Here is a 110,233-nt window from a genome sequence, read left to right as displayed (position 1 = left end):
ATAGAGCACAGGAAACTCCATGTTGCCATGGCATATGGCCACACCCTCCTCCCTGGGATTGCTTGTTGCAGTGTGGCCCAAGATACGATGATGAGAGATGAACCAGTGTGGATCTCCATGCTGCATGGTGACCCCTCGAGCAGGGTGGTGACCAGCGTAATCTGTAAGCTGTGCGCATGTGCACGCCCCAAAATACACCCCGTGTGACCTTTCCCACGGGCACGCGCTCCCCATCCCCCTGCCAGCCCGCGGGGGGGGGGGCGGGGAAGTGCCGGCAGTAGAAGGGAAGGGAGCCGCGGCCGTCCCTGCCTCCCCACGGTGCCTCCGGCCCCCTCGCACCCCTGGCCTCTCGGCCCTGCCCCCCACCCACCCAATCCGCCCCCTCTCCTCCTCCACCGCCTCCTGCCTTGGGGCGCGACATCTCCCACGGCGGTGGTGGCTGCAGCTGCGGCTTCTCAGGACGAAAGCGCTCCCAACCAGGGGGCTGCGAGAGAGGGCTTTCTCCGTGCACTTCGGGAATGCCCGCCCCTCCCCTCTCGCAGCCCCTTCGCTGGGAGCGCTTTCGTCCCAGACTTCCAGTAGAGGCAGGGCAGGCGTTCCCGAAGCGCTCAGAGAAAGCGCTCTCGCAGCCCCCTTGCCGTCGGTGCCTCCGTTCCGGAGCTCTGCCTCACAGCTGATCACCCTGTACTACCCAATGCCGCTGCTGAGAGAAAGAGAGAAAGGGGGGGGAGAGAGAGATAGCAAGAGAGAGAAGAGAAAGAAAGCAATAGAGAGAGAGAGAAAGAAAACAAGAAAGAGAGAGAGAGAGATGAAAGGGGGAGAGAGAGATAGCAAGAGAGAGAAGAGAAAGAAAGCAAGAGAGATAGAAAGAAAGAGTGAGAGAACAAGGAAGCAATAGAGAGAGAGAAAGAAAGCGAGAGAGAAAGAGAGAGAGAGAGCAAGAGGGGGAGAGAGAAAGAGAGAGAAATGACTCTTGATTTAAAGCATGTGGTAAAAAGCACCCAAATAATAACAGAGAAAAAAAACCCAAGCCGTTTGTGTGTGTGTGTGTGTGTGAACTCTTGAACCATTTCCAATAGATCACCTGTTATTGGAAATGGTTCAAGAGTTCACACACACACACACACACACACACACAAGGGGGGAGGAGATAGGGATGAAAAAAGAGGAGAAGATAGTAATAAAATAGATTTTGGTTTTGTTTTATTATTAATTTCTTTAATAAAAAAAGAAGGGAAATTTTTTCTTATTTATTTGTTTGTTTGTTTGTTTGTTTGTTTGTTTGTTTGTTTGTTTGTTTATTTATTTATTTATTTATTTATTTATTTATTTATTTATTCTTCTATGCCGCCCAGTCCCAAAGGGACTGTCGCTCAGACACTATACTTTTCCGCCCACACCAAAAAAAAATTAGAGGGAACATTGGTGGTGACTCGCAGCTTCTTTCGATGTGGCATGGTTGCTTGCTGGATTGTTGTTTGGCAAGCCTCAGTTGCCCTGGCCCAGCTGGCCAAGCTTGCTCAGTGCTCATCATATTGCCTGTGGTGAAGGCACCTTGGCATGGCAGGCTGTTGCTAGACAACCGTGACGGGCACAGCATTGACAGATGGCCTCACGGTATCAGAAGTAGGTGCGGTGATGGTGCCCTCCTCAGCTGGCACATGGTGGAAGTCTGTCATCGGGTGCATTTGCTGCTTCATGCTTTTTGAATCAAAGGTAGCAAACTTCCTCAATGCTGTCATGATGCACACTGCCTTTCGCATGCTTTTCAGGCTGCTTGGTTGCTGTAGTGCCTCACTCGACTTAGTGGACACCTTGGCAGCCCTGGCCCTATCCAGCACAATCTGGAGTTGTTATTGAATAACCTCCTCCATTGGAGGTTAATGTCCAAATTCCGCAGATCATGCAATCAAGCAGTAGCTCATCTAGATTGCAGAACTTACAGTGGACAGAAACCTTGCACAGCGCGACAACATAGTCATTAATGGACTCCCCCTCCTTCTGGTTCTACAAATTCAAGGCGTGCCATAGCATGAATTTGGAGGGTTTCGAGGCATAACTCTGGCCCTGGGCTCAGGTTGCTGCTGCTTAACGCCAGGTTGGTGGAAAATAAAGCTCTCCTCATCCGGGATCTGATCCTGGATGAGGAGGCCGACTTGGCGTGTATTACTGAAACCTGGCTGGGCCCGGAGGGAGGTGTTCCTCTCTCTGAAATTTGCCCAGCCGGGTTTCAGATATGGCATCAACCTCGACCCCGGGGAAGGGGGGGAGGAGTGGCTATTATAGCCAGGGAGAGCCTTTGCCTGCGTAGACTCATTGCTCCGGAAATTGCGGGTTGCGAGTCTCTCTTGTTGAAGTTGGACTTAGGGGTCCAGGTGGGCTTATTTCTCATGTACCTGCCTCCCAGCTGCGTGTCAAAAGCCCTGCCTGTGCTACTCGAGGAGGTAGCTGGGTTGGCGGTGGAGTTTCCCAGACTCATTGTCCTGGGGGACTTCAATCTGCCATCGCTCGGCGAAACCTCTGGGTTGGCACAGGAGTTCATGGCCACCATGACAGCCATGTACCGGTCCGACTCACGAGGGAGGGCACGCACCTGACATGGTATTCCTTTCCGAGCAATTGAGAAATGGTCTGAGACTAAGGGGCTTAGAAGCATTGCCTTTGTCATGGTCAGACCATTTTCTACTACGGCTTGACTTCCTGGCTCCAATCCTTCCCCGCAGGGAGGCGGAACCAATGAAGATGTTCCGCCCCAGACGCCTGATGGACCCAGAGGGCTTTCAGACGGCGCTTGGGGTTATTCCAGAGGCACTCATCCACAGTTCGGCGGAGTCTCTTGCGGAGGCCTGGAATACGGCTGCTGCGGAGGCTCTCGACCGGATTGCGCCTTTGCGACCTCTCCATGGCGCTAGACCCCGTAGAGCCCCATGGTTCAACGAGGAGCTCCGGGAGTTGAAACGCCAAAAGAGACGTCTAGAGAAGCGATGGAGGAAGAGTAGGTCTGAATCTGATCGAACACTTGTAAGAGCTTTTATTAAGACTTACAAAGTGGTGCTCAAGGCGGCAAGATGCGCGTACCATGCCGCCTTGATTGCATCAGCGGAATCCCGCCCGGCCGGTCTGTTTAGGGTGACCCGCTCCCTTCTTAACCAGGGGGGAGTTGGGGAGCCCTTGCAGAGTAGTGCTGAGGAGTTTAACACGTTTTTCGCTGATAAAGTCGCTCAGATCCGGGCCGACCTCGACTCCAATTGTAAAACAGAGTCGACTGACAATGAGTCAGTCGAGGTGACTGGGGCACGTACTTGTCCACCTGTCTGGGAAGAGTTTGATCTGGTGACACCTGATGAAGTGGACAAGGCCATTGGAGCTGTGAGTTCCGCCACCTGTCTACTGGATCCGTGTCCCTCCTGGTTGGTTTCGGCCAGCAGGGAGGTGACACGGAGCTGGGCCCAGGAGATTACCAACGCTTCCTTGGGGAGGGGAGTTTTTCCATCACTCTATAAAGAAGCGCTCGTGCGCCCCCTCCTCAAGAAGCCCTCCCTGGACCCAGCTGTCCTTAACAACTATCGTCCAGGCTCCAACCTTCCCTTTATGGGGAAGGTTGTCGAGAATGTGGTGGCACTCCAGCTCCAGCGGTCCTTGGAAGAAGCCGATTATCTAGGTCCCCAGCAGTCGGGTTTCAGGCCCGGTTACAGCACGGAAACCGCTTTGGTCGCGTTGATGGATGATCTCTGGCGGGCCCGGGACAGGGGTTTATCCTCTGTCCTGGTGCTCCTTGACCTCTCAGCGGCTTTCGATACCATCGACCATGGTATCCTTCTGCACCGGCTGGAGGGGTTGGGGGTGGGAGGCACTGTTCTTCAGTGGTTCTCCTCCTACCTCTCTGGCCGGCCGCAGTCGGTGTTAGTGGGGGGTCAGAGGTCGACTCCCAGGTTTCTCCCTTGTGGGGTGCCTCAGGGGTCGGTCCTCTCCTCCCTGCTATTCAACATCTACATGAAACCACTGGGCGAGATCATCCAAGGACATGGGGTGAGGTATCATCAATATGCAGATGATACCCAGCTTTACATCTCCACCCCATGCCCAGTCAACGAAGCGGTGGAAGTGATGTGCCGGTGCCTGGAGGCTGTTGGGGCCTGGATGGGTGTCAACAGACTCAAGCTCAACCCGGATAAGACGGAGTGGCTGTGGGTTTTGCCTCCCAAGGACAATCCCATCTGTCTGTCCATTACCCTGGGGGGGGGAATTATTGACCCCCTCAGAGAGGGTCCGCAACTTGGGCGTCCTCCTCGATCCACAGCTCACATTAGAAAAACATCTCTCAGCTGTGGCGAGGGGGGCGTTTGCCCAGGTTCGCCTGATGCACCAGTTGCGGCCCTATCTGGACCGGGACTCATTGCTCACAGTCACTCATGCCCTCATCACCTCGAGGTTCGACTACTGTAATGCTCTCTACATGGGGCTACCTTTGAAAAGTGTTCGGAAACTTCAGATCGTGCAGAATGCAGCTGCGAGAGCAGTCATGGGCTTACCTAGGTATGCCCATGTTTCACCATCACTCCGCAGTCTGCATTGGCTGCCGATCAGTTTCCGGTCACAATTCAAAGTGTTGGTTATGACCTTTAAAGCCCTTCATGGCATCGGACCAGAATATCTCCGAGACCACCTCCTGCTGCATGAATCCCAGCGACCGATTAGGTCCCGCAGAGTGGGCCTTCTCCGGGTCCCGTCAACTAAACAATGTCGGTTGGCGGGCCCCAGGGGAAGAGCCTTCTCTGTGGCGGTACCGGCCCTCTGGAACCAACTCCCCCCGGAGATTAGAACTGCCCCTACTCTTCCTGCCTTCCGTAAACTCCTTAAAACCCACCTTTGCCGTCAGGCATGGGGGAACTGAAACATCTTCCCCTGGGCATGTTTAATTTATATATGGTATGCTTGTGTCTATGTCTGTTAGTATATGGGGTCTTTTTAAATCTTTAAAATTTAAAATTTAGATTATTTATGATTTGTTTCCACGTGTTCTGAGCCGCCCCGAGTCTTCGGAGAGGGGCGGCATACAAATCTAAGTAATAAATAAATAAATAAATAAATGTGTCTTGAGCATTGTCTGTAGGGCAGACCAGGTGATGGTCTGGACCAGCATAGGTTCAGTAAGTGACTGGGTCATGTTGAACACATCTGTGCCACAGTAGCTCAGGAGAGCGTTCATTTCCAGTGCTCCCATGCTGGATTGAAACGACTCAGCAGGGCATGCATCATCATATCAGCTGAGTTGGGGCTTTCTAAAGGCCATTTGTCAAAGATTTACTGCTGGACTTACTGTCAGCTTTCTTCTGGCCCATCTGCCTTCCAATTCCATCCTTGTCGCCAGTGTTAGATAGGGTGAATGGAAGAGGCAGACAGAAGTGGCTTCAAAACAACAGCTCTTTATTTGACAACTACAGTATTTACAACCGCGCAAAGGCTCTGTCTCACAGCCAGCTCTTTTATAGGGACTGCCAGATGGTCTAGCATTAGCCAATCAGTCTATATATTAGCCTCCAGCCTATATATCAGTCTGAGAATGTAATAAATGGTATGCCAATAAATACTTACACTTTGTATTCCTGTATGGTACATATGTTTGTATGTAAACAATTTAAAAAAGGAGTGGGGCAGCATATAAATCAAATCAAATCAAATCAAATCAAATCAACAAATAAATAAATAAATAAATAAATAAATAAATAAATAAATAAATAATCATATGAGAATGTACTTACGTTTACTTTTAGAAGCGGTGGAATATTCGTATACTTTGACAGCTTTAGTTTCCTGCTAAAATTATGACTCACAAACTGAAACCAAATAAAATACTTTCAGTTACCAAACTGTACACACTTTTTTCAGTCTCAGTTTCTGGTTACATTTCTCTTCCTGAAGGTAATTTACCCAAAGACAACAAATGAAGAGGAACAGCAAATAAAATGTAGACAGAACTTCATTTATATTTGATCTTTCATTCCTATATTCCAAAGGATTGGTTACAAGCATTATCAACCATCTGATGTGAACTGGGGTTAATGAAAAGTGAAGTATGATGTTTCCAATTTCTTAAAGGCAAATCTATAACAAAAGTAGCATTTGCAAATATTCCAGGTCACCCAATTGATGTATTTTAACTTGTAACAATGTATCTTTCATAGTTATATTTTGCATTAACACTTTAATCACTTTCTTAAAGTAATGTTCTGCTTTTTCATAGCAGAAAAAGAAAAATAATATTCATCTGGTTCAGTTCCAAATTGGGAGAAAGACACTGGAAACATGGAGATTGATTGGAAAGATGGTTTAATGATGAACATAACCAACAGCATTTATCGTTCTGATGCAGCTGACAAAATGGAGTTGGGGGGATGTTATACCTTCTTTGGGCTTTGTATTTGAACTTCCTGTTCCTATACAAGAAATTATATTGTACTGGCTACTATGAGATTCCTATCATTTAGAGATTATGTAGGGGTCATAGCTAGTTCTATAGGCAAAAGAAGAAATGCAAATCTTAGATGTTTGTCTGAGCTAATCTGGCCAACCTCTGGCTTATTGTGTACCTGGGCTTACAGGTTTCTGTGATTTTGAAATTTGGACTTAAATGAAGGATGTTGGGCAACATAACTCCTATTGTAGCTTAATGGTTTTCATCCTGTGTTGGATCTTGGCTGAGGAACTGCTTCTAATCCTACCATTCTGCTTTTGTTGCAGGAAGTTTTGAAATATCCTGTCTTGAATGGATTTCTGCCTGCAGTATTTACTTTGCTTATGAACAGAGCTGTCTAGATACTGTACTTGTCTTCCTCTTTCAATAAGCTCTCTATCTCTTAAGTGTTGGTATCTGCTGTGGGCTTGGGGGCTACTTCCTGCTTCTAAAAAACAAAACACAATGAGGAAAAAGGCAACAGAAAACATTGTCATCTGTCTGTGTGACTAAGGCAGAAATAACAAAGTTAATTACAGGAGGGAAGAAAGGGTGTGGGCCTATTACGCATGCAAAGACTAAATTGAGCAGCATTACATAAAAGCAAGCATGTCTTCAATGGGGATTTTGTACTCTGATAAAGTCAGTAGGCGCTGATGAAAGCTTAGTAGTTTTTTAGTAGAATATTTTTTTCAAATGTTCTGGAGATTGTGATGTCTATTGCTTATCTATCTATCTATCTATCTATCTATCTATCTATCTATCTATCTATCTATCTATCTATCTATCTATCTATCTATCTACCTACCTACCTACCTATCTACCTCACCCATCCACCTACACATATACACACACATATACATAAGTTAAGCTAAGCCACACCCAGGCTCCGAGCCATTTCACAAGAATCACAAAAGATCCTGCTTTTTAGTCACCAAACAGTTTCCATTGGCTGACTTCTTGTTATGGCTGTTCCACCTCATAATTTCTTATAAACTGAAACTTAGGACTGGTCCTCAAAGTTCAGACCATTGCAACATCCTAAGATTATATAATCACCATTTGCAGCCTTACAGCTTCTGAAAGCAGCCAGTATAGAGAAACCAGCACTGGGTCAGAAATGGCCACCACTTTGATGGCCTTGCTTAATGACCCAATGATGGCAACTGGAAATGCCAGAATTTCAATAATAATAATAATAATACCGGTAATAATAATAATAATAATTATTATTATTATTATTTATTAATTTGTATGCCACCCCTCTCTGAAGACTCATAACTAAGTGGTGCAGTCATATGACTTTGCATTTTACAATTATGCCATTCAGTGATGGAAATTCCAGTCCCAACTGCCATCATTAATTGAGGACAACCACTTTTGCATTGATTTTTACATTCAACTTGCTAAGACTGCTTTAGGTCTACCTTCAGGGGACAAATTAACAATGATGTGGCATATTTTAACCTTTCTTTACGGACATACAGTAGTCCCTCACCTATCACTGGTGTTACGTTCCAGACCCGGCCGCGATAGGTGAAATCCGCAATGGGGAATTTATCGACTGATAGTACAGTGATCCCTCGAGTTTCGCGATCTCGATCTTCGCGAAACGCTATATCGCGATTTTTTAAAAAAAATTAATTAAAAAAACCCCCTCTTCCGGGTTTGGCTTCGGGAGTCAGCTGGGAAGCGGCGCGGCTGTTTTAAAAGGTCGCAGCCGGCCTGGGGGGCTTCCCAGCACCCCCCCCGAACCCGGGTTGGGGGTTCGGGGGGGTGCTGGGAAGCCCCCCAGGCCGGCTGCGACCTTTTAAAACAGCCGCGCCGCTTCCCAGCTGAGTCCTGAAGCCAAACGCCAAAGGCGAACTTCCACGTTTGGCTTCAGGACTCAGCTGGGAAGCGGCGCGGCTGTTTTAAAAGGTCGCAGCTGGCCTGGGGGGCTTCCCAGCACCCCCCGAACCCCCAACCTGGGTCTTCCCGGCCGCCCACGCAAAGGGGAAACCCCGGCTCCTCGCTGATGCCCGCCGCTCGACCGCCCGCCAGCAAGAGGGGGAAGACCCAGGGAAGGTTCCTTCGGCCGCCCAGCAGCTGATCTGCTCGGTAGCGCAGCAGCAGTGAGGAGCCGAATCGGGGTTTCCCCTTTGCGTGGGCGGCGGGGAACGCAAACTCCACCATCTACGCATGCGCGGCCATAGAAAAAAGGGCGCGCATGCGCAGATGGTGTTTTTACTTCCGCAACCCTACATCGCGAAAAATCGATTATCGCGAGGGGTCTTGGAACGGAACCCTCGCGATAATAGAGGGATCACTGTACTTATTTAAGTATTTATATTGTAATTGTTTGGTAAGTTTTCATTGTTTTAAGTGTTTATAAACCCTTCCCACACAGTATTTATTTTAGATACAGTATTTACAATTTTAGATATATTTTTTTTGAAAAACCTGCCGATCGAGTTCGGCGGGCTGTTTAAATCTGCCGATCGACTTCCTCAGAAACCCGCGAACCAGCGAAGATCCGCGAATGATTTTTCTCATTATTTCTTGAAAACCCGCGATGAAGTGAAGCCGCAGTAGGTGAAGCGCGGTATAGCGAGGGACTACTGTATTCTGCTCCTGTTTTTGATAAATGCTGACTTCAGAGAGTTTGGGACTTGTATATATGAATTGATAGAGCCAGTAGGCTTTTCATTTTTTTGGCAGTATTATTGCAACTCCCTACACATTTCTTCATTATTTTTTTTAAGTTTTCACAGACAACATTTTACTCTGGCAGAAACTGGGATGCGACCCATCAGGATGATAATCAATACATATGTCAACCTTCCATATGGAAACTGTACATGTGCTTAATGATAAATGAAATCCCAAAAAAGATTATAGATTATCAAAATAATTGCAAGAGTTGAAACTTTTGTTTTTAAAATGATTTATTTTTTTAACTGTAGGCGTGTGGATGTTTCAAAAGATTATGATTTAGAAATAAATCATTCAGTATGAAAGACTAATCTAAATAAAGAATATAAATGGTAGAAAAAAACATTTAATGTTCAAGGTATTTTGAAATAACATTGACTATGAAAATTACATTCAATAATTACAACTTTATACAGCACCTATTTACTCTAACAGTCCACTCTCCTTGCCAATCATTTTAAATATGTAATTATATCCCATTTATTTTTGCCATAAATCATTGTCTAAGATACTCAGTTATCAGTCATTTTAAAACAGTAGTATCAAATCAAAACGTCATCTATATTATGACTTGGAAAATAAGCATTTCAATAATAGCAGTATTTCCCAGACAATATTGATTTCAAATTTTGAAAAAAAAAATCATGTCTTTTTATTATTTTTACAAATATCTCAAAGCAGCCAACATATCCAACACAACCTTTCTCATTCTAACAAACAGCAACCCTGTGAGGTGGGCTGGACTGAGAATGAGTGACTGGCCTAGGGTCACCCAGGTGACATTCATGGCTAAGGCAGGATTATAATTCATGGTCTCCAGCTTTCTAGTTGATGCTTTAACCACTAGACCAAACTGGTTCTCAATGTGCTATCAACCTCACATTGCACAGTAAATCTACTGAAATATTATATAGACCCAAGAATGGTAAATTCAACTGGTCTGGTACATTTTCAATTAATTGAAATATATTTTGTTAGACGGGATGTGGGGAAACAAAGTCAAACAAAGAGATTGAATGAAATTAAACAATGTAGCAGCAAATGACCTGCAGGCATCAAGCATCAATCTATCTAAGTAAACAACTAAGAGAAAATGAAATTGGAAAGTTACAAAGTCATAAATATAGTCCCTGAGTTAAGTTCAAAGTGGGTGGAGAAGAAAACAGAAGGAGGGGGGAGAGGAAAGAAAGTTTTGTGGTGGATGTAATAGAATAAGTTACAATGTATTTGGGATACTAAATTTCCAATTTAGAGGGTTAAATTAGATTTGGGAATTATATGTATTGTAAAACAGCTAATATTAGCTGCACTTCCTCAGAATAAACAAAAAGCAAGGACATATGAGATTCTCCTGTGGTACAACTGGCATTGCAAACAAAGACTGTCTATTTTCCCTGAGAGCTAGAAACATTGTCAAAGATTTTGCAAATATTTAAATTTCCACATGGCAGGAAACACCCAGTGTTATACAGCAGTATCTGTTATAGAGTGGAACATATATCCTTGATCAAAAACATTTAGAAAGGCATAAGTATACATTCATAATGATAAAGAAAGTTTAATTAAAGTATATTTGTTTAAGTTTACAAAATACATAAATAATTTACAATATTAAAATAAGTACATCTTTACAACATCCTTCAGGTTTTTATGATCTGATATAATGGAAAGCAAACCTAATTGAAAAACGTGCTATTATCTGACATTTAACAAATCCAACAAAGGCAGTTAAATGTTTACCTAAATGTGAAACATAAATATTCACATTGTTTTTCCCCCAGTGTATATTATTTGAGAAACTCAAAGTGCTAATCATCACAGGTGAAGAAAGGACAATCACATAAAAAAAATTGAACTTAAAAAAGTACAATTAAATACTAAATGCATTTAAACAACAAAGTAGTAGTTTTTGAATATATATATACTTTGCTTCATTATCTATGTTCTTCTACTTGCATGGCATCTTTGACCCTTTTATACTTGATTCTGTTGATGTATTGCAAATCTTATGCAAAAATCTAGTTAGAGCAAGAGCCATTCTCTTTCAAAAGGAATCCTTAACCGTAAAACAATTTGCTTCCAGTCTTATACAGGTAATCCTCAATTTAGAACAGCTTGCTTAGCGACTGTTCAACGTTACGATACTGAAAAAAGTGATTTATGACTGTTTTTCACACTTACAACCGTTGCAGCATCCCCAAAGTCACGCGATCAAAATTTAGACCCTTGGCAACTGACTCATATTTATGATGGTTGCAATGTCGGGATCGGTGATCCCCTTTTGCAATCTTCTGACAAGCAAAATCAACGGGGAAGCCAGATTCACTTAACAACTATGTAACCCCTGTAACAACTGCATGATTCACTTAACAAGGGAGGCAAGACAGGTCACAAAATGGAGTAAAATTCATATCTGAGTGGCAGAAATTTTAGGCTTAATTTAGTTCATAACTTGAGGACTACCTCTATAATACTTTCAGTAAATTTACACTTTTGCACAAGAATGTTTCAGCATAAACCTCTAAACCTCGGAAGTAGGTAGTTATAATGCAGCATAGTAATCTATACATACTATTCATATATACTTGTCTATAGGAACTGTACGGTTCTTAGACATACATTCTTTTACATCCTTATTGGCCCAATACGATTAAATACCATTTTAGCAAACTATAAAAGGCAACAGTGGCTTTGAAATTTCCAAGTAATTTCACCCCCCCCCACCCCGAAACATAAACACAAACATTAAAAATATTTACTGAAAAAGCAAGTATCATTGGTCTTGGTGAAGCTTGCTTGCTAGTAAATTGGTTTTTGCTTACAGAAATAGGCCTAACACTGAATTGGAAATGATTATGCCAATGTAGGATAGAGGGAACTTCATGTGATCCATAGTCAACCACCTATAGAAAGTAAGGAGGATGACCTTGCTGGAGATTATGCATGATCTGTTGCCTAGGCAAAAGCAGTTGAAGCATTATTAAGGCAAGAATAAGACAGGCAAACTAATTCACAATTTAACTGGCAAGATTCTGACATATAACTAATTTCAATAAAAATAGGAAGTTTTACTATTCTGGGGAATTGATTTTCTGGCATGGTCCACCTAAGGCTGATCAATCTTGCAAATATGTTTTCTGACTTTGGGGTCAGAAAAACATGAGTAATGTAACCATGCTAATTTGTTTTAGTAAATTGCTATGCAGACGTTGTTTAGAGCAGAATTAAATTAATTTTAGAAGAATGTATCTTTTCAGAAATATAGAATGTAGAAGGGAATTTTTTTACATTGAAAGTCAGCAAATCTGCATTCATAAATAAGTATGTCAATTGAACTATTATTTTAATTGAAAAATAATGATTCTTCATTTTAACTTAAGTTAATTTGTTTTGGTAAAGCTAGGGAAAGTTCCATGTTGCTCCAAGCATTTCACATTTTAGCAAAATGAAATCTGATGATTATAAGAACTGAACAGATATCTTACAATGATTCATTTTCCATATTATCTATAAAATCACATTCAACATATTCTTCCAAGACCTTCAAAATTCTTGTTCCACTGCTGGTGGGATAGGTGTTTTTAAAAGACTTGGGGTTGCCTGTGTTTCGTGATCTGCCACTTTGAGTTTTAAAAGCAGAGTTTAATGTATTAAAGAATGGAATTAATTGTGTGATATTTGATACAGAATGAAGATCCAAAAGAGGAAAGTCACAATTTTTTGTTGCTTCATCACTGAGATTTTGTTCCTTAAAAAAAATAAAATAAAAAATGAACCGTTAATATGCATTTGCATGGAAGTATTTAATATAAAGTATTTAATACATATACATACATAACTGTATCATGTACTGGTCAATTAACCTGAATTGGGTCCAGTGGTGAAATCCAATTTTTTACTGGCGGTTCTGTGGGCATGGCAGGAGAAGGATGCTGCAAAATCTGCATTCCCAACCCACTCCCGGTTGGAGGATACTGCAAAATCTCCATTCCCACCCAACTTCGGGGCCAGCAAGACATAGTATTTACCGGTTCTCCAAACTACTCAAAATTTTCTCTACTACAGTGATTTTCAACCTTTCTTGAGCCGCGGCACATTTTTTACATTTACGAAACCCTGGGGCATATTGAGCGGGGGGGGAGGCTAAAAAAAGTTTGGACAAAAAAATTCTCTCTTCCTCCCTTTCGCTCTATTTCTCTCTCCCTTCATCTTTCTCTCCATTCCTCTTTCTTTCTATTCCTTCCTTCCTCTCTTTTTTGCTCTCTTTCTTCCTCCCTACCTCCCTCTATGTCTTTCTCTTTTTCTCCTTCCCTCCCTCTCTTTCTCTCTCTCTCTTGCTTTCTCTCTCTCTCTTGCTCTATCTCTTTCTTTCTCTCTTTCTTTCTTTTTCTTGCTTTCTTTCTCTCTTGTTCTCTTTCTCTCTTGCTCGCTCGTTCTTTCTCTCTCTTGCTTTATTTCTTTCTCTCTTTCTCTCTCTGAGCTTCGCGGCACACCTGACCATGTCTCGCGGCACACTAGTGTGCCGTGGCACACTGGTTGAAAAACACTGCTCAACTAGTTCTGCAGAACTTGTCAGAACCTGCTGGATTTCACCTGATTGGGTCCCATAAAAGGATTACTAGACTGTGCTTTTCCAAATATATACAAATGTTGCTGAGCAGTGTTGCTGAATTGAAGCAACTGTTCAATACACGAGGATATTGTTCAAACTGGGTTCATCTGATAAACATAAATATTGATTTACAAATATTATTTAATAAGGAAACTATGGAATTTCTGGATATGAAAGTCATTTAATAAAGATAATACTTACCCCATATTTTAGCTTTAATAAATCCATGATTCTGGCAACATGAGGCTTGCATTCCTGATGACTTTCCATTACATCTGAAACCATGCTGCAACTCTGCATGTCCACCTCTGGAACAAAGGCCCACCTATACCTAAAAACAGACATTATGTAAGGTACGAAATTTAATATAATCTTATTTTTTGATCATGTCGATCAACAGAAAAAACTATCCAATTCAAAAAGGCTGGTTATCTCATTTGGTACACAGCACAAAATCTTTAAAACCTAAATGCTCTTTCAATTTGTCTATATATGTTTGTTTCTTTGTCTTTTTAGTCCTATGGGAATAATTTTTGCCTTCATTTTCTTAAACCAGAAATTTTCTGCTACAAACCTGGAGAGGAAAAAATACAGCTTTATTTCCACCAAATATATTGCTATATTTTATTATTGTTATTTTTAACCTTTTTATAACTATATATGAGTTTAACTTTTGCAATATAATGTGAACCTAAAATGTTATTTTATGCATTTAAATATATATTTAAGGTGCACAAATTTCACCAGATTCTGAAAATGAGAGAAAAATATTAGATTTAATAAATTAATGTAGTGGCATAACTATACAACAGAAAGAGTGGCACAATCAGTTTATGTTGAGATAATCTTCAAATACTCTACTATTTTGTTAAGAATAAAAATATAACACTTACATCTGAAACAACTGCATCTTGTCAGATGGAAAAGAAAGTGCGGTATCTAAGAATTTACAGGCTGATAAATACAAGGTTAATTCATTCTGGTGTATGTCTCCAAGTAACTGAGCACTGCCATTTGATGATGCTTTATGTTTGCTCATTTTTTTGTTGTTTCTGTGAGATTCAAAAAAGGAAATATCAAAAATTGCAGAACAATCCTGGTGACTTTTTTTTAAAAAAAGTGAACATTAACTGAACAATAATTAAACCCTTTTATACAAGAGTACAAATACAACTGAAATTTCAAAAAGAAGAAACTGCTGAGAATTAATTTTACTGGCACACCTAAAAAAAATTCCATTTTAAAATTTACAATTTCTATTTTAAATTTAACATTCTTTTCTTTTCCAAACCAGCCAACAAAATGGGTATTATATTCCATATAATTTTAAGGGGGCTAGTAACAGAATTGTTCTACTAGGCCTTACTGTGGCATATCAGCAGCCCTTCAAAAAGTTTTCTTGCCCTAATAAAGGAGAATAATTGTAGCTCAGGATTGACATGAGGGGTCCTTGGTGCTTTCTAGTTTTCTTGCAAATGTTTCATTATCCAACATAGGTAACGTCATCAGTGCTAGTAAGGAGTGTGGTTTGTTGTCAGTTTATATTCTGGTGGCTTATCCTCTCAGTGTTGGTGGGGTGGTTTTAGAGAGTCTTTGATTGGACTGTTTGCTGTTGGATCTTTGGCAGTTTCTTGATTGGAATATTGTTTACTTGAATGTTGGTCTGATGTTAATCTTGAAGTTAATCTATGCTAATCTGGGTGCTGATTGCTGGGGGAGAGATGCTTGGGTCTTTTAGTTCTATTTTGGCTTGGTTGCTTGTCTCTTTTGCATTGTCTATAGATGTTGTTAATGAAGTATAAAGTCTTGATCCAGACACTGAGCATTAGATATTTATTTATTTATTTATTTATTTATTTATTTATTTGATTTGATTTGATTTGATTTGTATGCCACCCCTCTCCGTAGACTCGGGGCGGCTAACAACAATAATATAACAGCATATGACAAATCTAATATTTAAAATAACTAAAAACCTTAATTAAAAACCAAACATACACACAAACATACTATGCATAAATTGTAGAGGCCTAGGGGGAAAGGAATATCTCAGTTCCCCCATGCCTAATGACAGGTGGGTTTTAAGGAGCTTACGAAAAGCGAGGAGGGTGGGGGCAATTCTGATCTCTGGGGGGAGCTGGTTCCAGAGGGTCGGGGCTGCCACAGAGAAGGCTCTTCCCCTAAGTCCCATCAAATGACATTGTTTAGTCGAAGGGACCTGGAGAAGGCCAACTCTGTGGGACCTAACTGGTCGCTGGGATTCGTGCAGCAGAAGGCGGTCCCAGAGATATTCTGGTCCGATGCCATGAAGGGCATATTGTTTTTTCTGTGGTGTATAATTTATCTACATCGCCTGTATTCTATTACTGATGAACTGTAGTTTAATACTATAATAATATAACTATTTCCAATCACAATCTCACGTTATTAACCATTAAGATCAGATTGCTCATTTTACTTGTTTTTTTGTTTTTCTTTGTTAAGTGTATTGAAAAAAAACCCCTTACTTTGCTGGTTCATCTGTTAGCTCTTCCTCTAACTGTATGAACGTTTGAATCTGGATGATCAGAGAAATGGAAGAGAAACGAGAAAAATGTATTAGTAAATATTTATTTCTTTAAAATATCCCCCATTCTGCTATTATTATTCTTACCAGTTCTGTCACCATGATTGGCCATAAAGAGGTTAGGTGCTGAGGGGAAATTCTCAATAAAAGCACCCTGAAAAAAAGGAACATCTGGGCACCTACTGAAGAGGTGTGTCCAACACGTAGGTTGTCAGTCAATCGCTCTTAGAAAAAAATTACAACAAAGAAAGAAAGAAAGAAAGAAAGAAAGAAAGAGGGCAAGTTAACATTGTAAACTATTTTATATGCTGCTGAATGTTCTTAACTCATGATGGCTTACTGAAATACAGAAAAAATATCCAGACTATTAAAAACTCAAGTATGAAAACTTAGTACTTATAACAACAATATTTTCTACCTAAATAAAATCAGTAAGTGTGCTGCTGAAATAGAAAAGTACTGAAATGTAAGCAGTTTGGTTACTATCATTCTGATTTATTAGATAGCACTGAAACTTTTTAAAATCAAAACTCCTTCTGGCTAAGATAAAGACGGAATTGTGAATAGAGCCGGCAGTGAGTATTTCAACAAAACAGATGTCAGAAGAATCAGTTATAAGTGAGTTTAAAGACTCAAATTGATATTCCTGATAAAGATGCATACTTGTACAAGCAAAACTACAGCATCAGGGACATAGTAATATAGAAGAAGCAAAGTTCTCTTCAAAATGGTGAGATGTGTACACAGAAGTTATGCAGGTTTTGCCTTTACATCCCATGTCTCAGGTTGTGTGAATTATGGCTTTGCTTCATGATGCCTGCTTTGTCATTCCCACCTACATTTTTGCCTGCCTATATTTTTCATATCTCAATGAAAAGCTCAGATGATGTCATGGGGTTTCCAAGTGATTCACAAACAAAAGTTGCAATATGTATTGAGTATTGGCCATGACTCTACAATTTAACTACCATATTTTTCGGACTATAAGATGTACCAGAGTATAAGACGCACCAAGATTTCAAAAAGGTATGTAAGAAAAAAAGAGATTTTGGCTCCCTGGCCCTCAAGACCACTCTGCAAGCCTGGGGGAAGGCAAAAACACCCCCATTTTTGTGAACAACGGCTCATTTTTCACGCTTTTTTTTCCCAAACATGGGGTGGGCCAGAGGGTTTGGGAGTCCTGCAGGGTGGTCCTGGGGCTGGGGGAAAGCAACAATGATGTTTTTAAGAAAAAGCCCCCCCCCCCCCCCCCCCAAAAAAAAAACCAAACACCTGGGGGTGTTTTTGTCTTCCTCCAGTCCCCAGGAGGGCAGGCTTCGGGAGGCAAAAAATGGCTGAATTCAGTGTATAAGATGCACTGATATTTCCATCCTCTTTTAGGGTGTAATAAGGTGTGTTTTATAATATGAAAAATATGGTAATACAGTATAATATTAAGTCAGCAGTGAATTGAGTGTGATTAGCCCATCTCCTTACCCTAATATTGGATATATATCAATTATATATACCCTCTCCTTTTTATTTATGGAGAATAATGAATACCTTGACTTACAACAATAATTGAGCCCAAAATTTCTGTTGTTAAGTGAAACATTTCTTAAGTGAATTGTGTCTCATTTCTTGTCTCAGGTCTCAAATTTGACACCCCTGCTCTAAAAATGTACAAGCCATCATCAATTTATAAGCTTTATGCTGCTTGAATTAGTTATTAAAGTAATGCAAGTATCTCTGCATAATTCCCACTTCCACTGCCATATATAAGAAATTGTATATGTCCTTTGTTTCAGAGCACTGAGAAAATCATGATGTTTGCATAAACTAATGGATATGAAATTATGTTTCTAACACTAAGACAATCTGTGCCAGCTGTGTAAACTATAAGAAGTTTGGGAAAAAGTTTTCTTGTATGGATTTTTCTCTTTCTCTCTGTCTGTGATGTTTAAGGTGGGAGATAAAAGGTCGCCTAGTTTCAATTTGGCCCAAAATAAAGCTAAATATCAGATTCCCTCGTGTTCAGAGTTTCATTGGATTTATCAGATTCTGAGCTGCACCCAAAAACCTAACAATAACATAATTTATTACTCACCTTGTATCAAAGGAAGATAAAGATGATATTGATCAATTTCACCACTGAAAACAGCAAAAGCTTGACGCTTTAACAGCATTGCCTTTTGTTCCAAACTTGGAAAGAGTTTTAAGGAACTACTCTGCATATCTATAATTAAGAAAATCAATGTTAACATATCTATCCCAAGAGTTATCTTAGCTGATACAACGAGCAAAATTATAATAGAAGCATATGAATCACATGGTATTATACTGCCCTTTATATGCTATCTATCCTCTCAAAGTACCTGCTCACATCAGACCAACTGCAGTCAGTGTTTAAAGACCAGCTATTAGGACATCATCCTACTGACATTTATAGAACTTCAAATATTTCTAACTAATGAACCAGCAAAATAGAATTCTTTTTCTCTAAACGTAACAATATAACTTAAATATTTCTAGCTACTGCTACTGCAGCCACCCCATATACCCAACAATGAGTTATGTTTCTATTAACCTTTACAGTTAGGATCCTAACTACAAAGTTTAACTTTTTTTATGTCTTAAAAAGCTTTATTAACTTTATTTGTGCTTTACATTGTTAGTGGCAATTAGTTTTCAACTTTTTCTGAATGTAAATAGGCAAAAATTTTGGTACTAGAATTATATAAAATCTAATAAAACAACTACGTAATACATATTGGTTTTGTGATTTTTCAATTCTCTGTATTCTGTATTTTCTAGCAGTTAGCTAGGTAACAATTATGAGAAAATGCTTACTCATCAAATCTTTAAACATAGTTTTTTCATGTGTAAGTAAATGATCGATAATGGTTCGCCAGCTGAAAAAAAAAATTAAAGTTTGGTGTAACTGGATTGGAAACCATGTATCATGAAAATACTGCAAATATTTTACATAGTGAGCCTATGAAACCTGATTCCTATGCTTTTCATTTATGACAAGTCATGAAAGCTTAGGTAAGTAATTTATAATTGATGTTCTATAAAGCCAACATTTTTTTAAAATATCATTTTAATTATTATTCAGAGGAGGGTAATTATATTTCCTTTTTGCAGCAAAACCATCCAAGTTACTTATAAAATCTTAAAGACTATTTTCATGTTTTATTATGGTTATAATCCATAAATATATGCTATAATAAATATGTTCAATTTCAGGTGCCACAAGAATTGTATTTAAAGTTACATATCACATCTTGCATTTCTTTAAAATAACATTTCAGAAAAAAACAGAAGATGAAAATAGTACTATTTTTTTTCTTTGCACAGTGATTGTCATTACTTTTAATTCCTTTAATGAAAGCCAAGGAATCTTAACTTAACTGACATTGATTCCAAGTTTGAATTTGAATTACAACTGATCTAAATAGCTTATTGCAATTTCCCAGTTAGTTCAATCAAAAACAAGTCACAAGATTGTTTTAAATGTATATCTTACTGAATGCATGATTTATCCATCTGAAAAAAAGCAGGGTCCATATACAGATCTAAAACTTCTTTCTTCCATGCTCGTTTAGTATAGGCGTAGCCGCTTAAGGAACTTAACAACTGAGTACTAGCATGGAAACTAGGAAGATTATAGGCACTGCAAAAGACACAGAAATAAAATGAGCAGATCACATACACAATTCTTACACAGTGTATCTCCACATACTAAATTCTATAGTGCTAATCTGAGTATTTCCACTATACTATTATACTGTACTTTATTTTCAATTTTTAGTAATATACCATGCAAGCAAACTAGAAAATTAACTAAATTTCAATAACTTAAAATACAGTTTAGAGGACCACTAGTGGAACGGTTTAAGTTGTGTTGTCAGGAACACAGGACTGATTATACAACTGGGCTGAAGTCAACTGCCATATGAAGCAGTATATACTTGATGTTATAAAAGATGACAATTTAATTTATTATCAAGTACATTTTCAGTGTTAGACAAGGGAGAGATAGTCTTCTGTATATCATAAGTGAAAGCCAGCTGCCCACTGCCCAGATTGTGGTTACATGCTGGTGGGAGTGCTGGGATGGAAAGAACGTTGAGGATTGGTTGTAACAACTCATTTATCTCCATTGTAACTTTGAGTGGTCGCTGAATGGTCTGTGGTTGTAACTACCTAGAATTGGGCTAATCCAAGAAATGTACTTTATATAGTACATTTATATATATATATATGATGGTCTTGGTATATTCGGGTTTCTTCCCGTGTAGGATTTAAAAATTTCTGGCGACGTTTCAACGAGGTCCCACTCGTCATCTTCAGGCTGGTGTTTCTGTCTTTATTCTAGGGCGAACACAGCGAGACCTGAGCTGCCTTCCTTCTATAAATACTGGTGGCTGGGTGTGGTTTGATGGCTCAGCAATTGCCTGCTGTGTAGAAACTTCCTGGTGAGTCAGTGGTTAATGGTTGTTGATTAGGCGTGATATGCTGATCAGCATACCTCAGCTACATCAACAACCCCAGGTGTTACCCCACTGACTCACCAGGAAGTTTCTACACAGCAGGCAATTGCTGAGCCATCAAACCACACCCAGCCACCAGTATTTATAGAAGGAAGGCAGCTCAGGTCTCGCTGTGTTCACCCTAGAACAAGGACAGAAACACCAGCCTGAAGATGACGAGTGGGACCTTGTCGAAACGTCGCCAGAAATTTCTAAATCCTACACGGGAAGAAACCCGAATATACCAAGACCGTCATACCTGTACCCGTGAAAATCTGCGGAACCACACACACTCACACACACATACACACACACATATATAAAATGTTTTTAGCTGAAATTTTAAAATTAAGGGAGACTAGGATGATACCATTTCGGCCTTATATATATATATATATATATATAATCCAAGGACAAATAGATTTACCTGTGATTGCGTAAGTAAGGAAACACATAGTAGAGCAAGCGTGAGATTAACGGGACTGCTTTCTCTTTTTCATCACTTTGATAAACCATATCCAGGAGAGAAGCAAGGACCTACCAAAATGAACAGGACATGTTTTTGGTAGAAAAAAAAGTACAGAAAATTCAGAATACCCTCAACTTCTATTGTATTCTAATAGTTAGGCGTAATATAGCACCTTGATCTTGCTGTGTTATACATTTGTACTGCAAAATCTGCATCCGTGTTCACACAATGAAAAGTAACAGTTATAGAAGTGCTAACTGCTCTGTTAACAACTACAACAACAAAAACTTAGACTCACCTCTGCAAGAAGAGTTAGAGCTTGAACACTGTATACTGATGGAGCAGAGGCAGACACAACAGATGATACTGTGGAATGATCTGTGGATGCAAAGGCATTGGGTGTCCCTTTAATTTTTTTAGTTTAAAAATATTTATTTAAAAGTTATAACAGTTACAATGTTGAAACAGACACATTTGTAAACTGTAATCTTCCATACATGTTGATAATTTTTGTAGGATATGAAATAAATCTTACACAAACTGAAAATTCTTTTGTTGTCTAAAGCATCTAGTCTAAATATATTACATTCAAAAATGTAAATAAATCCTGATTTCCTTTCCTTTGATTTCTTAATTTGCAACATGTTGCTAACCTTAGAACATGTCTAGCTAGGAGGGCTGCATCAATGCCTTAGTCCAGCGTTTCCCAACCGCTGTGCCGCGGCACAGTAGTGTGCCGCGAGACAAGGTCAGGTGTGCCGCAAAGTTCCGCTTCCAAACCGGAAGTTGAGTGTCCCGGCTTGCTTCTTCACACCTTCATTTTCGCGCCTTTCTTCTTCGTGCCTTCCTTCTTTGCAGCAGGTGAGCTTGGGACTCGGCGGGATGGCAATAGTAGCGGCTGAGGCTTTCACTTGTGGCATCGGGAGTGGTAATAGAGGCGGCGGCGGGAATAGCGGGGGGGGGGCTCCTGCAAGTGGAAGCCTCAGCCCTGGAGCCCCCTCGCCCGTGGGAGTGCTAATGGCGGCGACGGCGGCGGGAATAGCGGGGGGGGGGGGCTCCTGCAAGTGGAAGCCTCAGCCCTGGAGCCCCCTCACCCGTGGGAGTGCTAATAGCGGTGGCGACGGCGGCGGGAATAGGGGGGGGGGCTCCTGCAAGTGGAAGCCTCAGCCCTGGAGCCCCCTTGCGCCCATGGCTTTTCGTCGATGTCTCTGCCTGCCCGATCCGGAGTGCTAATAGCGGCGGCGGCGGGAATAGCGGGGGGGGGCTCCTGCCCGCCGCCGCTATTAGCACTCCCGCGGATCGGGCAGGCAGAGACATCGACGAGAAGCCATGGGTGCGAGGGGGCTCCAGGGCTGAGGCTTCCACTTGCAGGAGCCCCCCCCCCGCCCGATCCTTCCTTCTCTGGAGCCCCCTCGCGCCCATGGCTTCTCGTCGATGTCTCTGCCTGCCCGATCCGTGGAAGTGCTAATAGCGGCGGCGGCGGGAATAGCGGGGGGGGGGCTCCTGCAAGTGGAAGCCTCAGCCCTGGAGCCCCCTTGCGCCCATGGCTTCTCGTCGATGTCTCTGCCCGCCGCCGCTATTAGCACTCCCGCGGATCGGGCAGGCAGAGACATCGACGAGAAGCCATGGGCACGAGGGGGCTCCAGGGCTGAGGCTTCCACTTGCAGGAGCCCCCCCCCGCCCGATCCTTCCTTCTCTGGAGCCCCCTCGCGCCCATGGCTTCTCGTCGATGTCTCTGCCTGCCCGATCCGGAGTGCTAATAGCAACAGAGAGAGAGAGAGTGAGAAAGAACAAGAGAGAGAAAGCATGACAGAGAGAGAAAGAACAAGAGAGAGAAAGACTAAGAGAGAGAGAAAGAAAAGAGAGAGAGAGAGAAAATAAGAGAATGAGAGAGAGCAACAGAGAGAGAGAAAGAAAAGAGAGAGAGAGAAAATAAGAGAATGAGAGAGAGCAACAGAGAGAGAGAAAGAACAAGAAAAAGCACGAGAGAAGAAAAGCAAGAGAGAAAAAGAGAGATAGGAAGAGATACTGAAAGAAAGCAAGAAAGAGAGAGAGAGAAAAAAAAGAAAGCAAGAGAGACAGATAGGAAGAGGAAAGGAGAGAGAGAGAGAAATGAGAACAAAAAGGGGAGGAGAAATGAGAAAATGATTGAGGCAGAGAATGAGAGGAGAAACAAAAGAGAGAGAGAGGTGATTCTTGAAGCATATGGTAAAAAGCACCCAAATAATAAGAAAAAAACCCCAGCCCTCACCTGTTTTTGAAAAGAATAAAAGAGAATAAAACCCCAGCCCTCACCTGGTTTTGGAAATGGTTTGAGTACACACAGACATATAAGGGGCGGGGGGAGAGACAGAAATGAGACAGTAGTATAAATTTGAGGAGGGATGATTGATGATTGACTGTATTTATAAGGGGATGTTACATGGGATTGTATGTTCTATGTATAAATACATGTAGAAATACTGTAAATCTGAAGGTCAGCAGTTAAAATCTCATCCCCAGCTCCAGGTTGACTCAGCCTTCCATCCTTCCGAGGTGGGTAAAATGAGGATCCAGATTGTGGGGGCAATATACTGGCTCTGTTAAAAAATGCTATTGCTAACATGTTGTAAGCCGCCCTGAGTCTAAGGAGAAGGGGGCATAAAAATTGAATAAATAAATAAATAAATAAAATTTACTGTCTTTTTGTGTCATTTTGGTTGGTAGTGTGCCCCAGGATTTTGTAAATGTAAAAAGTGTGCCGCGGCTCAAAAAAGGTTGAAAATCACTGCCTTAGTCAACACAATTGCTTCTCAGGTGCATTCTCTTCAGCTCATTTTTAAGAGGCTGGCTGAGACTCAGATGAGACAAGTTTTTCAACTTCTGAATCTGAATCATGACACCGATTCTAATAACTAAGAAAAAAATATATACCGAAATCTAGACTATTTTTTACTTGGCTATGTTCAAGTGAAGGTTGACAGTTATCTATTATAATTTTGAATGGCCTGCAAGCTACCTTGGAGACTTTTAAATCTTGATTCAAAATGATCTTTTAAGGCAGTGTTTCCCAACCTTTTTTGAGCCGCGGCACATTATTCATATTTTCAAAATCCTGGCGAACACTGAACCGGGGGGGGGGGGCAAAGAAAAGTTTGGACAAAAAAAATATCTCTTCCTCCATTTCACTCTATTTCTCCCTCCCTCTTTCTCTCTCTTCCTTCCTTCCCTTCTTTCTCTCTCTCCATCCCTTTCTTTCTTTCTTCCTCTCTTTTTTGCTCTCTTTCTCTGTCCCTCCTTCCCTCCCTCTATGTCTTTCTCTCTCCCTTGCTCTCTCTCTGCCTCTCTTGCTATCTCTCTTTCATTCTCTCTCTTTCTGTCTCTCTTGCTATGTCTCTTTGTCTCTCTCTCTCTTTCTCTCTCTCTCTCTCTCTTGCTATCTCTTTGTCTCTCTCTTGCTATCTCTTTCTCTCTCTCTTGCTATCTTTCTTTCTCTCTCTCTTGCTATGTCTCTCTTTCTCTCTCTGTCTCCCTCCCTCTTTCCTTTCTATCTCTCCCTCCCTCTTTCCTTTCTATCTCTCCCTCCCTCTTTCCTCCCTCCCTTTTTCCTTTCTATCTATTTTCTTTCTATCTCTCCCTCCCTCTTTCCATTGTATCTCTCCCTCCCTCTTTCCTCCCTCCCTCTTTCCTTTGTATTTATTTTCTTTCTTTCTATCTCTCCCTCCCTCTTTCCATTGTATCTCTCCCTCCCTCTTCCCTCCCTCCCTCTTTCCTTTCTATCTCTCCCTCCCTCTTTCCTTTCTATCTATTTTCTTTCTATCTCTCCCTCCCTCTTTCCTCCCTCTTTCCTTTCTATCTTTCTCTCCGTCCCTCAGCGGCGGCAAAGAAGAAGGAAGGCAGGCTGCAGAGGGCACCGAGGACAAGAGCGCTCGCTCGCTCCCTCACCCTCTGACTTCCCTCCCTCGCTGCTGAAGGGACGAGTGCGGGCACGCTGCAAGAAGGTTTTTTTTGCTTTTTTTCCCCTTCCCCCGCCTCACGGGAGAGAGAGAGAGAAAGAGCAGCGCCCTGTCGGTTCCGAGCGCAGCCAGGGAAAGCGGCCTCGAGCCGAGTGCGAACTGCGGGATGCGGCAAAGGACTCCTTGTCAACCAAAAAAGGGTGGGGGTGGCAAAGGCAAAGCCTGGGAGGCGGGGAAGGGAAGAGCGGGAGACTCCCAGACAGAACGGCTGAGGGGAAGGAAAGACGGAAGGAGGGAGGGATTGAGAAGCGAAGCCAGGGAGGGCTGAGAGAAAAGGGGAGCGGCGCGCACGCGAGAGGGGCGGGGGGGCATTCCCGAAACGGATGGAGAAAGCCCTCTCTCGCAGAGAAAGCGCTCCCAGCCAGGGGGCTGCGAGAGAGGGCTGGGAGCGCTTTCGTCCCGAGGAGCTGAAGCTGCAGCCGCCACGGCCGCGAGAGAAGTCGCGCCCCAAGGCAGGGGGCGGCGGCGGAGGAGAGGGGGCAGATCGGGCGGGGAGCTTTGCGGCACACCTGCCTGTGTCTCGCAGCACACTAGTGTGCTGCGGCCCCCCGGTTGGGAAACGCTGTTTTAAGGCACGTCTAGTGGAAATTCAGGAAAGTCATTAGAGGTTTTGCAGAAAACTGTATTTTATGACATGGGCAAAAAGATTCAGAGTAAATAAATTGACACTCTGAGAAAACTGGGCCTTGAAAAGTTATCAGGTATGTCTGAACTACGTGAAAAATATTTTAAGACTTTTAAATACTGACTTGCTCAATTTCAGATAGTTTTGTATCTGCTTCAGTTCTCTCTCTCTCTCTCTCTCTAGCACATTAATGACAGATGTTTCTGGGATTTAAAATGTTAAATACATTTTAAATAAACAACCTTTAAACTAATTGTTTTGCTTTTCTCCATGTTATGATTTAAAAAGTATATTGAAGGCAGTGTCTAGTATACATTACTATCAAAAGTTGCATTTCATCAAACATTTAGGTTAAGAGCTATATATGTTTAAAACTTGTGTTCCATACTTTGATTGTCACCTGATACAATTTCTGGTGTACTTACCATGTAGATTGTTTTCTGCACTGGGTTCTTCTAAAGAGATCTGAGACTGAGCTTTCACTTCCAGATTCCTGCTGAGCCAGCTAGTTTGTTCTAGAGAAGAAGCTGCAATGTTTCCCACCGCTTCCAATATTTTCTGAGTTACATCCTGAAAGGCAAACAGACTGTGAAAGAAAAGCAATCCATACAAATAGATAATATGCAATGGTGGAAAAAACCAACAGCTTTTCCTTCCCTTGTATACAGGATTGCTGTTCTTTTGTGAACTTCAATATTGACTGCTTGAAAAGAGGTAGAACCCACAGACAGCTTGCCAGGGCTTTGGAGACAATTCCATGTATAGATTTACTAAATTCTAAAAATTCCAGTTATTCATACAATTTAGAAGTTGTCCATTTCTAAATGATTCTGGACAGCTTATGTTAAAAAGTAAGAACAATGACAAGAAAAAATAATAAACATTCAGAAGACTCTGAATTACAATAAAACAAACCACCACTTTGCTTGAAGGCCTGGGAAAATAGACTTTAAAGTTTTCAATGACATTTTGAATGTGGGAACAATTCAATGAAGATTTTTTAAAGTAACTGTTTTAGCACTGTAGTTCAATCTCATCTCTAGCGGGAGAGATTAATTACTGATCTTTCATACACCTCTAAGTTGCTTGCCAAATTTGCTGCATGGTTAGAAATTAGCTGACAAGTACCTGCAGGTCTTTTTGATTCTTTTTATTCTCCTGGTTTGGAGTTCTGGTCACAAAGTCATTCAGAGTACTGCAGACAAATAAATGAAACTCAGCAAAATGATCAATTCTGATTATTAGCATATGTACCAAAATGATTGCTACTGTCATACCTGAGAAGCAAAAAATGACCAGGTGATGCTAAATTCAATTGCACAGATTCCTTAAACACTCCTAATAATGACTGGAAATTCTCCTGCAGGGCTGAAACTGGAAGCCTGAGTATGGGAGGATTATATTTCAGTTAGAAAAATATTGAAGGGAGTATACAGATTTACAAAAAAGGCTATTAAAAAACCTCTATGTTTAACTGTTATTGTTATGAGTTACAAATAATGCATATGTTATGCATGCATGTATGTGTATCTCCAAAGCATTAAAGTACACAAGTTTTGTCAGTGTTTCTTCTTAGTACAATTGTTATGTAAATGATGACTAGATTTTTTTAGAAATTTATCTTTTCTAGAGTAACAGTCTAAGATGCTGCAAGCTAATAAATCATAATGGAGATTATATCTTCTTAACATGTTTGCAGATATTTTAACTGAAATATTGTTGTGTCCTTGCAGTATCAGGAATAGAAATTCTATAGGAGGGAATAGGCATACTTTTATGTATAAAAAAACCCAAATGTGTCACTAGTTGGAATATGTTTGAGGAAGCCTATTTACCTTTGAATGAAAGCATTGCAGAATTGGAGCACTGGTATATCCACTAGTGCAGATTTCTGAGAAAGAAAAGAGGCATTATACTACGGGTAGTCCTTAATTTATGATCATTTCTATAGTGACTGTTCAAGTTACAATGACATTGAAAAAAGGGACTTATGATTATTTTTCACAGTTATGACACTGCAGCATTTCCGTGGTCACATGATCAAAATTCAGGCACTTGGCAACTGGTATGTAGTTATGGCAGCTGCAGTGTCCCAGGGTCATGTGACCACCATCTATAATGTTCCCAGGTAGCTTCCAATGAGACAAGTCAATAGGGGAAGCCAGATACATTTAGCCACGTGATTCAGGGAACAACTGGTGATTCCCTTAGCAATTGTGGCAAAAGTGGTAATAAAATGGGGGACAAAATCACTTAATAATTGTGTGGCTTACCAATAAAAATGCTTGCCTTGTAATTATAAGTCAAGAACTATCTGTATAAACTGTCTGTATAAATGCTAGCAGTTAACACTTAAAACTTAAAATTTACGAAATGTAGCTTTTAATGAAAAATCTTGTTTTCTCTGTTTGCATTAAAAAAAACCCAACTAAGTTACACTGTTCCATTAAATATACTTCTACCTCTTCGCCTTTAATTTGAGAAGGTTTCTTTACAACTTCTTTTATTAGCTGCAGTATAATATCAGCCTTTAGAGTGTTGAGAGCACAAACAAGATCAACCAATATTAACTGTGATGTATTAGCTTTAGGAGGCATCTGAAAGGGAAAACAAAAACAAAAGAATTTGTTAGAGGAATGAGAAACATTTAACACACAAGCAGCATTAAACCTTCCCAGAAGTCCCATGTATATAGTTCTTGTGTTTTTGTCCATGAAGTCATCTCCATACCCAACCTCAATCTCCGGGAACTTCATTTTAAAGCCATTAATATTAGTTTGCCAGATAATAATGGCTTGGAAGGAACAACTCAAAAGAATGTTGCAGTGAATGTTAAATTACATAATGCAAGAAGAGGGTAGAACTGACATTAAAACTTTCAATACAAAATAAAGTGGTACTTGACAGGGAAACTTGATGGAGCAATTGTTAAAATATATTTAAATGGAAAACTCCAGCAAGTGACTGAAGACTTATTTTAGTAGAATTTACTAAAGATTGAAAATGTATGAATACATTTTAAGACATTTAAGTACTGCTTGAAAGATAACAGGTAGTCGGAAAGAACAAACGTTTATCATAACAATTGAAAATGTCTGTATATAAATGTATACTGTTTTTCTGCCCACTTGATTATATGGGAAACAGAACATTTGAGAACTGTTTGTAAAACTACTTTTTTGACGTTTGAAAAATTGTTAATCTGTCATTAACCAAGGACTAGTTCTGTATCAACATTGAACAACATTATTTTGCAACAAATGGCAAAATAAATATAGAAAGGAAGGAAGGAAGGAAGGAAGGAAGAAAGGAAGGAAGGAATTCAAAGAAACAAAGGCATTTTATAAAGCATTATGTAGATATGCTAGAAACAAGGATAATCTGTAAAGACAGAAAGAAAGAAATATGTTTGGTATAAACTACCTTAACTTTACATGCATTCGGGTTCTTTGGTTGCTAGTTGCTAAACCTTTTATGTGGATGGCATAACACTGCTTACCTCTAAAGGGAATATCTATTTGTATGCATAGATGCAATAGGTCTAGCTTAATTTTGGCAATGGAATTATCCAATGGTATTTGGCATTTCTTTACCTTTGTTTTATATTTAGGAAGTGTTTTACTGCTCCAAACTGCTGCTGTTGCAGCTATTAGTTGCACACCAAGTTCTCCAGTAAGAGGATTCAAGAAGTCTAGAATTTTATTCTTTAATGTCTATTTAAGAAAACAAAAGAATGCATTAACTGTATTTTTGTTCCTTCATAGATAAATGCTTGCTTATACTGTATGTTGCCAGGATTCTGATCCTGAACTGGATGAAATTGTAGTAAACAAAGCTATGGTTTAACTTTGTGGTTGTTGGATAAAAAAAGAATCTGCTTATATGTTTATGCAATTTATATTAGAAAAATAAAACTGGAAATATATTTAAGATTATTTTACACTAATGTTCTAATTTTCAAAATGCAAACTTTCAGAAAAGTTGTTAATCACTTCCACACTATCTGTAAAGAATTCCACATTAGAAAATATTATCCCATTATGCTCCAATCCCACTATAGTTTAAAGCTTATAAAACGTTCATACTTTTGTTGCTTTGAAATAAATAGATGAACAGCTTTTTACGCCTAGGAAATCAGACGGCCTTTTTTGAGAATCTTCCTTTTTAATGACATTCCAGAGGAGAGACATGGTGTTAATGATTTGAGGAAGCTCTTCCAAAATGGCATTCCTAGCATTTTTTAGACTTGTTGGATCAGCATTAAAACGTGACTAGAAGAAAAAAAAAATCAGAAATATAAAAAAATTAGCAAGATTTTTATTAATTAATTACATGCCTCAAAATTTTTGACACCAAATATACATACGTCCTTAACATTTATGAAGTGAGATCACTGATCATTTTGAGATGATTCAAATGAATCAATATTCAAAGAAACAAACCTTCCTCAGTTTTTGTTCACCATTCTTTCTTTCCCATAAGAATGACTTGGTTACATACACATACCTTTTTCGTTTGGTTTGGATGATCCAGAAGACAAAAATGGCCAATGGTTGTAAGTCCTTCCAAAAGAGTTAGAGGATAATCTGGTGTAATGTTCTCCCTTTTATAATTTATGCTTTAGGAAAGAAAATTTCAATAAGTAACTGTCCATTAGCCATACATTTTTATTCACTCTTTTCTCAGAGATAATAAATATTACAGCTATTTAGCCAATAATATTTTATCCATAAAAGCAAACATGTAAGTTTTCTCTAAAAAGTTGAGTGGTGGGGAGAAAAAGCAGAATCTTCTGTAGAGAAGAAATCTACCAAAGGAAAGAAATAAATGATTTTCCTCATCTATGTGGTCCTTTTGATGTAACCACTGCAGTCTGCATTGGTTGCCGATCAATTTCCGGTCACAATTCAAAGTGTTGGTCTTGACCTATAAAGCCCTTCATGGCATCGGACCAGAATATCTCCGGGACCGCCTTCTGCCGCACGAATCCCAGCGACCGATTAGGTCCCACAGAGTTGGCCTTCTCCGGGTCCCGTCGACCAAACAATGTCGTTTGGCGGGTCCCAGGGAAAGAGCCTTCTCTGTGGCGGCCCCGACCCTCTGGAACTAGCTCCCCCGAGATTAGAACAGCCCCCACCCTCCTTGCCTTTCACAAACTCCTTAAGACCCACCTCTGTCGTCAGGCATGGGGGAACTGAAATATCTTCCCCAGGCCTATACTGTTTATGTATGGTATGTTGTGCGAATGTTTTTTAAATTATGGGTTTTTAGCTTTCTAATTATTAAATTTGTATTTCACACTGTTTTTCTGTTGCTGTTGTGAGCCGCCCTGAGTCTGCGGAGAGGGGCGGCATACAAATTTAATAAATAATAATAAATTATAATTCAGGAAAGGAGCTATGCAATGGTAAAGCATATGCTTTATAGGTCAAAGGATCTCAATACCAAATTTCTGATACCTCAACTTTAATCATTAGCAAAAACTCTAGATGAGCATTATTAATAGTCACCTTAGATGATGTGTTAGAAACATAATATTCTGAACTAGTATGCAAACATATTCTATGTCTTCTATTCCTACATTTTATATTATTCTTTTCCACAGGAAATAAAATCAGGCACACTGTAGACATTAATATTTTACTTTGAAAATGTGGAGTATTTCGTCCAGGCAAAAGCATAAAGTAGCATATCATAAAGATTACAAGTAGGTATTGCCTACCTTGCTGACATTTTGGTTGACATCTTCAGGACTTCATGCTCATATTGGTTGACAAGCTCATCCAGATTCTTGCATATCTGTACAATAAATGGGGCTACTGTCCATCCTAATGATTTTCCAAAGTATGGCAAAGAGTATGTAACCAAACCGACCCAAGATGGATGCATGCCATAGCCGTATTCTGGCTGCAAGCCTCTAACTACTGCAGATACAAACAACCCCTGAGAAGTTATAGGGTGTGGATGCACATATTGCACAGCGCTGATGGCTTCCTGAAATCTAAGAGCCCTCTGCCATTCCTTAGACAGGGCTGGCTGATTTTCTTGCTCCTCTTGAGTTTGCCTGAGATGGTGCTCCAACACTATTAACACTTGCAGAAGTTTAAGTAATTCAATTTGTAAAGGCTGTTCACTCCAAATCTGATCATGGCCAAAGTTGATAAGACTTTCCTCAAGGACATAGTGTTCACTTAAACCATTAGCCTTATTAGCTAACATACATTCATAACATTTATGACTAATATACATAGAAGCGGAGAGAGAAAGAAGGACAAACTCTTGAATTTTGCATCTTCCAAGCAAGTTGCGTATGAACTCTATATTCTTGTTGTCGGTTGATTTGGCCATTGTTGTCAGTTGAGTCACCATTCTGATCAATACTTCAACACTTTTCACTTGGACATCTCTATTGCCAAGCACATCTTTGTGAGTCACTTTCAAATAACAGGGATAATAAGAACGCAGGAAACTTAAGCACAGATACATTAACAATTCTATTAACAATGAATGGGGACACATTGTTGGCGACTGAATTTGAAGTTTTCCATAGAAGCTCTGTCCCACAAGTGATTCCTGGTGGCGAGCTAAAAGATTGTAGATTAAATTCAAATGAGCTGTGGAACTTGTATCCATACTAGTGCTTGCTACAGCTTCAATAAACTCTTTAGGATTTGTTTTTAGCACTCCTTCGAGCACAGAAAATGCATACAGAACCCTTTTTGAATCATATGGTTGTAAATATAAGAGAACATGTTTAAAGAGAGCTTCAGCCATCTCCTGTTTTTCTTTCTGCTGCTTTAGTAATCGAGATGTTATAAGTGCTTGAAGTTCCAAATCCATTTCATCATCACTTGAGAGAGATTCTGATGCCCGGGTTCTATCAGAATCAGTACGTACTAAGTTTATCACAGCACTTGATTTTGAACTATCAGCAGGATAAACATTAGAAGAACCAGTATGTTTCATACTGTTTCGGCCATCTGTTGAGGCACTATTATTGTCCTCATGGATCAGATCTTGCTGTTCAAGAGAAGGTGAAAATGATGTGTTATCACTGTCCAAAAGTCCAGTACTGGTATCAGCAGATTCAGTATGTTCACTCTCCTCTTTGCCCATTTCTAGTAGTGATTCAGCATACAGAGAAGGTTTGTTTACAGAGAGTTCATTTTTTATTAGAGATTTCTCTGGGTCTCTTTCAACTTCAGCCCATATAGCTTCTCTATCCACAACTGTGAATTGGCTCAGTGGCAAAGTTTCTTCAAAACTGCTTTCAGAGAGATCTTGAGACTTCATTGATTCCTGAAATAAGGCCTTCTTTGTATACCACAGAGACATGTCTTCCAAAAAGAACATAGAGTTTAAAATAAGTATGTTTTATAAGCACATGCACATTACATGCACAAACACTCATATAGCGGCAATGCAAAAAGAAAACACCATGCTAAGGAGGACAGAAAGTGGAAACAGAATTACCACTATTATAATGCTTTTCATGTCAAAGCCGTTGCAGACGATAGTGATAAATTAATGGCTTGCCACACTATCTATAGAACAGTGTTTCCCAACCTTGGCAAGTTGAAGATATTTGGACTTCAATTCCCAGAATTCCTCAGCCAGCGAATGCTGGCTGGGGAATTATGGGAGTTGAAGTCCAAATATCTTCAACTTGCCAAGGTTGGGAAACACTGCTATAGAAGACCTGATGTTTGTGGGAACATGGGAGGGGTAATTTCAGATGCATCCACAAAACATTCTTTTGACTGGTTCAAGGACATTCCCACCCACCAGCGCCAGAAACTGAAGAAAGGACTGGCCACGCTGGCACAATCTGAATGGGCAACGTGACAAGTTTGTGGATGGGGGACAAGGAATGTGAACTTTCAAATGAGTGGGAAACTCAGATCCATGTTTCCCTCTGATTTAGTCCGGATGTTACCTGGAACCTTGACATTTCATATATACTGTGTACACACACATATACAGGCAGATACTTTGTCAAATCGGAAATACGTAATTGTAACTTTTTGAGTTATTTTATGGGATGGAGCTTGTTATTAAGGACTTGCAGCATTTTCATTTTAAAAAAATAAAGTTTTGGGGTTTTTTTTGGCTCTCTCTAGGAAAAAAAATACTAATGGTGACACTGGCAATCCTTTTTAAAAATTATAAATAATAAATTGATTTAAATGAGGTCAATTATTGTTTTGCAATACAATTTGGTAATCCAATAAGGTGAAGTCTCAGTACATTTAGGAGACAAAATAAGCAGTAACGTTCTACACACCAAAGAATGCCATTATCCAATAAACTAAATTAACTTGAAAAAGAATTAAATTAGTTATCACGAGGACAGATCTATAAATAATATTATTTATGCTTGTTAATTAAAATTCTAGGTCAAAGAAAACACCCCTTAAATAATATAACTGGGAGAGAAGCAAAAGGAGAACTATTGTTTGTATTCTTCCCAAGTGTACCTGAACGATCATCTTGGGAAAGAGACGTTCTATGCTAGATGGCATCTTGGTGTGATCCAATAAGAGTTTTCCTAAATACAATCTTACCTGCCGAGTTTTTTTGCTTGATACAGTGAAGGGAGACACGCTGTGTCTTAGGATGTAATAAGAGCAGAAGAGCAGGTTCAAGAATTCTTGTAACATCATGAAGTGAGAGTGCTCGTATCAACCAACCCTGTGCCGCAGCACTAATTGCTCCATCTGAATAATTCAGACTATCCAGGACAACAAACAGGGATCTACAGTGAACAAGAATTAATAGAAGGCACAACTACTGAAACAATGACAATCGGTGTGCATGAGATTGTAACAGTAGTCTATTTCTATGTATACCGATTACATTGAAGTTTTTTAAAATATATAAATTCAAAATAGTTATACCTATCAAAAGATCGGCTGTGCGATGTAGTTCTACTTCCCTGAATTTCTCTAGTCAAATGCCACATGATGGAGAATCTGAACAGTGCTTCCAGTCTCATACACTTGCAGGAAAGAAATCCAAAATAAAATAAAAAATAATTTAATGTACTATATTTAAATACACATATTTCTATCATTCAAACCTGCAAACTTTCATGATAATTAAGGAATATTAAAATAATCTGCTGATATAGAAAGTAGTTCTTAGTAACATTTATTATACTTACTGGAATGTGCTTGTTTTTATATGTAGCTAAATAAATCAATATTTACAAGTGGATAACAATTTAAAATGGAAATTAATGTATTTTTAGAAAATATCAAATTTTAAATGGTAGCAGCCAAACTAGCAATTCTTCAATTTTTGCTGATCACAGAAATGACGCTTAGGAAGAAAACATCAAGAATGACTTGAGTGTATTATTTCTTAATTTTTGAACAATTTTTATAAGTAAATATTTTTTATTTATAAGTAAACAATTTTTATATTATTTTTTACATTATAGTTCACTTTATCAGATACATGGAGGATTGCAAAACACAAAACCTTACTTTATCATGATCCAGTAATGCATGACAGATAATATCTTCACAGATATTAGCAGATGGAGCTAGACAATGCAGACGGTAGAACAGTTCTACGCAGGTATTGTGATGCTCTCGTGTCTCTTTATTTAGCTGATTCCAAAGCACTTGAGCAACTTTCTGTTGTAATTTAAAAATAATAATAACCAAATTATCCATTTTTGGAAGATTTAACATAGGATAAAGAAAGTTCTATGAAAAACATATTGGTCTTAATTTTCATTAACTCTACATTACATTGTTTTACAATATTTAATACATATTTTCATCTATAGATATAGCAAGAAATTTGAATGCTTTTCAGAATTAATATGGAAAAAGCAAGGTACTGTATTTACAAAATTATTTATGTTCTTATTTTCTATTGCAGTTATTCACAGTTGCTTAATATCTTCAATCTTAGTCACTACAAAGCTTAGCTACCTTAATAAAGAATACTTATTTTAAGTTATCTTGGATGGCATTGTCACATGCTATTTGAAAGTAAATTACTGTTTCCTTTCCATTTTTCTTTCTGCTCCTTCAACATTTCTAGTACAGTGTTTTTAGTTCAGTGATTCTCAAACAGTTATCCTGGCACAATAGTGCCATGTTGGTCACTAGTTACAGGAAAGCCTCTCCTGCACACGCAACCCCTGCTTTTCCGGATTCATTGCCAGTCAACTAATTCATTGAAGTCTACAATAATACAAGCAACGACATGAATACTAAAATAGGGACTGACTTTATTAGCAAAGCTGCCCTCACTAGTTACTGACTATGGGTCAACATGTATTGTGCTAGCTTGAATTGCGACCTTACATCAGTTATCTAAAAAGAATAGTATAAATAAGAAATATGCCAACAAAAATCTAAATTGGGCTGGAGAATCACTTAATTGTAGCTCCTTAGTACTCATAGTTTTCTACTAAACTTAGTACTCATAGTTTTCTACTAAATTGGTTGCTGATCAAATTTGTGCTCAAGAGTTGTTACTACATCATTGGTTTTGGATAGTAATTATGGATTAAATTGTTGTCAAAATATCATTTCATAATAAAGGAAGGATGAAAAGGCCTGCTGAAATGCAACTATAAATGTGTTATTTTTTGCTAAATCTGTTAGCTCCCATGATGTTAAAGGCAAAATGTACGGAAAGAGTATTTAACTGGTTATCCCCACACCTACTTAAGTGGCTCTATTATTTTGTTGGCTTAGTTTAAGTAAGGAAAGTAACAAGAAAATCTATTGGTCATCTTCAGGTAATAATAATGACAATAATATGAATTCTAAATATTCCATTGTCTCATATGCACAAATGTCTTAAGTGGTAAAAAAAGAAAGCACAGCACCTGATAGAAATCAGTTTTTTCTGAAATTAGCTTTAGGATTCCAGGAGCAATAGGAGGAATTGTGACCATTTGCAATCTTCCAAAGAAGGGGTTTTGCCCAGGAATTTTATATCGCTTAATTCTGTCTTCAATAACTAATGCCAGTGACTGGGAATGGTTGATGATTTCTAGCAGTACAGAAATTGCCAAATTCTGAATGTAGCAGTCATTAACACAGCAACATATTGTCATCAAGGATTTGAGCCACAAGGGAAAACTGGATTCGTTGCCTCCTAATGAAAATAATAAAGAGTTTGGTACATTATTCAAGTGATCATTAACTGGTGATCCCATATTGAATTGTGTTTATTAAATTTGCATTTAGTATTAAAGTATTTTTGTGTATACTCATCTGTTAATTCTCAGTATTTCTGTTTCGGAGTATATATAAGATGACCTATTATTCCAACAGTTTTATGAATACTTCTTTTCCTAGTAGCTTTGGAATATTTTCAATAGGGGGGGGCAGCATATAAGTCTAATAAATAATAATATTCCAAAGAATGCTTAGTCTCTTTGAACTACAGTGTTCCCTCGACTTTTGCGGGGAATGTGTTCCAAGACTGCCCGCAAAAGTCGAATTTCCGTGAAGTAGATGCGGAAGTAAATACACTATTTTTGGCTATGAACAGTATCGCAAGCCTTCCCTTAACACTTTAAACCCCTAAATTACAATTTCCCACTCCCTTAGCAACCATTTAGATCATTACTCAACATGTTTATTTATTAAAGTTTATTAAAAAAATATTTATTATGTCATCAGGCGGGAAAAACCATGGTATAGGGGAAAAAACCGCTAAGTATTTTTTAATATTTAAAAAAAATCGTGGTATAGACTTTTCGCGAAATTCGAACCTGCGAAAATCGAGGGAACACTGTCTTTGCTTACACGTGTATGATGGTTCTTAATATGAAATCGTTGTTTTCTGAAATTATTGAAAAACATGCTAATAACTTTACTTTGAGCTGGTACACATTGTCTAATTTTATTAGTGGTGGCATTTTACCTGATAATATATGGATTAAGTTATTCAACAAATTATTAAATGGAACAACTGTTAATTGGTTTGCAATAGAAATATACAGTAGAACTATCACCCACAGATGAGCATATACTTTTACTGAATAGTAGGATCCAAGTGTTCAATGTGTATTCAACTCCTTAATCATATTTATAGATATATAGATTTTAGGTTAGCATTTGTGACTACAGTGGTACCTCATCTTACGAACGCCTCTTCTAACGAACTTTTCGAGATACGAACCCGGTGTTTAAGATTTTTTTGCCTCTTCTTCCAAACTATTTTCACCTTACGAACCCAAGCCGCTGCTGCTGGGATGAAGGGGTTTCTTCCCCCCCCCCTTTTTTGAAGAAAGAAAAGGGGGGGGCGGCTTGGAGGGGGAAAGAGTTTGCATTTAAAAAAGTAGGAGAACAGCGTGCTTGCACAGGCACTGAAAGGGTGTCTTTTGAAGAAAGAAAAGGGAGGGGCGCCCCCCTTGCCTTTCTTCCTTCCCACTCACCCTTTAGCCTAGCCTTGCTTCTTCCACCCGCCCCCTTTAGCTGCTCCTCCTTGCCCTCTGTTCGCCTCCCTTCTAAAGTTTGGGATTTTCCTGAAGGATTTGCACGCATTATTTGCTTTTACATTGATTCCTATGGGAAACATTGTTTCGTCTTACGAACTTTTCACCTTACGAACCTCCTCCTGGAACCAATTAAGTTCGTATCATGAGGTACCACTGTATTTCCCTTGAAAGTCTCATTTTTCATTCTTCTCTGGTCTAAATTATCAGAATGCTATAATGAGAATGTTCTTCTTACCAGGCACTTGAAAGAGTGACAAATACAACAGTTCGGATTCTTCTTCAAAAAGATAGACTGGAAATGTAGTGCAATCCAGTAAGAGATAGCACAAAGCTGAAAAGGTTTCTCTGCAATCCTCTCGTGTGGCTCCCAAATCAAATGTAACTTGATCAAGGTCCCAATCTTTCTCTTCTTTATCCCTTGGATTATCACATTCATCAGAAGGGGAAGGAGGCTTCAGACCTTTCTGCTTAAAAGGTGATCCTCGTACGGTGAAGAAATCTGATAGCATTCGCTTCAACTGAGGCACCACTATCTGCCTGGATTCATCCAAGTGCCTTTTGTCCCCAGTATTTATGGCAACTTGGTAATTATTCTCTTTGTTATTTCCTTGACTGACATGGACTTTTGAGACATTGCCGTTATTGGAATCCTGTAAATGAATCTCAAATATATGTTTACTGGCAAATTTGGCAACCAGTTCCTGGATATAGTGCAAAGTCATCTGCATGCTTCCACCCTTTTTCCAGACATCATCTTTGTCAGGGATTATCCTAGGTATCCTCAAATGCTGCAGCAGTTCAGGAGATGAAGCACTAAGAGCAATGCCACTGTCTTCGGATTTTATTGAAGGTAAAGGAATGTCTTCTTCATCTTCGAGCACCTTGGATTCTGAACTTATGTCTTGGTTGTCTTCCTTTACAGGACTCTGCAATATTGCAATGGGCATGTCTAGTACATAAGTACGTATTTATTTTATACAACAGCAAAAGAAAATCTTATGTACAAAGACACGTATTAAAAGCTAACCTTTACATTTTTGCTTAAATATTCAGTTGAACTTGCACAGACAACCTTCAGTTCTAAAGCCCCAGATGGCCTTGGATTCCTTTCTACAGCCCTCAGTGCTTCTGGGGACCATAACTGCCAATATATGGGAATTGAGGATTTTTTTTGTCACTTTGAGATAGAAAATAGATTAATCTGTAGTATGAGCCCTAAACTTGGACTATTAATGTTTAAAAAAAACCCGAAGAGGACCTCTCAAATTGTTCCTAACTCATTTTCACCTATGTGTGAGGTAACCCCACAACTCCAGCTTCCACCTCGGAAGGTAAGTGCAGTGCTTAGGTGCCAAACGTTTGCTTGGTCCAACAAGGTCCTCTCCTACTGAGAGTATCAATCAGTCTTGCCTCTTTTTCTATTTGACTTACATTAATACAGACACATTTTCTGCTGGGTAAGACTGGATACCAAATATGCTTTATACTTTGCACAATATAAGAATATTCAATTTACATTTGCTTAAGTACAGGGACCTTAATAAAACATAGTCTGACATTACATAAATAGCTGCGCCTATGTTCATAAACATGTGCACAATTATCCAAAACAGAACAGGGAAAAAATGAATATGTAATCTCTTACTTTCAAAAGTTTAAAAAGAAGATTAAAGTAATATTTTTTAAAAATAGTCCTGCTCCAAGAAATGAATAAAAATCTGTTTTTAAGCCATCTTTCCCTACAATGTTATTTAAATAAGCACAATTTGAGTTCATACTGTATTGTAATTTCCTATATAGATATTGGAAGTATTATTATAAAATAAATATTGTTTTGGAGAACTAATAGTTTTCACAGCTAAATGAACAATTTCCATTTTTTGCCAACTATAAGAATGTAGCCAACAGAATCACTCTGGTGATTCTGGAATATACTGTATATGGTATAGTAAGTAAGTAAAGAAACAAACTTACTAAGTAAATAAACTTGCTTTTGTGGGGTGGAGACAATAATTTGGTCCTTAACACCAGTAAGACCAAGGACCTTATAGTGGACTATAGAAGGAATAGATCAGACATCTATCCCATGCTTATCAATGGAGATCAAGTAGAATAAGTGGCCAGTTTTAAGTTTCTTAGTAAAAGTAAAAGAGGACCTGACCTGGGCACTCTCATTGCAGCACTGGTCAAAAGGGCCCAGTAGATATTATATTACCCGAGATTTCTCAGGAAACAACAACTGAATGAAAAACTGCTGGTGCCCTTCTAATGCTGCATCATAGAAAGTATTTTAACTTACTACATCTGTGTATGGTTTGCCAATTGCATAGTGGCAGAGAGGACAACACTCCAGAGGGTTAACATCACTGGTTACCCTCTTCCCTCTCTGGAAGAGCTTTATAGCTCCCGCTGATTTGAGAAAGTTCAAAACATTCTTAAATATCCATCTCATTCTGGGCACCCTTTTTTTGAACTTTCATCATCTGGCAGACGGTACAGGCCAATAAAAAGAAGGACAAAGAGGCTTAAAAATAGCTTTATAAGGCAGGAACTATACTGAATTCTATAGTATAATGCAATACTAATGCAATAGCAGGGTTTCAATTCAATTATATGAAGTGGGAAGAATGTGTGCTTCATTTTTTATTTTTATAGTTATAATGTATACTGAAGATGGCTTTTAATTTTGTTGTACAAGGTGCAATGACAATAAAGTACATTTAATTTACTTAACTTAAACTCATGCAAAAATCAGAAATACGTATTAATACTTACAGAGTCTGAGCTTCCAGTTTCAGTACTCAGGTAGGCAGATGGCATTTGCACTTTACTAAGCACTTTAAAGCATGTTCTTAACATACATGTGAGTTCTGATAAACTTAAAACTTCCATATTTTCAAGAAGACTTTGCACCATACAGCTGAGCATTTGTGGCAGATACAGAGACTGTACTTCAGAATAAAGTTCCTACAAAAACAAGATGGTTCAAGAAAGCAAGCATTTTAAAGAGATTTGAAATTAAATCCAAATAAAATGAAAAAGTAAAATCAAGCCTTGATGGTGGGACTGCATCAGCTCAGTATCTCTGGCAGGACTTTAGCAGTAGCAAAAAAGGTAACAATTGTGTTATTGTGTGTCAGTTGCGAGTGCTCTGAAGCCAGTCAGACCCTGTGGTGTCATAACAACATAATATGATGCTTTGGGATCCTGTGGAAAACTGTTCTTCAGTTGATTAATATTTGGCAACTAACCTGGGCATAGTGTTATCACAATATTATAGAAATAATTCAACAGTCATTACTAAGCATTCACTATTGTGGAATTAAATTCAATATGGTCAGTGTTCTGCCGGCGTGTCTCAACCACCCGTAATTACAGGGTAATTAGTCCAGGAAGACACACACCACACGATAAAAGGAAAACCCAAAAGTTTTTATAAACAGAAAAACAGAAACAGCTCCCTTTTTAAATGTCAAAGGGATTTTCTGGTACACACAAGGCACAGGTTAAATGCAGTACAATTGCTCACCCAATAACTGGGAAATTGAGTCCAATTCTAAAGTCCAGAGAGTCCACACACACAATCCTGAACAGCAAAAACCACGATCTTGACAAAACAATGAATCAGATAAACTGCCATGAGGCTAAAACACCAGGCTGCACTTTTATCTGTAGCACTAATTACAGCAGCCCCACCCAACCACAGGTGGCCTCAATTTCTCTTGTAATAATCCTTCAGTTGTTGTCTCCTATGCATCACTCTACGCATGCGTGGATGTGTCATTAATTCTTGTTCAGAATCCAGGGATGATACAGATGACTGACCTCCTCCTGGGCTGTCTGCCAAACTCCCCTCTTCCCTGTCACTCACGCTTCCTTGGTCAGAGGAGACTTCCTTGGCAGATTCTACTGGGAGCAAAACAGGCCTGCGGCATGTGGATGTCTCCCCCACCTCCACCTCCACATTCCTTGGGGCAGGAGCTGGGCCAGAGCTAACCACAACAGGTCAGCTTTATATTTTAAAGAAATACACAAGCCAATACACATAGGCCTTGACTGTCTCCCCATGAGTTCATCTGGATATTAAGACCCTCAAAAGTCCTTCTAGTTATTCTTGCTTGCAAAATCCCACTTGTTTGACTAATGAAAATAAGGTTTTTTCTTTTTTATGTTTTTTTCTTTTTATTGAATACATATAAACAAATAAGATGCAGCAGGAAAAAAATAAAAAATAAAACACATATCAATAAACAAAGGGTTTATAGGTATCGTGGAGGGTATATTCTGCCATTTTTCCTGTCATCAATTGTGAATAACTGAACATACTATTTTAGAGGCTAAAAATTGCTATTAATTTCTAAGAAAACAATGAATAATAGTAACTATAATTAAAACAATACGTCAATAAATGAAATTATGGATTATAATAATTTCTGTCCACATTCCTAAAGATTATTCAATTTAGAAATGCTATAAAATTGAAGCAGAATGTAAGCATAGTGAAAACCAATTCTTGGTAATGGCACATATTACCAATTCTTGGTAATGGCATCTACTGTATGTCTTGAGAATAAGGTAAAAATATTGGTTACAAACTGTAGAATAAATTTCAGCTGCAAGTGGTCTTTCTTATCTCAAATTTTATTTTATTTGCTGATTTGCTGAATTGTTTTCTAGTTTTATTCCTTTCTGATGATTGCTGCTTTTTTTGTAGATTTATAGATTTGTTTTATAATTTAACATAGCATAAAAATATACACGAGAGCATATGCACCAAAGACAAATTCTTTGTGTGTCCAATTGCACTAGGCCAATAAAGAATTCTATATTCTATACATAAATAGCTTCAGTGGAACTATAAAGATTTCCTTTGGCAAGTAGAGCACATTTATATATATTGAGGAAATAGTTTACATAAATGACTTAAGAGACAAAATTAAACATTTTGACTTACCAGTGGTATCACATCTAGAAGAAATACTGTTAGTGCGCAGAGTTCCGAAATTGTTGCATCATTAGTTAGCAGTTGTGTCTGTGTGGATTTATTTTTGCCACTGAAAAAAAAAAGATGCCTTTTTTTAAAAAAAAAGCCTTTTCCTTCAAGTTTGATTGTAGTGCAATTCTCAATAGAAATGCAATTAAAAACAGTAGTACATAAAACATACATTGAACTGGTTACGTGGTTCTTCCAAAGACATTTTTTAAAACCAATCTTTTCTAGCTATTATTCTTTTGTTTCTCAAATAAAACACTGTACAGTGGTACCTCATCTTACGAACGCCTCTTCTAACGAACCTTTCGAGATACGAACCTGGTGTTTAAGATTTTTTTGCCTTACGAACCCAAGCCGCTGCTGCTGGGATGAAGGGGTTTCTTCCCCCCCCCTTTTTTGAAGAAAGAAAAGGGAGGGGAGGCTTGGAGGGGAAAGAGTTTGCATTTTAAAAAGTAGGAGAACAGCGTGCTTGCACACGCACTGAAAGGGTGTCTTTTGAAGAAAGAAAAGGGAGGGGTGCCCCACTCACCCTTTAGCCTAGCCTTGCTTCTTCCACCCGCCCCCTTTAGCTGCTCCTCCCTGCCCTCTGTTCGCCTCCCTTCTAAAGTTTGGGATTTTCCTGAAGGATTTGCACACATTATTTGCTTTTACATTGATTCCTATGGGAAACATTGTTTCGTCTTACGAACTTTTCACCTTACGAACCTCCTCCTGGAACCAATTAAGTTCGTATCATGAGGTACCACTGTACTGTATTTCCTAAAACGTAGTAGAAAGCATAGATATTTACTTATATAAACAGAAAAGAATGACCATGGTGGGCAAAAACACAGTGGGTATAGGAGCGACATCTGACTTACTGCTGCCTTCCCCATTGAGATTCCTTGTGGTAATTTGGTCGGGAACATCAAAAACCTCCTCCTTCCCTTCCTCCCAATCAACAAAATGAGAAACTCCAACCAAAGGAAGACGATTGCATTGAAACTGAATAAGGAACAATTAACTAGCACAGAAATTGAACCTTTAGAGACAGACCTATGGTAAATTGTCATTCATGGAAGGAAAAAACCTGAAACTCAATCCAATCTAGCTCGGATGGAGCTAAACAATCCATTTCATAACCTCCCCTTGGGAAAAAAATGTGCAGACACCTGAAGAGGAGACATAATCAAGGGTACCAATTGCGGAGGGGGAGGAACCAAAGAGATGGGACCACAGGTGGTATTTTCTTCTATTCCCAACAAAAGGTAGGCATCCAATGGAGAGACACAGAACTTTTGAAGTAAACCACTGGCTTAGAAAATTTTGCCATTGAGAGAACTTTGGAATCCTAGACCAGCATCTACAATACCTACATAGAAATACAGAGTATATCACCTGTACTGTTTGCTGAGAGACAAATTGCTGGGAGGCAGAGGCAGAATTTTTCCCCTTTGTTTTCCTCCCCCAAAACTAAGATGCATCTTAGATTCTGGTGCATTTTATTCCCTGAAAAATATGGTACACTTGGAATGCTGTGTCCAGTTTTAGTTATCATGATATTAAAAAGATGTTGAAGGTTTAGAAAGGGTGCGGAGATGAGCAACAAAGATGAGAGATAGGTAGTTGCTTGAGATGACACTCTGAAATTTATTGGAAGTCAATGTGGCTTACGGAGTAGTGATATTGCTGGCGTTTGTCTTCTGAATTTAAGATAAATTATTATTGTTCCCCTATTTATTATCTTATCTCCAAAGCAAAAATACAAGATCTTTAACTACCTTAAGCAGTCCTCAATGCAACCGGTCATATAATCCCACAGAAAATCTGTGTTTAAGGATGTGATCAACATGTTAGCTGTTTTAACAATCTCAGATGCATTCTTGTTTTCTTTAATTGCACTAAAAAGAGAATCAACAGCATTTAGTAAATATATGCAAAGGAAATATATTTTTAAAGTAAGCATATTATGTTAATAATAAATAAACATATTTTAAGGTGATGGTATAAAATGTGTAATAAGGTATTCAGAAATGAAACTGAAAACTTCAGTTCATGCCTGTCCTGATATTTAAGTCTGAGTTATAGGATGAGCCAAGTTTAGAACAGCTCTTTTCCAACAAAACCATTCTTCTTTTATGTTAGTACCGGGTACATGTTTGTTAGGGTTTGCTATTGTAAACTTGTACTATCACTTTAAATGTTACAGTTATCACTGTAAAATTGTACTGTCTCTTTAACTGTTAAATATTCTAGGCTGGTTCGTCATTAGAGGGCGCCAGTACTCCTTCCCTCAAATGACGCTGTGACGCACATTTCTGCTCAGTCATTATTACTTTGCCTTGAGGGGGAGTGTATTATGCTTTGTGCGTATTGTATTGTATTTGCTTAGTGCTTATTATGAATTGTTTCTATCTGTTGTCTATATGTAAATAGTACTTATTAAGCATAACTAAGAATGTGTCTTTGTTTCTTTGGCTTTATCACACACCCACGCTCTGTTAAAATTCTCTGCTCGGTGTATGTCGAAGGTCTCTTAACCCAGATATACCGAGATATACCAACATTTTACATTCAAGCAGTATTGTGAGGTTTCATTTTAACTGATACTCCCAAAGGTGTTTTTTCAAGAGGCCACTAGACTTTCTCGTTTTTCTTCAAAGAAAAACCAGAAAGTCCAATTGCCTCTTGAAAAAGCACCTTTGAGACAACCATGACCAGTATGACTCAGCCCTCAAATCAGTATTGGTGCTTTGAGACATCATGGACAAAACCAATTAGTTTTGTAACATCTTTAGCAGGGATTTGCCAAGGTTTTCTTCCTTGAACTGAGAGAAAGTGACTGACTCCAAAACACCTAGCTGACTTTATGACTGAGACCGAATTAGAACTCACAGTCTCCCAGTTTCTATCCCAATGCCTTTAGCCACTATAACAAAGTGGCTTTGGGTTAACCCAGATAAATTCATATTTCTGATAGACTTTTGCAACTACTGATTTAGCAGATACCCCATATCAAGTTTCCTTTAGCAGTATAAACAGGACATTATTTTAGCTTGAAAAATGCTCAAATTACTTTCAAGGCATGTTTTGAAGAACTGGATACATGAAAATATGAAATTGTGATCAGAAATATAGTAGCAGTATCCAGCAACCATAAACAAAATCGATGTATAATTTATTTATTCAACTACTTAAGCAAACAGAAAACAAACTATACCTTGTAAGGATATTCCCAGTTTGACTATAGCTAAGTTTAAGATCAGAACCCAGTGTTTCTTTGCAATATCTATAGAATGCTCTGATCACTTCGAGAAACAAGTCTGCAATGACTAGTGGGCCTACAATAAGGGAAATATAAAGGAATCCAATATTTAAAGACTTATTTACACATGTGAATAATGTTACTATAAAGTTATATTGACACAATTTCTCCTTTGCAGTTCAATGTATTATTACATACAGTAAATCTTAAGAGCATTGTTAGGATTTCTCACACGATTAACAATGTGACTAGAACAGAATCTCAATGTTCCACGTATATCAGTTTTATGTTAGCTATATTTATTTTGCAGAAGTAGCAGTTGATTCATCAATTGAATTATGCTAGTGTTGTCTTTTAGGCTTTCATGTTTGAAATTAATATAATATCAGGCTTCTGGTTTCTACATACTTTTTCATTTCTTATCTCTATTCTCAGAGCAAGAAAATAGTCTATATTCTCTTAATAAAAACAAATAAAATTGAAAGATCCTAGGTCTAATCCAGTGGTTCCCAACTTCCTGGATAGGTGGACCGGTAGCAAAGAGGGAGAGGGGTGATTTTGTGTGAGCGGCTGGCATGCCTATGAGCGCATGCAACTCCACTTATGTGTGAGTGCCTGCCACTCATGCAAATGAGCTTTATGCATGAGCATTAATTATTTGAGCAAATGGAGTTGTGCATGTACACATGCTCATCCACTGCTTGTGCAGTCTGGTAGTGGGACACAACCCAAGGGTTGGGAACCTCTGGCCTAAACCATTTTCTCAAACAATGATAGATACCCAGCAGTAATTAAATATGATTCAATATGTTATGTCTCTGAATGAAGATAGGAATGTCAGAAAATAAGCTACGGAGAGATGTATTCTTTCCATGCTGTATTCAAATTAATAATGAATTTAAGAAATATTGAAGAGCATTGATGTTGTATTTAGATAATGTTAATTTAAAATGATTGACCAGCATCTATGCCAACTATTACATGCTTTTCAGTAGAAACCTGTGTTTGTCCCTACTATGACTTAGAACATTTAGTTCTTGAAGAAAAGTATCTCTTTTCTCTTACCTATTTCAGGCTTGTCAAGTAGGCTTATGAGAATGCGGAATGGCTTCAAATAGGCATGGTGTTGTTCTTCCAAGTCAGCTTCTGAAAATTTCTGATGTAGTATTTCAATTAAACCCTATTTATCAAAGAAAAAAAAACTACTGACAAACGTACAAATTAGTTCTCTGCCTTAGCAAATTTTTAATAGTAATTATATATTATTAAAAATTCAACACTATTCTTAAAATGACACATGACCAGGGGTGAAGTGCTCCTGGCTTGGGCGTGCCTGCTGGTTGTTGTAGAGCTGCTAGTGACTGCAGTGTGAGGCTTTGCTCACGCACCCCTACTTGGGTTCTTTTACACTTTGCGCACGCACAGAGGGTAAAAGAACCCAAATGGTAGCCAGTAGGTCGGCAAAGCCTTGCGCTGCAGTTGCTACGGCTCTCTGACAACTGCTAGGAATGCCTGAACCAGGAGCATTTCACCCTGGACACGACTAAATGAACAGTGCAATACTCCTGTAGGAGAGGAAAAAACACTGCATCTGAACTGAACTGAACTAAGATTTTAGGAAGGAAAAAGGACAATTGCAGTTAATTCAGCTCATATCAGAAAATTAGTTGAAGATTTTTTTACTGCTACTTTCAAGATTTCTCATCACTTTCTTTTTGATCTTGCTTTTCAAACACTCTTCCACTGTACAGGTAGCTCTCGATTTACAATCACAATTAAGTGCAACCTTTCAGTTGCTAAGTGAGACATTAAAGTTAATTTTGCCCCATTTCACTGCCTTTCGTGCCATAGTTGTTAAGTGAATCACTGTAGTTGTTAAGTTAGTGACATGATTGTTAGGTGAATGAGGCTTCCCCATTGACTTTGTCAGAAGGTCACAAAATCTAATCACATGGCGCCCCTGCATCTCCGCGTATGATTTTGCTACCTGCCCAGGTGCAGTAGCGTAATTGCGCTGGACTCCACTAGCACTCAGAGCCACGGGGGGTGAGCACACCTCACCGTTCCCCCTTAGCAGCCCGCCTCTGACTGCAACCCTCATAAATACGTGTTAGTTGCCAAGCATCTGAACTTCCACTTTTCCACCTAAGGTTCTTAAAGCTGGTATTATACAATAATAGCCAGAACCAGTAGCAACAACAATGTATTAATCTAATATTAGGCTGTCACCACTTAATGAAGTCATTCTTTCAAGAGTATAACATGGACCTACCTCAACTAGAAGTTCTTTGGAGTATTTTTCAAAAAAACTATGGGCATAATCTTCTAAGGATTCATTAATAGATAACTCTGGTACAGAAGCTGTTCCTTTGATATCAGAACCTTTAAAAAGATAATTGTAATAAGTCAAAAAATACAATATAGCATTATGCCGCAGTTTAATTAATAAAACAAGAAATTGTAGCAAAATATGAATATTTCTTTTTCTATTGCTCCACCACTATTTCTTGCTATTAGGATTGCATCAGTTATCTTTAGCATAGCTCTGTTGCATTTGATATGCACATGATACCTCCCTCCCACTGAATTATTTTGAGGACAAAGAATAACAGATATTTCTTTGTAAGCATATACATTAGATTACTGAACCACTATTTGAGATTTGATATCTCAACCCCTATTTTATTCTGAAAAATAATTCAGAACAATTAAATAATGCAAAAATATTAATAACTACATGTGGCTCCATACCTAGCAACCAACAATATAGCCTTCTGCTTAGTGACATATCTCTTCTTAAGAGAGTTTGTGTAGCTGCTGATAGAAGATGAACCACATCAGACCTATGCAGTGGAATAGCACTCTCATTTGGGTCCTAAACAAAGAATCAACAAGTCAGCTGAAAGCATACGTCTTTTAACAAAAACTGAAGCACAGCAGAACATGCAGAGGAAATCCCACATAAGATAGATGGCAGTAAAACACCAGCAACATTAAGACTATTATCATTCACACTTCGTACTCCTATACCTGTTCATAATTCATAATTTGTAAAGAAATGTCTGACCAGTGGTTCTCAACCTTTCTAATGTTGCGACCCCTTAATACAGTTCTTTAAGTTGTGGTGACCCCAGCCATAAGTCTAGTGCCAATTCCCTTAACACAGCTTTAAGCTGATTGGCAGAAAGGTCAGAGGGACACCTCCACTGTAAATTCCTGATTGGTTGGATTGTAAAAATATATTCCAAGGCACCAGAATAGAAGCTTTAGTTCCTAATACCATGGGAAATTTGTCTTTTCCCATGGTCTTAGGAGACCCTTGTGAAACGGTCATTGATCCCCAAAGGGGGTCCTGACCCCCAGGTTGAGAACCACTGTATTAGAAAGTAGTAGGTTTCCTAAAACCTATTGTTTTGTACCTGCACCTATTAAGTTATTGATTTCCCCCCCAATATATTATTATTGATTTTTTCCCAATATATTGCTATATTGCTTCCCATGAAGACACACTGAAAAAGTTTAGAAATGCAAAACAGAGGTTGTTAAAATATATGTATTTAAACAGTAAGATTGTATCCTTAAAAATAATGTTTTTTAAAATTTGTTTTTTATTTTCTTTGGGGATGGTGGGTTGGGAAATGAGAACCAAACAAAATTATTCATTAGAATAAAAGCTACTTTGTTAGATTGGGCCAAGATTCATTTTAATCCATTGTTTTTCAAGATAGTTAGAGAGTCAGTAGGTCCTCTCTTCCACTATTATTTCTCTCCCCCACTATTATTTCTCTCAATTGGGCTTTGGAGAAATGCTATCCTCATTGTTGTCTTGGAGATAGCTATGAATCAAGACTATCTCAAGTGGATGCCACCTGAATTTGGTAATTTGTTACAGTTCAGTCACCCCAAATATACATTCTTGATACCTTGATTTGTTTTAAATAGTAAACAACTAGATATTGAAGACAAATATATAGGAGTACCCTTACCAGGAACCTTCCATTATATTTTGTAAACAAAGGCAAATATATACAGAGACTCTCAATCATCCATGTCATGGTCGTCCCAAAGGTGCTTTTCAAAAGGCAACTGAACTTTCTTGATTTTTTCCCCTTGAAAACATTTCACTTGTCATCCAAGAAGCTTCTTCCATTCTGACAAAATGGTGAGGAATAGAAGAATTTATATTCTTTGCAGTCATCTGATCATTAACACTCTGAAGGTCATCATTACCACTCTGAGTCTTTGAGGTCACTTGGAGATTTATCTGTATCCTCAGAGTCAAGTGCATATTTACAGAAGCAAAACGTTTTCAAGGGGAAAAAACCCCCAAGAAAGTCCACTTGCCTTTTGAAAAGCACCTTTGCTTTTCAAAAACAATTGAATAAAAATGACTTGCTTACCAAAGAAGATGATAATGGGAAAAAGAAGAGAACCACTTCCAAAGTATTTCTTTGCACAAGAACATTTGAATCCAGCATCGACACACAAACAGCTTGTATCTAGAAAAAAGGTGAAATGATATTTGACATAATAGCCCTCAGTTATTGGGGGTGATCATTTGCTTTTAGATTAGATTAGATTTATTGGATTTATATGCCCTTTTGCTCTTCATACAATAAAAGTGGGGTAGGAATTTATTTTTAAAATCCAGCCAGCAGTTCTCAATTTTCAATCTCTTTCCACATTGTAATCAGAAAATTGATTAGCTTACATTCTGAATGAAAAAAAGAGATTATTTGAGGAATATGTCCATTGAAAGTGCCATTGATTTACCTAAACAGTGTGTGCTGTGTGCTGTGTAGAAAGTCCAAGCAATGGGTAAAACTTTAGTTGGTTGTCAAGGGACTGAGTTATTTTTAAACTGAGACACGCCCTCTCTGAGACACGCCCTCCACAGTTTCAAAATGAAGAAGACAAGTCAAAAAGGAGGACGTGCAAAGAATCCAATTGAACCCTGGACTGAAAGCCAGGGTGGGTTTGGACTGTCTATCCAGCGTACAGAGAAGACCGTTCAGGTAAGCCAATGGCACTTCTCTTGTGTGCTGCTATGAGAGTCCAAGCAGTGGTAAATACCCAAATACAAGAGTCATGAGCAGGAGAAAGCTGGTCCGGAGAAGTTGTTGTAGAACAGACCCTTTGAAGGAGCTGCCTGCTAAATGCTGCCTCAGCTGAGGCAAATTTGTCCAATTTATAATTCCTGACGAAGGTGTAAGCTGTTCTGCAGATGTCCTCAATGGAGGCCTGTGTGGCCCAGGCCACTGAAGTGGCTGTGGTTCTAGTGGAATGTGCGGCAATTCTGGCTGGAACAATTCTCGCCTGATCTTCATAAGCGGGGGCAATACAAGCTTTAATCCAATGGCCAATAGTCTGGGGTGTAACTTTACGCCCTAGAGGCCGGCTGGAAATCCACAAAAAAAGGCTCCAATCTCTGAAACGAAGCCGTCCTTCTAATATAGATCCAGAAAGTCCTCTGGATTGTGGCGCGACTGAGCCAGTCAGCCCATAGGTTGGAGACACCAAAAATGTGCACAGAAAATGAAAACATTGTCTCCAGTTGCATTGGTTGCCTTATAAAAGGCTTTCTTTTCAAAGCAGTTAAAGGAGGAAGCACTTTTACAGAATATATTATCCTAATGCACATTTCATAGGGATTCAATTATTTATTTATATGATTTATAGAACCATCCATATCATAACAGTGACCTAGGTATGTTATTGCCAACTAAGTTAGCTAAGAAAATAATGAAAACTGCACAACTGAATAAGAGTTATATTACTTCCCAAAATGTATGATTTTATCTGAAATTTTGCATTGTTTTTCATTATTTATTTATCATGTAAAAACAAAGATTATTTGTTATTTAACCTACTGTGAGATTAGGATCAGTCCCCAACATATAATTCTGCTTCTTCCCAGGTATCGTTCTGCTGATGTGACTGACAACAAAAAGGGAAGCAGGTAGCCTTATAGAAGGACTAACCAAGACACTGGCCCACAAGGCAGAATAGAACACTTCTTTTCCTATTACAAGGGATAACTTCACAAGCAAAACATCAGTTCTGTAATATAAGAAAAGAAATTTATGCAATTACAAAATTAATATAAATTAATTTGGTACATGCTGATGTTGAACTTTATATTATGCCTATTAAATAATATACTGTATTTTTCAGAATATAAAACGCATCGGAAAATAAGACACACCTCAGTCTTGTTTTCAGCGTTATGTTATAATTGAAACTGTCTGAAATAGCCAGAGTGATGATGGATTTGTAGGAGGAGGCCTGGACAGGTCAGGGATAATAATAGTTTTAGTTTTTTCTGGATCTCTTAAAAGTTATTTGCTATTATTCACCATATTATTATTGGATGGAAATTGTGTAATTATTCTTGTTCAAAGGGAGGGAGATAAGGATAATCTCTTTGCTTTATAGTTATACCCACAGGCTTCCATTTTGTTCTCTAAACTATTCAACAATTTCATCTTGTAGAAAAGGAATCTTAGATTTAGGTTGAAGAATCATCAATATATGGATCTACCGATCTCTGTTTCTACTATTGGGTTTTAACTCCTAAACTACTATAGACGTGAAAAACTAAATGAAAGAGAACTGAATCTTAATCTACTGATTAGTCATAGGTTGCTTGATGTTGAGTTAGCATACTGAATGAATCTAGCCACTGTGGATTATAAACCATGGATGTCTATGCGACGTTTCGGTGAAATCACATTCACCATCAACAGGCTGAAGTTGTAAGATTCGTGCTGCTGTAGATATAGTTTGTTTGCAACTGCCATTTGTTCCTTATAAATAGTGGTGGGGGTGGAGATTTGGTTTGAATGTAGCAAGTAGATTGGGTGGCTGTGTTTTAATGATTTGATTGGTTGGTGGAATCACATTTAGTTGAAGGATTGACATGGTGATGATTATGATATGTTTTTTTGTTTAAGGCTGGTTTCCAAATTTCTGGTAGGCAGGACGTGTCATCACGTTTATTCATGCTGAGGGGGTGTTTTTCTATCTCTATGGCTTCCATGATTATTCTTTTATATACGTGTTCTGTTTTGGAAAGTAACTTAGTTTTTTCAAAGTCAATTTCATGTCCTGTTTTTTTAATGTGCTGGACAAGGGAGGAAGTTTTTTCTTCTTTTTTGACTGCATTTTTATGTTCTGCAATGCGTGCGTTTATTCTTCGATTGGTTTGTCCAATGTATGTGGCTGCACATGTTTTGCATGGTATTTCATAGATTCCTTGGTTTTCGAGTTTGATTTTGTCTTTTGGGTTTCTTAGGATGTTGGATATTTTCTGGTTAGTGACAAATGAAGTTTTGATATTATGTTTGTGGAGAATTTTACTAATTTTGTCTGTGGTGCCTTTAATGTAAGGGAGGAGGGTGATGCCATTATCCTGTTCTTTGTCTTGATTTTTGAGGGATGTCTCTTTTTTGATTAGGTTTGTAATTGTTTTTCTTTCGAATCCATTAGAAACTAATACATCTTTGAGTTTGTTCAATTCAGTTTTTAAGTGGTCATGGTCAGCTAGGCGTTTGGTTCTGGTGATGAGGGTTTTGGCTACTGAGGTGATTTGTGCAGGGTGGTGGTGGGAGTGTGCACAATCTTCATCATGGCTGCAATTTATGGTCTATTGCAAATGTGATTTAGCATAAACTTTAACTTTTCTGCTTTGTTCCCCCCCCCCCTCAAAAAGGCAGGGTATAAGATTTGAAATATAAAATACTTGATTTAGAATGAAAATAAACAATGAACTGAAAAGGTTTTCTGGTTTGGACCAGAACTTTTCTAGTGGGAAAACATATCTCAAGAATTTTCTTTTACCATGTATCAGGAAAAACCTGATTGTCTGCACTGAAGTTTCTCCTTAACACATGGCCCTGACCAAATTAAGAAAAGAGTACGCAGTACTGCATTCCTGGCTTATATTTGGTAGCATGTCTTTCCTGGACTAATTCTTACTGTAGGTATGTAATGAAAAAAGAGTTAAAATGTATTAAGCATTTTAATTTTATACTTGAAAGAAATACTTTACCTCTCATAGAATTCTGACCCTTCCTCCAAACCAGGCAAAAGGCCAATTAAGAAAGCCTGAAGACTGGGCAGGAGAGACTTCTGAAGTGGGAGAAAGTATTTTTCGTACAAATCGAGCAAGACGGGTTTCACCGACAGTGCTGCAACTCCAAGCAATGGAAAAAGGCCTGAACTGGAGAGACCCAGAGAGGGATAGGGAAAATTCAATCTCTGCCTATGTTATCTTGGATATTTTATTTATTCATTTGTCCAATACATAAATACATAGGAAGAAAATAGACATGTGATAATATAAAAGAGGGTGAAGGTGAACTTAGAGGAGAGGATATATGAAAGGAAGAGAATATATAAGATAGGTGAAGGAAAGGAAAGACAATTGGACAGGGGACGAAAGGCACACCAGTGCACTTATGTACTTTATTGAATTATAAACATATTATAAGGACAAGCTACAATGAATCTGTCCTCCCCTTTTTGAGAATACTGGAAGTTTTGTAATTAATATATATAAAATATTAGATAGATAGATAGATAGATAGATAGATAGATAGATAGATAGATAGATAGATAATATTTTAATTACAAAATGTTCTGATTCACAAACCCAGGTAATTTGATTGTTGATTAATACTATTTCTCAAAACTACTCTACCATAGTTGATTAAGTTGGCCTTTTCATCAAGCTCATAGTAATGTTAACCATAATTAAAATTCAAGCAAAACTATAATGAAAAAAGATCTGGTGTTTTCTAAATAGCCAAAGCTGAAGGAAGGGGGGGAATTGGTGTTTGTATTTCTAAAGCTATAGTATATTCCTCTATACAAAACATGGTTTAACCTTAAACACTAATTAATTAATAAAGATTCCTAAAAGCAATTAACACTAGCTGGACCTTACTTAGAAGATAAGTAGAAAAGACTGTCAATAAAACTAGACTTTAAAAATCCCCAGAGTTTACCTGTAGAGAAATAAATCCTTTGCAAGCCATTTTGTTCCAATAATTTTAAATATTACTTCATAGGACTCCAATGCTTTTATGTGCACTCCACTAGGTAATGCTGGGTGTAAACACTGGGACAATCTTTTACTGATAATCAAGCGTCTTGGTAAAAGGGAATACTTCAAATTACTTTGAAGAGCCTGTAAAAGAATTAAATAAGAATTACCGTATATACTCGAGTATAAGCCGACCCGAGTATAAGCCGAGGCACCAATTTTTGCCACAAAAACTGGGAAAACGTATTGACCCGAGTATAAGCCGAGGTTAGAAAATGCAGTGGCTACTGGTAACTTATAAAAATGGAAAACAATAAAATTACATTAATTGAGACATGTTTTAGAATATTTATTTTAAAGAAAACCAGTAAACTAGCTCTGTAAATTTAAAAGAGGGTAAACAAATTAACAATATTAACAATAAATTAAAAAGTAAAAAAAGTAGCTCGATCAGGAACAAAGCTAAAACCTAAGAGTTAAAATCCTTCAAAACTGGATTCCTTCTCATCATTAATTGGATTTACATTATTGTTCTGTTTTTATATATGCTGTGAGCCACCCTGAGTCCTTGGAGAGGGATTGCATACAAATCCAATTAAATAAATAAACAAACAAACAAACAAACAAATAAGTGTATCCAAAGAAGAGCTTCAGCATTAGCTGCTGTGAGGTTATCAGCATAGAAAACCAAATAGATAGATAGATAGATAGATAGATAGATAGATAGATATAGATAGAAAGATAGACAGACAGACAGACAGAAAAATAGATAGATAGATAGATAGATAGATAGATAGATAGAAATAGATAGATAGATAGATAGATATAGATAGAAAGATAGATAGACAGACAGACAGACAGACAGAAAAATAGATAGATAGATAGATAGAAATAGATAGATAGATAGACAGACAGACAGACAGACAGATAGAAATATATATATATATAATTTTAAAATTCCAGCGAAAAACATTTAACATACATATATATATATATATATATATATATATATATATATATATATATATATATATAAAGATAGACAGACAGACAGACAGACAGATAGAAAAATAGATAGATAGATAGATAGATAGAAATAGATACAGATAGATAGATAGATAGATAGAAAAATAGTTAGATAGAAAAATAGATAGATAGAAATAGATACAGATAGATAGATGATAGATAGATAGATAGATAGACAGATACATATAAAGATAGACAGACAGATAGAAAAATAGATAGATAGATAGATAGATAGAAAAAGAATTCCTGTCTAGCTCTGCCTCATAACACATTATTAGATCCTATCCAAGCAAGGACAGCAACTACCACAAAATACCATTTTTTAAACAGTTTAAATCCTTTCAAAGGAGGGGGAGGAGAATCTGACAGCAGGGGGCCTTTTTAATCCGACTCACCATTGCAAATGGCTGCCTTCTTTGCTTGAGCTAGGGAGAGGAACTACGGCGTGCCAGAGGGGACAAAAGCTGGTGCCTCCTCGCTCTGGCTCAAGCAATGGCGCCCTCGTGTGGTGACTTTGTCAATGACCCGAGTATAAGCCGAGGCTGTGTTTTTCAGCCCATTTTTGGGGCTAAAAAACTCGGCTTATACTCGAGTATATACGGTACATATTAAATTTAAATTGGTATGTATTAGGAAACAAATTGTAGTTATATTTTTATTTAAGAGAATTAAAACGCAGAGATTTTCTTTAACAGAGTTCCAGAGATCTTTATAAAAACTGATCACAAAAGCCATGGATGTGTTCTGGCAATTTCTATATTTATTATTTAATATATCACTTCACCAGATTAAATACCTGAACCAATTATGAGATTTTAGAAATAATAACTTTTGTCAAATAAACGAGCAAGAACAAATACTGCAACTGTTGGGAATGTTTACCTCCCTGGTGAATATTTTTCAAGTATTATAATGACCTGCAGAAAATAGCTAGTCTCACATATCTGATTTTTTTTAAAAAACACAAACACGACAGGCTAGCTACAACATAAGAAATATATTGTTTTCTCTGCAGGGGTAGAACGCACTGCACTGAAACTATTATAAAAATAAACAGACTTTTTACAAAGCTCTCTTTCAATAGTTACTAAAATAATGATTCCGTTCTCCAGCCAAGTAAATATTAAAATATTTATGGCTGATATTGATAGAACAAAGAGATAACATATTTCTGAACCTAACTTGTTTATTATATGGGCACCACATTCACCTAGACTTGTTAATTTTCTAAAGAAACCAACAGAATTAATTATAAACTCAAACTATCTTTCCAAGGGATTTCTTTTACCAGCAACACTAACAAAAATAAATATAATTTGAGAAAGAAAACAGTCGGAGAGTAGATAAACCTCATTCTCTTTTTAGACTTCATTGTTTTATGCACACATGACTTCCTACAGACAAAAAGTTTTCAAGTATTTGAAAAATATTCCTTCATCGTACTTGAGATAATCTAATACAGAGAAAGCTGGAACCTGATTTTTTTGACTGTTCTCTGTTTTTTTATTTATATATATCTTTATTTAAATACAAACATACAAAACCATAAACATTTAAAAGCATTGGATAGTGTGTGACATACCTGCTTTATATTTCTTATTGTACTCAATCAATTCAATTCAATTTATTAGATTTGTATGCCGCCCCTCTCCGAAGACTCGGGGCGGCTCACAACAATAATAAAAACAATATTCCAGCGAAAACAAATCTAATATTAAAAAGCACATAAAACCCTATCATGTTTAAAAAAGCAAACAACATATACATACCCAAACATAAATATAAAAAAAGCCTGGGGGAAAGGTGTCTCAACTCCCCCATGCCTGGCGGTATAGATGGGTCTTGAGTAATTTACGAAAGACAAGGAGTGTGGGGGCAGTTCTGATCTCTGGGGGAGTTGATTCCAGAGGGCCGGGGCTGCCACAGAGAAGGCTATTCCCCTGGGGCCTGCCAAACGACATTGTTTGGTCGACAGGACCCGGAGAAGGCCAACTCTGTGGGACCTTATCGGTCGCTGGGATTCGTGCGGTAGCAGGCGGTTCCGGAGGTACTCTGGTCCAATGCCATGCAGGGCTTTAAAGGTCATAACCAACACTTTGAATCTCTATTACCACTATAACTATTATTATACATAATATATCCAGTATACATTGATCTTACTTTGGTATCCCCTTTATTTATGGTGGCACTGGGATATAGCAAAAAAATGAAACAAATACTGTATCTCTGTTTTAAACTAATTGAAAAGCTAATAGCCCAGTGGCTCCCAACCTTTTTTTTTTTTTGGCCATGCCCCACCTAAGCATCTCTAAAATCCTGAGGCCTCCTCCTCCCATGACACATAATTCTTATTATTCAAAAAGTGAGCTACTCACACGGAGGAAGGCTAAAAGGCCATTAACTAGGTTTAAGCATTTGCCCCCATTAAAAATGAAATTGCTCCTCTGTGGGGCATGGGCCCCACATTGGGAACCAGGGTAATAGCCTCTTTGTTATTATTATATTCTTTCTTTCTCATTATAAGAGATATTTTGTTGTAGATTTTTAGCATTGTACTTGTTCAGTTGTTAGACTCTTTGTGACCCCCACAGGCCACAGCATGCCAGCACCCCCCTCTTCCTCCATTATCTCTTGGAGTTTGCCCAAATTCATGTTCTTTGTGTTATGATACTATCTATCTTTATCCTCTGTCATCCCCTTTTCCTTTTGCCTTCAATCTTTTCCCACATCAGAGTCTTTTCAATGAGTTCTCTCATTAGATGGTCAAAGTATTTGCACTTCAGCTTTTCATTGTTCCAAAGAACAAGAGTGTTGGTGTGACATGGGCATACCTAGGAAAGCCCATGATTGCTCTTGCAGCTGCATTCTGCACAATCTGAAGTTTCTGAACACTCTTCAAAGGTAGAGAGCTATTGGAATATATTGCACTAAAATACCTTAGATATATAATATTGCTACTTTTTTTTTTCCAATTTTTTTATTATTTTTTCATAAAAACAAACAAATACATACAAACAATAAACATAAAGTGGGGGTATAGTTCCCCCGCTTCTTATGAAAGTATACATTCAAATGTAGAAAAAGAATACATAATTAAATATATGTTAACTATTATAGTAAAAAAAGTTAATAAATTTGAGTTAAAGTTTTACAGATCTTGATGTGAGTGTTAAGTAGGGTTAGTATAACATAATTACCAAAAAATACCTTTAATATAATCCTAATTACTATAGTAAAATAGTGTCAAACCTTCAATCCAAACAATAAAGCTAAATTCAACTATTATATATCAAAGATCTTGGTATGTTGCTTATACTTATACATACATACACTACTATATCATAATCGTCAAAAAGTCCTTTCAAACTAATATTAATATTATTATCACCTAGGTAAAAACTAATACAAAAAAAAAACAACTAAGGATATATCTTATTTTTTCTTATCTATCCATTTATAGACATTGTTCCATGTTTCATAAAATTTAGTATCCTCTTGATCGTTTAATCTTCTTGTCATCATATCCATTTCAGCGCAATCTAATATTTTAGCTATGACCTCTTCTTCCTTGGGGATTTCCTCCCCTTTCCAATTTTGCGCATATATTATTCTAGCCGCAGTTAATATGTGTATAATTAAATAAAAAATTTCTTTCTTATAGGTCTGATTTGTAACACCTAGTAAGTAAAATTCCGGGGTATTGTCTATATCTTGCTTTATTATTTCTTTTAATATTTTTTCAATCATTTTCCAATATATTTTTGCTTTACCACATGTCCACCATTGATGATAATAAGTTCCTATATCTTTCTTACATTTCCAGCATATTGGGGATGTTTTGGGAAACATTTTTGCTATCCTATTTGGTGGGAGATGCCATCTATAAAACATTTTGATTTGATTTTCTTTTAGGGAAACTGATTTAGTCATTTTCCAATTGTTAATCCATACTTTCTCCCATGTGTCTATATCTATTTCCTTGCCAATATTTCTACACCATCTTATCATAGTATCTTTTAAAGTCAACTCTATATTTTTATGAGCGATAAGTAGTTTATATATTTTCCCTATCATTTTTGTTGAGTTAGTGGTAATTAAAGTAGTTAAAGGATTCTTACTTTTATTAAAAATGTAAAGAGTTTTATCCTTCTGATATCTAGATCGGATCTGGGCGTAGTGCCACCAATCTATTATTATCCCTTCTTCTTGTAATTCAATTCTAGATTTAAGCTTCATCTGATCATTTAATAGTTCTTTATATCTATAAGTTATTTTCTTATCTTTTATAGACTTTGGATGTGTTATTGCTTCTAAAGGAGCTAGCCAGTCTGGAATACTTAAAAAATGATTCTTCTTTATGTCTTTCCATACTTCTAATAAGTATTTCCTTAACGTATGCCTTTTAAAATATGAATGGTTTTTGTCCTTATCATACCATAAAAATGCGTGCCATCCAAGCATTAAATCATGTCCTTCTAGGTCAAGTGTTCTTTTGTTATCTAAAATTATCCAATCTCTAAGCCATGTTAATGCAGCGGCCTGATAATATAGTTTCCAATTTGGAAGGCCAAATCCACCTCTTTCTTTAATATCTTCTAAACAATTCATTTTTATCCTTGCTTTTTTACCTTGCCATATAAATTTTTTAACTAAGTTTGTTAAAGTTTTTAAAAAGATACCCCCTGGGTTTATTGGTATTGTCTGAAAAAGAAATAAGACCTTGGGTAAAATGTTCATCTTGGTTGTTGCAATTCTTCCTAAGAAAGATATTTTCAAATTATTCCACATTGCTAAGTCTTTTTTAATTTCTGCTAGTAATTTCATATAATTATCATTTTTTAATGTTATTGTTTTCGCTGTTAAATTTATTCCTAAATATTTTACCTTTTTTACAGTCTTTATTCCAGAAATATTTTCTAATTTAGTTTCTAGTGTTTTATTCATATTTTTAGTCAAGTAATGTGTTTTGCTTTTGTTTATCTTTAAGCCTGCTACATTTCCATATTGTTCAATGGTTTGTAGTAAGGTAGGAACTGTTGTAGTCGGCTCTTCAATTATAAACATTAGATCGTCTGCAAAGGCCTGGAGTTTGTAGGTTTCATCTCCTACGGTTAAACCTTTTATTTTGGGGTCCGCTCTTATTTTAATTAATAAGGTTTCAAGGGTCATAATAAATAACAATGGTGATATAGGACATCCTTGGCGAACTCCCTTATTTATGTCAAGTATTGGTAATTGACTATTATTCAATATTATATTCGTTGTTTGTTTTGAATATATGGTATCTATTAGGTTAACAAATTTTGGGCCAAACTCATTTTATTTAATTGCATTTTTATAAATATCCAATTAACATTGTCGAAGGCTTTTTGAGCGTCCAAAAACATTAAAGATGCCGCCTTGTCTGGGTGTTGTTCATAGTACTCTAGTATATTTATTACAGTTCTAATATTATTTTTAATTTGTCTCCCTGGAAGAAACCCATTTTGGTCTTGGTGTATTATTCCATTTATAACTCTTTTGAGTCTCTCTGCATAAATGGCAATAAAGATCTTATAATCTACATTTAATAGTGATATAGGCCTATAATTTTTAATTTTTTCTGGTTCTGTACCCTGTTTATGTATTAGGGTTGTCAGTGATTCTGACCAAGATTTGGGGATTTTTCCCTCAAGTCTACATAGATTAAAAGTTTCTAACATATGGTTTCTTATTGTTTCGTTGTCTATCTTGTACCATTCTGCAGGTATGGCATCTGGGCCTGTAGCCTTGTTGCTTTTCTGTTTTTTAATTGTTATTAGGAGTTCCTCCATTGTTATTGGTCCGTCCATGGTGGCCTGTTGATCTTCTGTTATTTGTGGTAAATTTGAAGCCTCTAAATAGTTAAAAACTTCATCTTCAATAACATGATCTTTAGCATATAATTCTTTATAAAAATTATACACAATATCTGCCTTACCTTCTGTGTCATATTTTATTTTACCATCTTTATCTTCTAATTTTTGGATTAATTTTGATTGACTCTGTTTTCTAAGTTTATACGCTAGCCATCTGCCAGGTTTATTTGCATGTTCAAAATAATGTTGCTTTGCTCTTTTGATCTTTTCAGTTAGTTGGTTTTGTTCTATAACTCTAATTTTATGTTTAATTACATTTATTTCTGTCTTTAGATCTCTGTTCTTAATATGTTGCTGCGATAAGGATTCTAATTGTTTTAGTTCATTTGTTAATTGTAAGTACTCTAATTTCTTTTCCTTATTGTGTTTTGCTGTATAGGATATTGTTAAACCTCTTATATACGCTTTAACTGTATCCCATAAGTTCTGTGGAGTAGTGTCTTATGTTTTATTAATTTCAAAAAATATTTTTTATTCCTTTTCAATCCAATCCTTATATTTCTTATCATTTAATATATACCTATTCATCCGCCAGTTGTTCTGTTTATTGTTCATCGTCATATAGACCACTATTGGGTTATGATCAGCCCATGTATTAACGTCTATCTCGACCTCTCTTATTTGTTCTGCCACCGTTTTTGGTGCCCATAACATGTCAATTCTCGTCCAAATTTTGTGAGGATTGGAGTAAAAGGTAAATTGCCTTTTGTGAGGGTGTCTTTCCCTCCAAATGTCGCTTAGTAATAATTCCGCTTTCATTTTTTGAAAAGTACTAGGTAGCAAATTTCTTCTTGTTTTTTTACCTTTTCCCCTTTTTTTATTACCTCCCCCTCCTGAGTGGTCTAATTGTCTATTCGCAATAGCATTGAAATCACCTATTATCAATAAATTATCAATAGCTAAATCTATTATTGTTTGGTGTAAATTTTTATAAAATATCATTTGGTCTTCATTGGGAGCATAAATAGAAACAACCACTAGAGGTCTAGGTTCAATATCTACTTGTACAATCAATATCCTACCCTCTTTATCCTTATATATTTGTTTGGAATTTATAGAATTCTTGACATACATCACTACACCTCTTTTTTTTTGGTCTGCTAATGCAGCGTACATTTTTCCAATTTTGGGATTCAACAGTAATTTTTGGTTATCTTTTTTAATATGAACTTCTTGTAGTATTGCAATCTGAACATTTTGGTTTCTAATTTTAGAAAATATTTGCTTCCTTTTTCTTGGTTCGTTAAGTCCATTAACATTTACGGAAAAGATTTTTAAGTCTTTATTCGTTGTCATTTAATGGGTTTTTTGGTTTCTCGCTGAGGTTGAACTCTTCTAGCACCTTGGTCCTGCTCTATTACTTGGGCAGTTGCCCCCAAGTTTTCTTCTTGCTGAGTTGGTAATTTTTCCCCTGGTTGCTGTTGAACTAGTTGTAGTTGGACCACTTGTTGCTTACTTGCGTAGTCGGAGTGGCCCAAACCGCTCTGTTCAAGAAAGTACATGGCTTGTTCTACGTTTTCCAGTTTGTACCTTGTAGAACGCCATGTCAGAGAAAGTCCTTGTGGAATAAGCCAACGGTAAGTAATGTTTTCTTTGATCAAAATTTTAGTTAGAAAGTGATAATCTCTTCTGTTTTCTCTGACACTTCTTGGAACTTGCTTTAGTATCTTTATTTCTACTCCCTGACGTTGGGGCGGGGAGTTTCTTGAATAATGAAGTATCTCATCTCGCAACGCCTTTCTTGTAAACTTAATATGTATCTCTCTTGGGAGGTTGTGCCGACGGATATAGCTATTCGAGATTCTGTAAACTTCATCGATTTCTCTCTGTAAAGCTATGGGGTCCTCTTGAAGTATAGCTCCAATAATTTCCGCCATAGTCACTTTTAAGTCTTCATCTTTTTCCTCTTTTATATTCTGAAATCGAAGTCCGTACGAAGCTCGTTGCATCTCCAGCTGGATAATAGATTCATCATATCTTCTGTATCTCTCATCGGCTCTCCCTTCAAGATAATCCATTCTTTTCTCATTTTTATCAGATTGTTCTTCAACTTTTTTAACTCGGTCGTCACTTTCTTGAAGTGTTTGTTGGATCTGCTTTATCTGATCTTTCATCTCACCCATATCAGCTTTCATTTGGGCCATCTCCACTTTAAATTCTGCCAAGTCAGCTTTTATAGCTTCTCTTTGTTGTGTTGCCTCCTCCTTTATGGCTTCTCTTTGTTGTGTTGCCTCCTCCTTTATGGCCTCTCTTTGTTGAGTGGCGTCTTCTTGTGATTTGACCATGAAGTCCTTCAAAGTGTTCAAAGTCTCATGTATAGTTGCAAGATTGGACTGCATTGTTTTGTCTTTGTCTTTGTCTTTGGTAGACATGGTTAACACTTGATGCGAAGGAGAAGAATGCGGTGACACTTGTGGGGATAGGGTAGTTGGTGTAGTTTGTTTTTTTGTTGTTTTAACAAGGGTTGAGGTGTGGGACATTATCAAATTAGAATCCACTATTTCAAATTTTAAAGTTAGTTTCAATTTTATATGTAGTGAAAAGGAAAAGAAATTACTATAAATTCCAAATCTGTTCAATGTATTTTGTTTCCCTTATAATATGGCTATACCAATTCAATAACAATTCAATTAATAACAGAATTCAAAAAAAGAAGAAGGGAGAAGAGAGAGAAGGAAAAAGAAATATTATTATTTAGTGCCACAGAAAAGAAGAACAGGTATTAGCCTTTTCAAGTAAAAGGAAGACAGAAAGTAAAAGAAGGGAAGGAATATCAACTATATGTAGAAAACAAAAGAAAAAAAGTTGGAGGGGAAACTTTAGGAGGAGGGAAGAAAAAAGAGAAGGGAAAAAAAATGAAGTAAAAAGAGTTGTTCAAAAAGAAAAGAAAGGGGGGTAATATTTTAGTTCAACTATTTAGAATAGAGCAGGAACCCAAGGTTTTTAAACAATGCATATAGTTCAAACCAAGCTTCTTCTAGTAATAGAAATGTCCAAGAATAGGGAAGAAAGTCAAAGAAAAATCAGGGGAAAAAAAACCCAGATAGTTATTCAAAGACACAATAACAGTATTGTATACTTAAGTTCTTCTTATAAATCCTGCAGTTTTGCTAGGAAGTAAAGATGAAAATCCAAATCTCAAAGGGTAAAGTTATATTTGATGTCAATTCAAAATTCAAAGAGTAAAACAAATCCAAGGCTTGCTTGTGTTCAAAATGAAGTCAGTTTATTTTCCAAATTCAAGACAGGAACAAAGAACAAAGAAACAGATCCCAAGATGGAGTCAAGTTAATTTCCGTGCAGCAGGCAGATGTTAAACCAAAGAGTTCTCAGCAAATAATCCAAAAGGTGTCAGCAAATAATCCAAAAGGCTCAGCAAGTATTCCAAATAGGTTAATCCAACAATAAGTAATCCAAAAAAGAAGTGATTTCAATCTCTTCTAGATTTCATTTAGTTCATAGTTATTAAGTTATTTCATGTTGTAAAAAGGAGCAGCAGAAGAAAAAAAAAAAGGCAGCAAGACTGTATTCCTCCGCTTCAAAAATTAAGTCCAGAACATTATGATTTTAAGAGTCTATCAACAACAAATTCTGATCATCACTAGGAATTTCCTTTAGCAGTTAAAATTTTCTAAATAGTCATGTCAAATTTAAACTATTTTGTTAAACCATAAAGTCAGAAAATTATTTTATAAGTTCCAAAGTTCACGTTCAAGATGGAAAAGTGAAAGTGAAGAAAAAAATTTTTTTTTTAGGTCCGGCTGTTATTTGCGGATGGGTTTAAACAAGAAAAAACTTTCACTTTCGCCCTAGAGAAAAAACTTTTACTTAGAACTTTTACGATCTTCTGGCTTTAAACACGAAACACAATGGAGATTTTTACCTTAGGTCCTTTCTCTGCTATATTCTTTTTCAATGTAGATGTAGATATTTATACTTTCGCTGCTTTGATTCTGTTCTTCCCGCTGAGTGAGGGGAGAAAGCGCTGGCCGGTCCTCCTAATCAAGGAGGAGCGGTTCTCCCGTCTCCGAAGCTGCGGGGCGAACCGCTGCCTCCGGAATCCTGGCGATGGGTCCTCGGGCAGAGGAGAGCCCCCTGTTCATGGATCGGGCCATCCGGGCCCGATCCGATCGCAAATGCGACCTTCGGAGGGGGTAGAAAGGATTCGCCTGGCAGAGCCCTGCCAGACACGTCCCGCCGCGATCTCCACCAAACCGGAAGCCTGGTATATAATATTGCTACTTTTTAAACATCTCATTAAAAAAAAACTTATAAATAATTTCAAAAGACAGATACTATACCTTGTTGAGTTTCCCAAGAGAAGATATGAGATCTGCCCATTCACTTGAAGATTCAAAGTTCCTCAAAGCTTTATCTATTGCTGAAGAATAATTTCTGTATCTATAATCACCAAGCAACTCCTGCTCTTCTGGATCCATTTTAAATGTTCATATCAAAATGCTCTGAGGAACTAAAAAGCAAACCTTTGATAAGTTTATTTCTTATAGATATATATCTGTAAATATTTTAAATAAAAACAGAAAATCAAAATTAAAATAATTAACCTACGCTCAGCATAAAATGCTAAACTTTACAAAAAAAACCATCATACAACGACCATAGCTTTGATATACTGTAGTTCAATATTGAGAGTATTCAATAAATGTAAATATTGTTTATTTTACTTTCATATGAAACTGTAGAATTGAGACCAACTCATACTGAATATTGACATTTATTTATATATGTCAATATTCAGTATGAGTATAAGTAAATTCATATTTTATTTTCTAGCTATGATTTATTTTTGCAAATATCCAGAAGAGATGATTTTAGTAAACTAATTTTCACTTAAATGAATGTATTTTATTTCATAGATTACTTATAAACATAAAACATTTTCTTCCTGTATTAACAACCAAGTTAATGATTAAAGAAAATCATAATAAATGTCAATACCAAAAGTTGATATCTTAGATTAAGAAAATACAGCATATAATTACTTAATTATTAGATTTGTTACCATGTATTGTTTTTATGACTGTTGTGAGCCGCCCCGAGTCTATGGAGAGGGGCGGCATACAAATCTAATGAATAATAATAATAATAATAATAATAATAATAATAATAATAATAATGTATAAGTTACATTGTTCTCATGTGAAATTTAGATAAATGCATTTTAAAGCAATACAACATATCTTATTTCTTTTCATAGCCTGAATAAATTATGTCTATGAATTCAGACAATTACAGGAAAATTGTTTACTGCATACTGTTCCCTTATTATAACAATTTCATTGGTTGCCAGTTAATTTCCAAATTCTGGAATAATTTTTTGGGAAGGGATCATTTTTACAATATATTCTTCAGGAAAGGCTGTTCTTTCTCTACTTGACAGAAAAATAATAAAGAATATTCACCCAAGTACTGAATGACCTACTAATAGTCCAGGATGTTCGAGAAGCTGGCCAAGTCTGTTCTTTTCTATTGGCAATCCTGTTTGGACAGGCTGTTTGTCTTTGAGATGACATTCATGAGCTGTGGGTTTTTAATGCTGTTTTAATATGATTGATCGTTCTTTTGAAAATCATTGTTTTTATTAGTGGTTCTTAAGTTGCAATTGTACAATATTATTATTAAATACTGTATTATAAAACAAAGAGGTAAATTATACACAGCAACTGCTACCACTATCATTTCCATGCCTCAAAACAAAGCAGAATTAGAAATGTTATAACTAATAAAATAGTTAAGATTTAACTATTCAGAGATTTCAGAGTTTTTTGAGAAACATTGTTTCTCAAACCTTTCTGCTGTCAGGGATTGCTAATCGGGTGTGCTCTATAGCCCTTTACTAGAGTTCTAGGAAAGGACTATAGAGCACACCTGATAAGCAATCCCTGACAGCAGAAAGGTTTGAGAAACAATGTTTCTCAAAAAGCTTCCAGGAAAACAATAAGCCTGATTGCTCAACTATATTTGTTTGTTTGTATTTACCGGTATATGCCGCCCAACTCCCAAAGGACACCCTAAAAACAAAACACAGTGTAATATCAAGACCCCTTAAAAATAATTTTAAACAATTTAAAACCAATAATTAAAAACAATTAAAACAGTTAAAAAACCATGCACATCATTAATGGCCGGATCCATCAGATCAACGTCCTCAGGCCTGCTGGAAAATCCAGGTCTTTACGGCTTTCCGGAAGGCCAGTTGGGTGGGAGTAGTCCGGATCTCAGGAGGTAGCTGGTTCCAAACAGTAGGAGTAGCCACACCGAAGGCCCTCCCCTGCGTGACTACCAGCTGACACTGTTTAGCTGATGGGGCCCAGAGAAGACCATCTCTGTGAGCCCTTACCGTCGCTGGGAAGGGGGTCTCGAAGACAGTCTTGCCCTAAGCCATGTAGGGCTTTAAAGATAATGACCAACACCTTGAATTGTGCCCCAAATCAACATTTATTCTCTTTCAGCAGATGAACACTATGACATGAAAAGTCGTATCTGACAGAATTCTTTGACTTTCATGTCAATTAAAACACTTAATTGGAGATTTGATGTACACTATCCAGGGCTATCCAGGGCCATTTATTTTGTGTGACTGATGGAAAAACAAAATAATTCCAGCATGTCCCATTACATATGCAGCAATCTTAGATTTGGCTATTTAATGAATGGCAAAAACTAAGAAGAAATGAAAGACTGTTCTGAACAATATTTTTTTTAAATAGAGATATAGAATGAACCAGCTATCTCCTGAGATGTGGACTACCCCCACCTTAATGGCTTTCCAGAAATCTGCAAAGACCTGGCTTTTCTGGCAGGCTTGGAACCGTTGATCTGATGGCACACCATCAGGATGCGGCCATTAATGATATGCATGGTTTTAATAGTTTTGATTGTTTGGTTTTAAATTGTTTTATGGTAGATTGTTTTCTAAGACGCTTTAATGTCACATTGTATGTTTTACTTTTTTTTGTTGCAAACCGCCCAGAGTCCCTTGGGAGTTGGGCGGCATACAAATGCAAATAAATAAATAAATAAATAAATAAATAAATAAATAAATACTTTAAAATAGAGCACTGTTTCCCAACCTTGGCAACTTGAAGATATTTGGACTTCAACTCTCAGAATTCCCCAGCCAGCATCCGCATTCCGGTCACAATTCAAAGTGTTGGTTATGACCTATAAAGCCCTTCATGGCATCAGACCGGAATATCTCCGGGACCGCCTTCTGCCACTCGAATCCCAGCGACCGATTAGGTCCCACAGAGTTGGCCTTCTCCAGATCCCATCGACTAAACAATGTCGTTTGGCAGGTCCCAGGGGAAGAGCCTTCTCTGTGGTGGCCCCGACCCTCTGGAACCAACTCCCCCCTGAGATTAGAACTGCCCCCCACCCTCCTGGCCTTTCGTAAACTCCTTAAAACCCACCTCTGCCGTCAGGCATGGGGGAACTGAGATAACTTGCCTAGGCCTATATTGTTTATGTATGGCATGTTGTGTGCATGTTTTTTAAATTATGGGTTTTTAGTTTTAATTATTAGATTTATATTGTACATTGTTTTTTTTCTATTACTGTTGTGAGCCGCCCCGAGTCTACGGAGAAGGGCGGCATACAAATTTAATAAATAAATAAATAAGTTTCCAAGGTTGGGAAACACTGAAATAGAGGTTGTGGATGAAGGGCAGAAATGCTGTTTCATGAATAATAGCAGATCAATAATTTAAAATCTTGATTTCTTTGCCCACTTTAGTCCATTTTGCTTACACCCGGGGAAACAGTGATGCCTTACCCTGCAGAAAGTCCAAAGAGCTGGCTTAATGGAATTGAGCAGGTTTCCCCCCCCTTCTTTAAACGACTTTAAACATTTTTAAAGGCAGGGGTCATAAATTATGCAGCTAATAAAGGTGTGTACACAAGGCAAAGAAGATTTAAAAAAAATCCTCCCGTGATGCAATGAGAGCTTTCCTCTCCTTGCTGTTGACAGGCAGCTGCAAACCTACAAAGCAAACAAAACCCAACAGCTGTTAACATAGACAAACCAGATCATAAACAGAGCAGCGTCAGGAGGCATCCTGTATAATCTGGGACGCAATAAAACCCGTGTATCCAAAGAACAAAAGGCAAGGAAGACATGGAAGGGTAGATTATTGCAGAGGGGTTGCAATAATCTGGACTCGGATTTTCTGAGGTGGGGTTTAGAAAAAAGGGACAGCACAGATCTCCTTCCTCCTCGCCCATTTATTTTGTTCTCTGGAGCACCTGGAAAAAAGGTTAAGATAACATCTGCTGCTCCCATAAGGGGAAGTAAGTGAGTCTCCGAACCGAGGGCGACGTGTTTTCTCGGAATGAGAAAGCGGGAGGGATTTACTCAGTGGAGGAAAGGGACACTGTGCGAAAGGAACGGGAGCCCAGCGTCTCACCTCGCTTACTAACACCTCACAGCCACCTTTGCAGAAAAAAGCAAAGAGGAGCAAATGGCTCACCTGTCCGAAGAACGGATCGCCGCCGTCGGTTGCTCTTTCCACAGCTGCTCCTCTTGCAGGGGCGACGTGTCCCACGGCGGGGCGGGACTGAGGCAAGAGCCGGAAAATACTGTAAGTGGGAGGGAGCGGGAGGTGGAGGAGGAGGAAGAAAAAAGCGGAGTACAGTACGGAACGCCGCCTCTCAAAGGGCGGCTGGATTTGAGAACGTCACGCTTCTCTTTTCTCTCTTCCGCGGCCAGGTTGGGGAAATACCATTTTTTCAGGAGGCGGAAAACGCGCGGTGGCGATCGTTATCTTTTGAAAGGCCGTAAAGAAGTTTTCTACGCGCGTATCGTTCCTAATTCCTAATTTAATTTAACGATGCGAAGACCGACTGGCTTGCAGTTAGGTCAACACAGACGCGCGGCCCTCCCCGGAAAGATGGTACATTCCTAAAGCCGTGTCTCTGGCCTTTTTCTGTTTTGTTTTGTTAGGTTCCACCTACTGTCGGGATTGGAGACTGCAACAGATTGGTGAAAAGTTGTTTTGATAGAACTGCTGTAGTATTTCTGCAATTTATTGTTTTGTGTATTTTTTTAGTGAGTGCTCTGCACGTTTTAGGCACAAGTAATTTACAGCCGAGAAGAGTGGAGCTGTTGGACAGTTTTACTTGGTCTGTTGTGTGGATGTTTGGATGGTTCAGGGTGAGGAATCTATCTATCTATCTATCTATCTATCTATCTATCTATCTATCTATCTATCTATCTATCTATCTATCTATCTATCTATCATTATTTATTTATTTATTTACTTAGTCAAGCATGTACAAGGTAGTAGGTATTGGTATAAACATAAACATTAGCAAGGTATGTACAGGTAAATAGAATAGAATTCTTTATTGGCTAAGTGTGATTGCACACAAGAAATTTGTCTTTGGTGCATCTGCTCTCAGTGTACATAAAAGAAAAAGATACATTTGTCAAGAATCATGAGGTACAACATGTAATGATTGTCATAAGGGTCAAATAAGCAATGAGGAAACAATATGAATAAAAATCTTAAGGATATAAGCAACAAGTTACTGTCATACAGTCATAAGTGGGAGGAAATGGTTGATAGGAACGATGGAAAAAAACTAGTAGTAATAGTAGTGCAGACTTAGAAAATAGTTTGAGAGTGTTGAGGGAATTATTTGTTTAGCAGAGTGATGGCGTTCAGAAAAAAAACTGTTCTTGTGTCTAGTTGTCTTGTGTGCAGTACTCTGTAGCGACATTTTGAGGGTAGGAGTTGAAACAGTTTATGTCCAGGATGTGCGGGGTCAGTAAATATTTTCACTGCCGTCTTTTTGACTCGTGCATTATACAGGTCCTCAATGGAAGGCAGGTTGGCAGCAATTATTTTTTCTGCAGTTGTGATTATCCTTTAAAGTCTGTGTTGGTCTTGTTGGGTTGCAGAACCAAACCAGACAGTTATAGAGGTGCAGATGACAGACTCAATGATTCCTCTGTAGAACTGTATCAGCAGCTCCCTGGGGAGCTTCCTGAGTTGGCGCAGAAAGAACATTCTTTGTTGTGCTTTTTTGATGACGTTTTTGATGTTAGGTGACCATTTTAGGTTTTGAGATATGATAGAACCTAGAAATTTGAAGGTCACTATTGTTGATATTGTGTTGCTAGTATTGTGAGAGGTAGTAGGATGGGAGGGTTTCTGCTAAAATCTATCACCATTTGTACGGTTTCTATTCTATTCTATTCTATTCTATGCAATAGGACAGTAGGACAGGAACAGTAGGCACAGTGGTGCACTTATGCATGCCCCTTACAGACCTCTTAGGAATGGGATGAGGTCAACAGCAGACAGTCTAAGGTTAAAGTTTTTGGGGTTTGGGGAAGAAACCACAGAGTCGGATAATGCATTCCATGCACTGGCCACTCTGTTGCTGAAGTGGTATTTTCTGCAGTTGAGTTTCAAGCAATTTATATTGAGATTGAATCTATTATGTGTGTGTGTATTGTTGCAGTTGAAGCTGAAGAAATCATTGACATTGTTGTAAATGATTTTGTAAATAACATGTAAGTCAGATCAAAGGCAACAAAGTTCTAACCTATCTAAGCCCAAAATTTCAAGTCTGATGGCATATAAGATATTCTGTTTGTGGTGGGTGGGGCGTGTTTTTGGGATTGTTATGTGTGTTGGATCTGGTCTTTAGGGGTTATGTGAATTTCATTGTATGGGTATACTGGGTATAAACATACAATTAAATAATAAAGTATTTCATTTATTTGAGGTCAGATCTCAATGGGTGGGGTTGAAAGTAGTGACCTGTGGGATTCTAAATCCAGCTCATCTACTTCTGGTGGCACATTAAATAGTGACAGAAATGTGACACTTTGTATTCTGTTTCTTTTTTGTATTTATTTTTCCTACTTTAATATGTATGTATGTATGTATGTATGTATGTATGTATGTATGTATGTATGTATGTATGTAGATTGTTCTGAGTTCGGGTTTTGCCCCGTGTAATATTTTGAATGTCTATGCGACGTTTCGGTCAAATCACATTCACCATCATCAGGCTGAGGTTTTAAGCTTCGTGCTGCTGTAAATATATATATATATATAAAACCTATAATTTTTAAAAAAAGCTTAGAAGTCACCAGACTTCAAATAACTTTGGGAAGCTTACTTTAAAAAAAGGATATAGAAACATTTAATTTTTTTTAAAAAAATATTAATTTTAAATAAAATTTTATACATTGCAATAGCACTTGGACTTATATGGCACTTTATAGTGCTTTTACAGCCCTCTGTAAGTGGTTGTAGAGTCAGCATATTGTCTCCCAACAATCTGGGTCCTCCTTTTACCTACCCATAAATTAACTGAAATTAAATTAAAATGGGTAAACTTCATGTAACAAATTTTTCACTTAGCAACATAAATTCTGTGCTCAATTGTAGTCACAAGTTGAATATTACCTGTAGAAAAGAACTTGTGTTAGATACTTGTGGCAGGATATCTGAGATAATTCTGAATACAATAGATGTTTTTTTTAAAATTTAAGCTGCCCTGAGTTCCATTGGGATTGGGCGGCATATAAGTCAAAGAAAGAAAGAAAGAAAGAAAGAAAGAAAGAAAGAAAGAAAGAAAGAAAGAAAGAAAGAAAGAAAGGATGGAAATAAATAAATAAAGAAAGAAAGAAAGAAAGAAAAGAGAGAAAGGAATATATGGTTTGTTGATATAACCTATTAGTGTACTTACACTGTGACTATGGTTTTATAATCTTCTATATACATTGATTCTATTTTTAAATTTAAGCCGCCCTGAGTCCCATTGGGATTGGGCGGCATATAAGTCAAAGAAAGAAAGAAAGGAAGGAAGGAAGGAAGAAAGGAAGGAAGGAAGAAAGAGAAAGAAAGAGAAAGGAATATATGGTTTGTTGATATAATCTATTAGTGTACTTACACTGTGACTATGGTTTTATAATCTTCTATAGACATTGATTCTAAAAAATAAAAGAGACAGCACTAAATTTTGGAGATCTGAAAAGTTATTACTTTTGTTCCACCGCACTAAAGTATTCAAAGGTCTAATAGGAATTAAAATACAAAATATATTATAATATAAAATCACCATCTTTATCTACTCTATATCAATGTATTAACCCAGTGTCTGGAGGCTGCCTAGAGAGGAACAGATTTTGGCTGAATCTTGATAAGCTTGGTTGGTCTGGCTGTGTGCCATTTTCACAGTTGGTTTTAGATAAGGTTGCATTTCTCCAAGGCAGGGGTGCAACTTGGGATCCTCTACTCAATCAGCAAGTGGCAGCTGTAGCCAGGAGGATCATATTGTATACCAGTTGTGCCTTTTCCTCAAGTGGGGCAACCTTCAGATGCTTACTAACACCTTGATTACCTTCAGACTGGAATATTGCAATAAAATACACTCTACCTGGTTCTGCCCTTGAATATCATCAAAAGCTACAGCAGATGCAAAGTGAATAACTCATGTCCATGCGTCTTTGTTGCTCCATGAACTATATTGGTTGCTATAGTCAGCTTCCAGATAAAATGAAAAGTTCTGGTTGGCAACTATACAGCCCTTTATGGCACAGGTACTGGTCATGTGCAGGATTTCGTATTCCCAATTATTTCTATCCACTTAGTACAATGCTGTGTATGTCTCCGTACAATTTATTTATATCATCTGTTTAATAAAGCTTTATTGCTTTACTCTACACTCTGAGTTGCTGATAAGTAGGTGATTTAATAGCATTTGGGGATTTCATTTCTAATACAAAATGTTATCAAAGCTACATTATCACTTCGAGGTTCGACTACTGCAATGCTCCCTACATGGGGCTACCTTTGAAGAGCGTTTGAAAACTACAGATTGTGCAGAATGCAGCTGCGTGGTCATGGGCCTTCCCAAGTATGCCCATGTCTCTCCAGCACTCCGCGGGCTACATTGGCTGCTGATCGGGTTCCAGACGCAATTCAAAGTGTTGGTTATGATCTATAAAGTCCTACATGGCATTGGAACAGATTACTTACGGGACCACCTTCTGCCGCATGAGCCCCAGCGACCGGTTAAGTCCCACAGAGTCGGCCTGCTCCAGGTCCCATCAACTAGACAATGTTGCTTGGCGGAGCCTAGGGGAACAGCCTTCTCTGTGGGGCCTCCAACCCTCTGGAATCAGCTCCCCCCAGAGATTCATACTGCCCCCACCCTCCTTGCCTTCCACAAGAATCTAAAGATTCACTTGTGCCGACAGGCCTGGGGACTTCATCATCATCATCATCATCATTATTTACATTTCTATGCCGCCCTTCTCCGTAGACTCGGGGCGGCTCACAACAGTAATAGAAAAAACAATGTAGAATACAAATCTAATAATTAAAACTAAAAACCCAGAATTTAAACAACGTGCACATAACATACCATACATAAACAATATAGGCCTGGGGAAGTTATATCAGTTCCCCCATGCCTGACGACAGAGGTGGGTTTTAAGGAGTTTACAAAAGGCAAGGAGGGTGGGGGCAGTTCTAATCTCAGGAGGGAGTTGGTTCCAGAGGGTCGGGGCCACCACAGAGAAGGCTCTTCCCCTGTATGAATGTATGGAATGTATGTTTGGTTTGTTAGAAGTGACTGGTTTTTTAAAATTAAATTGGGGTCTTAGATTGTTGGTTTTAGTTTAATATTAGATTTCAGGTATTTGGTATTGTTCTTTTATATGCTGTAAGCTGCCCTGAGTCCTCGAAGAGGGGTGGCACATTAATAATAATAATAATAATAATAATAATAATAATAATAATAATAAACTGTGAAATATACAAATACAATACAATTGTAAATATTGTAAAATATAAAAAATGTTAATAAGTACCGGTATGCATATACTACATCCCAAAGGGAAAATATGATTAAATACTGCATATGAACATGTCACTGCTTATAGATGTGTGTTGTAAATTCAGCACTGCATGTTCCCATCTAGGAGTCTTATCATTTTTCAGTTTAAACTTTGGAACTATGTATTTAAATATAATGCCTAAAATGGCTGGACAGGAATGTTTTTATCTTTGTTAAACCACAATGAACTTTGCTGTAGGCTGCAAGTAACAAATACCACAATGTTATTAAAGTGGCCTAGTTCTGATCTAGTGTTCCATTATCTGTAGTAGCCCAGAGGTTAGAATGTAGTATTGCCGCCCCGAGTCTACGGAGAGGGGCGGCATACAAATCCAATAAATAAAATAAAATAAAATAAATAAATTAATTAATTGCAGGCTAACTCACTGCTCACTCCAGAGTTTGATTCTCACTAGCTCAGGATTGACTCAGCTTTCCTCTTTCTGAAGTAAAATGGGAACCCAGATTGTTAGGGGCAATATCCTGACAATGTAAACCGCTTAGAGAGGGTTGTGAAGTACTGTACTGTAAAGCTTTATATCTCTAAATGCCATTGCTGTCCTGGATCATGTTATACTCTTGCAAATTCCCCTTCTTAATGTTCTGGTAGAACTTTAGCTATTACAAATAACTCTTACTAAATGCAGTATTTCATAAACAAAGAAACTCCATCTTTATTCTCTTCCCTTCTGTATTCAAAATACAGTTCATACTAGCACATTCCTCTTCCTCCCTTATCTTTAATTGCATTCCTCATGCATTCCTCCCAGCCTCCTCTGTTTAACAAGATTTATGTACTCACAGCATGATTCAAAAACAGCAGAAATGACTCTAAAATAACACAGAATGCATTTGCTTGCTTGGGAGCTGAACAGAAACACCTTTCATTTTAGCCCTACAACATTGAAACTGCACCCTTCTTCCCCACTGACCCCCTGACTTACCAAATACATCACTCCAGTATTTAACCCATTCCTCCCTTTAATATCTTCTTCCAAACACCTGTTCCTTACGTTTTTGGACCCTTCTGAATTTAGGATTGACCCAGCGAACGTCTGATTCTTCCTTGCTAGATTCTGGACTCATAGCAACATCCTGTGGCTGGTCTCCCACCTGCTCTACTACCTGTAACCCCGGGCCCACCACTAATTCATAAACACTATCTGTATCAGAGTCCTAAAGTTCTTCATCATCCTCCAACTGACCAGGAGTATGTACAACACTTAACATTTTTGATGAATTACCTACATAAAGAATGCAATAGTAACTGAAAGTAGTTTTTTTTCTTTTTAAAAGAATAAGAAAAAAAATCAAGAACAATTGCTTATTCTTGCAGTAAAGTAAATATACTTCTATCACAGAACTTAGACTGGTAATATGTAACTTTAATAAGCTCCCTGCCTCTGATGGGATTCCTAAGTCTGCACTCATAGTAAAACAATAATGCAATCATTAATAAATTCCAAAGCAAAAAGAAAGCAAATCCTGAGACAACCAATAAGAATAATAAAATTTAATGATGATAAAACTTGTCTGGTATTTTTTACCAATACCAGCACAAATCATAACCGTGTTCAGAGAAATAAACTCACGTTAATCAGACAGTAATAACTAAATAAAATGGATCTAGATAGCTTGGGAGTTATTAAATTCATCTGAATAATATGTGTATGCCATTTTAATATTTTTTATTTAAAACAGGAAAAACAACTTTTTCCTACTATCATTTTTATACCTATCTGGATTCATATATGTTTCCTTTTCTTAAAAGCCAACTTTTTGTCCAATGCTTTCTAAAAATTTTAAATTTTGTGTTTGGCTCTGTATGTACCCAATAATACAGAAATACTTAAATTTTGTAACTTCTTGATGCCAAGTAACACATCAATATTTTTAGAATAAATGTTTTAATCATACAAGATTGGCCAGGTGTTATTGCATTTTATCCATATAAAGGATGGGAGAGAAAGTGTACATACTAATTTTTCTGCATAATCTGCATTGTTATATTTCACATTTGAATTTTCCTACTTTTGTGGCAGAGGTGGCCAGCAACTGTTCAGATTTTGTTTTCATAGTTTCTCACTATTTGTCATTCTTATACTGCTATTGGAAGCTTTAGTTTATTTACACTAGGGAAAAAAACAAATATAAATCTCCCATTGGGTCTAGAACACTGTGTTTGTATTCTAGTTGTGATTAATGGGGTGAAAATGTATTTGTACAGAAATCATGAATAACTGCCAAATTATTTAATGATAAACTTTATTTACTGCTTACTTTATTTACTATTTACTGCAGTCAAGATTTGTTTTCAAAATGACACAATTAATACATTACAGAAAATTATCTTAACCAAAAGAGTATGCATGTCTGCTTTAAATCTTTAGAGTGAATTATCTTTAGAGTGAATTACCGTATCTTAAAAGCCATTATTGAAAAGCTACCCAAAGCTAGAGAAGAGTGAGAATCCCTAAGGTTGTTACCAAGAGACAACACTAATTGGCACCCTCAGCAGAAGATTCAGCAGTGATATTACTAAGCAACTGAATGCTTTTTACTTCAATCTGCTGTATGTTGGTTCTCACCTGCAAGGCATAGGAGCTTGGCACAATTTCTACAGGATATACCCATAGCAAGGATCTTTGAAGCATTTATAATTTCCATAACTATATCTATAACTGTGGAAAGTATAATGCAGTAGCATAGTTACCATTTCTGAACTTTCTTTTCACTAACAAATTGGCCATGGGGCTCAGTAGCACCAGGAGGTAAAAGTGCTAAATAAACTGGAGTCTCAGCTCCCTCGTCTGGGCTTTTTGTGGCTCTGGGACCTGCCATATCTGTTCGGACCCAGCCAGGACAACACGCATTCAGGAGGATACCATCATTTTTTCTTGTCTCATTCAACAGCCTTGCCTGAATTCTTGATAAAACTGTCACTCCAATTTTGGATACTCCATAAGCAGTACTTGGCCAGCCTTCCTTCTCATGCACTCCCTTCTTGGTATCTTCCACAAATTTTTCCATGAGTTTCACTAGCTCCTCTTCAGTGATTGTGTCACTCCGAAATTTCTGCTGCAGATCCTGGTTGCATTTGGACAATGATGAAACTGAAAGCATGCTAGATACATTGACTACTCTCCCTATTCCAAGACAAAAACAAAACAAAACAAAACCCCATAAGAAATTATTTTTTTTCCAATTGTATTCATTTTGTAACAATATAATTGACTCACAAACAAAGAAGGCTTTATTCTCTCAACAATTATCAGTGAATCAGCTAGTTCTGCCATCCCATTTTGTATCCTCCAGAAAGTGTGGGACAAAGTTCTTTTTTTTTACTTGTGGGTGCTCTTTATGGATCTGAGAATCCTGAAATATCGGAATGTTCAATTGGTGAAGAGCTGCCATAGACAGAATCTTTCTTTAATAAATGCTGGAAAATGAATAATGCTGAATAAACAGGCTTATATAGATATAAACATGCATATAGTTATGGCTACTAAATTCAGACTTAACTGTAACTATTATTCCTACCAAGCTATAAAGGCTAAGTAAACTATATATTACCTGGAAATGATTACTGCAGGGAAAAAAAATCTCCGGGATTCATTTCAATAGATATTGATAACCCAAGTTTAGGATAAACTGGAGTTTTCAATTTCCACTGAAATGAATCCTGGAATTTTTCCCACCCTCCAGTAATCATTTCCAGGTAATATATGGTTTACTTAGCTTCAATAGCTTGGTAGGAATAACATTTACAGGGCAAAACAATTGAGATTTTTCTGTAGGGCAGAGGCATGCGTCTAACCTTAGATTTTAATGTATCTAAAAATAACTTATATGATTAGTAATAATTCAGTATTCTAAAGCAGAACAAAATTCAGCAAAAGTCTGATTAAAAATAGTTTGAAGCCATTCAAAAAATGGCTGACAACATACCATAACTGAAGGATATTCCTTAAGAAATGATTTCAAGAAGATCTACGAATACTATGATTTACAGTTTGATGCAGAATATATTTCTTCAATGATTTTATTTCATAGGAATAAATGTGGTAGGTTTGATTAGTTGTTTTGTTTTTGTTTAGCCTCTGGTTCTTTTCTGTTTCTGTTTCTTTATTTAACAACTAGCTAAACATATTTACTTGGAAATAAGTCCCATTCATTTCAATGAGATTAGTATCAGAGATATAAACTATAATATAAAATTCCTTGAAATACCATGACTGGACATTTGGACATTTACTGAATTTAAAAGCTGAGCTTAAGGAACAGTTGATCATGTGTTTTTCTGTTAGTGTTTCTTTTCAGCATTTTACTTTTCAAAAACTTTGATTAATCTTTAATATATTCTGCCTCCAGCGTGTGCTTACCATTGGGTTTCAATAGTGGCAGCAGTTCTGTGCAAGCATTCCTGGTTGCCGTAAAGTTTGTTCTCATTGTGACTTCTGCTTGTGTAGCAAATGGGGTTGTATCTGCAACTTTTTTTCCCCAAAATGTAAGAAAACAGAAGTTAAGATTCTTAATATATAGGCAAATAGGAAAAAGTTTAACAAGAGATGTAAAAGTTTATATATTACAAAGGTAGAATTATGCCAGTAAAAACTGAAGTGGATACTTAGCAGAGCCTAATCAGTGATTTTATTTGTATGCAAGACAAAAATGCATATTATACTGTAATGAAATATGACTTTGAAATATAATTAGCAGAAAGATATACTTATATTTTAAATCAAGAGTCCTGAAAATATTCTTAGAAATATTTAAAGTTGAACAAATCTTAATTTAAGGTGTATTGCACTAGTATTAAGCCAGGACTCAGAATTACAGTATAAACCTCTATGACTTGACAAAAAACCCACCTTGGTTTACACCTCTTTTCTTCACAGAAATGGAAAAAGAAAGAATCATGAAGTATTTTACCTACCATAATTTGTAGCTTATAATGGAGTATAAAACTATAGTTTAAATTAATCTCTAGTAAGTTGCTAAACCATTTCAAATGATGTTTTATATATTTTCTTATTTATTATATTAAGGTACAGTTTTAAAGATTTTCTGTTTTGTGTACAATAACAACCCTTCCAGATGGACAAGGAAAAAAATGCGGACATAGGTTTAGCTGCAAATAGTGATAGAAATTGAATTGAATTGAAAGTGTCAATTATCTAATGGAACTCAAAAACTCAAACTCATAAGGTGTTATATGCATGTGACCCTATAAACTAATACAGGCAATATATTCCAACATTAAAAATGAGAACCAAACTAGAATACATAGAGATCTATTGAAAGACAAGTAATATTGTAGGCATGAACAATCAGACATCTCTATATCTAGAGAGTTCAAACTAGCTACATTATTGTTCTCTGCCTATAATACAGATGGTCCTCGATTTACGACAACAAATGTTTAAGTTAATTTTGCCTCCTTCTACGATCTTTTACCCCAGAATTGTTAAATGAATCACTGCAGTTATTAAGATAGTAAGTACCATACTAAGATAAGTAAATCTGGCTTCCCTATTGATTTGATTTGTCAGGAGGTCGCAAAAGGGGATCATATGAGTGTGGGACATAGCAACACTCATAATATGAACCAGTTGCCAAGCACCTCAATTTTGATCATGACCATGAAAATGCTGCAATAGTTGTGAAAAATTGTCATAAGTAACTTTTTCTGGCCATTGTAATTTTGAATGGTCACTAAATGAAGGGTTGTAAGTCGAGGACCACCTGTACAGGAATCTGTGCAGACAGGCAGCTTTTGCCTGGAAAAGAACAGATAAAGCTCTAAGACAGTGATGGCGAACCGATGGCATGTGGAGCCATATCTGAGGGCATACAAGGAGTTGCCCTCTCAGCTTCAGTACACATCTGTGTGCTGGCCATCTGATTTTTGGCATTCTGGAGGGAAGGGGAAGCTGTTTTCGCCCTTCCCAAGCTTCAGGAAAGCCTCCGGAGCCTGTGGATGGCAAAAAAATAGACCTAATGGGCCTACTGGAAGTTCAGAAATGAACTTCCGGTTGGACCATAATTTGTCCTCCCCAGGCTTCAGGTTTCACTGAAGTTTGGGGAGGGCGAAAAGTGTGCCAACAGTCCAATTGGAAATTTGAAAACTGCCTATAGGAGGTATAAAGAGTCTGGAAGTATAGCTGATAGGGAGGTATATAAAATGAGACAGAAGGAGGCGAAACAGATAATATATGCTGCTAAAGCCTCAAAAGAGGAAGAAATTGCCAAATCTGTAAAGAAGGGGGATAAAACCTTCTTCAGATATATTAATGATAAGAAGAAGAAAAACTGCGGCATCACGAAGCTTAGTACCGGGAATAATACATGCATTAATGGGAATAAGGAGATCGCTGACCATTTCAATAGCTACTTCTGTTCAGTTTTCTCAAAAGACACCCTACAAAATAATACTATAGAGGGATATAGCATTGCTTCCAGCTGTACGGATTCAGCTCCAGTGATCTTAGAAGCCGATGTCTTAGAAGAACTTGAACGATTAAAGATAAATAAGGAAATGGGTCCAGATGGCATCCACCCCAGAGTTCTTAAAGAACTCAGATCTGTCATTGCTACCCCCCTGACTGATTTGTTTAACCAATCCTTGTTAACAGGAGAAGTTCCTGAGGATTGGAGAATGGCCAGTGTTGTGCCTATTCACAAGAAGGGCAGTAGAGAAGAAGCTGGTAACTACAGGCCAGTTAGCTTGACATCAGTTGTAGTTAAAATGATGGAGACTCTACTCAAAAAGAGGATAAATCAGCACCTAAAAAACAATAACTTATTAGACCCAAATCAGCATGGCTTTACTGAAGGCAAATCATGTCAGACTAATCTCATTGATTTCTTTGACTATGTCACAAAGGTGTTGGATGAAGGTGGTGCCGTGGATATTGCCTACCTGGACTTCAGCAAAGCCTTTGATACGGTTCCACATAAAGAGCTGATAGATAAATTAGTGAAGATTGGACTTAATCCCTGGATAGTTCAATGGATTTGCAGCTGGCTGAAGCGTAGACATCAGAGAGTTATTGTTAATGGCGAGTATTCTGAGCAGAGTCAGGTTACAAGCGGTGTGCCACAAGGATCTGTTCTGGGTCCTATTCTTTTTAATATATTTGTGAGTGACATAGGGGAAGGTTTGGTAGGGAAGGTTTGCCTATTTGCCGATGACTCTAAAGTGTGCAATAGGGTTGATATTCCTGGAGGCGTCTGTAATATGGTAAATGATTTAGCTTTACTAGATAAATGGTCTAAGCAATGGAAACTGCAGTTTAATGTTTCCAAATGTAAAATAATGCACTTGGGGAAAAGGAATCCTCAATCTGAGTATTGTATTGGCAGTTCAGTGTTGGCAAATACTTCAAAAGAAAAGGATTTAGGGGTAGTGATTTCTGACAGTCTCAAAATGGGTGAACAGTGCAGTCAGGCGGTAGGGAAAGCAAGTAGGATGCTTGGCTGCATAGCTAGAGGTATAACAAGCAGGAAGAGGGAGATTATGATCCCACTATATAGAATGATGGTGAGACCACATTTGGAATACTGTGTTCAGTTCTGGAGACCTCACCTACAAAAAGATATTGACAAAATTGAACGGGTCCAAAGACGGGCTACAAGAATGGTGGAAGGTCTTAAGCATAAAACGTATCAGGAAAGACTTCATGAACTCAATCTGTATAGTCTGGAGGACAGAAGGAAAAGGGGGGACATGATCGAAACATTTAAATATATTAAAGGGTTAAATAAGGTCCAGGAGGGAAGTGTTTTTAATAGGAAAGTGAACACAAGAACAAGGGGACACAATCTGAAGTTAGTTGGGGGAAAGATCAAAAGCAACATGAGAAAATATTATTTTACTGAAAGAGTAGTAGATCCTTGGAACAAACTTCCATCAGATGTGGTAGATAAATCCACAGTAACTGAATTTAAACATGCCTGGGGTAAACATATATCCATCCTAAGATAAAATACAGAAAATAGTATAAGGGCAGACTAGATGGACCATGAGGTCTTTTTCTGCCGTCAGACTTCTATGTTTCTAATCAGGCTTCCTGAACCCTTGGGATGGTGAAAAAATGGTCCAATGGACCAACTGGAAGTTTGGAGATTTCAGTGAGGTCCTTGCACATGCGTGGGGCGCAGTGTGTGTGTGTTGTGTGCATGCACGAGGGGCAGCATGAGAATTGTGCACATGTGTGTGGGGAGGGCATTGCTGCCCTGAGTCATTTGAAGAAAGAGGCATAGAAGTCTAATTAATAAAATAAATAAATTTGGGTGTGGGCACATGCGTGCACGCTATCACCCATGTACACATGTACACACTGTTTTGGCACCTGCTCTAAGGCATTCAAGAGGGGATCAAACCTAGCTCTCTTTTATAATATATACTGTAGAGTTTAAGCTGGTTTGTCGCTTGATTCCTTCTCTCATCTGGGAGGGTTGCTCTCCAACAATGTTACAGGACAAAATCATTTTAAGCAGAAATGATAGATTTAAAGTTTTAATTTGTAACTTATATCATTAAAGTAGGAAACTCCAGGAAATCCAGTTCATTTTTATCTCTTCTGTTGAAGAGATCTGTTTCATCTTTTCAGTTTTTCTTGTCCTATCACATGGCCTAGTATTACTTATAATGCATAAATTCCAGTAATAAATTTATAGCATATTTTTTGCTACACATTCACCTTCCCAACAGAAAAAAACCTAAAAAATATTCAAAAAACATTAGCTACAATTTTATTGTCTAGAGCAGTGTTTTCCAACCCTGGCAACTTGAAGATATTTGGAGTTCAACTCCCAGAATTCCCCAGCCAACGAATGCTGGCTGGGGACTTCTGGGAGTTGAAGTCCAGATATCTTCAAGTTGCCAAGGTTGGGAAACACTGGTCTAGAGAACCTTTTGTACTGTTGTTCACCCAATGTCAACATTCAGTGATTTACATTTAGGTTACCTTTGAAAGCAATCCCAGCATTATTGACTAGCACATCCAATCCTCCATATTTTTCTTTGAGGAAATCACGGAGGGCTTGGATACTCTTGAGATCAGTAATATCCAGTTGGTGGAAAAGTGGTTTTAATCCTTCTCCTGACAGTTGCGTCACTGCTGCTTTGCCTTGTTCAGTGTCCCGGGCTGTCAAATACACATCCCCAGAGAACTGCTTGCACAAGGCTCTCACAATAGCCAGACCGATGCCTTTGTTGGATCCAGTTACCACAGCTACGCGTGTACTAGACATTTTGCCTATAATTAAATGCCAAAATGTATCAATAGAAAACACTTAACAAATTCAAGTCTTTCTAAAAAAAAATCTTAAGTGATTTAATTTGCTATTTTTTACTGACTATAGTTTTAAACATTAATATTCAATGCCATGTTTCTAATTCAAACTTAGACGGATAGTGCTGGGGTGTAGGGTAGGACAATTGTAGAAATGGCATTGGACCAGAATATCTCCAGGACCACCTTCTGCCACACGAATCCCAGTGACCGGTTAGGTCCCACAGAGTTGGCCTTCTCCGAGTCCCGTCGACTAAACAATGTCGTTTGGTGGGACCCAGGAGAAGAGCCTTCTCTGTGGCGGCCCCGACCCTCTGGAACCAGCTCCCCCCGGAGATCAGAACTGCCCCCACCCTCCTTGCCTTTCGTAAAGTTCTTAAGACCCATCTCTGCCGTCAGGCATGGGGGAACTGAGACATCTCCCCCGGGCCTATACAGTTTATACATGGTATGTTTGTGTGTATGCTTGCTTTTAATAATGGGTTTTTTAGTGTTTTTTAAATTATTAGATTTGTTCTTACATTGTCTTTGTTAAATAAATAAATAAATAAATAAACAAATAAATAAATAAATAAATAAATAATCAGGACTATACTTTTAATGTAATATCTTTTAAATATATTTTAGGACAGTCTAAGGTGCACAATTTACAATAAGTCTTGAAATTTTATTAAAACTGAGTGAATTTAATTCAATTATAGAGCCAGTTTGGTCCAGGGGTTAAGACAGCAGGTGTGAAACTGGGAGTGAGTGAGTTATAGTCTGCTTACATCAATTTATCAGTTGCTGTCAGCTAGAGGTGGAGCTCTTGCCTCACAATCAGGAGGTTGTGAGTTTGATCCTAGTTAGAGGCAGTTGTAAGGTTTCCTGCTTGAGCAGGGGGTTGGACTTAGTCACTAGAGGACCTACAAGGGCCTTTCTAACCCTGTTAATCTGTTACTAAAAAAATATGTTACATATGAAAGCCAGCTAAGAAAAGTTGAGCCAGTCACACACTTTCAACCAGTGAAGGGCTACCAAAATTTTTACTACCACACTGTGGGCTTGGCTAATGCAGGACACCCTGCATTTTCTTTCAACATCTTTCAGTGCAAATTGGGTACTCTGGGGTGGAGCTCCATTTTTACTACCTCACTGTGTCGTCCCCCGTCCCCCCCGCTTTCAGCCCAACTCACTTCACAGAGTTGCTGTTGTGGGAAGGAGGAAGGCTCAAGTAACATTCTGAATCATTTGTAAAAATAATAAAGGTGGGATTTAAAAAAACCCCCGTAAAGTTAAAACTACCTCTGAAACTATTCACTAAAAATATTAAAAAGCGACTAGATAGAGAATTGTACATTGTTTATTATTGTTTTGAGCCTCCCCGAGTTTCCTGAGAGGGGCGGCCTACAAATCTAATAATAATAATAACAACAACAAATAATAATAATAATAATAATAATAATAATAATAATAATAATAATAATAATAATAATAATAATAGAACTTCCAACCAGTGGGGACTGAATTATCAAGAATAAGTTAAAATTAAAATCTAGCAATAAGTTTTTTAGGATTATTTATTTATTTTGTCCAATACACAATACATATTGAAGAGAATAGACATGTAGTAATATATATAAAGAAATATAGGATATAGGAGAGACAATAGGAAAGGGGACGGAAGGCACGCTAGTGCACTCATATACTCCTCTTACTGACCTCTTAGGAACCTGGAGAGGTCAATTGTGGATAGCCTAAGGGAAAAATGTTGGGGGTTAGGGGTTGACACTACTGAATCCGGTAATGAGTTCCACAAACTCGATTGCTAAAGTCCTATTTTTTACAGTCTAGTTTGGAGTGGTTAATATTAAGTTTGAATCTGTTAGGTGCTCTTGTGTGGTTACGGTTGAAGCTGAAATAGTCATTGATAGGCAGAACGTTTTTACATAACTTTTTTTTACATAACAGTTTTTTCATAACATTTTGATCACAGTATGTGCTAACAAGTCATTTTCGAGTCCTAGCGAGCCCATAAGGTTTCTCCAATGATCATCCTTGCAGTTAAATTAAATGAACTCGTTTAATGTGTTTAGCATTAAAACATGTTTTATAAGCAGTACCCAACATAAAAACATTCGATACATGTTTCGATCATCAAGGAAGACTCTCGACTTACCTGGGCTGCAAGGTTGCATAATTATATACAACACTCCTCCCCTTTCATCCCTTTCTTAAATTACCAAGAGTGCATAAAGAATAAAACAGTCTAATAAAACAATATTAGAATATTTTGAAAACCAACCACATACCAGAATTATGGTAGACCAGATTTTAAACTTTTACCTACTACAATTCTACTGTACCAGGTTTTCCATCTACTAACTACCCTCTGCAAAACGGTTCTCGGCTGTTTGTCTATTTGCTCTGAATCATTTAAAACTAAGGATCTACCTCCATTTGGAATTCACGCTGGAGAATACAATCATGCGGCGGGTTGAGACGGGAAGGGAGTGAACAAAGCAAGGTTTTTAAAAGCATTTTTTAAAATTACAATCGTCCCCTACCTTTCTCAGTCACTCGAAAAGCGGCAGCAAGTTCTTGGCCGAAGAGTAGGAGGAGATGAACGAGCTCTTCATCCAATGGGAAACTTATCTGCCGACGCACTTGCTTTCTCTTAATAGGCGATTGGCTGAGGACCGCCTTTTCCGCTTTCTTGCCACCTGAGTAAAAAGCCTGGTGACTTCTGGGTTTGGAAGTGCAACGCAGCTGCTGTCGGAAAAGGAAAACGTGCCTGCAGGTTGGAAAAGGAAAACGTGCCTGCAGGTTTGGATATAGAACAGTGTTTCCCAACCTTGGCAACTTAAAGGTATCTAGACTTCAAGTTGTCAAGGTTGGGAAACACTGATATAGAAGCACGAATTGGCTGCGGGAGGTTTGAAAGTAGCGGGGAAATAGTATCGTGCAGCCCGTTCCTAATTCTTATACACAATAATTTCTTCCTACCCATTTTTGGATGGTTTATTCCCGGAGAGATTATAAGGCTCCATAGATTTACTGAGTTGAAACGCCTTTGGAATTATGGTTAGCCACACGTGAATCTTAATACAGTATATACTGCTCAAAAAAATAAAGGGAACACTCAAATAACACATCCTAGATCTGAATGAATGAAATATTCTCATTGAATACTTTGTTCTGTGCAAAGTTGAATGTGTGCAACAGCATGTGAAATTGATTGTCAATCAGTATTGCTTCCTAAGTGGACAGTTTGATTTCATAGAAGTTTGATTTACTTGGAGTTATTTTGTGTTGTTTAAGTGCTCCCTTTATTTTTTTTGAGCAGTGTATTTTGACTTAAGTGAAAATTTATGTTTTCAGTAATTCCTGCTGGTTGAACTTATATCACAAATAACATTTAATAGTATAAAGAGTTATGCAGCTCTTGGTAGATGTGGCTAAAGGATTCCAGGAATTGTTTGGAAGATACTTGCAGTATGATAGATTTTACCCTATTTTACAGCAAACTTGGGTCAAAGCTGGTAAAATGCTTCCTTTAGTGCTTAAACCAGATCCACAGACACATTGAACAGCACTTCTGATATTGTTCCCTAGAAACATATCCTCACCAGCAGTTTTTCAAAATGTTAACTATGGTATGCACATATGAATATACCATTTACAAATTTCTTACTGACTTTTTTGTAAAAATGGGGCATGACATTTCTGCAATTGAAATAATTGTAGTAATTGATTTAAGATTTAAAAACATAGTTTGCTTTTCTATTTTCAGTTTCTGTACAAATTTCCAAATAATTTTAAAATGAAGAAAAGCAGAGGTCGAACTTACAGAAAGAGGCGCAGAAAACAATCTGCCTCTTTTTCTTCAAATAGTGGTAATATGATTAACCATTTTATTTACTTATGTATGTGTGTATGTATTTGATTTTTATCCTGCCTTTAATATAAGGCAGTGAACATAATACTCTTTTGTCTTACTATTTTCCCCACAATAAATCTGTGAGCTGGGGTGGTCTAAGAGCATAACTCGGTCAAAGTCTCCCAGCTGGCTCTTATGTCTAAGACAGGACTAGAATTCAGAGTATCTTGGTTTTTAAGCCAGCACCTTAACTATTTGTCCAAACTGGATCTTATTAACATACAAACACACATATTTTGTTTTTTTTATTAATATTTTCTATATGATTGTTCCTATAAAATTTAAAATATTTTAATTTTATTTATCCTTAAATCATATCCTATTTCTATTAGATATTTGTTTTGTTGCCCTGATATTGGATTGCCCTTAGCATAGTTAATTTTATAGTTTATAAGTTTATATGGTACTCTTAGATATATTAATACAAAATGTATTTTTTAACAAAACCCCCCTTGGTCTTGGGCTTGTTTTCCTCATTTCTGTAGTGTGATTTGCATGAAGCAATATATTGTTGTGAAATAATATCAACAAGGATACCTTACATGATATTTTGATTATTTTCTTTCCTATTTAGTAAATTTGAGTTGTAAAAATGAATATATACTTCTCAAGAAGTGGTTGAAAGAAAAAGGCTACAAGAATAATAATTTAATTCCAGCGGTTTTTTCAGGTAATGTTCGATTTATATTAATATTGATTGTTTTCTGATTGCTTATTTGTATTCTATCATTAAGTGTTGTACCTCATTATTCTTGACAAATGTATCTTTTCTTTTATGTACACTAAGAGCATATGCACCAAAGACAAATTCCTTGTGTATCCAATCTCACTTGACCAATAAAGAATTCTATTCTGTTCTGTTCTATTCTATTTAAATTTCTAAGAATTTTGAAAGTTTTCAAAAAAATGTGATAACTTATTATTTGGATTTCCAGCTAATTCAGAATGTACTTCACATTCATTAGAGATTTTAGCAGAAACAGTAGTATCATTTCTAGTGATGAACAAAGTAGCAAGTAGCAAGATTTTGTTTTAATTCCTGCAGTCTCTGAAGAACAGTAACTTTTTGACAAAGGAATAAAAATCCCTGAGTTTAGTTCATTTTTTCCTATTAAAAGCAAGGAAGGTGAACGGGATTAATTATTCACAAAAGGAGTCTACTCTTGGCTGTGTAAGAATGTTGCTTTAATGGCGACAGGCCAGTTCTTATTTGAGTTTCCTTTTGCTAGAAAATTTCTTAGGGGAGCAGTTTTGTCCCAGCAATAGGTAGCCTATTTAAAACCAAAGTTATTATCTTGCAGCTGTAAGGATCTCATTTGTGAATTTACATAATCTTATCAATCCTTTAATCCAGTGGTCCCCAACGTTTTTTCCACCAGGGACCAGTTTCAGCAAGACAATTTTTCTATGGCCCGGTGGGGGCGGAAAGGGGTGTGGTTGGGGGCGGGGTTAAGCATGGGGGTGCTGGTCCTCCCCGCCCCTCTTTCCCGCCATCGCCCTGTGGCCGGCAGAACCTGCCTCCCAAGCCCTCTTGCCCAGCGGGAGCTAAGCGCTGGAGATGGGGTCAGGCTGGCCCTCCCGCCTCCCCCCAGCCAAAAATGCAAAAGCGCCCCGCGGCAGAAGCCAAAAGAGGCTTGAGCCTCTCGGTCCTTCCCGCCCCTCTGTCCCGTCCATCGTCCTGTGGCCGGCAGAACCTGCCCCCCGAGGCCTCTTGCCCGGCGGGAGGCGAAGCGCTGGAGGGATGGGGTGGCGGCATGAGGGCCGGCAGCTGCTGACTCCACGGACCGGTGCAACATGCCCCGCGGCCCGGTACTGGTCCGCGGCCCGGTGGTTGGGGACCCCTGCTTTAATCTATACAAAAAATGCATGAGAATAGGTCCTGCTTAAATTCTTCCCTTGGATTTGTATTCATGCTGAATTTTATTGAATTAGATTGAAGATATATATATCCCTTAATTTTAAAAATTTCAGCAAAAAACATGTGATATATATATATATATATATATATATATATATATATATGTGTGTGTGTGTGTGTGTGTGTGTGTGTGTGTGTGTGTGTGTGTGAGAGAGAGATATATGTTTTTTTGCTGAATTTGAAAATTAAGGGAGGCTAGGATAGATCTATTTCGGCCTTATTTTGGCCTCATCAGCTAGCCATACCCACTGGGACTTGAACTTGCAACCTTTGCCTTGTAAGACAGAGAATTATCCTCTAGGCTACTAGGCTATGAAGATTGTAAATTGACAACATACCGTAATTATATTGCTACAGCAGTACTTCCTCTCAAGCTGCCAAAAGGGTTTGCAAAATTTAAAATAAGTTTTGACTTAAATGATTTCTTTATATTTTTCATGTTAAGTAGTCTAGTGTTTAAGAACTGTTTAAGAAACCAATAGTAGTATACCTAAATTGCATCTTCCCCTCTCCCTATGTCTTCTAGAAACAGGAAGGGGATTGATGACCACAAAAACACTTCAGGTTTGTGAGTATTCCTATGAATGAACAGATGAAACCATCTGAACCATAATGTCGATATGATAAATTATATTATCCTGTCTTTACATGTAATGTATATCATTTAGATTTTCGTTGTGACTTGATGCTGGATTTCTAAATTATATTTAACCAATACTAGTGGATTAGTCTAGTATCTAGGTTTTGATGAAGGGCTTATGAGCAGGAACTCCATAGCCTGTGAGTGGGCTGGATTTAGTGATTGTAGTTATGTTTCCAAAACCTGGTTGGTTTGGGATTTAAATTCCTGTGATTGCCGGATGATAGAATGGAGATTCTTTAATCCAACACATTTGGATGACACTAAGTTAGAGATAGCTTTTGTTTTGATATTATAGAATTTTGGTTTAGTGTTTTAAGTTGGCCCATTTTAAAAATATCCCTAGTGCTGTTGTAATCTGAACTACATTGTACCTATACCTTGCTGTGTCCATCAACTTATTTACAAGAAGAGGAGGTGTGCTTGTGAAGCACTTTATTCTCATTACAAAGTTTGTTTCTGAAGGGTTTTTTAAAAAAATTCTCCCCATTTATAGTCAATGATGTGGTAAATGTTGGCAAGGCTAATGCTAGATTAGCAGTACAATCTGGGTACATTGAAGGTTTGGGATGTTTTGACTTTATTTGCCATAATTCACTTTTGGGAGTTAATTATAGTAATACATGCACACTTGTAGAGTTTCTCACAGGATTACCAGGGTTATTACCCTGTTAGAGCTTCTGCCAAGGAATGGCACTCTTCTGTCTTAATTATCCTTAGCCTGTCTTTGGTGGGGATCAGGATTGCTTCCAAAGTGAGTTTTCAAGATAAGATGACCTGGTCCTTATTTGGGCCTCATTTGCAATTGATGTGCAACCTGTTGAAAATCTGCTTATTTTAAAAATGGCAAATCATTCATTGCAGAGGGCCTTGGTTTTTATTTTTTTAAAAAAACCTTTAATGCGTAATAAAGTATGATTTGAGTACTTTTTCAGTATATTCATTCTGTTTTTTTAAACATTTTAAAGGCTGAAGAGCTGATTATTTCTTTGCCTGAAAAGTGCTTGCTTACTTCCAATACTGTGCTTAACAGTTACCTCAGAGAATATATTTTAAAGTAAGTTGGTCACCACTTAATAAAATCCTCAAATTTGCACACTGACATTTCAATAGCTCTTAACATTTATATTTATAATTTCTAATCTGAACAGTGCCATTACTCTGAACAAAGTTGTACAATTGGGGAATTATGTAGTGTGCATTTTTGTTAGAATTGATGCCATTAATACTTCATAATTTAAACAAATTAGAGAATATTTGGAAAATTAGAGTTAGTTTAGTGATTGATTTAGAAGGATAAAATAAGAGATCTACTTCCAGATAAGTTGCAAATTACCCATGTGTTTCTTCAAAACAAATAAAATCCTTGTCATATTTATTGTGATTATAATAAAGCATTATCTTGATTTAGTTATCTCTTTGCATGGATATCATACACCCATAAATTCCATCCCCATGCAAGTGAGAAATTGTAAACTCTGAAGTCAGAAAAAAATAAATTATAGACCATCCAAACTGTCTTTATTAAAAATGGGCATCTGCATAGTAGTTGCTGGATGGTAAAAGGCAAGTTTGTATTTTTGAGCTGATCAGCCTATATTTTGCTATGAAAGGCCTTAATGCATGTGATTTTAAAAAGTTCTAGTTCTCAAATGATAGCATTGTGTCTTTTGATAAAAGATAACATAGCTATTTTACATCAGAATCTGTTTATGCATTTCCTTTGTTTAAGAATGACCTTCTAAAGTCAGAGGCAGAATGTTCTGGGAGATTGAGATTTGTCTGTTCCCATCTGTGAATATTGTTGTATATAAACTTTGTGTCGTTTTTTTCCTTTTATACAGAAACTTATTTGTTTCTTCTATATATTGTACTTTGTAGTATGTATAGAAATAAACCCTGCACAGAATTCTATTCAAATATTTCCTTAAGATTAGGGCCTAACATTTTGTGTCAGGGAATACAAAAGGAATCAGGGAATATCTTTTTCATGCTTCAAGCATTCATTGTGATAATATTATCAATAGAGAGAAGTGTCTCATGGCACTAAAATGGTATTTATGTAAGAAAGTCAAATGATGTAATAAGTAGAATGAAAATGGTCACTAAGAAAATTGAACTACTCTATCTTCTAATTGGTATACAGTGGTCCCTCGATTTTAGCGGGTTCGAACTTTGCGAAATGGCTATACCACGGTTTTTCAAAAATATTAATTAAAAAATACTTTGCGGGTTTTTTCCCTATACCATGGTTTTTCCCGCCCAATGACGTCATACGTCATCGCCAAACTTTCATCCACCTTTAATAAATATTTTTTTAATAAACTTTAATAAATAAACATGGTGAGTACTAATCTAAATGGTTGCTAAGGGAATTAGAAATTGCAGTTTAGGGGTTTAAAGTGTTAAGGGAAGGCTTATGATACTGTTCATAGCAAAAAATAGTGTATTTACTTCTGCATCTCTACGCGGAAATTTGACTTTTGTGGGCGGTCTCGGAACGCATCCCCCGCGAAAATCGAGGGAACACTGTACTTTAAAAAGATGCAGGAAAAGATACTAAAATGGTTTAACATTTATGTCAGAGAAGGTTACAGTGTTTGTTGCTTTCTAGATTAGAAGAATGATGAATAAGCAGAATGTGATATAAATGGGTAAACTGATACAAGGTATGAGAGCAATGGATATGGACATTTTTTCTTTTTCTGTCAAAATAGAGAGTGCAGAGTCATCGAATGAAGGAAAATAGTGTGAAATTCAAGGCAGAAAAAAATATTTAAACAGTGAGGTTGGTATAGTGGTTAGGGGATCAGGTTATAAACCAGGGGAGTCTAATCCTACCTTAGGCATGAAATCAGTTGTGCGACTAGTCACTCTCTCTTAGCCCTAGAAAGCAGGCCGTGGCAAACCTCTGAACATTATAACAAGAAAACTGCAGGGACTTGCCAGGAGTCAAGAGTGACTTGAAGATGCAATGTTTAATTAACTTACCATCTAAACACTATAGCATTCTCTCAAGTAAAAGTAAGGTTGGTACTTGATCCGCTTTGAAATAGGAGTAGTGCGTATGCTAACAATATCCATGCTATTGCTGAAAAGATTCTGCAGTTATGTCCCTTAAATCACCGGGAATTGAATTCAATCTGAAATAATCTTTATTTTATTTATTTATTTATTGGATTTGTATGCCGCCCCTCTCCGCAGACTCGGGGCGGCTAACAACAGCAATAAAACAGCATATAATAATAATCCAATACTAAAACAGTTAAAAACCCTTATTATAAAACCAAACATACGTACAGACATACCATGCATAAAATTGTAGAGGCCTAGGGGGAAAGAGTATCTCAATTCCCCCTTGCCTGGCGACAGAGGTGGGTTTTAAGCAGCTTACGAAAGGCAAGGAGGGTGGGGGCAATTCTAATCTCTGGGGGGAGTTGGTTCCAGAGGGCCGGGGCCGCCATAGAGAAGGCTTTTCCCCTGGGTCCCGCCAAGCGACATTATTTAGTTGACAGGACCCGGAGAAGACCCACTCTGTTGGACCTAACTGGTCGCTGGGACTCTTGTTTTTAGTGTCTAAAAGTGTATACATTACTTTTTACTATTGGAGACAGCCTACTTAATTATTGAAGAACTTCAATTGGGGTGGGGGGTGATCTGTTAAGCTCATGGTTTATGGCACCCCATTCATCTCTGGTTGGATGCTGTAGGATTAGACCATTGGCCCCAATGTTCTGTTCATTTAATCTATCAAGATGTTCTTCCTTCTTTCAATTTCATACTGTGTGCATGAGAGCTTTTTGATTTTACTTCATGTATGATGACAAAACTCAAAATTTGGTTAAAAACTGTCATTACCAAAATGTAGTTACTATGTTTTCCTTTGCCTTTTCAATAGATGGAGGCCTCTGATTTCTCCTTTGATAGCATTATGTTCATTTTTAATAGCAGAGAAGTGGCTCCATGGGAAATCTGTGTGGAAACCATACCTGGATCTCTTACCTGAAACATACACCTGTCCTATTTATTTGGAGCAAGAAACACTGAACCTTTTCCCTGAGCCATTGAGAAGAAAGGCTCTCGAGCAACGATCATTGATCCATGAACTTTTTGGTTCTTCAAAGCAATTCTTCTCTTCTTTGCAGCCTTTATTTCCTGAAGATGTGGAGATTATTTTTAACTTCAGTGCCTTCCAGTGGGCTTGGTGCACTATAAATACAAGAACGGTGTTTATGAAACATACACAGAAAGATTGTTTTTCTAGAGAGCCAGATATTTATGCTCTAGCTCCATTTCTGGATCTGCTAAATCACAATCCAAAGGCCCAGGTAAGATGATGATAATGTGACATTAAATTTATTAATTATAGAAAGAAAGAAGAGAAAGAGGAAGTATAAACATATATACACTGCTCAAAAAAATAAAGAGAACACTTAAACAACACAATATAACTTGAAGTAAATCAAACGTCTGTGAAATCAAACTGTCCACTTAGGAAGCAAGACTGATTGACAATCAATTTCACATGCTGTTATGCAAATGGAATAGTTGTGCAAATGAAATATTAAATAAGAATATTTCATTCATTCAGATGTAGGATGTGTTCTTTGAATGTTCCCTTTATTTTTTATATATATACACACACACACAATACATACATACATACACATATACACAAACACGCACGCACACATACACACACATACATACACCTATACAGTATGTGTGTGTAACATATTTTTGCTGACAATGAAAATGAAGGGAGACTAGTATAGATCTATTTCAAGCTATTTAGGAAAATACACACACACACACACACACACACACACACACACACACACACACATATATATATATATATATATATATATATATATATATATATATGTTTGTTTGTTTGTTTTTATGTCGGATCACCCTGGTATATTGAAGGAACGTCACAGCTCCTTTTTGCCTCTAGGCCCAACCCAAACATTGATACATACATACATACATACATACATACATACGTACATACATACACACATACACACATATATACACATATACATATACATACGCACACACAAACACACACATATATACATGCATACATACACACATACACACACGTCCTATTTTCAGGGAAAATTTTCATACAATTTTCGTAGTATAAGACACTGGAGCATAAGATGCACATTAGTTTTTGGGAAGGAAAATGGGGAAAAAATAATCTGCCTACCAGTCTGGCTGGTCCTTAGTCTGGTCAGCTTCAGCACATAATTTGCTGGTTTTGAGCACACATGCTTGCTTTTATCCCCTAATTGGGGGGAAAAACAGTTTCTAAAACACTTCACCTCTTTCTTCAGAGAGAAATAATGAGAAAAGCAGGCAAAGGAAAGACCCCTTTGCTAGTGAAGCACAGAAGAATGCTTCACTCATTAGCACCTCATTAGGGCTGAAAAAGATGGAAGATTGCTTGTTAGCAAAGCATGGAAGATCACTTCGCTGTTAGCACCTTGTTAGGGCTTAAAAAAGGCTCAGAGGGAAGATCTTAGCTAGCAATGCATGGAAGATATCATTAGCACTTGTTAGGGCTGAAAAAAGCTTAATAAAAGCTACCTTTGGAATAGACACATCCAAATTTTCAGCCTCTTTTAGGGGGGAAAAAGGTGTGTCTTATATTCCAAAATATATGGTATATAATATACCGTGTTTCCCTGAAAATAGGACATGCTTCTCTGCTTCCAGTGGCTTCTTGCCGGGGTTGACATCTTGCGCCCCACCCCATCCTCCACACCAGGTGCCACCCCAAAATTGTATCCCCGAATGGGACGTGTAGCTAAGCAAGGGGCTATGCCTAGCAAGGGGAGAGAGAAGAGGCAGCAAGGGGAGCCATGTCTTGCTCCATATGTCTCGCTTCTCCCTTGCCCTACCTGCCACCTGCGATAAAGAGACGGTAAGGCTGGGAAGCAGACAGGCTGCTGTTGACATTGGGTCGCGTGGGAATTGTTGGGCCACTAGACGCATGTCTTGCACCCCACTCCATTCCCCACCTCACCTGCCACCCCCAAATTGCGCTCCCACCACAAGACGTGCATCTTACCTCAGTCTGGCAGCTCCATGGCGTCTCAGCCAATTTGTGCAGGGAAAAAACTTGCACAGTACAGAAAAATTTGTCACTGTGAAAAGTTAATTGTTTGCATTCGCAAAAAGGTTTTCTGCCAGACTCTAGTAAGATATGCATCTCATAAAGAAATAAAGGGAGACTAGTAAAGCAATCTCTCTCTCTCTCCATACTAGTAAAGCAATCTCTTTCTCTTTCCATACATACATACACATTCAAACAAAACACACCAAACATATACTATAAATCAGAATATTTCTTAATTGGTACTCTAGTTAAAACTTATTACAGGTAGTTCTTGACATGATCACAATTGAGCACAAAATTTTCATTGTTAAGCAATGAGTTTTCAGATTAGTTGCTTCAATTTTACAATCTTTGTTGCCAGATTTAATTAAGGAAATCACAGCCATTGTTAAGTGAATCATGTGGTTATGAAGTAACTCTGGTTTCCTGCGTTGACTTTGCTTGTCAGAAGCTGCCTGGGATGGTTACAAATGGTGATCACATGATCCCCGAAACTTTCATAAGTATACGCCATTTCCCCCTGAATTTTTATTAGATGCTTCTTCAGTGTGAAAAAGTGAGATGCTTCTTCAGTGTGAAAAATGGTCATAAGTCATTTTTTTCAGTCACTAAACAAATGGTTGTCAAGGACTATATAGCATTCTTGTTCAAGTATAAAAAGAGAAAGAAATCTTCAAGCTATTGTGTAATTGATACAATTAACATAGAATGGATCCCTTGGAGCCTTATCAGTAAATACATTTAATTCCCCCCATTATATTTATTTTGTGGGCCTAATACGCCCAGAACTCTTAGAAGTGTAGGGCTTGATCCAAGGATCATGTGTTCAGTAATGAGAATGTATTGATATATTTCTCTTGAACTTACATTTTTCTCATATTCAGGTGAAAGCTTCGTTTAATGAAAATACAAAATGTTACGAAATAAAAACACATCTGGGCTATCAGAAATACAAAGAAGTATATATTTCTTATGGCCCTCATGACAACCAGCGACTTCTTCTAGAATATGGTTTTGTGGCTTCTGATAATCCACACAGCTGTGTGCATGTTAGTACAGGTAAGGCTATGGCTACATCAGTGGTGAGTTGCCATCGGTTCGCCCCAGATCAAATAAACTGGCAAAGGCGGCGGCAGGAGGCTCTGCCTACCCACTCGTATGTCTTTGCACATGTGCAGAGGTTCTGTGCCTGTGCAGAAGCGCCCTTGCATGCTTCCAATATTGAACCGGTAGCGAAGGTAATTGAAACCCACTGGGCTACATCTATACAAGTTATGCATGGTATGTTTGTGTGTATGTTTTGTTTTTTAATAAGGGTTTTTAAAAATGATTTTTAATTATTAGATTTGTAATATATTGTTTCTATTGTTGCTGTGAGCCGCCCCGAGTCTGCGGAGAGGGGCGGCATGCAAATCTAAATAATGTTGATGATTATGATAATAATAATAATAATAATAATAATAATAATAATAATAATAATAATAATAATCTATACAAAATAGCAAAAAGTCTGATGCACTACGATAAGATACTGGGGAATATAAAAAGTGCTAGCCCACAGCTCTTTTGATGATACTACTTTTGTTCAAACTTTTCCTGGGATATCCTTATATTTCTTCCCAAATTTCTTAAATGGATTCTCAGACTGTGTGTTATGACTTGTCTCCACAAGGACAGGTGTACAGGATATTCTCATTTCTTTAAAATTTAAAGTAAATTTATATTTACATTTTTATTTATTTATTTACATTTATATAGAATGCTTAAAATGTCAGCACTGCAAAAGTATCGCGGCTTTTATTTGCTGTACACATTTTATTTTTACTTTCTTTAGATACATTGCTTAACTATGTTTATTCAGAAGACAAACAGAAATCTGTGAAACTTTCCATTTTACGAGATCACAAGTTGCTAGAGTAAGACATCTTTACATCTTTAATAAATTTGGAAGATTTTACATTAAAATTTTTCATCATTGTTTGTAGATTTGACGTATGAAAATAAATTTCTGCAATGTTTGTTGCTTCTGCATGGACTCTGACTAAATGCAGGAAATTTGCTTAACACTGGAACTCATCCTGCAATGTATCCTAACTTAAGGTTGTGCTAATATACATGATTTGGGACCTAAGAAATTTGTGCATTTTATAATCCTGTTCCTGACACAGATTTTCCCTGTAACTAGTCAATATTTTATATACGTATATTTCTATAAACACAATAAAATTGTGGATATTATTTTTTGATTTAGGGATGGAATATATAGACATTTTATAGCAAGATGTATATTAAAAGTTCATGTAGTTCAGACTGAATTGCCAGCAATAGTTGGATAGTAATTCTCTAACTGAATATGTTTAGTTTCTTTTTATTTTTGAAGTACTATGAAGCATTGCAATTGACAGTTGATGAAGTGAGAAGTACAGTATTTCTCTCTCAGCATATGAAATAAATTAGAAACATAGAAACATAGAAGACTGACGGCAGAAAAAGACCACATCTAGTCTGCCCTTATACTATTTCCTGTATTTTATCTTACAATGGATAATTGAATTTATATATTTTTTAAAATACTTTTTTTTCTAGTGATCTGACGTTTGGCTGGGATGGACCATCTTGGACACTTCTTACAGCCCTTAAATTGTTATGTCTTGAAGCAGATGAATTGTAAGTGGCAAACATTTGCTGAAAATGGTTATTTTGAGAAAATGTCCCTTGAAATGCCATTTTTTTCTAGCTTTGTCTGAATATCTGATACATATACTGTATGTTGAATATATTCAAAATTTATAATTCTAGTACTTTGTGGAAAAAAGTAGTGCTTGGAAATGTTGCATCAAGGAAGAATGAAGAAAAGAGTGTGGCTTTTGCAACAAAAATATGTACGTCATTGATGGAACAAACTCAGCATGTACTTCAGAAGGTACTATTAATACTCAACTGCTCCAATGTAAAATTTGAGAGTGGAATGTTTTAAATTATTAAGATTTTATTAAAAATGAGATTCCTCTTAAAGCTGAAAGTATCCTGCCATATGATATATCAGCTGATCTCCAGCTAGTAAAGGTCAGGAATTTATAAAGAAGATTTTAGCTCTGACAAATATTCAAGAAGAAAGAACTCTCCAACTGTGCAGCAATTAAAAATGTTGGTTTTCTGCACTCCTAATAAAAATGTAATAGATGATTTATTTGATGCATTATTATAGATAGCAGATTAACAGATTTATACTGTAGCAATTTTCCTAGAGGTATAAAATAAATTGAAATAGATCAGAGTCACCCAAAACTAGATGTGTAATTTTTTTCATTATCACAGGCAGCATGCAACTGCAACTATAAAGTTGGAAATGACTATTTAAAGCTATTGAGTGCCAACCTTTTTCTACTATAGTAATCTAAATAAAAGTGTTTGTGATAAAGAACTTTCAGCCCTCACTTGAATCTAGAGAAAGTAATTCTAGTACTTCTATAGGAAATTAGTTCTACTATCAAACAGCACATACTATTGGACACTTATTATTATTGTGTGTTCTGAACAATTACTGTATTATAGAAATATTTTTAATATTAAATGAATATTTGACTTTATGAGTAAATATATTTTAACAGCCAGAGAGTTTTAAAGTATAATTTTGTTCTTTCTTTCCAGGTTTCAGATTTAAAAAATTGTTATGAACATCTTGTCAATCAATTGACTTTGGTGGAAGCATTACATACAGAAAATCTAAGAATCCTGCAGCTTTCATATGAGATTCTTCAGCATTTACCTTCCACAACCATTTAATTTCCCAAAACAAAATTGTACTAGTTTCTGCAACAAAGAAAACAATTTAATATTCAGTGTGAACATTTTGTAAAATATAAACAGAAAAAAATAAACAAACTAAGAATGCATAGATCTTTAAATTATGTAAGAACAGCTGTTTTCATGCTTGCAACTTTTAACCTGTAGTGAATGAAAGTCATTTGAATTTTAACTTCTTTTAAGCTGCTGATAGATTTAAATTCCATCTGTCTCTTTAACACATACTGTATGTTGACCTGGAGCAGGGTAGGGTAGGTTAGGGTAAGGTACAGATAGGATAGGGTAGGGTAGGATAGGATAGAATAACAGAGTTGGAAGGGACCTTGGAGGTCTTCTAGTCCAACCTCTAGCTTAGGCAGGAAACCCTACACCACTTCAGAATTGGTTATCCAACATTCACAACTTTTGGAGGCAAGCTGTTCCACTGATTAATTGTTCTAACTGTCAAGAAATTTCTCCTTAGTTCTAAGTTGCTTCTCTCCTTGATTAGTTTCCACCCATTGCTTCTTGTTCTACCCCAAGGTGCTTTGGAGAATATCTGGACTCCTTCTTCTTTGTGGCAACCACTGAAATATGAATACTGCTGTCATGCCTCCCCTAGTCCTTCTTTTTATTAAATTAGACACATCCAGTATCTGTAACAGTTCTTCAAACATTTTAGCCTCCAATCCCCTAATCATCCTTGTTGCTCTTCTCTGCATTCTTTCTAGAGTCTCAACATCCTTTGTGCCTTGTGGAAACCAAAACTGAATGCAGTATTCCAAGTGTGGTCTTATCAAGGCATTGTAAAGTGGTATTAACATTTCACATGATCTTGATTCTGTTCCTCTGTTAATGCAGCCTAGAACTGTGTTGACTTTTTTGACAGCTGGTGCACACTGCTGGCTCATATTTAAATGGTTGTCCACTAGGACTCCAAGATCCCTCGCACAGTTATTACTGTTGAGAAATATACTGTACCTGTGCATTTTGCTTTTCTTGCCTAAATGTAAAATCTTGCTGTTTTCACCATTGAATTTCATTTTGTTGGATAGTGCCCAATGTTCAAGTCTCAGTAGATAAGTTGGACTTCCTAAGAGATATGCACTAGAGCAGTGATTTTCAACCTTTTTTGAGCCGCGGCACATTTTTTACATTTACGAAACCCTGGGGCACATTGAGCGGGGGGGGGGGGAGCTAAAAAAAGTTAGGACAAAAAAATTCTCTCTCTCTCTCTTCCTCCCCTTCACTCTATTTCTTTCTCCCTCCCTCTTTCTCTCCCTTCCTTCCTCTTTCTTTCTCTCTCTCCATCCCTTTCTCTTCCTTCCTTCCTCTTTTTTGCTCTCTTTCTCTCTCCCTCCCTACATCCCTCTATGTCTTTCTCTCTCTCTCCTTCCCTCCCTCTTTCTCTCTCTCTCTTGCTTTCTTTCTCTATCTTGCTCTCTCTATCTTGCTCTCTCTCTCTCTTTCTCTTGTTTTCTCTCTCTCTCTTGCTTTCTTTCTCTCTCTCTTGTTCTCTTTCTCTCTTGCTCGCTCTTTCTCTCTCTTTCTTTCTTTCTCTCTTTCTTTCTCTCTCTCTTGCTTTCTTTCTCTCTTGCTTTCTCTCTCTCTTGCTTTCTTTCTCTCTGAGCTTCGCGGCACACCTGACCATGTCTCGCGGCACACTAGTGTGCCACGGCACACTGGTTGAAAAACACTGCACTAGAGAAATAATTATGTGAACTTTCTGAAGTTTGTTAGGCACCTTCATTTGTTTCTTGAAAAATACTAGTAAATGTAACTGCATAAAAAATAGCTTATGTCTACAAACACTTTAGAACTGACGAATCACTTATATCTGTTTTGCAGTTTCCTTGAATTCTAAAACTGCTTCATCTCCACTCCTTGTATATATGAACATTACTTGTTATCTTCTCACCTAACCCACACATTTCATAAATTTGGAATTTGTTATGTTTAGATGTACAGTTTGCATTTTAACGACTGGAGAAGATCATTCACAACTGTTCAATGTTGCTGTGAAAAATAGGAGCCTGATTTTACCTCCTTTCTGAAGCCTAACAAATAGATATTTAAGATTTTATACAGAAATTAATGTCATTCATTTTAGTATATACATCTGAGAGAGATTAGAGAGCAGTGTTTTGTATATGGCAAAACTAAGCACTTTTTATGTGATTTGTGTGATGTGAAAAATTTGATTTTTGCTTACAACTTTTTTAAAAAGTAAAGAATATTATCTTCTGGAATGATGCTGGTTTTAAATAATGTACTAATCAAAATGTAAAAAATACATTGTGTATAACAGTATAGAAAAGTGAATATATGTGTTGTACATGTTATGACAGTAGAAACTATTTTGTGTGTCTTTGTGGTTTAGCTCTTACGGCTCATGAAAAGGGAATATGGGTGATCTCAGAAGTTCCTTGATATCATTTTACAGCTATCATTAGAATGGTTTTTAGTTTCCCTGTTTCAGCTATAAAATAGGGTAATCATTCATCATGGTTTTGTGCTTTTAGACCTGTCCATTCAGGAAAAGATAAGATAGTATCAACTTTCAAACTTAGTTAATTAAAGCCTTTAAGTGCATTATGAATGAAATGTCAAAAGATGACACTCACTAGGGGGAAAGATCTGTAAGTGATGTGGTCAGTGATTTGGTGGGTTTGGAAGTGAATTTTTCTCTAGAAATATGAAGCTGTGTAGAAGAAATAGGCATTTTCATATAATAGAATTTATGAAATAATTCCCATTATGCAGCATTTGCAAACAGAGATGAAGATAATAAGAAAAAGTTAACATTATGGCAAAGTAAAACTTGTCTAGCTTTGTTCAACTGCAAACTAATTGTAAGTTAAAGCTGTAAAAGGATTATAAACAGGTTATAGGCAGTGGTGGAGTCTGAGCCGGAACGCAAAATTGTGCTCGCCGCCGCAGCTCGTAAGTTCTTGCGGGACCAGCGTGATTTTGCTGCTGCACCTGTGAAGGTAGCAAAATCGCGCACGGAGCCGCCGCAGGTAAAACCTCGCTGAAACACGAGCACAATTTTGCTACCTCCACAGGTGCAGCACCAAAATTGCGCTGGTCCCGCAAGAACTTACGAGCCGCGTCGGTGAGCGCAATTTAGCATTCCGGTTCATAGCCCAACGCTGGTTACAGGCTACTTTTCCTAAAGCACTTTCACTTTTGCATAAAGCACACAAAAATGTGTAATACTGCTGTAGTATATAGTCAAGAGAATCACAAATAGTTTGAAAAACAAAAGTGGTTTAACTCTAGATACTGACTTGAATGTTCTTATACACTGAAAAGAATCCCGGAGCTTATGTGTGGTTGTGGGGGGTGGCAGGGGTGGGCTGCTGCCTGGATGTGTGTGTGTGTGTGGGGGGGAACGCAGTGGGGTAGCAAAAATGAAGCTCCACCCCAGAGCACCCAATTTGCACTGAAAGATGTTGAAAGAAAATGCATAACCCATGCCCACAGTACGGTAGTAAAAATTTTGGTAGCCCTTCACTGGAGGGTGGGGAGGACAGGAGAAATGAATGTAAAGTTCAGCTAAAACAAAAGTTGTATGTATGATGGAAAATCATTCCAGGCAATATTTGTTTGTTTGTTTGTTTGGATTTCTATGTCGCCATTCTCTATAGACTCAGGACAGCTTACAAAAATAGGAATAAAATACAAAATACAGCAAAGGAAACCCAAATATAAAACTAGTGCTATTTATGTACCCAAACATAAAACGAGTGCTTAAAGTAGTGGATGTGCAGCTCTGATTCTGGTGACTACATGAAAAAGAGTAGGGTTTTTTAAATAAATTTTTTTCGAAGTGCTTTGGCATTGCTACCTTCATAGGGCTCAAGAGTGACCTAGCTGACTAAGGAAGGATAGAATTCATGGCTTCCAGTTTCTGTTGTTCATGGAATTATTATTTTCCTGTTGACAGAAATCTACCATTTGCCATCTACCTACTGTTCTGATTTCTGGTAGAACTTTAGCTATTGCAAACAGCCTCCCACCTTTTCTACTATCTGTAACCCCGGGCCCACCACTCATTCATAAACACTATCTGTATCAGAGTCCTCCATTTCTTCATCACCCTCCAACTGACCAGGAGTATGTACAACACCTACTGGTTGAACCTAACCAATGGGGTAATGGTATTTCATCTGCTGAATTTATTGTAGTAGATATTGTAATATTTATTGGGGATGCAACAAGACTGCAGTAGAGAATCTAAGGATTATTCCAACTTTAGACACCTGAGGTATTGGCATATTTGGAGTTACCTCTGGTATGGAGTGGGATACAAATTACCTCCACAACAGAGCAGACTATAAATATGAAATATTTTTGATTCATATATTTTGTTTTTTTTAGGCCCATAGTGTATTGACATATAGGCTAAGACATGGCTTAAACATAGTTTGCTAAAGTAGCCCAGTTCACAATACAGTGGTACCTCTACTTAAGAACGCCTCTACTTAAGAACTTTTCTAGATAAGAACCAGATGTTCCGGATTTTTTTGCCTTTTCTTAAGAACCGTTTTCTACTTAAGAACCCGAGCCCAGAAAAATTTCCTAGGAAATCTGAGAGCGGCACCAAGGGCCAGCCAGTTTCCTGCCATTCCCCCTTTAATCTCGGCCATCTCGGGCTTTTCTGGGCTGCCAGAGGAGCCTTTCGGTGGTGCTTAAGGAGGCTTTGGCAGTCCAGAGAGAACAAAGCATTTTACTTTCTCTGGGCACTTAGAGAGGGAATGAGGCAGCAACTGTCCTCCTCTTCCTCCTCCTCATCCTCCCATCCAAATTCTGAGTTTTTATTTCTAATGGGTTTGCAAGCATTATTTGCTTTTACATTGATTCCTATAGGAAAAATTGCTTCTACTTACAAACTTTTCTACTTAAGAACCTGGTCAGGGAATGAATTAAGTTCTTAAGTAGAGGTACCACTGTACTGTCACTGTCTGTGGCTTTTAAAACACAATAATTGGCTTTATACTCAAGTGAAGAAATATTAGGCAGATTTGTTTATATTGAGCAAGATATTCTCAGACGTGGCATCTGTTCTGGTATTTTGTATATGCAGCTGTATTAATAACAACAATGAATATGAAAACAAAACTAATTAAAGCTATTACAATTTAAGTAGGCAAAGGAAATAACGTGGAATCCAGGCTCCAAACTATAGGCTTTCGTAATATATCTACATATGTTAATAAACAAATAGGCTTTCTATTATAAATAAAATGGGATTTGTTTCTCAGATCAGGAAAATTCATTTTTTTAAAAAATATAAAAGAATTTGATTTCAGTTTATGCTGTGAGCTAACCTTAGTGCAAGCATGTAAATTAGTCAAAAATACATGGGAATTATTTTCTCAGAAATGTTTTCAAATTGTACACTAGGGGGTGTATGTGTACTGCAATTTTTCTACAATATTAAAATTAATGCCTAAATATATATTTGTTTGCTATCTTTAAAATGACCTTTTCCCTGTTGTTTTCTGCAACTCAAAACAAAATAGACATAAATTTTGTAGTGTTCAAAATCCCTCTTAAAGAGATTTTCATCCCAGACAATATTTAATGTTACTTAGAAGTCATGTGATTCAATGGTCTGGAAGTACTGTGAGTTCATACGGCTAGGGCTTTGTAAATTAAGGAAAATGTCTCAAATTCAAGCAGTAGCTACATTCTCAGAAAAATGGAGCTGATATGCAAGCTAATTCCAATGTACAAAGTTCATTTATCATAGTGATTACCCTATTTCTATATTTTGAAGAATATTGTGTTTTCCCAGGAGCACAATTTGAAAACCAGTATTTCACTAATAATCTTGTGCGTCTAGCTGGATACCACTTTCCTATGAAAAACCACCATATAGTTTACAAGCTATCTGCATTTACTTGCATTGAATTGTGAATGTTGGAAAATGGCAACTGCTTCTAGAATCAGCCATGGGACTGCCCGACAAAGTAACTTGTTTCCAGCTCCGGGGACCTTCAAAATGTAAATGAGGACAGCCTTGTGTAGTGGGAAGGGGCTTTGGAGTGAGGGCAAGGCCTGGGGGTGGAGAAGAAAGGCATGCAGTGACTGAAGGAGCAGGAAGCAGAGCAAGGGATGTCCATGGGAGATGAGAGAGGCAGATCTGTACCTACACTTTGTCTTATGTGTTTATGCAGTGTATTTTGGAGTTGGGGACCCTTTGAGAACTGAACGCAAAATATACGAAATTTCCTTCTAATGTATGCCGATTAGTGTACATTCAAATTGACAATAAACTTATTGTAAGACTATGTTCTGTCGAGGTCTCTGGTAGAATCGTCCCGAAAATTCACAAATTTTCTCCTCCCTGGTAGAATCCTCCTGAAAAGATACAAATTTCACACACACACACACGTTTGAAAATTCAAAACAATGTTCTTTATACCAAAAATCCAAATAACTTAAGCACTCTTTTTGTATAGCAAAGAGCACTCGTCCCCAAACAAACTGGTAATTTATACAAGTCTCTTATCAGTTCTGAGATACTTAGCTTGCAGCTGTGAGGCAACTCACAGTCCTTCTTCTTTCACAAACTGAAACACACTTTGCTCTGGTTTAGTTTCAAAGTGGGGAAAAATCAGTACACAAAGGTCGAAGTCAGCAAGGCAGGCACGAAACACAACGATCAGATAATCCTCCACAATGGCCAAACCCACAGGCTGCTCTTTATAGCAGTCTCACTAATTACCACAGCCCCACCCAACCACAGGTGGCCTCATTTTCTTTGATAATAATCTCTCAGTTGTTGCTGCCTATGCATCGCTCTCTGCATGCGTGGCTGTATCATTAACTCTTGTTCCGAATCCAAGGAGGAGCTAGATAATTGATCTCCTTCTGAGCTGTCTGCCACATTCTCCTCCTCCCTGTCACTCATGTCTTCTTGGTCAGAAGAGCCTTCATCAGCAGATTCCACCGGGAGCAAAACAGGCATCCACAGTCCTTGGGGCAGGAGCTGGGCAAGAGCTAACCACAACAGACTATCATAAATTTCCTGGGGCCTCTCCCACCTCTGAAGCACCCCATGCTCCACTTGCTTGTATAAAGGAGAATGAGGCGGGAGTCTTTAAGCTAGACCAGGGTAGGCAAAGTTGGCTCTTCTATGACATTTGGACTTCAACTCCCAGAATTCCTGAGCTAGCATGATTGGCTCAGGAGTTCTGGGAGTTGAAGTCCACAAGTCATAGAAGAGTCAATTTTGCCTAACCCCTGAGCTAGACTATCTCACTTAATGGCCATTGTGATATGTAACCGTAATGGATTGGCTCCATTACAGTTGTATGTTGGAGGCTTACTTGTATTGCTCTATATTATTTGAAGAAGAAAAAAGGGGAAGGACAGTGGAATCTCTACTTAAGAACTTAATTCGTTCCATGACCAGGTTCTTAAGTAGAAAGGTTTGTAAGTAGAAACAATTTTTTCCCAAAGGAATCAATGTAAAAGCAAATAATGCATGCAAACCCATTAGGAAAGAAATAAAAGCTCGGAATTTGGGTGGGAGGAGGACAGTTGCTGCCGAAGGAAGAAGGTGAGGTGAGGGGAATAAAAAAAAATCCAAAACTTTAAGGCTTAAAAAAAAAAGAGCGACTCTGAGGCAGCGAGGATGAGCACACATCTCCCATACACCCAGCGCGAGGCAGCCTCCCATACACTGCACCAGAGAGAGAAACCCAGGTGGGCGAGAGGGGGGAACCTCCCACTCCTTTGACTGAAAGGTGGCTGCTGCTGCTGCTGCTGCTACCTGCTTCCTCTTCCTTCCCATGCTGAAAGGCACCCATCTTCTCTCGCTCGTTCGCTTTGTAGCTGGTGCCTTTCCCTCACTGTGGTGACACCTCAGTTTAGCTGAAGCCGAGTTGATTCGGCCGGGGCGAAGCGCCCACTTTTGCCTTTCCGTGCCCAGACGCTCCAGGAGGCAACCTTGCGCCAGGTATGTGGGAGGCAGCACGAGGGAGTCACCATAGTGAAGTGGTTTATTCCCTCTCCAAGCGCTTAGAGAAAGGAA

At 37.6% G+C, this 110,233-nt stretch overlaps 3 protein-coding genes across 9 annotated transcripts; 1 reads left to right on the top strand and 2 right to left on the bottom strand.

Moving 5' to 3' along the window:
* Positions 1–9,363: 9,363 nt before the first annotated feature.
* On the bottom strand, positions 9,364–71,231 carry DOP1B (DOP1 leucine zipper like protein B). 2 transcript variants are annotated; one of them, XM_070750392.1, is made up of 37 exons: positions 71,100–71,231; positions 66,912–67,081; positions 55,650–55,831; positions 54,692–54,862; positions 52,512–52,701; positions 51,042–51,140; positions 49,393–49,516; positions 48,914–49,023; positions 47,707–47,821; positions 46,597–46,717; positions 45,158–45,277; positions 43,359–43,458; positions 41,180–41,371; positions 38,640–39,330; positions 36,782–37,053; positions 35,418–35,570; positions 34,827–34,927; positions 34,494–34,684; positions 31,652–33,266; positions 30,436–30,547; positions 30,015–30,200; positions 29,523–29,642; positions 28,392–28,526; positions 27,765–27,820; positions 27,207–27,311; positions 27,058–27,124; positions 26,355–26,499; positions 21,608–21,687; positions 21,268–21,377; positions 19,835–19,981; positions 19,156–19,217; positions 18,413–18,541; positions 16,414–16,550; positions 16,268–16,317; positions 14,654–14,812; positions 13,962–14,091; positions 9,364–12,896 (listed from the first exon to the last, which is right to left on the bottom strand). In XM_070750392.1, the coding sequence occupies exons 2-37, from the start codon at positions 67,047–67,049 to the stop codon at positions 12,630–12,632; spliced, it is 6,882 nt and encodes a 2,293-aa protein (XP_070606493.1). In that variant the 5' UTR covers positions 67,050–67,081; positions 71,100–71,231; the 3' UTR covers positions 9,364–12,629. The 2 variants fall into 2 exon arrangements, with proteins under 2 accessions (XP_070606493.1, XP_070606495.1); XM_070750394.1 differs by lacking the exon at positions 71,100–71,231 and adding an exon at positions 68,054–68,128.
* Positions 51,603–102,308, top strand: SETD4 (SET domain containing 4). 4 transcript variants are annotated; one of them, XM_070750399.1, is made up of 11 exons: positions 51,603–51,656; positions 89,563–89,665; positions 90,284–90,379; positions 92,154–92,191; positions 93,236–93,324; positions 96,166–96,595; positions 99,285–99,459; positions 100,235–100,316; positions 100,987–101,067; positions 101,200–101,323; positions 102,052–102,308. In XM_070750399.1, exons 2-11 carry the CDS (start codon positions 89,593–89,595, stop codon positions 102,184–102,186), a joined length of 1,323 nt encoding a protein of 440 aa, XP_070606500.1. In that variant the 5' UTR covers positions 51,603–51,656; positions 89,563–89,592; the 3' UTR covers positions 102,187–102,308. The 4 variants fall into 4 exon arrangements, with proteins under 4 accessions (XP_070606500.1, XP_070606498.1, XP_070606499.1 ...); XM_070750397.1 differs by lacking the exon at positions 51,603–51,656 and adding an exon at positions 88,485–88,569; XM_070750398.1 differs by lacking the exon at positions 51,603–51,656 and adding an exon at positions 88,516–88,595.
* On the bottom strand, positions 78,740–88,465 carry LOC139166618 (carbonyl reductase [NADPH] 1-like). Of its 3 annotated transcripts, none has more exons than XM_070750402.1 (4): positions 88,337–88,465; positions 85,464–85,754; positions 80,874–80,981; positions 78,740–79,637 (listed from the first exon to the last, which is right to left on the bottom strand). In XM_070750402.1, the coding sequence occupies exons 2-4, from the start codon at positions 85,747–85,749 to the stop codon at positions 79,201–79,203; spliced, it is 831 nt and encodes a 276-aa protein (XP_070606503.1). In that variant the 5' UTR covers positions 85,750–85,754; positions 88,337–88,465; the 3' UTR covers positions 78,740–79,200. The 3 variants fall into 3 exon arrangements, with proteins under 3 accessions (XP_070606503.1, XP_070606502.1, XP_070606501.1); XM_070750401.1 differs by having other exon boundaries at positions 88,224–88,347; XM_070750400.1 differs by lacking the exon at positions 88,337–88,465 and adding an exon at positions 88,082–88,333.
* Positions 102,309–110,233: the final 7,925 nt, after the last annotated feature.

Source organism: Erythrolamprus reginae, chromosome 4 (assembly GCF_031021105.1).
Source record: "Erythrolamprus reginae isolate rEryReg1 chromosome 4, rEryReg1.hap1, whole genome shotgun sequence".
In the NCBI taxonomy this organism is placed as follows: Eukaryota; Metazoa; Chordata; class Lepidosauria; order Squamata; family Dipsadidae; genus Erythrolamprus; species Erythrolamprus reginae.
Note: the sequence above shows the minus strand (reverse complement) of the source record. Positions and strands in the feature narration are given on the sequence as shown.

What these genes read in the sequence shown, in the direction of transcription:
- DOP1B (XM_070750392.1), bottom strand. Translation starts at nt 67,049, where the DNA reads ATGGATCCAGAAGAGCAGGAGTTGCTTGGTGATTATAGATACAGAAAT. An exon ending in TGCATTGAGGACTGCTTAAG is followed by an intron (nt 43,459 to 45,157) that starts GTAGTTAAAGAT and finishes TTTTTTTTTCAG; the next exon opens with TGGCAAAAATAAATCCACAC. An exon ending in TATTAAAGCTAAAATATGGG is followed by an intron (nt 12,897 to 13,961) that starts GTAAGTATTATC and finishes ATTTTTTTTAAG; the next exon opens with GAACAAAATCTCAGTGATGA.
- LOC139166618 (XM_070750402.1), bottom strand. Translation starts at nt 85,749, where the DNA reads ATGTCTAGTACACGCGTAGCTGTGGTAACTGGATCCAACAAAGGCATC. An exon ending in TGCTGGGATTGCTTTCAAAG is followed by an intron (nt 80,982 to 85,463) that starts GTAACCTAAATG and finishes GGGGAAAAAAAG; the next exon opens with TTGCAGATACAACCCCATTT. An exon ending in GCCACTATTGAAACCCAATG is followed by an intron (nt 79,638 to 80,873) that starts GTAAGCACACGC and finishes GTCTTGGAATAG; the next exon opens with GGAGAGTAGTCAATGTATCT.
- SETD4 (XM_070750399.1), top strand. Translation starts at nt 89,593, where the DNA reads ATGAAGAAAAGCAGAGGTCGAACTTACAGAAAGAGGCGCAGAAAACAA. An exon ending in AATTCCAGCGGTTTTTTCAG is followed by an intron (nt 90,380 to 92,153) that starts GTAATGTTCGAT and finishes TATGTCTTCTAG; the next exon opens with AAACAGGAAGGGGATTGATG. An exon ending in CGAGATCACAAGTTGCTAGA is followed by an intron (nt 100,317 to 100,986) that starts GTAAGACATCTT and finishes TTTTTTTTCTAG; the next exon opens with TGATCTGACGTTTGGCTGGG.